This window comes from Diplotaxodon limnothrissa, linkage group LG7 (genome assembly GCF_057381915.1).
Source record: "Diplotaxodon limnothrissa isolate DT_005_m linkage group LG7, D_limnothrissa_male_GT1.1, whole genome shotgun sequence".
Taxonomy (NCBI): Eukaryota; Metazoa; Chordata; class Actinopteri; order Cichliformes; family Cichlidae; genus Diplotaxodon; species Diplotaxodon limnothrissa.
This window is the reverse complement of record NC_140602.1, coordinates 31,706,859-31,851,037: the sequence shown is the minus strand read 5'-3', so window position 1 is coordinate 31,851,037 and position 144,179 is coordinate 31,706,859. Positions and strand designations below refer to the sequence as shown.

The 144,179-nt window shown below is 40.2% G+C and overlaps 7 protein-coding genes across 7 annotated transcripts in view; 1 reads left to right on the top strand and 6 right to left on the bottom strand.

Moving 5' to 3' along the window:
- The window catches only part of june (JunE proto-oncogene, AP-1 transcription factor subunit), an 11,090-nt gene extending 9,657 nt beyond the window's left edge, over positions 1–1,433 (bottom strand). The window contains exon 1 of the mRNA XM_085357923.1: positions 1,390–1,433. The gene's annotated coding sequence lies outside the window, so the exon portion shown is untranslated. The remainder of the gene's footprint in view (positions 1–1,389) is intronic.
- A 9,959-nt stretch (positions 1,434–11,392) lies between these two features.
- Positions 11,393–26,074, bottom strand: LOC146628577 (leukemia inhibitory factor receptor-like). Its single transcript, XM_085357922.1, has 17 exons — positions 26,011–26,074; positions 20,254–20,405; positions 20,006–20,162; positions 19,658–19,906; positions 19,416–19,542; positions 17,847–17,992; positions 17,620–17,765; positions 17,368–17,521; positions 17,217–17,278; positions 16,723–16,945; positions 15,905–16,084; positions 15,723–15,824; positions 15,485–15,643; positions 14,733–14,861; positions 14,538–14,631; positions 14,386–14,443; positions 11,393–11,884 (listed from the first exon to the last, which is right to left on the bottom strand). The coding sequence occupies exons 1-17, from the start codon at positions 26,072–26,074 to the stop codon at positions 11,393–11,395; spliced, it is 2,694 nt and encodes an 897-aa protein (XP_085214048.1).
- A 6,827-nt stretch (positions 26,075–32,901) lies between these two features.
- LOC146628576 (leukemia inhibitory factor receptor-like) lies at positions 32,902–40,761 on the bottom strand. Its single transcript, XM_085357921.1, has 17 exons — positions 40,692–40,761; positions 39,336–39,481; positions 39,094–39,244; positions 38,744–39,007; positions 38,307–38,433; positions 37,515–37,660; positions 37,288–37,433; positions 37,045–37,198; positions 36,894–36,955; positions 36,391–36,613; positions 35,798–35,977; positions 35,616–35,717; positions 35,378–35,536; positions 34,055–34,183; positions 33,860–33,953; positions 33,700–33,766; positions 32,902–33,363 (listed from the first exon to the last, which is right to left on the bottom strand). The coding sequence occupies exons 1-17, from the start codon at positions 40,753–40,755 to the stop codon at positions 32,902–32,904; spliced, it is 2,676 nt and encodes an 891-aa protein (XP_085214047.1). The 5' UTR covers positions 40,756–40,761.
- Positions 40,762–46,591: 5,830 nt separating this feature from the next.
- LOC146628575 (leukemia inhibitory factor receptor-like) lies at positions 46,592–59,821 on the bottom strand. The gene is made up of 17 exons (XM_085357920.1): positions 59,758–59,821; positions 53,224–53,369; positions 52,982–53,132; positions 52,632–52,895; positions 52,396–52,522; positions 51,247–51,383; positions 51,021–51,166; positions 50,778–50,931; positions 50,601–50,662; positions 50,098–50,320; positions 49,505–49,684; positions 49,323–49,424; positions 49,085–49,243; positions 47,600–47,728; positions 47,405–47,498; positions 47,244–47,310; positions 46,592–47,065 (listed from the first exon to the last, which is right to left on the bottom strand). Exons 1-17 carry the CDS (start codon positions 59,819–59,821, stop codon positions 46,592–46,594), a joined length of 2,679 nt encoding a protein of 892 aa, XP_085214046.1.
- Positions 59,822–77,011: 17,190 nt separating this feature from the next.
- Positions 77,012–83,524, bottom strand: LOC146628574 (leukemia inhibitory factor receptor-like). The gene is made up of 11 exons (XM_085357054.1): positions 83,461–83,524; positions 80,723–80,868; positions 80,481–80,631; positions 80,131–80,394; positions 79,895–80,021; positions 78,746–78,882; positions 78,519–78,664; positions 78,276–78,429; positions 77,737–77,850; positions 77,551–77,636; positions 77,012–77,098 (listed from the first exon to the last, which is right to left on the bottom strand). Exons 1-11 carry the CDS (start codon positions 83,522–83,524, stop codon positions 77,012–77,014), a joined length of 1,476 nt encoding a protein of 491 aa, XP_085213180.1.
- Positions 83,525–88,669: 5,145 nt separating this feature from the next.
- On the bottom strand, positions 88,670–97,868 carry crata (carnitine O-acetyltransferase a). The gene is made up of 14 exons (XM_085357919.1): positions 97,680–97,868; positions 96,497–96,787; positions 95,807–95,925; positions 95,040–95,093; positions 94,727–94,892; positions 93,142–93,316; positions 92,881–93,059; positions 92,297–92,397; positions 91,953–92,072; positions 91,202–91,324; positions 89,737–89,872; positions 89,515–89,577; positions 89,193–89,330; positions 88,670–89,018 (listed from the first exon to the last, which is right to left on the bottom strand). The coding sequence occupies exons 1-14, from the start codon at positions 97,704–97,706 to the stop codon at positions 88,803–88,805; spliced, it is 1,908 nt and encodes a 635-aa protein (XP_085214045.1). The 5' UTR covers positions 97,707–97,868; the 3' UTR covers positions 88,670–88,802.
- Positions 97,869–98,126: 258 nt separating this feature from the next.
- On the top strand, positions 98,127–128,625 carry ptpa (protein phosphatase 2 phosphatase activator). Its single transcript, XM_085357917.1, has 10 exons — positions 98,127–98,199; positions 100,793–100,902; positions 102,728–102,814; positions 103,170–103,295; positions 103,382–103,499; positions 103,820–103,919; positions 105,030–105,154; positions 107,430–107,530; positions 121,453–121,560; positions 127,693–128,625. Exons 1-10 carry the CDS (start codon positions 98,127–98,129, stop codon positions 127,765–127,767), a joined length of 1,023 nt encoding a protein of 340 aa, XP_085214043.1. The 3' UTR covers positions 127,768–128,625.
- Positions 128,626–144,179: the final 15,554 nt, after the last annotated feature.

Genomic DNA, 144,179 nt, shown 5'->3' with positions numbered 1-144,179 from the left:
CAATGTGTCTTATTACATGTGATTAACCAACACAGTGGCACAAAGAGGTACAAGACCCAATATGTTTTCACTTTACAGACATTTCCATGCATGTGTAGTCATGCTGTTAAGACAAGATACAGGTCATTATTCCCAAAGGTCAGAAGATCCCTGTGTTACAGCAGCCGAAACATTAAACACAGCCTGCAGCAAGTAGAGTAGTTAAAAAACAGAACAAAACAAAACAAAACAAAAACACTATGACAAAACAAAATAGCTCCATGAGGTAAAAAACAAACAAACAGAGGAGCTGTAAAACAGCAAAAAAAAGAAAAGAAAAAAAAGGAGCTCAAAAGATAAAAAATAAAAAACTTTGCAAATTAAAAAAAAAAAAGTATAAGAGTATAATAAAATAAAATGGGTCTATACCGTAAATTTGCTCAAAAAAGGGTGTCTGGACCCCGGACCTCTCTTTGCATCTCAGATCAAAAGCACAGTCACAGCTGGAAACTCCCAATCACACCCAACACAGCAGTTTATTATTATTATTATTATTATTATTATTATTATTATTATTATTAATGTTATTATTATTATTATTATTATTATTATTAATGTTATTATTATTATTATTATTATTATTATTATTATTAATAATAATAATAATAATAATAATAATAATAATAATAATAATGTTATTTGTGGCCAATGAAAATCACTGCCCTCTGCTGGACACACGACTTCCTAAACGACCTCCAGTGCAGTGTTCTTCCTTATTTATCATCCAACATGTTCACATTTTCCACAAACTCTCCCAAATCCGATGGTAACGTAACTACTCAAACTTCATAACTACTTAACTATTTTAATTTTCTACCGCTTGTCACAGCTGCCTCCCCGCTTCTAATCCCAGCACTGTGCGGCGTGTTAGTCAAAAAGCTGATTTTTTTTAAACATAGAATAAAGAAATATGAAGTGCGCAACAGTTCATTAAACCAGCTGCAGCATTCAAACCCTGCTTACATGTTACAGTAGATGTGACAGTGATGAATATAAATCCCAGTAAGCAGTGAAACAGTCGTCATATCACACTGAAGCTCGTTAATAGGAAGGTCAAACACCTTCATCCTCCTCAATGCTGTGTAAGCTATAATTTATAATAACAGGTAGTTTTCAGTACCGACACTCTGATCAGTCCTCTCCTCTCAGGACTTCATCAGGTGAAGTTCCGTCAACTTCAGACCGGGTGAAACCAGCGCGAGGCATCATTAACACTACCATCATCATCCTCCCCCTCCTCATCACCGTCCTAACCGACCGCGGCTCGGTGTCTCATCTAAAAAAGTCCAGCATGACGAGGCTGGGAGGCGATGAGAGCGGGAATAATGTCTGATAAAGGCTGATACTCACAGAGAGACAGGGAGAGCTGCTGAACCATCCGAGAGCAGAGAGACTGACTCAGAGAGAGAGCGAGGAAGAGCGGCTGAAGTCTCTCTCCATCACAAAGTGACTCACTCTGACGCTTTCTGCTCCTTATCTCTCCAACGCGCCTCTAATGAGCGCCTTTATTTATACACTGACATACTTCACACGGGGAACATATATATGTGATATATATGAGCCGTGAAAGGTTGAAAGCCGTGCCTCACAGGTTGGTAAATTGATGGACCCCCGAAAAAGAACCCCCCACACCGACTCTTCCTCTAACGTCCGCTTGAGGATGACTCCCCCTGAATCAGTCCCTTACACTCCCTTACAACCTGATTCTGAGAGGGGTTTGGACTCCACTCTGACCTCACGCATGACCTTTCCTGGACGTAATTTAGCTTCTTTTTTTTTTTTTTATCCCCGACATTATCTCACACTTGTCACTTTTAATCTGTCATCTCACATATATAGGTGTACATGTTCACTTATACAAAATTTGATATTTTCTACTTTTGAAATACAAAAGAGGCTCAGCTGTGGAGGCTGGAGGGGTTGGTAGTGGAGTAAATTATTTGACCTTTTTGGTACATAAGAGACCCAAATTGTACAAGTCACAGATGTTTGTGCTTTATTTGATTCATGAATTCAGTTTGATGATTAATGATCCACAGTGTGGTGGCTTACAGGTACGCCTGATCCCGGGAGGAAATCAAACAAACTGAACATGGAAGCAGCTAAAAGTCGCTTTTATTAATAAAAATTACGTCGCTTGGTTAACTTTAGGCATTGAGGACTTGGTTATTCTGATTCAGTAAATTGATGCCTTCTTGCTTTTCCTACACACAATTTGCACGTATGACATAAAACTACACAAATAATACACAACAAATTTGTGCTCACTGTCCTGAAGAATCTGTATAATTAGTTTCTGTGAAAAACAAAACTTTACTTTTTTGTGGACTGTAAGACTGGACTGTAATTACACATCCTTCTAACAACTGTGCAAAGAGTCTTTTTTTATCTGTTACTCATAACTCAGGCTTAGATATATCACACCCACTGATCGACCGGACCAGTCCCACAACTAAAAAGCAAATATTCACAAAAAAAGTCATGAAAAGTAAACTATTGGTTTGTGTTTATGGATTTAAATTGTCAGGTTTCAGTGTAAGTCAACGGGACTGACTCATCCAGAAAGTTGTATATTTTAAAGCGTGTCACAAAGTGTCAGAGTGTCGTTGATGGTTAATTTATTTTTCTTACAGTTAAGTGGAAAAGTGAAAAACCTTAAGCTTTATTTTAACAGTTACTGAAAGATGTTTCAATGATCAGTAGTTCATGCAACAGTAAAAAGTGTGACAGCCAACCCCGGTCCATCCTATATTTATATATATCCCTGCAGGGAATGTGTCGTAACGGCAGCCGTGAAAACAGATTCTTAAGGGAACTGGGAACAGTTACATTTTACAGTTACATAAGAAAGTTGTTTTTAGTGTCTACAAAGTAACTGATTTTAAATGAATAACTTAGTGAAGAAGAATTCAAATGATTTGTGAAAATCTGTCAAATTTTAGAACCAAAACTGGGTCTGTGGTGTGAGCAGCAAAATGATTCCAACCTCCAAATAAGCGTTTTTCACCAGTTAAAAGAGGAAAATATTTATTTTGTGTATGTGGCTATAAACAAGTGCATACATGATTGTGGTCAGGTTGAAAAAAATATGCCAAATACAGAGCAATACAAAAGTGGCCCAGACCAATAAAACCAGAGCATAAAGCTTGTAAAAAAACAAAACAAAACAAAAACTATATATGTTTAGACAGCCTATAAAAACATACAAGAATATTCTCATTTTGCGTTTTAAGAAAATCAAGTGCCATTTTACAGTATGTCTCCATGTTTGACAATTTGTTGTTCCACTTTCAGTGAATCTAATAAGTAAAAAAAAACTTATTGTGTTTGGTTTTTCTGTAATTTTCTGACTCTTCGTTGGGCCTGTTGTAGCCTCAGTTTTAGCCAGTTTATGTTACCTCTTCACAGGTGATTCAGTTTCCGTTCTGCAGACTTTGGAGGACGTACATAATTATAACTTTTGTGTATATCAGTTAAGCTATGTGTTTATCTGTGTTTACTTAACTTTTCTTCTTATGCCTCTATAACATCTTTCACCTTTCTGTCATTCAACTAAAAGTTAATTTAACTGAAGAAAGTAAGCAAGTCTGCAAACACCATTTTAAAGAGTGAGAGTGCTTTGAGGTGTTCATATCCTCTTTAATTTATTTTTAATACTTTTATGCTGCTGTATCTTCTTCCATGAAGGTTTAAATATAATTTTAAAGAATTCTCCACACTGCCGGAAACATCAGTCTGATGTAAAAGCACCAAATTACCTTGAAGTCGAGCGAGGTTACAGTACAGTGGATCAGACCTCTCTGACATCAGTGGGAACAGATGCATTAATCAACAGACAGATTTAATTAAAAATACTATTAAATAATAGATGATAGATGAGTAATGATATGAGATCTGATCATGTTGTGATTTGAAACTGTTTCTGTTGATAAGTAAACATGATTGAGCCTCGCTGTATTCAGCCAACAGCCTAAAGACAAGCTGACAAATAACCACAGTGTGTGTGTGTGTGTGTGTGTGTGTGTGTGTGTGTGTGTGTGTGTGTGTGTGTGAAGACAGATCAGTGTGTTTTACTTGGCAACCAAAGTAATTACTGTTCTTACCGTAGGTGGAGCAGCCAACACACACATACAAAATGTTCAATGCCTGTTCAGAAGATGATGAACTGAGTCTTCCTTCAGCTCAGAGAAGCGTGCTGGAGACCACAACACAAGCATATTTAGATATCTGTAAAAAATAATTGTGAAAAAGTATTTGCCCCCAGCCTGATTTCTTAGTTTTCTTGTTATTTTAACCAACCTCTTTCAGTGCACCATAGGGCAGCTGTGGCTACAATGTAGCTTACCATCACCAGTGTGTGAATGTGTGTGTGAATGACTGAATGTAGTGTAAAGCGCTTTGGAGTCCTTAGGGACTAAGTAAAGCGCTATACAAATACAGGCCATTTACCATTTAACCTGGCCCTGTGCGAAAGTCTTTACCCTCTTTGTAAAATCACTTTTTAGAAAGCTGAGTTCAAGTTCATTAGCCACACCTATTACTGCGAGACCTGTTGAGCCAAGGAATCACTTAAACAGAACCTGTCTGACAAAGTGAAGCAGGTTAAAAGATATCAAAAAGTAACATGACAGTTTCATTCTACTGTCTAGAAACATCAAAGCCACTCTGGTCAGTCTGGAAAGTGTTACGAAGCAGTTTCTCAGGTTTGGGACTCCATTGAACCATGGTGAGAGCCATCATCTACACATGGAGAAAACCTGGAACAGTGATGAGCCTTCCCTTCTAGGAGCCTACCAACATAATACAAGAGAGCACCAGTGACTCATCCAGGAGGCCACAGGAGAACGCACAACAGCATCGAAAGAACTACTGACCTCACCTGTCTCAGATAAGTTCATGAGTCACCAATAAGACCGGGCAAAAATGGCCTCCATGGGAGAGTTTAAAGAGAAAGCCACTGCACTGCTGTCCAGAAAGAACACAGAGGCTCGTCTCACGTTTGCATCTTGATGATCCCCAAAACTTCTGGGAAAATACTCTGTGGTCTGACGAGACGAAAGCTGAACGACTGAAAGATTGTCAACGACAATCTTTCCTAGCACATTAGAGAGGCCCCTTCACTGTCCACTTTTAAAACACGTCTTAAAACCCATTTTTACTCTTTGGCTTATGACACAGTCTGACCCTGATTTTATTGTTTTAATCTAATGTGCTGATTTTATTGTTTTAAATGTTTTGTTTTTTTGTTTTGTTTTTTTATATATATATATATATTACCTATCTTATATTATTATTACTATTTTTCTCATTTTTTTAACATGCTCAATGTATCATGTTTGGCATGTCAAGTGTACAGCACTTTGTGTTCAGCTGGTGGCTGATCTGAAAGCGCTATATAAATAAATTGCTTGCTTGCTTGTCTGCTTGATAGATTTGACTGCAGTGACAGAGACTAAAGCTAAAGACACTCCTTGTTTATTTTTATGCCAACATTATCGTTTTACTTTTTTTAAAAACATCTAGCAAGGCCTCCCAGCTTCAGAGTGATTTAGGAAAATTTTCACAACTTAACAAGCAGAGAAGGGATCTAAACTTTTACCTCCAAGATGAGCTGTGGTTTCTATATATGACAGGCTCTCTAACTCTACACATGGCAGACTGAGGCACGACTGAACGTGCAGTAAATCTAGAAGGATGCAGATCATTTGACTTGCCTATGGGGTATTTAAAAGATGTTGCAGTTACTCCCGGGAGCATCTGCTGGTCACGTAGTGATCAAAACCCTCACCAAAGTCGAGCTGTTACACTAAAAACAGGAAAAATTGTCCGCAGAGTGAAACAGATTTCCCTCAGAGGACAGTTGGCTGTTCAGGTCGAGTTCACTGGAATGCAACGAGGGGGAGAAAAAAAAACTCTGAAACATCTGAAAGCGATCAGCGAACATGACATCATCTGAGCAAACAGGCGTGATGACATCATACAGTGCAGGAGATCAGAGAGGAGACTGCAGGAGACGAGGGGGGAAAAGAGGAGGCTGGAAGGGTTAACTCCTCATATTTGAAATGACGTTGACTGTGAAACATCCAAAACAGAGAGTCCGTTTAATCCGCACATGTTTCAAATACAAAAGCATAACAAGTACATAAAAGCTCCAGGCTTCATTACTGTATGGAACAATGAGTGGAAAGATCTGCGTGGGGGACCTTTCAGCACTAACCATGGTGGCCAAAAGTTTATGGGTTCAAAAGTAACTGGACATGATCCAGTGGAGAAAAGAGCTGAGCTCACTGGTGGATTACACATGACTGAGAGACTTGGACTGAGATGGAGGTGACAGCACAAGTGATGATAATGAGCCTCAAACACACAATACAAACAGTAACGTGTGTTAGTGTAAGCTGCAGCCACCAGGAATGACAAATGAAGGCAGTGTGGAAAAAACTGCTGTTCCTCCAACGTCCACTAGAGGCAGGCTCTAAAAGTGAGTCAGTCCCATTTAAAATTCTAATTGACTGTGTGCACGTTAGCATATGCTACTTCCGGTGCGGAAACTCCTGTGGGGAGCTTTGTTTCCGGCGCCTGGTTTATGGTCCAAAACAAGTTAAGCAAATGAATGAATCAAGCGGCGATTTGCATTTCTATAGATGTCTTGGGCATTTACCCAATATATCTGTAAATGATGTTCATCGACTTGTCGATATTTTTTCCCCGCGCCTCAGAGCAAAAGAGAAAATGGATTCAAATGTTATATTTCTCAGCTGTCCCTCGTTTATCGCGGGTGTTATGTTTTAAAAATAACCAGCGATGGGTGAAATCAAGTAGCCAATTTTATTTTTTGACGGTGCAAAACGTTTCGTGGACATCGTGGACATACAGTACTGCACTTCAGAGTCACACTGCTAGCGATCGATGCAGCGATTCTGTACTGTACAGGAGAGACGTCACGGAGGAGATCGTCTGCAGCGATCAGGACGCAGGACACAATGTGATGTAAAAAAAAATAAGCATGCAAACTTGCACTAAAAAATCCGAAACAGCGAGGTGAAAGGTGAACCGCGTTATAGCGAGGGACTGCTGTAATTTTTAAGGTAAGTCACAACATACCCTTCGTACATACTAATGTATAGAAACCCTTACCAGCAATCATTCATTTTTTGTGTGGCTTTTTTCACGGTTTGTTAACATGCTGTGTAGGTGTGTACTTGACTAGCTGATCTCGACATAATGGGGGAAACATCTGGTTTGACTATTCTTCACCTGTAGTTTGAATGCTGAACATTTGCCTGTTTAAATCATAAGACCAGTCACTATACAGAGATGTGCTTCTGAATGTGGACGATGTGTCTTCTGCTGCAGTGATGCAGTTCTGCTTGTGTTGAGTGATGTAAACAACTGATCGATCTAAACTCTTTAGACGTCAAAATTGATCATTAGATTTTTTATGACACAACAGTGGTGAGTGTTCCCACCTTCTGCTCTTTGTAACTTAACGCGATCTTTCCGTTTTCGAGTTTTGGACATGATTTTGGAGTATATGTTCGCAGTAGCGATTGACTGCAAAGTAAAGCTACCGGAAATGTACAACCCCACATCCGGTCTCAAACCAGGAAGTTAGCGTTTTCTCGTGCACAGGGTCAATTTCATAGCCAAAATAAACACGTTTACAGAGAAAGGTTTGGCTATCTACAGACAGTTTGATCCTTCATAACTACATGTGGGGAATTTTTACTTAACATAGTTGTTTGAAAAATTAAAATGTGGACTTAGCTGCTAGCTATTTCGCGTGTTCTAATTCCTGGAGATAAAATACTGCTGTTTTGTCAAATCATAAATAAAATGAATTGCTCTCAATTTAAAAATGTTTCAGTTTTTGTTGTTTTTTTATTTTTGAAAAAACCATAATCTTTTCATCTAAACCAGGGGTGTGAAAATCATTTTACATCCTGGGCCACATACAGACCTGTTTCCTCTTCATGTGGCAAACCACTAAAACTGCTGCTTAAAGATTTATGAAAAACACACGCCCAGTTAAAGTACATAAAGCAGTTTAAGAACACATCAAACACTGCTGAGTTTTTCTACCATATAAAAAATGTTGCTGCAGTAAATCAAAGAAACCTGTTTGTGAAGCTCACCCTAAGAACAGACTGTGGGGACTGATTCTGTTCTAGAGTCAACCTCATGTGGACGATACAGGAACTGCATGTGTTTCTCCAGTGTTTGATTTCTCATCTTGGTCAGAAATCACATGTATCCTCGCTGACTTGTTTTTGTTAGTTTTTTTTTTCTGTCATTCCAGGAGGGCTGAGGACATGTAGGAGCACAAAAAGAAGGTTGAACTGTTTTTCTGTTTTTATCCATCAAATCCTTTTGTTATGCACAGTAAGTACAGCCAAGCAATTTGAGATTTCAGTGAGTTTTTTTTTTTTTTCAACTAACAAGTCATCTGAAATGTGAAAGAGTGCCTGACTAAACTGCTGAACTTAAAGCGATTCATGCCTCTGGCTGTTACTAAAGCATGTAGCTCATTTAAACAAAAGAATCTGTACATGCAGAAAGAGTAGAAGTACCTCAGAAATACAGCTAAGTGCAATTGCTGTGTAAATGTATACATTGCACCAGGGCCGGCCCGTGGCATAGGCCGTATAGGCAAATGCTAAGGGCGCCGTCCATCAGGGGGCGCCACGCCAGTGCCACAAATGTTGAAAAGAAAAAAAAAAAAGTTAGTACTATTATTTCTAAATACAAAAAATAATCCCACGTTAATTAAAATGCAAAGTAAAGCTTATTTAATAGAAATATTATTTGTTACAACATTACACTACACTGCTGATGTAGGGGGCGCCACCTAAAATCTTGCCTAGGGCGCCAGATTGGTTAGGGCCGTTTCTGCATTGCACTCCTAATGTGCGACAGTTCTGGTTGAAACAAACTACAATAAAAATAAAATACATTTAGAGTGTATATGATACATATATTCTGAAATCTCTTGGTAAGTAAGGTACAAAAAAAAGAAGCTTAAGTTTGTTCTCTTGGTCTCATGCAATAGTCTTGATATACTCCCACATTGTCTTGTACCCATAGATTGGTGTATGCTTTTCGTCTGAATGTAATATAATTCCTTCCCTTCATAAACAGTCGGAAATGTAGGTGTCCTGCAGAACTAGTCAAAATGTGCAAAAATACTTCAAACTGTGGAACAAGGAATAAAATGGAACAAAAATGTAGCGCTTTCTCACATGAAGAGGTACACTTAGCCCCCCAAGTGAGAGCGCACCCTCATCACTAATGCTGCACTGGCTCCCTCTAGTGTTCATTACTCATTAAGACAACATCAGTGCAGGAGGTCACATGTTTTTCATGGCGCTTCACTGTCAGTTTGAGCTGTTTCTTTACAACTTTTCAAGTTTCATTGGTTTACAGCATTGAATCAAAGGTTATTTCAGGGTTTTTATGAAAACAAATCAACAGAAGAGACCTCTCAGCAGCTACATGAAAGAAAGATGCTTAGTGGAGAGCAAAGCTCTCAGTCATCACTAGTGATGGGAGTGTTTATGTGTTTGGTCACATGACTGCATCACATGACATGACTTCGCTGTCCACACTGCGATGCGGAAGCACCGTCTTCAAATGTATGCGTTTTCGAGAGCGTTATGAAAATACTGTGTTTTCCTTTGGGGAAAACACCGTGTCAGTGTGGACGGGAGGCCAAAATGGAGAACAAACGATGCATTTTCAAACAAAAACACATTAGTGTGGACGTAGCCTCAGTCAGAGATGGCGAAAGATGGTGATATTCATGGTAAGTGTAAGTGTTAGGCCTGAGCTTGCAGGCCCCGCTGGTTCAGAGACTTATCACCCGTGAACAAAGCAAGACAAACAGAGTTCAACCGGTTTTTAACTTGCACGCAAGGGAAGCCTGGTTGGAATCAGGCCCTTGGAGCTGAAAGTTCCTCCACCTGTTCCCAGCCAACCCCAAAGAACCAGTATTCCCTGCAGCCTTTATTCAGTGAACACACAAGCACCACCCATATGGCCATAAAAGGTTAAAACACTGCGTGTGCGACACGTGCGAGCACGTGTGTCTCTGTGTGTGACTTCCTGGTTACAACCGTTTTAACAACATCCCTGGTCATAAAAAGGGTCATCTCCCGCCACCCCTGTATACGGTTTAACCCCTTTAACGGTCCACCATATACAGGCGAGCTCCTAAACGGCAGGGAGTGAACATCCCTTACTAGATAAGAAAACCAGAACCTTCAGATGGAATGTGCCTGCAGTTAAACTCTTTAGCTATAACCTTCCCCACAACCCTACATGTGGGGGAGGAGAACAGAAGAATATCTAAACATGCAGTTTAAGGCAAGGTGTAAGGAGTGTAAAATCTTTCACAATCAGCTGTTTATCTTGTTGAAATCAGTCTGATAGAAACACAACGAGCAGCAGCACAGCTCAGCTAATCCCACTCTGTAACTCTGTACATAAAATCTATTGGAGCTTGTGATGTAGATTATTTTGGTTCTTTTTTGAGTCTTTGAGTCGATACACCTACTGAATCTCATGTTACCCCTGAATGTGATCACTTCTCTTTTAGGTGTGAGGGAAAGTTACCATTTAAAAAAAAATCATTTGCTTGAGTTTACTACATGCATTAGAATAAGTTTAAATAAAGTTTGCATTTCCTTTTATTAATATGTTTTTATTGTTATACAGTATTAAAATGACACAAGGTTCAGTAAACTTGACAACAAAACCAAACAAAAAAAACCTCCAACTGGTAGAAATGTTCTCTGAAGCGACGTTTTACTTCTGATTTTGCACATAAACAAGTTGAAGAATTGTTGTTAATATGGACCTTTTACCGCTTGGCAACATATATGTGCTGATTTGGCCTTCAAAGAGGTACACATGCTTACCATGAAGTCCACTAATTAACCTTAGGGAGAACTTGTAGGAGTTTTACTGTTCTGCTGTTTCTGAGAACATTCGTTTCTTTCTTTCTTTTGCGTTCTTAAAATATGTGGTAAAGGTGGCTCACAATTACCGGAAAGCATGAAGCCAAACTCACTATTAGAAAGCTTGTTTATGACTATAATTATCACTTCTATAGAGATTCATACATGCATGATATATAGTAATCATACCCAGCATCCACCAGGTTAGGGCTGGGCAGTGAGTCTGAGACTTTATTGAAAGGAAACATCTTTTACACTTAAAATTATGCCTGTTTAGTGTGTGACTAAAGCAAAACCCAACCCTAACCCTAGTTGACTCAATGATGAACTGGTGGATGATGGATGAACTATACAGCAGTTAACGATGCCTGAAGTACTCACATAAGTTTTAAATGTGTTCACACATGCAGCAGCTGCTTGGATGTCTTCTGTGGCAACAAAATGTACGTGAACGAATATGAAAGAGGACTGTCTGGTACGTCCTCAGGATGAGTTGCGGTAAAGGTCTCTTCAGGGCTCTGAGGCTGGTATTCATGAAAGCTATCAATTATACATATGCCCTGCTGGATCTGAAGATGTGATTGTGACTGCTGGTCCTCACCCTGCACTCTCAGGTTATATGAAGGGTTAGGAAATACATCATTTCCTGGAAAAGACAGAACGCCTGGCTGAGATGTGAGGCCTGTAGTGGGTAAAGTAAGGGGTGGCTGGAGTTTCTTCAGAAGCTTATTGTAGTAACCTTTGGGAGTCTGAGAGAAGGAAAAAGAAGGCATGTAGTCCTGGCCAACAACAGGCTGTGGTGCACTAAAATAATCATGCAGCTCCGGAACATCCCAGACCTCCCTGTAGTGTCTCTGATCAAAGTGAAGATGACGAACGGTATGTTCATCCTGAAAAATAAGGAAAATGACCTCACATTCACAGGAAAGACATCTGGATTATGATAGTGAAACCAATAAATAATTGATTAGTACAATAGAAGGATGTATAGATGTAGCATATTAGTCAGCCAAACACTCCTTGAATGGCTCCAGATGTGAGTCAGTACAAAGCATTTTAATTTGCTTGTTTACACGAAAAGAAATGAATTTTGTGGTATTAAAAGGAGAAAAAAAGACATTTTACTGATGCAAACATTTTAACTTGAGTTAAAGTTGTGTTTGGTACCGGAAACGAATTGGTTAGGTATTGTTAAGTGCCCCGTCAAAGTTATCCTTTAATGCAGTGGTTCCCAAACTTTTTTTTGTTTTACAAGAAAAATGTTCGCCCCCCTTCTCGCACGTGCACGTGCACACGCACACATCCTCCAACCACAAACACCCATATTTTGCTCCATTGCGGTTTATTTCACACTTCAAACATTTAGTAAACAATTAAGCAAATGCAAGTAATCTGCAATAAATCACAGGTAGTAATGAAATAAACTACTAACTCTTTTACGTTACGTCTGCACCTACACGGGTATTTTTGAAAACGCAGCTGTTTCGTCCACACGTAAACAGCGTTTCGAATCACCGAAAACGGAGATTTTTTAAAACTCAATTTTTCCGTTTACATGTGGACGAGGAATACAGAGTTCATCACACAGATAGAGACAAAATAGGGGAGACCGGGGATAGTTGTAACATTTCTGACATTTCTGTCTGTAAATTGGAGCTCTTTTAAGGTAGTGGATTCAAAATGTAATGCAAAGTATTTACATGTCTCTGCTATTAAATAGTGCAGTTATTTTCTCTGCAGCACAATTACTCATTGCATGATATGGTCTCAAACACGAAGAGTGAAATGTTACAATTAACCCCATAGTCTGGGTTAGTTGTAACATATCCTGGGGTAAAATGTAACACAATGAAATAAGGGTACTAACAAAACATTAACATGTAATCTTTGTTTATTCAACACATGAATGCACTTAGAGCCATTTATGTAGCTACGTGTGTGTGTGACAGAATGCAGAAATCTAGCTTTTGAACATATTCCAACCCCCCAAAAAAGACATATTATGGAATTTTCTGCAACTGAATATTTAATTAATTTTGGTTGGTCTTCCTTGAGTTTGGCCTCATTGGCTCAGTGGGCATTATAACCTACAACTCTTGCACCAATTTTGAACATAACAATGAAGCTGAAAAAATGTAGTTGTTCACCAGCATCGCAATTCCATTACTTTTTATCATGGCTTACCTTGGTGTGGTTTGCAGAGTGCTTCAGAAAGATGAGGAAATCTGTTTCTTGCACCCATCCTGACTTATTCCCACTATCAATACTTCCTACTGGTCCATCTCTGACACAGTGGTCTGCATAATGTATGTGTTGGAACATAAACAGTGGAGGAATTGTGTTGCCAATGGCATTAACCGCATATACAAAAGCGACCAGTGAACCTCTCTCTGCTGATGTCGTTGCCCCAACTTGTTTAATATAAGTTAAAGTAATAGTGTGGTAAGTTGTAACATCTGCATTATTGTTACAACTGACCCAGACTCCTATAGCCATGAACTAGCTAACATTACAGCCAACGGCTAAAACATTAGCACTAAAGACCTACACAGAATATATCCCCATAGACATACAAATAACATAATTTAAGTTTGATGAGTTTAACTGCAAAGCAGATAATGCTATTAAACATTGAAATAAAGTAGAAAAACTTACTTTTTGGCATACAAATTACTTTTTTTCATGTTAAATTGTCTGTGTTTGACGAAATGTGCTGATTTTTCACATGTGATAGCAGAACTGAGTTGGGCATGCACAGGATGAGTCACATCATTTGAAACTTAGCCCTGATTGGAGAAACTGGAAGTGTTACAACTGACCCACGTTATAACTATCCCCGGTCTCCCCTGCTGTTACTGTTAATCTGACTATCTGCAGGTTTTACACGCTTACATATAAACACGCAGTTACTGTCCTTCTATTTAGAAAGGCTGAGGCGTCGGGGTGTGATTATTTTACGTGTAGTTGTTTTTTTAATGTGTAATATTCAACATTGCAATCAATACATTTTTCAAAAAATGCCTCTCTGTGCACAATGGGTTTAAAAACATAAACAACTGTGGGATGCTGTTTGTCCGTGATTTGAAGAGCCCAGTGGTGCTCCTGACGAAGGGGAAACCAATTCTGCAGGGGAGACCTACCTCGTGCAGGTGAAACCAAAGAGCAGACATGCTTCACCATATTTTCTAGTCTTTGGCTTAGAATGAAGTTGGTTTGGAAACATATTCAGCTGTGCTTCATCTCCTGCTTTGCGTTTCTGTGGACGCTAGCCACGCATGCTAGCAGTGTCCAAGCGTTTTGTCTCCCCCCCCCCCCCAACGCAATGGCTCTGCGCCCCTCCTAGGGGCGGGCCCCACACTTTGGGAAGGTCTGCTTTAATGTGACAACTTACTGTTAGCCACTCAGTCAGCACTGGCTTCGGGATTGGAGGACAGACTTTGTGCTTGATGCTGTTGGGTTAAAAAATGAATATAAATAAATGGGGGGAAAATGAGAATGAGAAAAAGAGAGAGATTACAATGAAAATAAATGTGCATTGCTTACCATGCCCAGTGTCTATAGCAGATAATTGTGCTGACAGACAGAATAAGAAAAACTGCTCCCAGGGATATCAAGATCAGCATTATCAGTTGATCAGCTGGTGAAAACAATGAACCGCATCGAGTAAATCAAAGAAAATGACAAATGTTGACAGTCTTACTAAAGAAAATAGTCCATATGGGGAAATAATTAACCTACTCGGGGGATTCAAGGTGACATTGATGGATGAATTACCACAAAGTCCAAATGCTGTTGATGCTGTCACCGTGAAGGTGTACATACTGATGTTCAGGTTCTTTGCAGTGAGGCTGGTGGCTTCAGGATCATCTAAATCAACACAGAGTGACCGCCATTATTACAACATAAATACATGTTTACGATCATCGGGCAACACTGGAGACTTACTTTATTTATCTCAGTTACAAGCTAATCTTTGTGTGTGGAGAAACAAAACCAGGACTTTGTTATCAGTAGAGAAACTTAATAGTGTGATTAAGTGTGTCATCGTCCGAGTGCCAATCAATTTGTAAACAACTCGTCGGCAACATGTTCAGGTTACTGTAAAGGGTGCAAAAAAAATGGTGTCTAAGAATTTGGACATTTTTGGGGTGATTAGTGTGTGTCTGCAATCAATTCAAAAATTATTTTTAATGAATTATTGCATTCACAATCATGTTTAGCCTAAATCTACAGGCTGAGACCTCAAAAGGAGGCTTGTTTTGTTTTTAGACTACCACAAGGGGGCATTGTGTCCATTTGTTAAAACTTGTGTTATTAGCCATTTCCTGATGCAAATACTGGAAGAGGAAGGTCATCATATGCCAGGAGGTAAATACTAACAATGAATTAAACTTCAGCTAACAGAGCACCTATGAAAAAGTGCTGATCCTGTGCTTAATGTCCAGACTGAAATCATAGCTGGCCTGAGTGAGTATGCCTTCATACTGTACCTGTGCTCACGTTAAAAACATTCCCGCTCTTGTCCTGGTAGTAGAGAATATATCCATGGATGGAAGCAGTCTGCTTTTCCAGAGGTATGGGCTCCCAGGATACCTCAACAGCCGAGTCTTCCTGTTTGTATTTGAGTTTAAACAGCTCGACTCCTATTTCTGGAAAGATGTGACATGCATAAAATACACTGCTGATTGAACCATCGCATTTTGTGAGAAATCACTGAATCAGTCTTACTGGTCTCTCTGATGTAGCCCTTTCTTCTCTGTAGTAGCACCGCAGCTCCCTCAGTGCAGGCGTATATGGACAGCAGGTATCTCCGACCATCTTCAAAGTTCTCTGGAACAACAAAAGGAGCTGTGCTGAAACAGATGCAAATATGATCTGCAACAGTTTTGTAGGCAAAGATGAGGACGTACTTGAAAAAACTGTGGTATGAGTTCTGTTGGGAGGCACTTTCATCCACTCGAAGGTGCAATTACCGAAGACTGGACACCAGTCCACTATGTAGCCACAGCTGGCGTTAGGACTATCAGGCCAGGACAGGAAGAAGCTACCATTGCTGCCACTGATCCAGGAGGTCTTCACCTCGGATGTATCTGAAAAATGAGCCTCGTTAAAAAACAGTTTTACCCATGACTCTACATGAAAAATGAACATAGCAACTTTGAGATCATCCATTGTTTTTATGACCTGACTGAAGCAGAGTGTCCCACTCCAAGGACTCTTAGACTCTAAAGCAAGGAGGTGCCCCCTTATGGGCATTAGAAAGAATGCAGTGCAATTTTTAGGGGATTTGGCTTCCCTTTTAAGATGAGGCCAGAATTTCTATACTCTTCATGAATCACTATTTGTAAACTTATAATATATTACATTATTTGAGCAGGGAAATTAATTTGTCAAATTCTGCATTTGTTTTGAAAACCATTTGCTTACAGGCAAATGTACTTTTAAGGCATTTAGCTTCCCTTTGCAGACCAATAAAATGTGCAAAAATGTACATACTCACCATGACTTGGACATATAGAATATAAACACAACAATTACAAATTTGTATACTTATAATAGATATAATCTCAATCATGTGATCATGAAAACTGCTATTCCTTTTCTGCATGAGTTTGGAAAACCTTTTGCTTACAGCCTTCTGCACAGATTAGATAAAATCAAACCTCTTCCCCAAATGGAAATCAAAGTGAGCTTATCTGTAATGTGTGGTGCTCTGTTAGCTTCATACCTAGATTGCTGCGGGGGATGATGATGGTCGATGGTGATGAGCTGCCGTTTATGTTTCTAGCCGTGACAGTGACCATGTACTCCTCACTGGGGTCCAGCGTGAGTGTAAGACTGTGATTGCTTCTGGACACGTTGGTTTGGTTTGACTGATTTTTGTCTTTGGTCTTTGCCCAGGACACTTTGTAGTCAAAGATTTCTCCATGGCTCTGATTGGTCAGTGGCACCTGTGGAGACGTAACATCAAGACCTGAAATGGTAACAGTGTCCTCTGAAACATCACTTTCTAACTGTATAAGTTGTTGCACTGATATTTTTAAATACGTTTATTAAAATATATTTTTCCCACATAAGTTTATTAATATTTAGTATTGCTTTACAGACTAGCTGTAAGTAAAAGTGTATTTTTTAATTCCACTGGTGACCACTTGAAACTGAGTCAGTTTCCAGACTTAGTGACTTTAAAAAAACACTTTGTAAAAGCCAACTTGGACTCACCTTCCAGGAGATTACAGTCTGGTCTGCCTTCACCTTCATCCACACGTCAAGAGCATCTGGAACTGTGGTGCAACCAGACAAACGACATCTGTTACATTCACACATTTTTAAAGTCTTTTCTCTTAAAAAACAAAAAACAAAAACAACTTACCATCACCCTTCGTGCAGATTTTGACACTATTGCTCCAGTCACCCCATTTCCAGAAATGCTGTGATGTTCCACATCGGACCCTCACGTCATAGTCCCAGTGTGGTATCAAGTCCTTGATGACTGCAGCTGTGAGGCCAACTCCAATGTTTTCAGTCTGGTAAACCTACAAGGACAAGAATTATGTTAGCTGACTTCAGTGAAGACTTTTACTTTGAAAAGCCAATACCTTAGCCTCCTTTTTAATCTACTCACTTTGGTATTAGAGTTTCCATCACTGACATCTACTTGGCATGTGATGTTGAGATTACTGTACTTCTTCACAGTCCAGCTCCATTTCAGACTGATGTTTCTGGGGTTCACAGTTGAAGCTGCCACTTTGTCTGGAGCAACCATGTGCACTAAAACAAGAGATCACAACAATCAGCTGATCTTAAAGATTAAGAATAGCCTTTTTCCCCTCGTTTTTTCCAAAGTTTTACCTCTTTTGGTCAGGTCCACCCTGTCATGGAGCTCGAGCTTTCCCAGAGGATTAGTGACTGTTAAGGTCCAGTTCCTCTCAGCAGCATCCAGCTCCACTTTTTGCGAGCATTTACCCAATTGATGCATTGGTCCAATGTTGCATGGGCTAAAATGTAAAAATATACACTGCTTAAATATTAACAACAACACAGAGGCACAAACATACAAAACAATATAAAATCAGGAATGGGGGAAAACAGTTTTTCACAAGTCTACTTAGCTGAAAGCAGTGCTGTTGTAGACCATTGCTATCAAGTTAAAGTGCCAAAAATTGCACTTTGGCCATTTTTAACACATCAAGTTAACACATCAAGTTAAAGCTACTGTCAGCTATTCCCTTTTCACAAGGGGTTACCAGAGCAGGTACCCCTGTGTTTTGATTTGGAAGACTTTTATACTGGATGCCTTTCATACTGCAACTGAAGAGGAAATTTGTATCTCTTCCTGAAATCAAACCAGTGGCCTTTATACTATTTAAAAAAAAATTGGCCTAAAGTTTTCAAAAATGACCCGTGGAACTGAATCTTTGGCTTGTCTTTATTTGTTGATGCATAAATTCATTATTGCTGTTTCAGTTTATTATCATTTTTAAATTACAACTCACATTAAAAATGATTTTATCCAGAGAAGAAAATAAAAGCCTTTTGGGTGCATCTGACCATCATGTTGATATCAAGCCATTTCCAAAATAAGTCAAATTATCTGTTTTATTATTGATTCATCTTCAATCTAAACGCCAACTGCGTACTGTAAGTTTGGGGACTCTGCTACAACAACATAAAACATTTTAATAGATGAAGTTAAATATTACAGTCATGTAATGACGTTTGTTGCTTAACTGCGTAACAGGCTTGTCAGATAATTTGAAACAAATCATAGAAATTAAACAAAGTCAAACATGAAAAATGAAAAACCACTAAAGGCAGGTAGGTACCATTCAGATCTACAGATAAGATTAACACAAAAGAGGTTGGCACCTCGAGATTTATCATTTTTACTGTTTCTACTCTTCTGTATGTATGTTACTAACAAGCTGCAAAAATGTTTCAGGAGCAAGGTTATAGCAGCGTGCAGTTATTAAATTATTAATTTTTATTTTAAAGAATCCTGATAGATGTTTGATTCTCTTTGTGACTATTAATCACAGTGAGAATAAGGAAGAAATGCTTTAAAACACACACACACACACACACACACACACACACACACACACACACACACACACACACACACACACACACACAGTGAAGTCTGGTCAGTTTTAGAAAGACCATTCTCCCACACAGTGAACTTTCCCAGTATGAACTACGGGTAGGTTTTTTTTCCCAGTTTATATTTCAGTGCTTTCAAGGTTTAAATTTGGCAGTGAGCCATGATCTTCCGACCTCTGCTACATTTGAACAGGGGTTCCTAATAAAGTGCCGAGTGAATCAGTGAATCCTTTGAAGTTGTCAGATTACATTTTATTTACTTGTTTATAAGTAAACAAGTAAATTGCTTCCATAGTGAACCCTGTGGTTGTATTATACCTTCCATGAAGCTGGTATTTTCTTCTGACTATGGCAAGTTCCTCCATTTTCCTTCCTATATTCCAAAAACAATCGACAGATTCCAGATCCCGGGTTTCACACTGAAGATCACTGTCACCAGGGGGGTCTAAATTTATGGCAAATACCAAGAAAAAACCATAAGAACCAGCAATCTGTATTTAGAAGATAAATTTAAAAAAAAAAAACAAAACCATCATCTCAACCTGCTGCTTCATACTTACAGCCAGCGTGAAAACTGGCTCCACTGATGTCTCCTTTGGTTGTTTCACATATTACATCACTCCAGTTTTCTGATTGTTGTTCCAGGTGGACAGTCAGGGCATGCACATGTTCACTGATCTTTTTTTCCATGCCTTTATACCCATTTACATACATTCTCCTGAAACCTTTTCCTTCTGGCACAATGCAGCAGAATGTGGCTCTGCTGCCTACTTCAAGTATTTTATCCTTTGGGAAAACTGATATTTCTGCTGGGCTTTGCATCCCTGCCAAACAACAACAATGAGGCATAATAAGCACAACTGTAAAATGTGTAAGAATTATGAAAATCTAAATGATTTGAATTCAACAATAACCAGGTAGTGTCTTCTGCATCCATGGGCTTGATTGGTTGTTGTATTGGGACCTGAGCCGGACTGAATGGCGAGCACACTGCGATGGTAAATGGGAAGTCCATTTCCAGGAATGAGTAGATCCTATCTGTGCAGGTGCCACAACAACTTCACCCTACAACATTATCATAAACACATTAGAGCAACAGTTCTTTGTTTGGAGGCTACAGAAGTGAGGATTATAGTTACCCATAATAATCTCTTACATTGTGTTCAGGTTTGTCTGCTATGAGAAGCTGCAGCTCGTACACGAGCCCATCTCGTATCACAGAGCAAGAAGGGTCATCTTCCCACTTTAACAGGAGTGTCTGATCGTTGTGGGCAAGAGTTACATTCTGAGGTCCACAACACAACACACCTAAAGGAGAAATTCCATGTTTAAAGTGGAACACTGAACGAGTCTTAAGCTTAAAAACATAATTGTTGGGCTATTTGAACAGCAGTCAGTAAAGACACAGGATAGTGGTGCCAATAGCGTTACACTTTTCTCAGTACCGATGCTCTGTTAAAGCCTCTGGTTTCTAGTAATGTCACCTTTAGTGCTGTTACCTTTATCAGTGGCAATCCACTTCTTGGATATGATACTACTAGTCATTTCCAAATCAAAACACTCCTTAAACTCATAAAATAAAACAAACACTGAGCCACCACTGCGAGTTAAAAACCAGTGTGGCTTTTCTCCTGGGTGCTACAATAAAGTTTAACACCCTTAAAAAATTACTGTACTGTATACGGTCCTTATATTCCGTGAAACAATATTTGCTCTTCTGCGAACCTAGAACTGGATCTAATATTTGAATCTGCAGCTACTTTTTTTTTTTTTACACTTTTTCTCTCAGATCAATCTTCTGATTTACAATCTTCTTGACAAGACTGCTCAAAGACATTTTATATCTATTAAAGGATGATACCACAGACCTTTATGGCAGGGTAATTAAACTACTACTTAAAAAGCAGTCACTTGACCCAGCTAATTATTATAGGCCATTTTCTTTTTCAGAAATTCTTGAAAAAGGTTGTTAAACAGCTAATAATTTATCTGCAAAGGAACAATTTATATGAAGAGTTTCAGGTAGGATTTAGAATTCATCACAGTGCAGAAGCTGCTAGGCTACTGCTGACCGTAACATTTTATCACAGGGATTAGAGCACGCTGTAGGTATTACAGGTACTGCACTGCAGTGGTTTGAATTAGTGGTGTGCGGATCGATATTGAAATATCGATTCTTCCGATACCAGTAATTTACAGGGAGTGCAGAATTATTAGGCAAATGAGTATTTTGTCCACATCATCCTCTTCATGCATGTTGTCTTACTCCAAGCTGTATAGGATCGAAAGCCTACTACCAATTAAGCATATTAGGTGATGTGCATCTCTGTAATGAGAAGGGGTGTGGTCTAATGACATCAACACCCTATATCAGGTGCGCATAATTATTAGGCAACGTCCTTTCCTTTGGCAAAATGGGTCAAAAGAAGGACTTGACAGGCTCAGAAAAGTCAAAAATAGTGAGATATCTTGCAGAGGGATGCAGCAGTCTCAAAATTGCAAAGCTTCTGCAGCGTGATCATCGAACAATCAAGCGTTTCATTCAAAATAGTCAACAGGGTCGCAAGAAGAGTGTGGAAAAACCAAGGCGCAAAATAACTGCCCATGAACTGAGAAAAGTCAAGCGTGCAGCTGCCAAGATGCCACTTGCCAGCAGTTTGGCCATATTTCAGAGCTGCAACATCACTGGAGTGCCCAAAAGCACAAGGTGTGCAATACTCAGAGACATGGCCAAGGTAAGAAAGGCTGAAAGACGACCACCACTGAACAAGACACACAAGCTGAAACGTCAAGACTGGGCCAAGAAATATCTCAAGACTGGTTTTTCTAAGGTTTTATGGACTGATGAAATGAGAGTGAGTCTTGATGGGCCAGATGGATGGGCCCGTGGCTGGATTGGTAAAGGGCAGAGAGATCCAGTCTGACTCAGACGCCAGCAAGGTGGAGGTGGAGTACTGGTTTGGGCTGGTATCATCAAAGATGAGCTTGTGGGGCCTTTTCGGGTTGAGGATGGAGTCAAGCTCAACTCCCAGTCCTACTGCCAGTTTCTGGAAGACACCTTCTTCAAGCAGTGGTACAGGAAGAAGTCTGCATCCTTCAAGAAAAACATGATTTTCATGCAGGACAATGCTCCATCACACGCGTCCAAGTACTCCACAGCGTGGCTGGCAAGAAAGGGTATAAAAGAAGAAAAACTAATGACATGGCCTCCTTGTTCACCTGATCTGAACCCCATTGAGAACCTGTGGTCCATCATCAAATGTGAGATTTACAAGGAGGGAAAACAGTACACCTCTCTGAACAGTGTCTGGGAGGCTGTGGTTGCTGCTGCATGCAATGTTGATGGTGGACAGATGAAAACACTGACAGAATCCATGGATGGCAGGCTTTTGAGTGTCCTTGCAAAGAAAGGTGGCTATATTGGTCGCTGATTTGTTTTTGTTTTGTTTTTGAATGTCAGAAATGTATAATTGTGAATGTGGAGATGTTATATTGGTTTCACTGGTAAAAATCAATAATTGAAATGGGTATATATTTGTTTTTTGTTAAGTTGCCTAATAATTATGCACAGTAATAGTCACCTGCACACACAGATATCCCCCTAAAATAGCTAAAACTAAAAACAAACTAAAAACTACTTCCACAAACATTCAGCTTTGATATTAATGAGTTTTTTGGGTTCATTGAGAACATGGTTGTTGTTCAATAATAAAATGATTCCTCAAAAATACAACTTGCCTAATAATTCTGCACTCCCTGTATGCTCTAGAATCAATTTTCATATTAAAATATCGATATTTTAGTACTTTGGGGTAAATTTGTAGTTTTTCATTAACAGGAACAAAGTGGAAAGAAACTATATCATTCGGATTGTCTAAATTGGAAGGAACTATTTCCTCTTACACCTTTCATAGTCATGTGCAAAACACAGCTGTATAAATGTGTCCAGCCCCTGGCGTGCGCACTCACAACAATGGCTGAGCATAAATGGAGTCATGTGTGCACGTATTTTACCTCCACAAACGGCCGAGGCGCGGTTTGCGATACATGTGGCAAGACAGTGACGTGTTGTGGCAACACCACTAACCTCGTCAAACACCTGAGAGTAAATCACATCACAGAATATGACGAGCTTATGTTGAGGCGAACTGAAGAGGAGGAGAGGGACAGGTGCTGCTAGGGCGAGACAGACGTCTCTCAGGACTCCCTGAGAGACGTCTGTCTCTCAACATGTTCAAATAGGGCACAACTTCAGGTTTTTTATTTCTACATGATAATTCTACATTATTAAGCAATAAAAAAAGTAGTCTGATGTCCTGCAATAATTATGAAGTTATATTATTACAATTACATAATACAATTATATATTGTATTATGAAATACAATGAAACATTACGTTTTTGTACAGAGTATCGGTATCGGATCAGTATCGTCGATACCACCCTGACTTTTACTTGGTATCGGATCAAAAAGGAAATCAGTGGTATCTCACATCACTAGTTTGAATCATATCTGTTTAACAGACTGCAGTCTGTTCGCGTAAATGGAGAGTCCTCTTCACACACTAATAATTATGGAGTTCCACAGGGTTCAGTGCTAGGACAAATTCTGTTTACATTATACATGCTTCCCTTATCATCAGAAGGCATAGCATACATTTTCACTGCAACTTTATCTGTCCATGAAGCCAGATAACATACGCAAATTAGTTAAACTGCATGAATGTTTTAAATACATAAAGACCTGGATGGCCTCTAACTTTTTGCTTCTAAATTCAGATAAAGCTGAGGTTATTGTACTTGGCCCTGAAAATATGGTAGCTAACCAGATGCTTGATCAGGATGGCATTACTTTGGCCTCCAGTAACACTGTGAGGAACCTTGGAGTTGTTTTTAACCAGGATACCGTATGTTTTGCAATGTGCATATTATAACACAAATATAACTAATTTGTAGGACTGCTTTATTCAATTTAGGCGATATCCCTAAAAATAAAAATATCCTGTCTCAGAGTGACGCTGAAAAACTAGTTTATGCATTAATTACTTCCAGGCTGGACTACTGTAATTCATTATTATCAGGATGTCTGACAGACTGACGGGGACTAGAATGAGAGAGCATATTTCTCCTATACTGACTTCCCTTCATTGGCTTCCTGTTAAATCCAGAATTGAGTTCAAAATCCTGCTCCTCACAAACAAGGTCTTGAATAATCAAACCCCATCTTATCTTAATGAGCTTATAGTACCATATCACCCCTTTGACTACGATGACCTGGATGACTGAGAACCTTCACAGACATCACCCCATTAAAGCACTTCAGGCTTACTTGTGGTTCCTAGAATATAGGATGGGAGGAAGGGCCTTCAGTTTTCAGGCCCCTCTTCTATGGAACCAGCTTCCAGTTTGGATTCAGGAGACAAATATAATCTCTACTTTTAAGATTAGGCTTAAAACTTTATTTTTTACTAAAGCCTATAGTTAGGGCTGGATCAGGTGACCCTGAATTTATCACCCAGTTATGCTGCAAGCTGCGGGACTTCCCATGATGCACTAAGTGTTTCTTCTTTAGACACTATGTGTTTATACACCACGGTACATTAAATGCAGTACTTATTATTGTGTAGCTCTCTTCCATAGAATATGTTTGTCCTGTCTTTCTGCCCTAACCCCCAAAGGTTGGGGTCATTTGCCTTGTTCTGTCAGAGGTTTCGTCCTGACCAAAAGAGTTTTTTCTTTCCAGTGTCACCAAGTGCTTATTCATGAGGGAATTGGATTGGATTGAACTGAATATGAGTCTTTGTGGATCATCCATACACACTGATAACCTTCTTGTCCAAATGTGATCACTTCTGGTTTCAGCATGAACATGGTGATGGCCAAAATGCCGGAGTACAAAACTTGCTCTTATAGATTACATGGTGGCTCCATCAAACTTGTATCTGTGTCAGCTTGTTATGTGCTCACTGAAGTAGATTGATCTTAAGTAAATATAAACATCTCTTAAATCTTAATATGCTAAGCAATCTGACATAGCAATGTAGAGCTTTCTGGTTCTGTGTTAAACATCCATTCCTGTGCATCTTTTTGTTTTTAAATTCTTTGTGGGAGGAACTCAGAGGGCACAGGAAGTGTAAAACTGGGCAATGACAGCTCTGCTCTACTTCTGCACTTAAGATGTTATGCAAGAGAAGATGGGGAATTAGCATGTGATTGCCTGCATTAAGTGTGAGGATAAAAAGCAAGATAAAAAGAAAAGCCATGATGCAATCATGTGATGTTGTACAATCAATACAGCTAACTGATACTCATGATAGCAGCACAGTGTTAGGATGATGTGTAACTGGACACAGAGCAAGTCATATTATTTATAAAACATTTTCATGAATAATTCTCTAAAATCCAGCCACAGCACAAACAAGGTCAACAAGTTCACACAAACTAGTGAAAGTAATTACTAAATGATACCTCGGCTTTGTTCTTCAGCTCAGTGATGCTAGTTCAATGCAAACTGTGCATGATATCGATAACACTATTACTCAAAGCCAACCAATTTTCTTTGGAATTCCTGAGGAAAATGATGATGAGGAAAATAATATAATTTACACACACATATAAAAATAGTTAAAGACAACATTTATAACACCCACTTATAATCAAATAATCTCAAATCACTCAATCAACGAGATGATGTAGACACACTCCAAAGTCCCTGAAAATGAGTTGCACCTCCACTGTTGCATGCTGATGTAAATTAAGCTTGACCAGTAAAAAAAGACTCCACATAAAAATGATCTTGTATGCACAGGCAGCTGAAACACAGCATCTGAAATCAATATTTCTTGGCTTTATTAAACATATCAGATACCTTTCATACCTGTAGATTATCAAAGGTAAGATGACGACATACTCACCGTTTTCTTGTCCATCTTGTGTACTTTTTCCGAAGAGTGAGAGCAATAACAACCATGCAATCATTATCATAATAATCGTGATGATCCTCTTGTGTAGAACTGTTTATTTCTTGACAGAAAAAACTGTCATGAATCAAGTCGAGTTGTTGTGATAGCTATGGCAATTAACATCCGCTCGAAGGTGGTTGAAAAGCAGATTTCTGTTTGATGACTGACACAGACAGCAGGCAAATGTCACTGTCTGTGTCAGGTTACTTCCTGTAGCCTGCCTTCCTCCATAAACACAGTTTAGAAGTGCATTTGAGTTACACTGTTCTAAAAAATAGTAATGTCAAATTATTTTACTGTGTATTTTACAGTTGTGTGTTTTTCTAGAATATCATTACATTTACATAAGTAGACTGTGATCTGACACAGTCTACTTATGTAAATGTAAAATAACATAACATCACTGTAAATGTAATAAAACACAGTTTACTTGTTTTGTAAATATATTTTGTTGTACATATGCATATTTAGATTGTTAAAATACATTCACAAATGTATCATGATTTCACAAATGTATGTCTGTTATTTGAAAGATTGAACTGTTGAATTCAAATTTAATGCTATGGAAAAGTATATAACATGAGCCCTATAAGCTTGTGTTACATCACATAAGTATTATTATCATTGCTAGTTAGGGCGTTCGTGGCTCAAGAGTTGGCAGTTCGCCTTGTGATCAGAAGGTTGCCGGTTTGCGCACCGGCTCGGACGCTCTCCGTCGTTGTGTCCGTGGTCAAGACTCTTCACCTACCGCCTATGGCCAAAGAGGCCGATGGTGCGATATGGCAGCCTCGCCTCTGTCAGTCTGTCCCAGGGCATGCAATCAGTTATTATTTAAACCAACTGTTAACTGTATATTTCTGTACATTTACGTATTATGATTGTTGTTTATAGGTAATTTCATTGTTTGATCACGTAAAAATGTTCCTAATTTAATGTCTAAAAGCACTTGGAAAAGGCAGAATCCCATGTCAAATTAGCGCAACAAACTCTATTTTCATTACTGAAAATAACCGTATTTTTATGGGACAGTTATTTTTTGTTATTTTACGGTCGTATTTTGGCGCCCCAGCTGCTGGAATATTACCGTTTTTTTTTAAAGATGTTTTTTCCCCCTATTTATAGATGATTTCATTGTTTAATGACATTAACATGTTCCTAATTCAATGTTTAGCGGCACTTGAAAAAGGCGAGATCCCATGTCAAATTAGCGCAACTAATTGTATTTTCATTACTGGAAATAACCGTATTTTTATGGGACAGTTATTTTTTGTTATTTTACGGTCGTATTTTGGCGCCCCAGCTGCCGGAATATTACCGTTTTTTCAAGATGCTTTTTCTAACAGTGTAGTAATGATTGTGAAATCCATGTGGATCCCACCACAGGAAATGGAGCAGTTGTGTTCTCATAACTGTGACTCACAGCAGCGAGCTCAGACATGCTCTGAGGCTGTTTACATACCTGGAAGTCAATTACTATAAAAACATCATCCAGAGAGAGAATCAACACATCAAGGAAGGTATCATAAATTCAAGCTTTAAAATTTGGAAGTGTGTTCAATCACCACTAAATACACAATGAAGAATTTGAAGAAGTACTGCAAGTGAAAAACAAACAAACAAAAACACTTCACTGTAAAATGATGATAAAGCCAGTATCTATCTATCTATCTATCTATCTATCTATCTATCTATCTATCTATCTATCTATCTATCTATCTATCTATCTATCTATCTATCTATCTATCTATCTATCTATCTATCTATCTATCTATCTATCTATCTATCTATCTATCTAATTTATTTGAACACTTGTTTATGCACTGTATTGCAAAAAGTCACTCACTCAGTTTCATTTTTTATAGTGCCAAATCACAACAACAGCTGCCTCAGCCTCAACTATCATGTGACCCCCTTTGAGCAAATGCTACGGTGGCAGCGGGAAAGAAATACTCCCTTTTAACAGAAACAGAAACCTCCAGCAGAACAAGGCTCAGTGAGGGGGAGGACAGGAAAAGGACGTGCTGTGGAAGAGAGCCAGAGATTAATAATAACTAATGATTTAATACAGAGAGGTGTACAAACACAGTGAGTAATAAAGGTGACTGAAGAGGAAACACTCAGTGCATCATGAGAATCCCACAGCAGCATAGATCTATTGCAGCGCAATTAATGGAGGGTTCAGGGTCACCTGATCCAGCCCTAAGCCATATAAGCTTTATAAAAAAAAGGGAAGTGTCAAGCCTAATCTTAAAAGTAGAGACGGTCTCTGTTTCCCATCTCTATCCAGTTCAGGGAATTCAGGTGTTCCAATCACTTCCATACGTACAGGTGTATGAAATCAAGCATGTAGACTGCTTCTACAAACATTTGTCAAAGAATGGGTCACTCTCAAGAGTTCAGTGAATTCCAGGGTGGTACCATGATCGGATGCAACCTGTGCAACAAGTCCAGTTGTTAAAATTTCCTCACTATTAAATTTTCCACTGTCTGCTCTTCGTGAGATTATAACAAAGTGGGAGTGATTGGGAACGACACACACAAATGATCCTTGCAAATGATATTTTTAGCTTGGCATGACTTGCAACGAGGGGGGATTCTGTGGAAAAACACCCGAGTCATGTGATTTATTTCACATTATTTCAATAAATTCTTCCTGTGTCAGTCATTTAAACCAGAGCATGGTTGAGGGCTTTGTTGCTTACACAGACCACAAAGAGAAAGTTCAGCCTTTCCTGTTCACACACTCACACACGCTTTCTAGAAATTCCCAATCAGGGAAAAATGCTGTCGGTCAGGATGTGAGATTACAGTTATGGTTGTGGTGGTGAACCCCACACACTTTGAAGATATGTCAGCTGTTGGGAAATGTTTTGCTTTTCTTATTTCCTGAAGAATATCCTGTAGAGTTCTCAGTGATCACAACAGTCTCCTCAGATTTCAGCATTTAAGACCCTTTAAGTTGGTTTTTGGAGTTACTCTTTAGGATTTAGCTCATTTTTTTGACTTTATGAAAACTCAAGTTCAGTTGACTTCAGTTCATATGCAGATTGTGGTCATTTCTGTCACGGTTCTGGGTCATTTTGACCTAGCATTTTCTGTTTCTTATGTTTTGGAGTTTCTCTGTATTATGATTTATGTCTGATTCTTTAGCTTTCCTGTTTTGATGAGTGTTATAAATCGATGTTTCAGTTTGGTTCTGGTCATGAGTTTAGTTTGATGTTAATTCTTCTTTAAGTCTCGGTCATCTCTGGGTTCCATGTGTTATATTCTATAGTCTGCCTCTCAGTGTCAAGTCTGCGTCTTTGTGATTTGTTTCATGTTTTCTGTTTTATTTTGATAGTCCCAGTCTGATGTCAGTGTGTTCAGTTTTACTTCTCCCCTGTCTGGTTAGAATAATTTCTCCCAGCTGTGTCTGCCTCCTGTTTCCCATTCCCTGATTACTCTCCAGTGTATATAAGCCCTGTGTTTTCCTTTGCTCTCTGTTGTTTAGTTAATGTCTGCTCACCCTTATTCTTGCTTTGTGTTCGGTTTGCTTGCTTGCCTGTTAGTTTACTTGTTTTCCCAGTTTAGTTAGTTTTCTGTTCTTCTTATTTTCCTGTAGTAATCTGGGTATCTTCAGTTCACCTCTGCCTCCGCGAGTCCTGCCTTTGGGTTCAATCCTGCCTGCCTGCGCAGCACACAGCCATGACAATTTCTTTACATTCTGATCGCTTCAGTTACACTGGGGAGGTTTTAAACAAGATTATTTATCTAAAGTGCCCATAAAGGGATCATTAGCTGCTCATTCATAACACAAGATTATCTAAATGTTGTTATGCAAAAAAAATTAAAGTTGCCCTGATTTCAAAACCAATGTGACAGACTTGAGGTATTGAGGTATACTTAGGGGCTTAAACAGTGAATATTCAACAAGAAAGTTTTAAGAAAAAAGAACAAAAAGTCTGTGTGCTGAAAACCACCAAAATTCCAGTCAGAAACTGCACATTCACTGACGTGAGTAGAAAATTTGTACCAACAGACACATTTTATTAAATTTACCTTGAATGGTCATGTATAATAATCTGAAAAACAAACATTCTGCTGACAGCTCCCTCTTGTGGTACTGAAGGGTATACAATGCCTTTTTACATGGCAAGACCAAGGTCTATTAAGTTCTCATTAGTGATCATGATAGACTACAGCTAGTAGTTTTGAAAGGGATTTGTTTAAAATTGGGACGATCTCTTAAAGTCCAGACTCATTTTTGGGGCCACTCTCGAGTGAGCACTGTAGGAGCTGTTGGCACTTCAGTGGTGGTTTTCTGCTTGTTTAGGTTGTACATCTTTTACCACCTATGTGGGCTTTGTGGAGACACTAATATGTGTAATTTCAGGAAGGGTAGAAACAAGTTTTTCTTTTTATGATGCACATCAAGTATAGCCAATTAAATTTCGACTTTAGGTTGTTTTTCTTTTTTGCCTTGTTATTTAAGATTTGCCCTCTGAGATCAGCTAATGAGTCATCGAAATGTGAAAAGGTGCCTCAACTACTCAGTTGTAGTTAGAGTAGTTTGTGCTTGCAGCTCCTGATGATAAATCTACTGAAATAAAAGTCAATCAGGAAATGCAGGAGGAGTAGAGGAACTGCAGAAATACACTCGTATACTTTGCACCCCAGACATGTAATGTGTGACAGCTCATTATCATCAGTACTGCAGTGCTGGCTCCATCTAGTGTTCACTATTCATGCAAACATCACCACAGCAGATCATCATGGTGCCGTAATGTTTCTCTCTAAATCAAAACTCTTTGAAGGTAACCAGGCAAAATCAAATGACATTAAAACACTTGAAGCTTCTTGTTTTATTGGTTTACAGCATTGAATCAATCGTAATTTCTTGGTTCTTATAAACAAATCAACAGCAAAGACCTCTCAAAGCTACATGGAACTATTCACATTTTTTCAATAAGGTAGGGCACTCATAAATACATAAAATACACATAAATCAGTTTGTCAGTTCTGAGATCCTCTATTGTTCATTTTCTCTTCGCTCCAACATGATCAGCTCAGTGATGATGGCAGTCTGATTCAAACAACAGCACTAAATTGAAAATGCAAACAGCTGACATTTGTACAGAATTCACAGGATTCACATGAAAATAAATCAGGCTTTAGAAAGGCTTTTCTCAAATGTCTGAGTGGAATTTCTAGATACATTTTCTTTATTTACACCGTTGGCTTTTAATTGTCCAACAAACAAAATGAACAAAAAGCAAATTTTAGACTGTTCTAGAGGCCAAGTGGGGACCTCATGGAAATCTCTGGATGACAGGGAGAAATGCGTATTCACTGACAGGTTTCTGTAAAGCCAGTTTTTAGCATCACACTTCTCACAGTGTAACTCGAGCTCAGAGGGTAGTTATTGAGTGTCTGCAGGCAAGCCAGTATCTTCCATGCAAACTGCTGGCAACCTGCAATTGCAAGATTTTCGATGCAGCACTGTATAGCTTATCGTGACCAATTTCACCCTAGTAACCTCCATTAGTCACTCCAACCAGCCTGTAATGCAGACCAGGGATTCCATTACCTGTATTTTTATCAGTGTATGAGTGATTGCTATTTAGGGGGTTGATGTGTGTTAGCAGTCCTCAACTTTTCCTAGTTGCTTCCTCTGGGGTAAACCAATGTGTCAATGTGGGGAGTTTAGGTTAGGGTGTTTCCAATATACATCACTGAATAAAGCACAAATGTTGTTCAAGCTGTTATTGGAGTTTGTATATGTGTAAATATGTCTTCTTTGTATTATATTTTGGTTTGATATTTGTGTATGTCCTTCGACGCATATATTAAACAAATATGTAAGACTGCTTTCTTCCATTTACGCAACATCTCTAAAATTAGAAATATCCTGTCTCTTAGTGACTCTGAAAAACTAGTTCATGCATTTATTACTTCCAGGCTGGACGACTGTAATTCATTATTATCAGGATGTCCTAAAAACTTGCTGAAAAGCCTTCAGCTAATCCAAAATGCTGCAGCAAGAGTACTGACAGGGACTAGAAAGAGAGAGCATATTTCTCCTGTATTGGCTTCCCTTCATTGGCTTCCTGTTAAATCGAGAATTGAATTCAAAATCCTGCTCCTCACATACAAGGTCTTAAATAATCAGGCCTCATCTTATCTTAATGACCTTGTAGTACCATATCACCCTATTAGAGCACTTCGCTCTCGCACTGCAGGCCTACTTGTTGTTCCTAGAGTATTTAAAAGTAGAATGGGAGGCAGAGCCTTCAGTTTGCAGGCCCCTCTTCTGTGGAACCAGCTTCCAGACTGGATTCGACTTTTGTTGTGATTTGGTGCTATATAAATAAAATTGAATTGAATGTGGATGTGTATTTTCTTCATTTGTTTCTTACCCCAGATCTGGGTGGTCTCACGTGAAGCGAGTATAAAAGGAAGCCAGCTGCAGTTGTAGGTGTTGGTTAGTGTGTTGGTGTTACGTTTATATTCGAGCCTGCTGTCGTCTCTTTAAATCCACAACTGACCGCTGGCCAAAGTGACACAGCTGTAACCAGTAAGGAATCACATATTTTCCTCTCGTGAGAAATGGTTGACAGGTGATTTGAACGCACAACCTTCCTGCAACAAGGTGACAGTGCTAACTAGCACCACAACACCACCAATGTACAGAACTGAACTAAAATGTATTGCATGCTTTTAATTGAAGCAAAACATGAAAACAGTAGAGCTCCTTTGAACATCTAGCGGGTCACTGTGTGGATGAGGGCAGCTTGTGTTCCATGCAGTAGTTAAGGTCTCTTCAAGTACGTGTGCAAGGCTTAAACGTGTTCACACATGCAGCCGCTATTTGGAAGTTTTCTGTGGTAACAAAATGTATGTGGACGCACAGGAAATGGGACTGTCTGGTTCCTCCTCTAACTCAGTTGTGGTAAAGGTCTCTTCAGGACTCTGTGGCTGGCATTCACTATCAATTATAGGCATCCCCTCCTGGATCTCGGGATGTGATTGTGACTCCTGGTCCTGTACTATCAGGTTATATGAAGGGTTAGGAAACACATCATTAATTGGAAAAGATGGCAAGCCTGGCTGAGATGTGAGGCCTGTAGTGGGTAAAGTAAGGCATGGCTGGAGTTTCTTCAGAGGCTTATTGTAGTAACCTTTGGGAGTCTGAGAGAAGGTAAAAGGCATGTAGTCCTGGCCAACAACAGGCTGTGGTGGTCTGAATTTATCATGTAGTTCAGGAACATCCAAGACCTCACTGTAGTAACTCTGATCAAAGGGAAGATGACGAACTGTATGTTCATCCTGAAAAATAGAGAAAATGACATCACATTCACAGGAAAGACATCTGGATCCATATCGATTATGATGATGCACTATACAAGGAAACCAATAAATAACAGAGTAGTACAAATGTGTAGTGGAGAGATTTAGCATTAGCTAGCTAATGCTATAATGTCCAAAACACTTCAAATGGCTCTAAAAGTGAATCAGCAAAAAGTGAGTCAGTGTGCAAACATTTGAATACCCTGTTAATGCGCCCAACTCTACATCTGAAATATATCTGAGAGTTAAGTTGAACTTAAGTTTGGCACCAGAAACGAATTGGTTAGATTTAGGAACACAAAAAAAAAAACTTACCGGTGATGCCAGCCACTTTTCAGTCAGCACTGGTTTTGGGATTGGAGGATAGACTTTGTGCTTGATGCTGTTGGGAGAAAATGCATTAAAATAAATGTCGGACAATGATTGGAAGCAAAAGTGGACAATATTTCACAGAAAATGTATATGCATTGCTTACCATGCCCATTGTCTGTAGCAGATAATTGTGCTGACAGACAGAATAAGAAAAACTGCTCCCAGGGATATCAAGATCAGCATTATCAGTTGATCAGCTGGTGAAAACAATGAACCGCATCGAGTAAATCAAAGAAAATGACAAATGTTGACAGTCTTACTAAAGAAAATAGTCCATATGGGGAAATAATTAACCTACCCGGGGGATTCAAGGTGACATTGATGGATAAATTACCACAAAGTCCAAATGCTGTTGATGCTGTCACCGTGAAGGTGTACATACTGATGTTCAGGTTCTTTGCAGTGAGGCTGGTGGCTTCAGGATCATCTAAATCAACACAGAGTGACCGCCATTATTACAACATAAATACATGTTTACGATCATCGGGCAACACTGGAGACTTACTTTATTTATCTCAGTCCCAAGCTAATCTTTGTGTGTGGAGAAACAAAACCAGGACTTTGTTATCAGAAGAGAAACTTAATAGTGTGATTAAAGGTCATTACCCAACAAGTGCTTTGCAAGAAAACGGCACAAAATTCTAAATATTTCAGATGTGAATTCGTATTGTGTACATACACACAGAAAGCTTTGTGTTTTTCTGAAAAATATGTCCTTAAAAAAAAAAAAATCACACTTCAATCAAAACATGAAGTGATGACAGCTGGTCCTAAAACTTTGAACCAGAAAAAGAAGAAAAGATTCTGGTTTAAACCAGGAGGTTGTATCACAGCCGCATTTGAACATACTTAAGGATCACAGTGTGATATTTGTTTTGAGCTACAGCGCACTAAATGCAGTGGTCTAATTGGTCAGATCTGTGTCTTTGCATCCATAGAATCAGAAAAATGGTTCATGGTTCAAAAAAAGAAAAGCCATAACTTCATTGAGCAAAATTACATTGTTGGTGTGAACAACTGTATTAACAATAGGTAAACCTGAAAAATATTTCTAACACACAAAATATTTGCACAACCTTTGCGCGTCCAGTGTGTAAAGGCTTTAAGTGTGCTGTCCTACTAGTGCCAGCAATACATTTATAAACAAACTCAGCAAAATATTGCAGTTAAGTGTGCAATAAAGAACAAATGGATTTGGCTAAGAACATAATTATTAAAACGTTTTTGTGTCAGACACTTCCCCCCCAATCTGATCTTTTCTGCAACCAAGTTAAACTGTTATAATTCTTAGTTAATTTATCCAATTGCAGTCATACTTTGCTTAAATCGACAGACTGACACCACTAAAAAGGGGGACTTGGTTTCTGTTAAACTTGCACCACAAGCGGGCATTATATAAGTCTATGTTCCATCCAAATACGCTTTCATTTCCCAAACTCAAACACATTTTGAGGCACCGCTGACAGTTAAACAGATGCTGGGAAGAATGTTCATGCTGAGGATCCTCGTAGGTGGAGAGAAAGCTCATCGTATGGCAGGACGTAAACAGGAAGCTGATCCTATACTTAATGTCCAGACTGAAATCTTAGCTGGCCTGAGTGAGTATGCCTTCATACTGTACCTGTGCTCACGTTAAAAACATTCCCGCTCTTGTCCTGGTAGTAGAGAATATATCCATGGATGGAAGCAGTCTGCTTTTCCAGAGGTATGGGCTCCCAGGATACCTCAACAGCCGAGTCTTCCTGTTTGTATTTGAGTTTAAACAGCTCGACTCCTATTTCTGGAAAGATGTGACATGCATAAAATACACTGCTGATTGAACCATCGCATTTTGTGAGAAATCACTGAATCAGTCTTACTGGTCTCTCTGATGTAGCCCTTTCTTCTCTGTAGTAGCACCGCAGCTCCCTCAGTGCAGGCGTATATGGACAGCAGGTATCTCCGACCATCTTCAAAGTTCTCTGGAACAACAAAAGGAGCTGTGCTGAAACAGATGCAAATATGATCTGCAACAGTTTTGTAGGCAAAGATGAGGACGTACTTGAAAAAACTGTGGTATGAGTTCTGTTGGGAGGCACTTTCATCCACTCGAAGGTGCAATTACCGAAGACTGGACACCAGTCCACTATGTAGCCACAGCTGGCGTTAGGACTATCAGGCCAGGACAGGAAGAAGCTACCATTGCTGCCACTGATCCAGGAGGTCTTCACCTCGGATGTATCTGAAAAAGACTCTTTAAAATTAGATTTTACAACATACTCCACTTAAAAAAGGAAGAGGTTAAATCAGTATATATAGTTAAACCTTGAGAATTTTTCATGGGTTTTAAAAGCAGTTTCATGCACTTTTAAGGCATTTAGCTTCCCTTTGCAGACCAATAAAATGTGCAAAAATGTACATACTCATCATGACTTGGATATATAGAATATAAACACAACAATTACAAATTTGTATACTTATAATAGATATAATCTCAATCATGTGATCATGAAAACTGCTATTCCTTTTCTGCATTAGTTTGGAAAACCTTTTGCTTACAGCCTTCTGCACAGATTAGATAAAATCAAACCTCTTCCTCAAATGGAAATCAAAGTGAGCTTATCTGTAATGTGTGGTGCTCTGTTAGCTTCATACCTAGATTGCTGCGGGGGATGATGATGGTCGATGGTGATGAGCTGCCGTTTATGTTTCTAGCCGTGACAGTGACCATGTACTCCTCACTGGGGTCCAGCGTGAGTGTAAGACTGTGATTGCTTCTGGACACGTTGGTTTGGTTTGACTGATTTTTGTCTTTGGTCTTTGCCCAGGACACTTTGTAGTCAAAGATTTCTCCATGGCTCTGATTGGTCAGTGGCACCTGTGGAGACGTAACATCAAGACCTGAAATGGTAACAGTGTCCTCTGAAACATCACTTTCTGACTGTATAAGATGTTGCACTGATATTTTGTCAAATAGATTTAATAAAGATATTTTTTATTGCATCAAGTTGTGAGGAAAAAAATGAATCCAACATGCAAGTACCAAAAGCTCTAGTTCTTCTAAAGACCACTTGAGGCTGTCTCCAAAAGTCAGTTTCCAGATTTAGACCTTACCAAGAGGCCTCATAAAAGCCTTGTAAAAGCCAACTTGTACTCACCTTCCAGGAGATTACAGCCTGGTCTGCCTTCACCTTCATCCACACGTCAAGAGCATCTGGAACTGTGGTGCAACCAGACAAACGACATCTGTTACATTCACACATTTTTAAAGTCTTTTCTCTTAAAAAACAAAAAACAAAAACAACTTACCATCACCCTTCGTGCGGATTTTGACACTATTGCTCCAGTCACCCCATTTCCAGAAATGCTGTGATGTTCCACATCGGACCCTCACGTCATAGTCCCAGTGTGGTATCAAGTCCTTGATGACTGCAGCTGTGAGGCCAACTCCAATGTTTTCAGTCTACAAGGACAAAAATTATGTTAGCTGACTTCAGTGAAGACTTTTACTTTGAAAAGCCAATACCTTAGCCTTCTTTTTAATCTACTCACTTTGGTATTAGAGTTTCCATCACTGACATCTACTTGGCATGTGATGTTGAGATTACTGTACTTCTTCACAGTCCAGCTCCATTTCAGACTGATGTTTCTGGGGTTCACAGTTGAAGCTGCCACTTTGTCTGGAGCAACCATGTGCACTAAAACAAGAGATCACAACAATCAGCTGATCTTAAAGATTAAGAATAGCCTTTTTCCCCTCGTTTTTTCCAAAGTTTTACCTCTTTTGGTCAGGTCCACCCTGTCATGGAGCTCGAGCTTTCCCAGAGGATTAGTGACTGTTAAGGTCCAGTTCCTCTCAGCAGCATCCAGCTCCACTTTTTGCGAGCATTTACCCAATTGATGCATTGGTCCAATGTTGCATGGGCTAAAATGTAAAAATATACACTGCTTAAATATTAACAACAACAAAAAATCGAAGAACCCAGCAGGACTGCTAATGTTTTATGGAAGCAAATAAAGGCCCTTTCTCTCACCAGCCTCCACCGGCAGATTTTGTGAGCATTTTCCCAATGCTGTAGTGCAAAAGCATAAGTAGCTTAAATCTTTACCACAAAGGCTTCTGTTGGCTTCTCTGTTTACCACAAAGTAAACACAAAGTATGATGCAGTACTCGATACTACTGTGCCTGAGTGTGGTATCCATTTAGCCCATTAGCTTTCATAGTGAGAGAAAAAGAAAAAGACAAACTAACCGATGTTTGTGCATTTTGGACTGTATATAACAAACATATAAACATAAGAGATTTTCAGTGGTCCCAACTGCGGCCATTCACATATTCCCGTCTACCTCACTAATCCAACAGAGGTTGCTTCATCAATTATTCAGAAAGAGAAAATGAAATGAAATCTAGTACAACAAAGACATTTATATGTAAAGCAGGGAGTGACTGTATAATATTTTTCTGAAATCAGTAGTCAGATTACATTTTATTTACTTATTCTGACTAGCCTTTCTTTAGTCCCATACTGGAGCTCATTGTTACAACAGAGGTGTTGTGTATTTCCTTTTACCTTTCCTGGAGCAGGTATTTTCTTCTCACTTCTTCAACATCCTCTATTTTCCTTGTTATATTCCAAAAACAATCGATGGATTCCAGATCCTGGGTTTCACACTGAAGACTACTGTCACTAGGGGGGTCTAAATTTAAGGGAAATGTCAAGAAAACAAAAAAGAAGAACCAGCATTTAATTACAAGGTACATTTGACAAAACCACAAACCGCCCTCAAATGCTACAGTGCAGTGAAAAAGTATTTGGCCTCATTGTGCCAAATTTAAATGTTTCAAATCATCAAACAAATGTTAACAATAGACAAAAAAAAGAGTAAGTACAAAATACAGTTTTTAAGTGATGGTTTTTTTCATTAAGACAAAATGCTATCAAAAGCTCCCTGGCCTGTGTTGTGTGTACAGTAATTCCTTTTTCTCAGTACTTTGTGTCATACTTACATCCAGCATGAAAACTGGCTCCGCTGATGTCTCCTTTGTTTGTTTCACATATTACATCCCTCCAATTTTCTGATTGTTGGTCCAGGTGAACAGTCAGGGAGTGCACATGTTCACTGATCTTTGTAGTTGTTACATTAGTGCCTTTATAGTTGAGTAGAAACATTGTTTTAATACTTTCCCCATCTGGCACCATGCAGCAGAATGTGGCTGTGCTGCCCACCTCCAATATTTGGTCTCTTGGGAGAACCAGTATTTCACCCTGGTCTGAAGAAGCACAGTGATAAGAATAAACAAGACTGTAAAGTGTTTAAGAATCAAAAAAGATCAAATGATTTGAACTTAATATTAACCAGGTAGCGTCTTCTGCATCCATGGGCTTGATTGGTTGCTGTATTGGGACCTGAGCCGGACTGAATGGCGAGCACACTGCGATGGTAAATGGGAAGTCCATTTCCAGGAATGAGTAGATCCTATCTGTGCAGGTGCCACAACAACTTCACCCTACAACATTATCATAAACACATTAGAGGAACAGCTTTTTGTTTGGAGGCTACAGAAGTGAGGATTATAGTTACCCATAATAATCTCTTACATTGTGTTCAGGTTTTTCTGCAATGAGAAGCTGCAGCTCGTACACGAGCCCATCTCGTATCACAGAGCAAGAAGGGTCATCTTCCCACTTTAACAGGAAACTGTCGTAGTCAAGAGTCACATTCTGAGGTCCACAACGCAAAACACCTAAAGGAAGTGACCACAGGATATTTTATGGTTAAAGTGGAACACTGAGCAATTCTTGAGATAAAAAAGACATAGTTAGGCTGTCAGTGAACACACAGACTCTGATATTTTGTTAATGGCCTCTGGTATCTAGCAGACACAAACAGTGTCATGAACAAGTATAGTATTATAGGCACGTCCATTATGTCTGCCAGATGGGGTGACTAGGACACTAAAACACTGAGGCTTAAAAATGCAGAGTCCAAAATCAGTGGTTAAATCGTGCTGCCTGTATCATTTTTTGGGAGGAGCTGAGAGTAAATATAAAAACAACTTACTAAGCAGACATTTGAAAGCTCTGCTCTATTTTTAGACTTGACTGATGAGGAATAGCAAGGGAACACTTTAGTTTCGAGGAATAACAGGTGATTTTCTGTACCGATTATGTTTTTAAAAAAAAGCAAGATGAAAAAGAAAAGCCACTGTGCAGTCATGTGATGTTGTACAGCTAACTGATGTGTGATTTAAGGGCAAAGATGATGCGCTGCTGGTTTGTAAAGTCTTTTTTCAAACCACTTCATCAAGTCATTGAACATATGTGTCCACACATGGATGTCTGCTATATATTTCTTAATAATACAATAATATTTTTCTCTACAAAGCTGAAACAGAGTTTTTGAGGTTCTGTCAAGAGAATTAACCACACAGGAAGTGATATTATTTGTCAGATATTTGCATTTAAACTGCTCAAAAACTGACAGACAGGAACAAGAAATCCACACAAATTAGTGAAGGTAAAGAAGATAGCTTGCAGACTTGTCTGCACCAGTCTGCCAGTTACAATGACCTTGGTTCTGAAAAATTGCAAACTTTGAACATTTATGTGAAACAAATTTGAATTATCAATTTGATTCAGAATAGGAATTAAGAAAAAAACTATTTCTACACACACAAAATGTTTAAAAAGAAATTATGCACATATTCTTTCACATCCACAAAAATGAGTTCTTGGGCCACCTATGACCACACCTCCACCCTCGCATGCTGTAACTTTATCTTGCTGACACGCACTGTATTTGTTTGTTTTATGACCAGTAAGAATCTGCACATAAAAAAATATCCTGTATACACAATTACAGCCTTTGCTGAAAATGGAGACTTCTTTACTAAAAATATCAGATACTTTCTGTACCTACAGATTGTCACAGAGGTTAGAGGATGACATACTCACCGTCTTCTTGTCCATCTTGTGTGCTTTCTCTGAAGAGTGAGAGCAATAACAACCACGTGATCATGATAATAATAATCCTGATAATCCTCGTTTAGAGCTGTTTGTTTATTTAGATAGAAAAAACCTTCAAGAATTCAGCCGGGTAGTTGCGGTGATAAACATCAGCTCGTCAGAGTGGTTGAAAAGCAGATTCCTGAGGCTTCTTTCATAGAAACAAAAGCATGTTCACGGGGAAGTTTGGGTTTTATTTGAAGAATCCGAGAACAAAGACTCGAACAGGGAAGAGTCACAGTGTTGGTGTCAGGTTACTCCCTGTAGCCTCCCTCCCTTCACATATACAATATGGAAATCCATTTGATTGTGAAATCCATGTGGACCCCACCACAGGAAATGGAGCATTATGTTCTCGTAAATGTGACTCACAGCAGCGAGCTCAGACATGCTCTGATGCTCCAGAAAAACATCGGTCAGGGAGAATCGAGCCTTAGATTCTGAAAAACATGATGATTCCAAACTTGGCATAATGACAGGACCTGCCGGCTCTGATTTTCAGACCAGTTATTGTAAAGCTTTAATTTAAAATTTATTCTTTGCTAAGTTCTCTGTGTAGACACTACACTGGTTCATCCTTCTAGTTAAGTGTTTTTTTATGCATGAATGATTCATAGTTCAGTGTTAAGTGGTAAAACATTTCTCTGAAAACAGCCAGGTACGATGACTGGACTGAAAGTGAGAGCAAAAGCAGACAATGTCCAAAGGAAAATGCTAGAAGACCATGAAAAAGTCTGAAGAACTAATGGTTAAGCTCACTTGACCCTTTATACTGGTGCTGCAGTTGTGACATCACTTTTAGGGCACACTGCTTTTTATGAAGTTAATAACTCGGCACTCCAGCATCAAATCCAAATACTTCTCTGAGTTCTTGCACAAAGTAAATAAGCACCAAAAACCACTTAATAATAACAACAACAACAACAACAACAACAACATGGCAGACAAAAAGTTGCTGCTGATGCTTTAAAATGTGGAGTCCAAAATGGTAGCTCTATTGTTTGCATACAGTCAAAATTATGTATGCACATTTTTATGATTAGATAATTAAATGTCTGCACCCTTGCTAACCCTGCAGCCAAAACATTTCATGTATCCATAAATAAGTAGGTGCCTATCAAAGAAAATTCCTGTTATTCCTGTTGAAGCTCAACATGTACAAGTATGAGATTTCCATTAGTTTACTCCAATAAGTGAAACAAAGAATTATTTATCTGCATAAAAACGGAAGACCGTCAGCAAAGGAAGCTGAGGCCATGAAGACCAGCATTAACACTACAGTTCTAGGGAAAAATAAATCTCATTAACATGTATGTACATGCACTTTGTCTCTTTTACATTAAATTGCACAGAAATTAGCGACACTAAATCCCTGACCTCCAAACTCATCTTAAAAACAATTTTAATCCCATTTGTCAAAATTTTATGGTAGGTAATATGCAGAGGTGGCAAAAGTACAGACTTTCCTTACTTAAGTAGAAATAAACTGTGTTAAAAACACTCCAGTAAAAACTGAATTATTGAAGAAACTTCTTTACTTAAGTAAAAGTGAAAAAGTGCCTACTCTGAAATGTACTCAAAGAAAGTAAAAAGTAGCTCCTTAAAGGACAATTCTACTAACCATTTGTGTACAACTGAACCTTATATAGTAATGTAACAGTAAAATGATATTTTAACATATCTAGAATAAAAAAATCTTCTAATCTAAATTCTAATTCAAATCTGGTATGTAGGACACAAGGAAACAAATCATTTAAAAAATACCTCCTTTCTGTTGCCTACATGGTAGAGGGTGACTTTGCCTGCATACCAAAACAGTCAAATGAGAACAGTCAGGGATTACAGTAGGATTCAGCAGGTGCAGGTGCTATGATCTCTGTAGTGGCTCAGCAAAGGGAACATATTGAGAAGTTAATAATTAAGTTAGAATTAAGCAAATTCTCTTCTACACTTGACGTAACCTAAATCTGACCATGAGTACCACAGCCACTGTGCACCAGTCCAACACAGAGCTTTACTGTGAGCTCACCACATTAATGCAAGCTAACCTGTTTATCTTTAAGAAAACTACACAGAATGTTCATGCTACGCTTCAATAAAACTGAGCGGAAACTTCACGGTGTGGGTTTCTATGCCTGAGCAGCTCTTGTAGGCCATCACTTTTGTCCTTCAAAATCACTGCCTTAACAGTGAAGTAACTTTTTTTTTGGTTTGATTACATACTTACATTGCATGAGAGTTTATTCACAAGAGTGTAACAAAGATCCATAGATTATTTCTCTGTTGTTGGCTAACAGCAGCTAACAGATAAAAACAGCAGTTCTTTCTGACAGAAAAGTTCAGGATATTCTCAACAACTAACCTCAGTATTAATATCATCTGTCAGAAGTGAGTCTCACTGACTCATCAGCCCATCCAGTAAACGGTGGAATGACAGCCTACCCGGTCCAACAAAGAGCTTAAGGGTGGATCAGGTCGGGAGCAATTTTGCTGTCTGAATTCACTAACTACAGATGAACACTGGCCAGTTTTGGGGGTAACTCTGGGATAAGAGTGTATAATACTGACAAATATTTAATTGACAAAGATCCAGTTTATTATTTAGTGCTGATATTATTCAGATATGTTAAAATATTGTGCATATACAAACAGTACTGGAAATACACCACAGAAACACACACAGTACGAGCCTCCTCAGATTTCAGCATTTCAGACCATTGAAGTTGCTTTTTTTCCTGTCAGTTTTAGCTGAAGTTTCATGGCCAGGGAGCAGCTGTTTACCTGCACACACATGGGGGCATAGTGGCATGTGGCTAGCACTGATGGATCACAGTGGGTACTCTCGCGTACGCCAGCTTCCTTCTACAGTTCAAAGGGTGGATCAGGTCGGGTTTAGTGGTTATTCTAAATGACCCGCAGGTGTGAATGTGAGTGTTTATGGTTGTCTCTCTTTCTGTCTTAGCCCTTTGACAGACTGGCAACCTGTCCAGTGTGTGTGCCGCCTCCCGCCCTATAGCAACTAGGATAGGCTCATGCCCCCCTATGACTTCGATAAGCAGAATAGGATGTATGGCTGTACACAGATGTTTTCAGATATGTGTTGCTGATCTTTAACTTTAAACATTTATTTTTAGCTGACATTTATTTGCTGCAACATCAAAGTGGTGTGACAGCTTGACTTAGCTGTAGACTTCAGTTACTTTGGGATGGTTTTAAACTTTGTTTTCTGTTAACACTAAAAGTGCCTTTAAAGGGGTATTTTGCTTACAACTTTTTTATTGGTGTGTTTCCAGGATTTTCTAAAAGATGTTGAACAACAACAATGAAGTGTGGCCAGAGGACACTTAATGGGCATGCCAGCCTTTTATGATCTTGAGGAATAGTAGGGGCTCAAAAAATGAATATTTAGTATGTTCATTAACAATATATCTGGCTCAGTTGTAAGAATGATTAATAAGAAGTTTGTGGCTGAAAGTCATTTAATGATATTTATCTCTAATGGTCATGAATAGAAACCCCAAAACAATTTAAATTTCAGATGACAGTTTCCCTTTAGTGGCCTCAACTGAATGGGCTAAAATAAAACAACCATAACAAATGTATCGTCATGGGGCCGGCCGGGCAGACACAGGGACCATGACATGTGGTACATCACCCAATAAGTGGTAAATGTAATTGTATACGGTACCGGTAAATGACACATTCCAACATTTCCAGAAGGCACATGAAGGGCAACTAATTTTATAGAGACTGTTTTTCTTTGTTAGCCTTTTTATATACCCCCTGACAACAGCTAAAAAGCGTTGGGTGCCTTAACTACTCTGCTGTAATTAAAGCAATTTGTGCCTTTAGCTATTGGTGATAAAATAAGTGAAAATAAAAGTGGAAAGAATCAGGACATGCACTAAGAGTAGAGGTACCTCAGAAATACGCTTAATTATATCCTTATATAGTGTTTGATACACATGCATGTTACGACCCAGCTCAAAAGCCGCAACATAAAAAAGGAGACAAATACCATAGTGTTTGTCAGAAGAGGTTTTTTTTTTCTTAAAATGGAATACCAGGTTGACTAAAATGGCTGGTGCCACCAAGGCAAAGACAAGTGAGCTCCCTGGAAGCTTGCCTCAGGTATGCTTTTATCCACACCTGACTAGGTGTGGCCAATTAGCACCAGCTGAACACATTGAGGAGATTAGCGGCTGCAGAGGGACGTAACAATGCAATCATCAACAAAGCAGGTCACACAGCCTTCCTGGTGCTGTACTGTTTCTCTCCATATGAACAGACTTTGAAGGAAACCAGACACAATCAAAGCATTAAAAAAAACACTTCTTGTTTGAAGCTTCTTGTTTTATTGGTTTACAGCATTGATTCAAAGGTGATTTCTTGGTTCTTACAGACAGAGATCAACAGCAAAGACCTCTCAGCAGCTACATGAAATATTCACATTTTTTAATAAGGTAGGACACACATAATCAATCGGTCGGTACTGAAGTCCTCTCTTCATTGTTCATTATTTATTTGCTTCAATATGATGAGTTGAGTTTCTGTGGTGATGGCACAGAGATTCAGACACGTCATTAAAGTAAAAATGCAAACAGCTGTAACTTGTACAGACTTTGCAGTCAGCTTTGCAGAGATTCAACACAGAAAAATAATTCAAGCTTTAGAGGGGCTTCTCTCAAATGTCTGACTCAGTGGAACGTCTAGATACATTTAAAGAAACTTTTAGAATTTCTTAGAGATCGGTTAGCAATGCCCTAGGAACATCTAGGATAAACTATGTATTCACTGACAAAGGTCACTGAGGTTTTTGCAGTCTCTCATAATTTGCATGGAAGATGCTGAGCTGGCTGCAAACACTCACCATTTACTCTCTGAGTAAGTGCAACAGAAACAGAAAATGTTCCCTTATAAAGTAAAACGTTAAATGTGATGATAACATTAGTAAGACAAAGCCTTTACTTAGAAGGTGAAGAATCTCCATTTCCAGTTTGTGGCACACTTTTTTCACAGTTTCATTACAGTTCAGAGAGCCGTTAACAAGTTATTTCTAGACAAGTTCAAACTTCTGGCAACCTGCTAGTAACCAAAGCAGTTATCAGTGCAGCACTGTATACCCGTTTGTGACCAATTTCTTGTCAACTGACAGTCAGGGAGCACACATTTTTCCACAGCGACCAGTGGTTGTACTCTCTGATGTGTCCCTAGTATTGTGGGACAGAGCCCTTAAAAATTAAGTACCTTGAGGGATACAATGTCCCGTCATGAGAGCAGTGTTTCCAGAGCAAAATTCAAATAATGCCCATTTGGTGCCACTTGGACACCAACAAGAGAAACCTGTCCTTGTCTCACATCAAAGAGACCTTGATGTGAGCCAGCCACAGGAATGACTGTACAGTAGTGTCCGAAACGAACAGACCCCAAAGGTTCAACAGCAGCATCTTAGAGCAGTGTTTTTCAAACCCGCCATTCATACTGTATGTGTCACTGATGTGGTGACAAACAAAATAAATTTGCAGGGCACAAAATCTTTGAAAACCACTAATGCTCTGGTCCACTAACATAATTGGCTAACAACAAACAACTAGGATTATAATTCAGGTGTGAGTGTGTGAGCATCTAAACAGAAAAGCTTTAATGCCAAAATGTACTCCTAGGATCTCATTTGAAAGGAAACATCTTCTATTTTCTGAAAATGTCCTGTTTGTGTGAATGAAACTAAACTCACACCTAACTTTAGCTGAGTTGCTGATGACCTGGTGGATGAAGCTAACCAACTATGCAGTAGTTAACGATGCATAAAGTGCCTGAATAAGGCTTAAATGTGTTCACATATGCAGCAGCTAGTTGGATGTCTTCTGTGGTAGCAAAATGTATGTGGACACACAGGATATGGGACTGTTTGGGTACTCCTCTAACTCAGTTGTGGTAAAGGTCTCATCAGGACTCTGAGGCTGGTATCCACTAAAGCTTCTGATGAAAGGTATTCCCTCATGGACCTCGGGCCCTGATTTGACTTCACGGTCCACACTTTGCAATACCAGGTTGTACGACGGATTAGGAAATACGCCATTGATTGGAGAAGATGGCAAGCCTGGCTGAGATGTGAGGCCTGTAGTGGGTAAAGTGAGACATGGCTGGGATTTCTTCAGAGGCTTATTGTAGTAACCTTTGGGAGTCTGAGAGAAGGTAAAAGGCTTGTAGTCCTGGTCAACATCAGGCTGTGGTGGTCTGAATTGATCATGTAGCTTAGGAATATCCAAGACCTCTCTGTAGTAACTCTGATCAAAATGAAGATGATGACTCGTATGTTCATCCTGAAAAACAGAGAAAATGACCTCACATTCACAGGAAAGATATCTTGGTGCTTAGAGATTAGGATAATGGACTATACAAGGAAATCAACAAATAACTGAATAGTAGAATATCCTGATATATAGATGCATCATTAGCTGGCCAATGCTACATGATATAGTACTGGCCATCTCAACTTACTGGTAATGTCAGCCACTGGTCGGTCAGCACTGGCTTTGGGATTGGAGGATAGACTTTGTGTTTGATGCTGTTGGGTCAAAGAATGCATCAAAATTTAAACAAAAACAATTATTGGAAGCAAAAGTGGCAAATTTCACAGAAAATAAATGTGCATTGCTTACCATGCCCAGTGTCTATAGCAGATAATTGTGCTGACAGACAGAATAAGAAAAACTGCTCCCAGGGATATCAAGATCAGCATTATCAGTTGATCAGCTGGTGAAAACAATGAACCGCATCGAGTAAATCAAAGAAAATGACAAATGTTGACAGTCTTACTAAAGAAAATAGTCCATATGGGGAAATAATTAACCTACCCGGGGGATTCAAGGTGACATTGATGGATAAATTACCACAAAGTCCAAATGCTGTTGATGCTGTCACCGTGAAGGTGTACATACTGATGTTCAGGTTCTTTGCAGTGAGGCTGGTGGCTTCAGGATCATCTAAATCAACACAGAGTGACCGCCATTATTACAACATAAATACATGTTTACGATCATCGGGCAACACTGGAGACTTACTTTATTTATCTCAGTCCCAAGCTAATCTTTGTGTGTGGAGAAACAAAACCAGGACTTTGTTATCAGTAGAGAAACTTAATAGTGTGATTAAGTGTGTCATCGTCCGAGTGACAATCAATTTGTAAACGACACGTCGGCAACATGTTTCAGTTAACACCTTAATACTACAAAAGATGCAAGAAAAAACTTGATGTACAGCAAATCAGTTGAAGACATAATTTTTGACATTTTTTAGTATAAAAGACTTTCAAACGAATCTGATATTTTCTGCCACCAATTTGAAGAGTTATAGCCCTTAATATTTCATCCAATTACAACCATAAAACAGGCATGGTTTGTTTTACGTTTATGCCACAAGGGGTTGTTATTTCCATTTGTTAGATCTGGCATTATTAACAGTTTCTAAGTCCAAGATAATGGAAAAAAGTGGCATCATGGTCAAATTAACCCAATAAAATCATCATATGCCAGGAGGTAAACACTAACGATGGATTAAAATCAGCTAACAGAGCACCTATGGAAAAGTGCTGATCCTTTGACTTCTAAGAACCTGGCGCATCAATTGATTCATTTCAAAACCATACACAGAACAAACATTACACCCTATAGGAGGTTCCAGATGAAACTACAGGCTACGTATCACTGTCACATCTGCAATGATTCGTCACCAGGCACGTTTTTGCACATGTTTTGGGACTGTCCTGTTGTATCCAATTTTTGGGTCTTTGTGAACTCTGTGTTATCTGAGGTGCTGGACGTTTTTTATATTCCCAATCCTGGTCTTTGTCTCCTTAATGATACCTCTGAAATCTCCTTAAAACAAATACAATGCAAAATGTTGTTCGCTGGATTCACATCCGCAAAGAAGACTATTACAAAGCAATGGTTCAGTCCTGACATTTGTATGGAATCATTCTGGATACGATGTCTTATCCGTGTTATTAATTTTGAACATACCACAGCAAAATTAAATAAAGCTCGACCCACGACTGTTGAAGTTTGGAAAATCTTCTCATCCAAAGTTATCTCCTGGAACAGGCACTAACTGTTTTTGACTGTGTTTTTGTGTTTTTTCTTTGCTGTCCCTATGCCTTGTGACCAATGTTTGCTTTGCTACTGCAGTTTACAGATGTGCTGTATATGTCTGTACCCCCCCCTCCCCCAACCCCGTTTTAAATCAATAAAATGTTGATCACAAAAAAAAAAAGTGCTGATCCTATACTTAATGTCCAGACTGAAATCTTAGCTGGCCTGAGTGAGTATGCCTTCATACTGTACCTGTGCTCACGTTAAAAACGTTCCCGCTCTTGTCCTGGTAGTAGAGAATATATCCATGGATGGAAGCAGTCTGCTTTTCCAGAGGTATGGGCTCCCAGGATACCTCAACAGCCGAGTCTTCCTGTTTGTATTTGAGTTTAAACAGCTCGACTCCTATTTCTGGAAAGATGTGACATGCATAAAATACACTGCTGATTGAACCATCGCATTTTGTGAGAAATCACTGAATCAGTCTTACTGGTCTCTCTGATGTAGCCCTTTCTTCTCTGTAGTAGCACCGCAGCTCCCTCAGTGCAGGCGTATATGGACAGCAGGTATCGCCGACCATCTTCAAAGTTCTCTGGAACAACAAAAGGAGCTGTGCTGAAACAGATGCAAATATGATCTGCAACAGTTTTGTAGGCAAAGATGAGGACGTACTTGAAAAAACTGTGGTATGAGTTCTGTTGGGAGGCACTTTCATCCACTCGAAGGTGCAATTACCGAAGACTGGACACCAGTCCACTATGTAGCCACAGCTGGCGTTAGGACTATCAGGCCAGGACAGGAAGAAGCTACCATTGCTGCCACTGATCCAGGAGGTCTTCACCTCGGATGTATCTGAAAAAGACTCTTTAAAATTAGATTTTACAACATACTCCACTTAAAAAAGGAAGAGGTTAAATCAGTATATATAGTTAAACCTTGAGAATTTTTCATGGGTTTTAAAAACAGTTTCATGCACTTTTAAGGCATTTAGCTTCCCTTTGCAGACCAATAAAATGTGCAAAAATGTACATACTCATCATGACTTGGATATATAGAATATAAACACAACAATTACAAATTTGTATACTTATAATAGATATAATCTCAATCATGTGATCATGAAAACTGCTATTCCTTTTCTGCATTAGTTTGGAAACCCCTTTGCTTACAGCCTTCTGCACAGATTAGATAAAATCAAACCTCTTCCCCAAATGGAAATCAAAGTGAGCTTATCTGTAATGTGTGGTGCTCTGTTAGCTTCATACCTAGATTGCTGCCGGGGATGATGATGGTCGATGGTGATGAGCTGCCGTTTATGTTTCTAGCCGTGACAGTGACCATGTACTCCTCACTGGGGTCCAGCGTGAGTGTAAGACTGTGATTGCTTCTGGACACGTTGGTTTGGTTTGACTGATTTTTGTCTTTGGTCTTTGCCCAGGACACTTTGTAGTCAAAGATTTCTCCATGGCTCTGATTGGTCAGTGGCACCTGTGGAGACGTAACATCAAGACCTGAAATGGTAACAGTGTCCTCTGAAACATCACTTTCTAACTGTATAAGATGTTGCACTGATATTTTTTCAAATAGATTTAATAAAGATATTTTTTATTGCATCAAGTTGTGAGGAAAAAAATGAATCCAACATGCAAGTACCAAAAGCTCTAGTTCTTCTAAAGACCACTTGAGGCTGTCTCCAAAAGTCAGTTTCCAGATTTAGACCTTACCAAGAGGCCTCATAAAAGCCTTGTAAAAGCCAACTTGTACTCACCTTCCAGGAGATTACAGTCTGGTCTGCCTTCACCTTCATCCACACGTCAAGAGCATCTGGAACTGTGGTGCAACCAGACAAACGACATCTGTTACATTCACAAACCTTTTAGGTCTTTATCTTAAAATATTTTTTATTTTAAGACTAAAATAAAGTCTTAAAATAAAAACTACTTACCATCACCCTTTGTGCGGATTTTGACACTATTGCTCCAGTCACCCCATTTCCAGAAATGCTGTGCTGTTCCACATCGGACCCTCACAACATAGTCCCAGTGTGGTATCAAGTCCTTGATGACTGCAGCTGTGAGGCCAACTCCAATGTTTTCAGTCTACAAGGACAAAAATTATGTTAGCTGACTTCAGTGAAGACTTTTACTTTGAAAAGCCAATACCTTAGCCTCCTTTTTAATCTACTCACTTTGGTATTAGAGTTTCCATCACTGACATGTACTTGGCATGTGATGTTGAGATTACTGTACTTCTGCACAGTCCAGCTCCATTTCAGACTGATGTTTCTGGGGTTCACAGTTGAAGCTGCCACTTTGTCTGGCACGACCATGTGCACTAAAACAAGAGATCACAACAATCAGCCGATCTTAAGGATTAAAAAGAATCATTTAACCAAATTTTATTCAAAGCTTTACCTCTTTTGGTCAGGTCCGCGTTGTCATGGATCTCGAGCTTTCCCAGCCGAGTAGTTGCTGTTAAGGTCCAGTTCCTCTCAGCTGCATCCAGCTTTACTTTTTGCGAGCATTTACCTGAACGTCCATTGATGCATGAGCTAAAATGTAAAAAATATACACCACTATTACTAAATATTTACAACTAAATAAATACAGAGGCTAGCAGGACTGCACATTCACTAGGAAGCAAAGTAAGAGTACATTTTAAATTTGTCATTGACTGAACTCCTTATTGCTTAATCAATAACGTTTGGTGCTTTAAAGTTTAGTCTATAGATCCCAAAATGTTTTTGCTTTGATGGTCTTTTAAATCAGAGCATTTCTCTCAACTGCTTGAAACTACTTTTATAAATATTCAGGTTTTTGGGTTTTTTAAGAACTCTGGTGACGAGGTGTAATGTGTGCAGTTTTCACTGCAAATCATATAAAGTGAAATTAAAGAAGAATAGCCCTGAAAACAACTCCACTGTGATTTCATCAAGGACGTTCTCTTTGTAAACTCACTTTGACTTTTGACCTATATGGCATTACATACTGTGAGAAGCATAACTACTGTTTATCCCATAATTAATCAATTTGTTTTTTGGACTATGTTTATTCTGGGCACTTTATTTTAGTTTTCAAATAATGTGTTAACCATCTCTGCGTGTGTGTGTGGCTTATACTTGGATATGCATGGATTTTACAAAGGAGAGTGGCGCACTTTAAAAGGGAATGTTTTGACAAGGCCTGATATGTTGTAGATTTTCACTCTAACTAAAAGTAGTAAACAGGGCAGCCTGTCTGTCTGTGATAGCACTGGAGTCTGCATGCTCTCGCAGTAGAGCACTTTGCTTTCTGACTATTATTTTTTCAGGTTTTTTTCCCCCAATAAATCATCCTGCAACTGAAGTTGCATAGCAAGTGCTCATTTTTGTAACTTCTGACTACAGATCATCGAGATCATCTAAAAGTACTGTTCATCAACTTTTTGTTCTTCTGAATCTGAAACGGTCTGCAGTGGTTTTTAACAAGGTGTCCAGTGAGGTGTCTTATTTTAAGATTCACACCCTCAGATGCTTCCATACAGGAGACTGTAGATATATTAGGGGTGGTTGGGTCTTATTATACCTTCCTTGGAGCTGATATGTTCTTTCCATTGCAGGATGTTCGTTTGCTGCCCTTCCTACGTTCCAAAAACAATCGATTGATTCCAGATCCCGGGTTTCACACTTAAGATCACTGTCATCAGGAGGATCTAAGTTTGTGGCAAATACCAGGAAAAACAGAAGCACATTTAAAAGAGAACCATTTATTTACAAGATCAATTTGAGAAACCACAATCTCAAATGCTACATCATACTTACAGCTGGCGTGAAAACTGGCTCCGTTGATGTCTCCTTTGGTTGTTTCACATCGTACATCACTATAGTTTTCTGATTCTTGGTCCAGGTGAACAGTCAGGGAGTGCACATGTTCACTGATCTTTGTAGTTGTTACATTAGTGCCTTTGTAGTCATATAGAAACATTGTTTTAATACTTTCCCCATCTGGCACCATGCAGCAGAATGTGGCTGTGCTGCCCACCTCCAATATTTGGTCTCTTGGGAGAACCAGTATTTCACCCTGGTCTGAAGAAGCACAGTGATAAGAATAAACGAGACTGTAAAGTGTTTAAGAATCAAAAAAGATCAAATGATTTGAACTTAATATTAACCAGGTAGCGTCTTCTGCATCCATGGGCTTGATTGGTTGTTGTATTGGGACCTGAGCCGGACTGAATGGCGAGCACACTGCGATGGTAAATGGGAAGTCCATTTCCAGGAATGAGTAGATCCTATCTGTGCAGGTGCCACAACAACTTCACCCTACAACATTATCATAAACACATTAGAGGAACAGCTTTTTGTTTGGAGGCTACAGAAGTGAGGATTATAGTTACCCATAATAATCTCTTACATTGTGTTCAGGTTTGTCTGCAATGAGAAGCTGCAGCTCGTACACGAGCCCATCTCGTATCACAGAGCAAGAAGGGTCATCTTCCCACTTTAACAGGAAACTGTCGTAGTCAAGAGTCACATTCTGAGGTCCACAACGCAAAACACCTAAAGGAAGTGACCACAGGACATTTTATGGTTAAAGTGACCTGAACAATTCTTCACAGTCATCGTTGGGCTATTTGAACAGCAGTCAGTGAGGACACAGCCAGTGGTGCCAATAGTGTCGTCACTGCCCGGGCATCAAATACTGATGTTTTGTTAAAGATTTTGTTAAAAACTGTTGCCTAAAATGGAGTTCATCTATTCTTCATTTGAGATATCCTTAAAAGGTGTGTCAATTCCCATAGATGTGTCACCCTGTTCAAAATGCCCAGCTTTACAGCAAAACATGTTTACAGCCTCATACAATTTTTCTTTTTTTTTTTTTTTTTGCACTTGGTAACAAATTTCACTCATGCAGCAACTGTTTAAGTTGTATTAAGACTCCTCATTATACATTTCAGGCCCATTTTGACTAGCAAATGGGTCCAAATAGGGCACTAGTTCTCTCTTGCCTCAGCTAATTCAAGTAGATTCATCTGTTCTCCGTGCTGAGGGTCAACCTGCTTTCATCTGTGAAAAGAACAGGTTGTCAGAATGTCCATCACTGCAATCTATGGCAGATGCCACTCGGACGTGACGATGGATAACCACCCTAATGAAGTCAGTTTCTGATTGTTTGGTCAGAAAGATTCCCTGCCTCTCTTCCTTACTCCCACTCATCTCTGCTATCCTCCTTATTCAAGATTGCTTCAGTCACTCCCATACTGAAAAAACCTTCTTTAGACCCTAACAACTTGAACAACCTCCGTCCGATATCTAATAAGTAGTTGCAGTTCAACTTCATTCACACTTGGTTAATATAAAACATCTACAAGAGATTTTAATCTGGTTTTCGTTCATGTCACAGTAAAGAAACTGCTTTACTTAAAGTCACTAATGATCTTCTAATCGGAGCCGACTCTGGTCATTCTCATCCTTTTAGATCTGAGCTCAGCCTTCGACACCATCTTTCACTCTGTCCTTATAAGCAGACTCTCCTCTCTTGGCATCTCTGACCAGTGTTGGTGAAGTTACTTGAAAAAAGTAATCAGTAACTAATTACTGATTACTTCCCCCAAAAAGTAATCCCGTTACTTTACTGATTACTTCTTTTCAAAAGTAATTAATTACTTAGTTACTTAGTTACTTTTTAAAAACACGATTTACAACCTGAAGAGGTGATAAAGCGATAGATCTTTCAGCCCAATTCTACTTTTTCTGCATAATCCATCATACAAAATGTAATCAAATGGAAAAGTCTCTTTTTTTTTACTTGTTTTATCAGTTTTAATCTTTTAACTTTATGGATCAAGCAAAAATTTAATTATATGCAACATTCTCTGACTTGAAGAAATTAGTTTAACATTTAAACCTATTTTCTACACATTCCAGCACATAAAATATTTTTTGTGTTTTCACTCACTCTTTCAAATAGATGCAAGTAAAACACAGCAGAAAATAAATAAAGTCAAAGACTCAGCGGTCCTGTTGCTCTATTTTCACCTGTAAAGCAGGACTGCGGTAGGCGGAGGTTTACCCTGGTGCAGGTGTGCCACGGTCAGTTGAAGAATCCGCGACTTTCTCTGTGAGTTTCCCATTACGTCATGGCGCACTCGGTGCTTGCTTGGAAGTTTAGGGTTTTTTTCGCTGTAAAAAGAAGTTTTCTTCCCACGCACGATGGACGCTAATGTTTTTGTCACTTTTTATGGAATCAAACTCAAAGTAAGGTCAGTACTTCCACGCTTTAAACGCTGCACGCTCATACTCTCTCCCACAATCGATATGTGATCCATTGTTGATCTGCACACAGCTGTTGTCACTAACGGCGCACTCGCTTACGTCACTGTCGTGAGACATTCTTGCAAAAAAATCACAGTTTTAGTAACGCAGTAACGCAGCGTTCCTACGGGAAAGTAACGGTAATCTAATTACCGATTTTGCAATAGTAATCCCTTACTTTACTCGTTACTTGAAAAAAGTAATCAGATTACAGTAACGCGTTACAAGTTACAAGTAACGCGTTACTGCCCATCTCTGTCTCTGACACACAGATATGATTGAACCCCTGGTTTCAATCATATCTCCTCGACCGCTCCCAGTTTATTCAACTGAAATCATTCCACTCTCGTCTATTCCCGGTCACTTCTGGTGTACCCTAAGGTTCAGTCTTAGACCCTCTTCTCTTCATAATATACATCCTCCCTCTAGGTACCATTTTCCACAAATTTGATCTTCACTTTCACTGTTTTGCTGATGACACCCAGTTACATCTCTCCTGCAGACCTGATTCCTCCCTCCCACCTTCTTCCCTTACAGAATGTCTATCCGAATTAAAATTCTGGTTTAGCTCTAATTTTCTAAAGCTCAATGAGGATAAAACTGAAATCCTCCTTATTGGCACCAAATCCAACCTTTTGAAGGCGAAACATTTCTCACTCACCATCGATAACTCCACAGTTTTGCCTTCTTCTCAGGTTAAGAGCCTTGGTGTCACATTAGACAGTTCACTTTCCTACAAGTCTCACATCAGGAATCTCACCCGTTCTGCCTATTTCCATCTACGCAACATTAACAGATTACGTCCTTCTCTTTACACACAGTCCACGTCCATTCTTGTCCACGGTCTTGTTACCTCCCATATTGGCTACTGCAATTGTCTTTTGCATGGTCTCCCCCAAAAATCCCTCCATAAGCTTCAACTGGTTCACAACTCTGCTGCTCGGATTATCACCAGAACCCCGTCCTACCAGCACATCACCCCTGTTCTTCAGGAATATGTCTGTGAAGGTTCTCAGTCATCCAGGTCATCGTAGTCAAAGGAGCTTGCAAAGAAAAGCGTCTGGACTTCTTTAAGTTGCTTGAAGACGTTTCACCTCTCATCCGAGAAGCTTCTTCAGTTCTAAGGTCAAATGGTGGAGAGTCCCAGATATAAACCTAGTGGGAGTGACCCCCCACAGAGGGACAAAAGGACCCCCTGATGATCCTCTAATCGCCTGGAAGTTCTTCAGGAACTTCACTTCTTCTGCTCACCTTCAAGGCCATTCATAACCTCGCACCTCCTTACCTTTCTGACCTGTTAAGCACTACCTTTCCTGCCCGCTCACTTCGATCTTCTTCTGTCCAGCTTGTTGTGCCTTATTTTGGCCTCACCACCACAGGAAGCAGAGCTTTTAGCTGCTCTGCTCCCAGGCTGTGGAGCTCTACCACCAGATATAAGAAACATTGGTTCTCTCCCCCAGTTTAAATCTCAACTCAAAACCCATCAGTTCAAATCTGTATATTCACTGTTTGTTAATTATATCCTGTGCTTTTGTTTTATTGTTCTTCATTGTGTCATTGTTATATTATGTGTTTTTATCTATTGTACAGTGTCCTTGGGTGTCTTGAAAGGCGCTTTAAAAATTAAATGTATTATCATTATTATTATTATTATTACAGCAGTGGCATGGTGGAGGTCATTTTGTGGAGCTCTGGCAGAGCTCATCCTTGCAGAAAGAAACAGATACAGGTCCTGCTGCTGGGCCCTGTCCAGCTGTCTTACCTGTCTCCTGGAATTTCCCCAAACCTTTCTGATTCCAAGATATTTCCTTTTTTTTTTCTTTTTTCTTTTTTTTTGGGGGGGGGTCACCATTGGTCCAGCCACAAACTACATGTTTCTTTTCCTTTAAGCTCCCTTCATAAATACTTAGATCAAATATTGCAGCCTACCCTGTCTAATAATACTGTTTAATACATTCCACATCAGAGGTGTGGACTCGAGTCACATGACTTGTACTCGAGTCAGACTCGAGTCATTAATTTTATGACTTTAGACTTGACTTGAAAAAATGTTCTAAGACTTGTGACTTGACTTGGACTTTTACACCAATGACCTGGGACTTGAATTGGACTTGAACCGGTTTACTTGAAAAGACTTGATATTTCACCCCAAATATAAAATTTAACATGCATATTATATAGAGATTGAAAATGTGAAGTCATTCAGGGGTAAAACCGCAAAGGATTCTGGGAACTCATGGCAAGAGGTACTAGCGCACGCAGGCTTTCAATTGAAATCAGTCACACAGCGATAAAAAGAAACCCAAAAATGTCAAGAAGCTGTTGTATTATTAACTGCAATAGCCGGTCGCATGACAGCCACGGGAAGCCGACGGGTAAAGAGATCGGTTGTTATCGGATTACGTCGTTGAAGAGAAATTGTTCGAGCCATGTTTCCGAAATAACAAAGAGGCGACTGGATTGCAGCCATTCAAAGATCAAATATAACGTCCCAGAACACTCCAGCTCACAGGTTAGTCTGCTCCAAGCATTCCCACAAAGGTCAGTCTGCTGTTGTAGTTAATACGTCATTTTTCATAACATAATTGGTGATATAGGTTACAAGCAAGTCTGGCGCTGAACAGAAATTGTCGCGCTATGCTCCTTTATTTATTGTGCATAAATAGTGAATTGTCCTGACACAATATTGTGTTTCGCTTCTGTTATTATGGTACATTGACAAAAACATATACTTTTATTCACAGGATAAAACAGGTTTTTTGTATCACCAATTGCCCAGTACGATTACAGCATACAGTATTATTGTCACTGTTACATTTCTGTGATGCTACCAGAAATTATTTCCACTGCTAATTAATTACCATTGAGCTCAAAGGTTATATTAATAAACGGTTAACGAATGTGTATTTATGACGACGATTTGTGAGACTGGTAAACTTATGATACGTACGATGGTCTTTACTTTCTACACGGTGCATTTCAAGGTCCTGCACCCATCCGGCGGTAAACTGTACCTGGGCTTGTTGCAGTGACCTGAAGTTACTAAACTTCATGAGTGTATGCACTCACTCCAAGAACCGTATGATTATAAATATGCATATAAATATGCTACGATGAGATAGCTGACTTCATCTAACTAGCAAATGTTGTCCAGGCTACGTTGGTGATACAGTTTTTTTTAATATGTATGATATTTTTGTCATGCGATTTTAAAGCCGGTCCTACAACCGCATCCAAGAATAACATGCAGCTTATCTCAGAACTGTCGGTGAAAATTATTCTAGGAGCTAAGTTTAATTGAGCTGCATTTTAAAGAGGTGCAATTTCACAATTTGTGTATATTTTCTGAGTTCACTATTTTGTCATGTGTTGAGAAAAACACAGATTTAAAAATTACATGGTCTAATATTTACATTTAGTATAACTGCAACATTATTTTTTCTTTTTTTTTTTTTTTAAAGACTCGAAAGGACTTGAAATTCAAAATTTCAGACTTGTGACTTTACTCGGACTTTTACACCAGTGACTTGAGACTCGACTCTGACTTGCCTGACATTACTTGAGACTTGACTTGAGACTTGAGGATAAAGACTTGAGACTTACTTGAGACTTGCAAAACAATGACTTGGTCCCACCTCTGTTCCACATACCTTTAATACATTTCTATTATTCTGTAATATTTTATTATACATCTTTGTAATTTTTTATATATTTTTGTTTCCTTTCTTCTGTATTGTTCTATTATAATTTGCCTGTAAACAACATTTACATTTCACCTGTAAAAGCCACTCTTCTGTCAGTGATCAATTTTATGTTCTGTCACCCACCCATCGCTCTTTTTTTTTTAAAAAATCACAAGTTTTCTGGGGGAACCTCAAAGGGCACAAATAGTTTAAAAGCCAGTTCACTAACTGGCCACTTGAGAGCTCTTCTCTTTTTACACAATGACTGTTGAGAAAGTTGGAAGGAAGCATTTAAGAAGTTTTGCAAGGGAAGATGGGAAGTTAGAAGCTGACTGTCTGCATAAAGTATGTGGACATAAAGCAAGACAAAAAGGAAATCAATCATGCATTATTGTAGATGTTGAAGACATAGAGCTAACTGTTGGGTTTCAGCCATCATAGCAGCAGAGCTTCAGGGGCAAACATCATAACCACTGCCATGATGCTGGTTTGTGAAGTCTTGCTTCAAAGACAGTTCATCTAGTCATCAACCTCTTGGTCTTTCAAAGTGACCATATTTGGGCACACATGGACGTCTAGAATTTAGGTACTGTTCAATTACACCCACAGAAAAATGTATAATTTGTCAGATATTTGCATTAAAAACAAACTGGGTCAAGAAATCCACACAAATCAGCGGCAGTAAAGCCTAGCAGGGAGCTCACAGTCAAAATAGCCATACTTCTAATATGGCAAAGTGTAATCAAATTTAAACAGGTGGTTAGCAATTAGCAGCTAATGCTCACTGAAATCTGTAGTGTGTGGAAAGCATGATCCCCTGAAACGCCTTGTGTTTGTTATATGAACAGGAAAAACTGCACATAAAAATATCCTGCATGCACACCTGAGAGCATTTACTCATTGGAGCAGCTGAAACACGACATCTTCAATCAAGACGATGAAATACTCACTGTTTTCTTGTCCATCTTGTGTGCTCGTTGTGGAGAGTGACAGCAGTAACAACCATGCGATCATGATAATCCTCCCGTGTTTATTTCTTTGTAGAAAAAAAACTTCATGGATTGAGTCAAATGGTTGCCATAGCTCTGGTGATAAACATTTACAAATGGTTGTAAAGCAGGTTCCTGAGGCTTCCTTTATAGAAACAAAAAACTTTCACACACAAAACACTTTTGTGAGTTTTATTTGAAGACTCTGAAGAGAAAAGTCACCATGTCAGTGTCAGATAACTCCCTGGAGTCGCTCTCCCTTCTCATGTAAGCTTTGGGAAATCATTTCAGTTCATGATTGTGAAATCCATGTGAGCTCCAGTACAGGAAACAGAGCAGTCGCGTTCTCGTAACTGTGACTCACAGCAGCGAGGCCAGACATTCCTCACTTGCTCTAAGATTGTTTTCAGACTTGAAACCTTTTAGAAAAACACTAGTCAGAGAGAGAGAATCGGTCATCAGACTAAGGAAAACACTTGTTATCAGTGGTTCAGAACAGAAGCAGGGAGTTTTTTTTCCAGGTAAACAAAAACAACACGCCCAGATTAAATCTCTTAAACAGAGGCTTCTCAGATCTTGGTTAAGGATGAGATTTCTGTCAGTTCACCTATCAGTCAGTATGCTGCAGTTTTTCCAGTAATGAAAGGGAGGAACAGGAAGAAAGGAATACAAGGAAAATTGAAGATAAGGAAGCTCAATAAGTGCTACATTAAACAATACTTCTTATTAAGAGGCTGTTACAAGCTTTTATGTACTCCTTTTGTTTGGCTTTCCTCCAACTCATCCCCTGACAGCAGTAAAACTGACTCCCCTCCCCCAATTCTGAGTAAAATCCTTTCTGCCTCACCCTGCCCTCTGCTTCCTGGAGTGTGGACATTGGTTGAACATGTCATTTGGAGCCAGTAAATATGGACAGTAAATAAAAGTGTTGCGATGTGCCTGGGATGAGCTCTTAACAGTACAGTAGGACTCACATAGACTGCATAAATGGTGCTTCAGGTTTTTTTCTGTCTTATTGTCACATGTGTATGAAATCAAATCACCTAGCCACGTAGTTTGACTTCACAGACATTTGTGAAAGAGCTCATTGAACTGGTCTAATATAGGATGCTACTGTTGCAACATGTCAGTTTCCTCCCTGTTGAATACTAAGGAGTATGTGGTGTTACTGCAAAGCAGAAGCATTTATGAACCACAGGAAGTTGCTGAAGTGCCTAAAAATCACCAATGCTCTACTTACTCAGTGACTGCAGAGCTGCAAAACTTGCTGACATTAACATCAGCACAGAAACCCGGAGCCAGGGGCTTCATGGCATGAGTTTCCACGGTCAAGCAACTCCTTCGGGTGGTCAGGCACTTAATTTCTTCCATTCATCCATCCTTTCCTGCTTATCCAATTCAGGGTCGTGGCTTTAATGTTCCGTATACAGAAAATGACTGGAAGAAGACACTATGAATACATAAAGCATTTAATTAAATAAGGGGGGGAAATAAAACCATAAATCATTAAATAAAATTTAATTTTGTGATGTTTTTTGTCTCTAATATGGTAATAATAAGATAATAACACAACAAAAACTGCTGTTTACACACATACACACACTTTCATGCACAAAGCCACTTTTTAGTTGTCATGAGTGACTGTGAGAAGGAAAATTACCCGAGTCAGTTATCTAATGAAATTCCTCCTTTATCAGTCATTTGAACCAGATCGTAATGACAGGCTTAGTTTTGTTTTCATACAAAGACAACAAAGAAAAGGTTCAGTCTTTCCTTTTCCCACTAAACATCTAAAGAATTCCCTCCACTCCCTGTTTCCACTGAATTTTCATTTCGGAACCACACAGCACTCCAGAAATTCCAGAGAAGGCAAGTGAGTATGTGAGTTTATAATTGCAGTGTTGACTTTAAACTGAGCTACTAGCTGATCTGCAGCTGCACTGAGAGCCACACTGAGTCACTGGTTTTACTAGACGTGTATTTAGCCACGTCTTCATGTGTGATGTCAGCTGTTGGGAATTTTTTCTTTCTTGTTATCTCCTGTCCACAGAATTATGAAAACACAACGATCCTATTCTAAGGTGTTCTCACCAATGACACACAGCTTCAAACAGTTTTCTCAGATTTCAGCATATAAGAACATTAAGTTGCTTTTTGTAGTCATCATTCTGTGAGACTGTGTACACAGATATTGTCGGGCATGTCCTTTTAAATTATTACATTTATTTTTTTATCACATATACTTACTCCACCATCATGTGGTACAAATTAATACAATTCAGTTGATAAACAGATGTTGTTGTTTTTTAATTCTTAACAGAATAATTTACCAGAAGTGACTTTAAATGGTGCCTTTGCTGCTCATTTATAGCTCTTTTGGGGGGGACGTTTCCAGGATATTTTACTTGGTGTTTCAGAGAAACAATAAAGTTTGGCCAGAGGATTGAGTGGACAACCACTGGGTGTGACAGAGTTTCATGACCTTGAGGCATACTGTGGGCTCAAAATATGAATATTTATTCTGGACAGCACAGTGACGCAGTGGTTAGCACTGTTGCCTTACAGCAAGAAGGTCCTGAGTTTGACTCCTCCATCTGGGCAGGGCCTTTCTGTGTGGAGTTTGCTGGAGCTTCCTCCCATAGTCCATGCAGTTAGTGTGGTTAGATTTATGCAAAAAATTAAGGGCTCAAAAGTCTGTTAGACTGGACTTTTTTGAAACACAAATATTTAGAAAAGCGTTTGATATATGGAGCTAAAAAAAAATTAGGAATCATTATATATGTCTAAATTTTGGATCATAAATTATTTTTGCAAATCAGAGACGCTTAAGCAGAAAATGTTTTATTTTCACTTGCTGAATACGGGACAGACTTGACTGGAGGAAAGAAGGGGAGAAAGAAAGAGGGAAAGAGAAACAGCTGAGAAGAGGGACGGGGGAGAAGGGCAAAAGACAAGAACCAACAGAATGGGCAGAAAAAAAATGCATATATCAATCACCTGGATCACCTGCTGAGAAAGAAAAAAGAAAACAAGCAGAAGAGAACAAGAGTAATAGAATAAACAACATCACAATGATATATGGGAATATGACAGTAAATACTAAATATTAAACATTATTGTGCAGCACATAAGATCAACAGAACACAGTGTGCTTTGAGGTAGGAGCCAAAAAGGGTGTAGTTTGTGGGTGTGATCACCCGTGTGTACACCTGTGAGCATGGACGCGCTTGTTTTTTAAAAGGTTCCTTCATGTAATGATCTGCTAGAGGGTGTGGTGGGGCCACAGCCCCGTCCTTCAGGGCATGAAGCAGGTATGGAGGAGATCAAGACTCCAGACATCCAGAGGCCCCCAGAACACAAGAGACCAAGGAAGACCAACAGAGGGGCAGCCGCGCCACTGTCCCGGAAAGAGCTGAGGAGAGTCCCAGATGAGGGCTCACTCAGCAGCTGCGGAGCAGAAGCCAGGGGGAGTTGCAGTGACGCGCCCGTGAGCTCCGCCGGCAGCCAGCCGTGCCTGAGTGACTGAGCCCCAGGCCGAGAGGCCGGGGGCACCCCACCTCCGAAGTGGCCCGAGCGAGCCCCAGGCTCCAGGCCCCGATAAGCGGCCGCCAAGGAGTGAGCCGGTGTGTACCTGGACGCCCATCCCCAGACACAAAGAACCACCAACGCACCGATGTCTGAGGGAGTCCGCCACTGGCAGGGCAAGTGGTGGTGGGGGGAGATAGGCCTCCAAACCTTGGAGGGCCTGAGATGTCCCCAGAGAGGTGGCGTCTGATACCCAGCCTGACATATAGACACAGACATACAGGCACACACAGACACAAACATCCATTCCCACCCTCATGCTCTCATATGCACTTACTCCACACTCAACCAACGTGGAGACAGACATAAAGAGACGCTGTACACACGATCACACTCCCCAAGCGTACTCTACGAACCGGGTCTAGGTACCCTTGCCCCTGGAGGGGGGAACTGCACCCAGACCCAGGTGGTGTTACCCTTTTCCCTGCTACCTGCCAGAAAGCAGCCGGTAAGCGCATGGTCCCTCCTGCTAGCCCTCAATGTCTACGTGTATTTAACATTGAGAGGTGGGCAACGACGCCAGGGGTGGGGTGTACACCCTGATGGTACTTTGGATTCCGTGTATCGTGCCCACCCCCAAGATCCTATATGTATGCGTAATGAGAGTGTGAGTAATGTGAATGTCTAAGTTGTGGGATAAAATTGAGGCAGAGGCAGCCAGAAGGGGACAGAGGGGGGAGTGGCCTCCTCTGCACCCTGGTGACATACCCTTACTCCAAGGTCCTGCATGTGTGGGTGGTTGTGGTGGAGCGGGAAGAGGGAGGCAGCTGGAGATGGGGAGGGAAGGAAGGGAGGGGCAAGTGACCCCTCCCTGGGGCCAGCTCCCCCGCTGACCCCAGTAGGCACCCCCATACTCTGCGACCCGCCAGGGAAAGGGGGCCCAGGCCCATCCAGACCGGGGCCCAGTGCAGCAGCGCCTCCCAGCCCCACAGAGCCCGGGACAGTCCACCCAACCCCACCACAGAGAAAACTGCACCCACCCCACCATCCACTTATCTTCCAGACTACATAAGACAATAGACGCCCAGGCTGAGATCTTCCTCCACCTCTCCTGTATCTCCCCCTCCTGCAGAGAGAGTTCCTGAGGAGAGGAAAGCTCCTGCAAGGTGTGACAATTTCCCCCACCAGTTGAAGAGCCCCCCAGGTGGCTCGATGCACCGGCGGCACCCTGCGCCACACTGAAAAAAGTGATATTGTCTCCTTTTAAATATAGCATATTATATTTTGGTATATCTTTTCAATTCAAATGAGTAATTCCTGTCTACATATATAATTCGAGTAACTCCAGAATACATTCCCTGCGTTTTAATCCAATTAATTTTAGTTAATTAAATGTAGCTCAAAATGCTTAAGTATGTTTTTCATAGCCTCCTGCTGGGCCATTTTGCGCATGCGTTAGGACAGGCCACCATTTTGCGCGCGGACTGAAAAAGCGGACGCTGTGTGCTGCAAGCGGGCTCAAGTTAATCGCACAACTTCATATAAAGGTGGTCTAGCTTCGGTAAGTAAACCTTTTACGGTCGTTTTTGTTTTAGTTTTTTTTACCTCAGTCAAAGCATGTTGACTCTTTAAGACGTGTGCACATGGAGAAAGAAGTCTAAGTAGTTGTACAGCTCTGAACTTTGTCGTGATTTGACTTAAGCTAGCTATGTGCTCTATTAGCTACTGCTCTATTAAAAGAGTAATTGTATTGATGCGTTAAAATGTCATATGTTTTTAGCTTAGTTCTGGTGGCACACTTTGTACTAACAAATTATGGAACGAGGCAATTTCTCTGTTGTAGTTAGCTGTAAAGTTCACTGTACAGTCGCCTGCAGTTTTAAGTTGAGAAATCGTCCCTCCCGCCACAACATTGGCATTAAGGAATAGTCGGGCGGGGGAGGGGGCTTCTGAACGCGCCTGCACAGTCAGGGTGCAGTAGGAAATAAATAAGTAGGATTGGCGTTGCACAACGTCTTTTGTGCAGAAACAAATAATGGTTGTAAACTGTGGAGGAGAATAACTCAGTGGTTGCCAAAAATGTGAGCTCAAAAGGCACTGAGAGTGATGTTTGTCAGAACTGAAATTAACTCAGAAAAGAAGTTGCTTCACTTGATAGAGCTGTTGAGTGCGAGACCTGTCAGCGGTCTGGTTTAGCATTTGAAGCCTCGCTACGTGCTTCCAAACCGCTGCATTTAATCTCAGAGAAAACTAACACAGAGAAGTAAAGCAAGTGTGTAAGTTCATCTCTTTATGTTTGCATAGTATTTTCATGTTGAGCTTAACAACCGATGTATGGAGCCACAGCTGGACTGGCTGTCGGAGTTTTGTATTGAGGGGGAAAGGAAGCGATTTGTTTCGTACTTCAGCTAGAATGAAAAAAAGACACAAAGTTGGAGTTATTCGGTGTCTTCATGCTGAACAGCTAAAACTTCTTCCCTCATTCTCCCCCCTCCCTCTCCTGTTGCTACTTCAATCATGAAACTGATCGATTATCAGGTGATCGGCTTTTCTGTCGCTAGTCTCTCTCATTTGTTAATCACCCAGTTTGCGCTAGAAAGAGGAAAACGGCAGATAAACAACAGCAGCACGTTTAAGCTTGATAAGCTGTTGCTAGAATTTTTTTAATATTACTTCTAGTATCCGCTTATGTTTTCTGGAGCCACAGCCGTAATAGCTGCTGGTCATGATAGTTTGGATATGTGGTGAGAAGGAAACATGAAGGTGAAACCAGGAGAAGTTTTTACTGAATCATTAGAGCTGAACAGGTAATGAAGAAACAGGTTTACATTTTAGGTCACATGAATGAGTTGAAGTTATGAACTGTTTCTGAGAGACAAATAACTCCAGGATCCTTTTTTAGGTAGCTGACAGCTGGTAACTGTGCAGGGGCGGATCTAGCAAAGTTTTGCCAGGGGCCAGGTAGGGCATTAACAAGGAAAGGGGGGCACAAAGACATAATTTTCTTTCTTATTCTCATTTAAAATGTCTAGCTTTTAATAAATAATTATTTTAAATCTTACTACCAAAGTGGTGATCTGGTTAAATGTATAGAGATCCATTATTGTATGTAGTAAATATTAAGTCTAATATTAGTACACATAGCACTTTTTCCTTTGGGAAGGTACCATCTGCGCTGTCTGCCACTGTATTGAAGAAAAATGTTGAATCTAATTATTATAGAAAAATAATTGATTTCTGTGCATTAAAGTAGATTACGTCAATTAAGCATTATCAGGCGGAGGGTGCGGGGTGATTTCCTAATATTTTTGCTGGGAGTTGGCAGCCCTATTAGTTAGTTTAATATTTCTATGTACTGTTTAGAATACCTGAATAAGGAGGATGGTGTAAGTTTTTTAGGTTGATCAGTATTGCTGAAGTATAAAATATTTTGGGTGCAGTGTATTTTTTGCATACAGGTATAACAGAATAGCTTTAATGTTTTGTTTTTAAAACTGAGTAAGAACTTATACAAAATGCAGCAAAATATTTATAAAAACAGTTTTATTTATTATAAAATACACTATATCGGATTCATATCGGCAGATAATCAAATTTATGATATCGGTATCGGACATAAAAAAGTGGTATCGTGTCATCTGTAGTTTGCACAGAGGCACAAGTAAGATTTGTTTTGTTACAAGGGAGTATCATGAAGTAATGCACTAATGGCTTGGAAACGGTAATTGTTTGTCTTTCTAAAGTTTTTTTTTTTTATTTGTCTTCCTTTTCTGGCAGATTTTCTTCCCCTTATGTGTTACTGTTTATTCAAGAAGATGGTGTTATTTTGGTAAGTACATGCAAATTCCTTACATATTTATCACAACAGTATTTGTCACAGTATTGCAGGGACAAGTTTATCTATCTCATCTTAAGGGTTCTTGTGATTATTAATATTGATATTAATTAATATCAATTAATATATATGATTAAATTTCTTTTATCCAGGACAAAAGAAAAAAAAACTTGCGAAAGTGAAATGAAAAACAGGAATTTAGTTCTTGTGAGTTAAGAGGATGCAGAGCATAGGGTTAGATGGAGGTGGATCATTCACTGTGGTGATCCCTGAAGGAAACAGCCAAGAGAAAGAGGATCAGATTGCAAAAAAAATGTGGTTTGTGTGCATACATGAGTCTTTACAGTACCCACAGGACTCCTGAAGTACAAGTACTCTGAAGTTTGCAGAGCAATTTCAGAGATGTTTAGGGCTTACATGGCAAGCATGTTTTTAGTTGCACATCTAAATTTTCTCTGCTCTCTGTTGCTGACGGCAGAGTTCTGCCCCGCTGACCTCACAGGTGAGACACTCCCACCAGTGGACAAAGAGCACAGGAAAATGTGTTGCTAACCACCTGAAACAGACAAATATCTGCTTTTTAAAACCCTTTAAACCTGTTAAATGGACTGATGCCATTCATTTCTTCTTTGATTAACAGTAGTAACATCCTTCATGCACTGTATACTAACCCATATGATAATCATGCTTTATGAAGTGATGGCAATTGCATTGTAGCATTTAATGAAGAAATAACAAAATAATCATACCAATGATTAAGCACCAGTCTTCTTTTTTTCTGTGTGTGTGGTGTGTGTGTGATACAGGTAAATGCTGAATTCCAGTGTATTACAACACTTCAACTGGAGACGACCTTCGCGGCACAGTTGGACAGAATTACACCTCAGTTGATGACAGTTTTCCAGAAGAAGGGCGGTGTTTCTGGGCAGAAACTTGCCCACCACTTGCAGATCATGCAAGAGGTAAATCTGAATATTGCAAATTCTATTTGGATTTCTTTTGTCTTAAGTGGCAGGTCACTGGTGAGTCCAATAAGCCGTTTTAGGTGACCAGCCAAACAATCTAAATTTTGAAATTTCTTATATAAATTTTATTTACTATGTTTGAACTGACATATGATAAAATTTACTTATTGCGAATTTCAGACATTGTTCTTTTTTCCAAATTGGTTTAATCAGCAACTCTCTTTAAACAGGCTGAAAGTGATGTTAAAGTGAAAAGGGAAGCAGTTCTCAGGGCACTTTGCCTCTACCTTGGTGAAGAGGACGGAAGCCTTATTCGGGAGTTCTTTGTAAGTCATTTAAGTCATTGTAAGCAAGTCATCTATACACACACTTTTTAGATAGATATCTGTGTGTGTATTACACACACACACACACACACACACACACACACACACACACACACACACACACACACAAACGACTAGATTGGAATTTAATTGTAGAGTTAATTGTTTTTTCTTTTACCTTTTTATTAAATGTTTAGGACATTGAAGGAGATGATATCCAGAGAGACCTGAAGAAGCACACCATGGGCATTTATGTCATCAACAGGGAGGATGGACAAAATAGACATTATGATGACATTGGAATATTTGTTGAAGGGGAGATAGTCATGGACAACATTGGATCTCTGGCCCAAGCTTGTGCATTGATGCTTGGAGTAATCTATGCACTAAACCTAGCCTTCCCCAAGGAATTGAAGGACTATTATGAATTCATTTAGAAAGTGTTGATGGGATTGGATGGTGAAAAGCTCTCCCCCAAAGTCTTTGGGCTGAAGAACAAAATTGCTACTGGATAGGAAGATTTCTAAAACCACACATCAAGAGAATGCTGTTATGTAAATTACCAATGACTGGTGCTCTTGTGAATAGGAGTGAAACTCTTGTACAACCATCATTTGTTCTGTTATGTTTTGATTGAACATTTTAACTTTCAATAATGAATGTTTCACATGTGGTACATTTGAGTAGCTTGAAGAGCAACTTTGTAATTATTCAGTTATAGCTGCTGCCCTGCGTATAATCAGTGTTAACTCAACCGAATTAAAAAAACAAAAACAAAAACCATTCATGATTACCACACTGCAGCACACTGGTAACACTTTAAAGACTATTAATTGTTTTGAAGCGAGTATGTTAGGTCAGAAAATATGTAAAACATTCAGAATCTTCAAGGAAGGACTAGAATGGAAAGACAGTGGTCAATAAGCAGTAAGGAAAACACAAGTTTAATTTTAAGTCTAATTAGCTTATTAAAATGCAATTTCTAAATATGGATCGCAGAACAGCAAGTCTGAAACTGGTTAGTTTGTGGATGCATCAGTTTCTAATTGTGATACTTTATACTGCTGGCAGTGTTTTATTCTTTTATGTAAGGAGGGTTTTTTTTGTTTTTTGTTTTTTTTTATAGAGGAAGAGAAACATTGGTTAACCTTTCCCTTGTCTGTTGTTTCTGTTTTGTTTGAATACAGCTTTTTAAAGCTACTAGTTCATAGGCAAAAGTTTTGTAATTTGTATTATACAAATTGCAGCAATTTTTCTTAGAGATGTGGATTCTTATTCTGTTTGCAACAAATTTTGCATTAATAAATGGTGTGAAAGAATGTTGTAGTTTTCATTATTGACGTTTTTAAAAACTACAAATCAGGGTAAGCAATATTTTTTAAGTAAACTTAACTTAATTGAAATAGAGAGAAATTAACAATTTGATTGATTTGAATATAAGTTTGGGACATAAGTGTAAAGGAAACAAATTATTCTGGTACATTTAACACGACCTTAGTTGGAATTACTAATAATATTTGACTAAGTCGTATCCAACAGTTAAGTTAAAGTAGCTTAAAAATATATGTTGGTTTTACTCGCTTAAATTAAATTCAGTGTACTTAAAAAATATTTCTGGATTCAAACAAATTTATTTCGTGCAACCACTTGTCATAAAAAAATTGAGTAAATTGAACAAAACATTTTTTTCAGTGCAGGGCTGGGCCCCCATGCACCCACCCGCCCACAACCCCGGCAACACACCAACCAGGACCCAAGCCCCGGAGGCCCGGCCAGGGCCCCAGCCCAGAGACGGAGCGCCCCCAGAACCTCACGCCCATCCCGGACCCACCCAGGGGCAGCCAGGCTACCAGGTCAGTAACCCACGTCCGTCAGCACAGACCCTCCCCTAGCCCCGCTGCACGCAGCCGCGAGGAAACAGTCACCTGAGAGCCAACAGAGCCAACAGTACTCAACTGTATCGAGTACTGTGAAATTAATATTTTTATGTATTAAAATTGCTACTCCCCTTTGTCTAGAATTATAACAAGCTGAGAACACATTAGGAAACTCAGGTGTTTTAAGTTCATTCGAACCTCTAAGAGGTCTGTGGGTCTCTTGTAAAAGGACAACATCTGCCTGTAGTTTTTTGAGTTGGTTAAATATTTTTAACCTCTTTTCTCTGGAGCCAGCTCCATTTATATTCCATGTAATGAACCTCAGTGTACCCATAGATGTTTGTGTATAACTAGGGATGTATGCTGTGTGCGTCGCTTAGACAGGTGGAGAGAATACGTCACTTGTTCATAAATAAAGAGAAGGAGAGAGAGAAAAAATGTGTGGCGAGATGCTCCCTGAGTCTGACTTTGTGTATGCATAGTTACTAATATAAGTAGGCTTGGCTTAAGTGTGTGTGTCCTAAACGACTGTGTGCGCTGTCTGACTGAAGTAAATGTGCTGCCGTTGAGCGCATGGTGCGTATGTGTCGAAATAAAGGATGTTTGTGGATGAGTGTCGAAGCAGGTGATCGAGGCAGTGAAAGGAATAAAGAAAGAAACCAAGGACAGGGGTGAGCAGCATAAAACCAAGAGGGGGAAAAGAGAGAAAAAAAAATGAGAAGAAAAAAAAAAAACAGAAACAAAACGTAAACATTCCAATTAAATCACTGACGGAGAGTGACGGTGTTAATTCTGCTATGAAATCACACTTTAAGATGCGATTTGATACTGGTAAGTTAAACAGATGTTAATGCAAGTTAGTGTGAGTGGATAGGGAAATGGTGTAGCTGATTCTTATCTGGTGTGAGGTTAATACAGCCACGGAGTGATGTTGGGGTCGCGGTGGAGCTGTCCGTCCGCGTACAGCCGGTCCACAGCGATGACAGCGCGGGAGCCCTTCTGGATGAAGCCGCGTCGGATTGGGAAGAGGACCCTGCGTCGTTCCAAGATCTCTTTGGGGAACTGGTCGTTCACACTGAAGTCCGTTCCTTTTAATTCCCTGCCGCGGCTTTTCACATGTTGCTTTTGTTTGAAGTGGCCGAATTTGGCCACGATAGGACGTGGCCTCCCGGCCGTAGCCCGAATGGGGCCGAGGCGATGTACCCAATCAAAGACGATGTTCTTCACAGTGTCCTCCGGCAGCTTCAGGTGGGTTTTGATGAAGCTTTTTACCGTGGTCTCCGCGTCCTCTCCAGCGGCTTCTGGAATACCAGAAAATACCAGATTATCACGCATGCTACGAGCTTGTAGATCGATAACTGTTTCTTTTATTTTTTTATTTTCGTTATTGAGCTGGGTAACATTATCTGTGAGACATTTCACCGACTCCCTTAGCGTGGCATTTTCAGCAGCAAGCGTTTCCACCTGCTGCTGGCTGTACTCCAGGGATTCTCGCAAGCATTTAAATTCTCGGTGAAGAATCTCCACCAAGGACAGCCTTGCGTCGAAACTGGACAATCACTTGTCGATTGACTCCAGTATGTCGGCAATATCTTTGCCGGCTGGCGATGTTGAGCCGGGGGAATCTGCCGGGCGTTGTCTTTTCGACGACGGCGTCTCAGGTTTGGCCGGGGAAGCTGCACACTGGGTCTTCTTCATCACGAGATCCTGAAAGCACTGATCAATATAATCTTGGAGAGTCTCTAAACTCTCCCCGTTGTTCTCCAGGGTGTTGGAGATTATTTACACAAATATTGTTAGTTATAAGACAGTTGATAAGTGTATTTGGTAATACTGAAGCTTAAATGAATTTGTTCAAATCTAAACTACCATTTGCTTTAATTTTCCGCCAAAATCTCCGGCGTCTGACGTCAGTTACAACATGAGTCGCTTACCTTGTCCGTCACTTACCTCTCCCTTCCGTCCTCTTACCTTGTCGCTCCTTTGTTTATTGTGCATAAATAGTGAATTGTCCTGACACAATATTGCGTTTCGCTTCTGTTATTACCATGGTACATTGACAAAAACATATACTTTTATTCACAGGATAAAACAGTTGCTTTGTATCACCAATTGTCCAGTGCGATTACAACATACAATATTATTGTCACTGCTACATTTCTGTTATGCTACCAGATATTATTTCCACTGCTAATTAATTACCGTTAAGCTCAAAGGTTATATTAATAAACGGTTAACGAATGTGTATTTATGACGACGATTTGTGAGACTGGTAAACTTACCTTTGTTCGTACGATGGTCTTTCGTTCTACATGGTGCATTTCAAGGTCCTGCACCTGTCCGTCGGTAAACTGTACCTGGGCTTGTTGCAGTGACCTGAAGTTACTAAACTTCACGAGTGTATGCACTCACTCCAAGAACCGTATGATTATAAATATGAGCGTGGTGAAAGTTGGGCAGCACGCTAACGTCTTTTGTCCACTCTGTGTGCTCGTAAGGGTCTAAACCTTTCACTCCTTTGATTTTTTCCTTGTATCTTTGTCTTTTCGTTGAGTCTGTCTTTGTACGGACCGGCATTGTTCTCCTTTTGTTTTGTACATTATTTTTTTGTGCGGCAAAGAAAAAACAAGAAGGTATTGGAACCGGAGAATGAACATTTTGCGGTGCCTCAAATGTTTGCATTTGATGCGGTACTTGGATTCAAAGGAGCTTGCCACTTCACAGACACTTCACATGCGCATGGCACAACATAGAAGAGCTACCTCCACAGGACAAGACTCAGCAGTCCATCTGCATCTTAAGGATAAAGGTCACTCTTTCGAGGATGCCAATGTTCACATTTTGGACAGAGAGGACATGGTTTGAAAGAGGAGTGAAAGAAGCCATCTATGTCCACTGTGAGCGACCATCTTTGAACAGAGGCGGGGGTTTACGACACCAACTCTCTGCCATCTATAATCCAGTTTTGAGATCCCTTCCCAGACACCTTAACGCCCACTCACATCCTGGGCCATCTGACCTCAGGAATTCGCATGATAAGGTGGGGCCAGGTTTCACAATGAACACACCAGAAACTCTGGCTGATTGGGACCCACACCCAGTTTCACACCTTGGCTCAGGCGATTAGAGGATCATCAGGGGGTCCTTTTGTCCCTCTGTGGGGGGATACTCCCACTAGGTTTATATCTGGGACTCTCCACCATTTGACCTTAGAACTGAAGAAGCTTCTCAGATGAGAGGTGAAACGTCTTCAAGTAACTTAAATGCTTTTCTTTGCAAGCTCCTTTGACTACGATGACCTGGATGACAGAACCTTCACAGGTACTTGGATTGTTTTGCCACGAGTTCCCGGCATGCAATGCCTGAAAATCACGTGATTGCTAAACAAGGGGGAGGGTGCATCTGGCCTCCTCGGCTGTAATTGGTCCAGCCCAGAGTCGATCATTTCCAATTGGCCAATCCAACACCTTTCATTATATATACCCTTCCTAAAATAAAAATAAAAATCCATCGGCCCATAAAAACAAAAAATCGCCAGCGACCCACCGGGCAAATGCCCGGTATGCCCGATGGCCAGTCCAGCTATGATAGCTGTGTAAATGCACTTTACACTCCTGGCATGCAACGTGTGACAGCTCATCATTAATGCAGAGCTGGCTCCCTCTAGTGTTCATTACTCATGCCAAAATCAACACCGCAGGTCACACAGTCTTCATGGTGCTTTACTGTTTCTCTGGAAACCAACAACCAAGTTTCTGGCAGTAACCAGACACAATCAAAGCATCACATAAAGCACTTTGGAAGCTTATTGTTTTACTGGTTTACAGCATTGAATCAAAGGTAAGTTCTTGGTTCTTATAAACACAGATCAAAGGAAAATATCTCTCATCAAATTTTTCACTAACATAGGCTAAACATTAATGATCAGTCAGTCGGTTCTAAGGTCACTCTGGTGTGCAATACTTGTTCAATTCAATTCAGTTTTATTTACTCAGCACCAAATCACAACAACAGTTGCCTCAATGCTCTTATTAATGTAAGGCAGACCCTATAATAATACAGAGAAAAGCCCAACAATCATATGACCCCCTATGAGTAAGCACTTTGGCGACAGTGGGAAGGAAAAACTCCCTTTCAACAGGAAGAAACTTCCGGCAGAACCAGGCTCAGGGAGGGTGGGCATCTGTTGCGACCAGGTGGGGTGAGAGAAGGAAGACAGGATAAGACATGCTGTGGAAGCTCCAACATGACCAGTTTAGTTTCTGTAGTGATGGCAGAGCCAGTCTGACACATGAACTGAAATCAGCTGATCATAGTGACAGTGCAAGAACCAATAAACAGGATCGATAGGCAGGCAGACTAGTGATTCCAAGGAATCGTTAGTACTGGATCCAATTCCCATCGCTACGGTTGACTGTAGTTTCCATGGAAAATTCTCTGTAAACACTTTCCATTTAGTTTCCGAGTAAGGGCACTAAAACCGTAAACACAGAAGATTCCTTTCAGAGTAAAAGCTGCATCGTTTAAATGTATTGGTTGCAATGGTAAGGCAAAGCTTTTACTGTGAAGGTGAACACTACCAGTTTCTGGTTTCTGTCACACTCTTCACAATTTCACAACTGCTCAAAGAGGAGTTATCAAGTGTTTTTTAGAGACCTGCTAGTAACCAAAGCACTACATCAGTTTCAAACGAACGACTTCCGGAGCCCATTTGAAGCCAGTCAGGAAACACACATTTTTACATGGCAACCAGTGGTCGCCAGATGATCTCTGACGAGTCTCTAGGGTTGGGCGACTGAGGTGTTAGAAAATAAGGTAACTTGAGGGATACGTTTTGTCATAGGAGCAGTAACCTTTCCTCTTTGTGTCCTAAAGAGAAGCAGGAATGACTGGCCAGTAGTCTGTGTAATGAACAGACCACAAAGGTACAACAGTGCCTTAGAGGAGTGGTTTTCAAATATGAAGGGATTCAAATCTCATAGAAAAAATAATATTTTGCCAAGTTTTTCCTTTTCTGTGTGGATAATACGTAGGGCTTGCATGATTTTTTTTTTAAAAAGAGAGGCCTCTGTCTGCAGAGATGCAGTTGAATAATAAAGTATGAATAGTTTGAGCAAGGGGGAAAATCATGTGAAACTATGGCTCATGTGAAACTGTGGGGATAGACAACATAGGAAGAGAGGCGCCAGAATGTGTCCATATGTATCTGCACTGTGACCGCTTTCTGACCTGGCCTTAAGCAGGAAACAGGGAAATAAACAGGGCAATGTGACATTTTTCATTTCTGAGAATAGCAGGAGGAATGTGGAGCCAGGATATATGTAGGTAAGAGACAAGACAGCTGCACATACCAACGGTCATAGGATAGTGTGTATGGATTCAGTGATATAGTCACATGTGGGGGTCAGGTCAAAGGTGTTCTAAATTTATTGTGGGCTTAGAGTATAAATGTAACAGACTGAAGGAGCGTCCTTCAGATCTGCAGGAGCACTGTGCACATCTCCCCATGCGCATGTGTAAATAAGGAGGAACATGGGAAGTGAAGTATTCTGTCTCGTGTCTTACCAGGTCAGAATCAAAGGATCGGGAGCAACAGCTGGTCGCAACAGTCTGTTTAACCACGTACAACCTTTTGATTTTGCACCTAAACAAATAAAAGAACGGGTGCTAATGTATACCTTTTACAGGTTTTGAACAAGTATGTGCCTCTTTGGTCCTCAGAAGGTACAAATCAATTCAGTTCAGAATCAGAAACCTTTATTGTCATTGAGCATCAGCTGTTAGAAGCAGCTCTTGGTAGCAGCATTTATAATACATAACAATAAAACCAATAAATAGGTAACAATAAAAACAAATTTAAAGAATACAAACTATCTAATCAATAAATTCAATTTTATTTATATGGAGCCAAATCAGAACAGCTGCCTCAAGGCCCAGTACATTGTAAGGTAAAGACCCTACAGTAATAAGAGAACCCCAACAATCAGACAACCCCCTTTGAGCAACAATGGAAATAAAAAACTCCCTTTTAACAGGAAGAAACCTCCAGCAGAACCAGGCTCAAGGAGAGGCAATCATCTGTCACAATCTGTTGGGGTGAGGATAGGAAGACAGCTCAAAGACATGCTGTAAAAGAGAGCCAGTGACTGGCTCATGTGACTGAAGCAAAACCCAGCCCTAACCCTAGCCGAAGACGATAATGAAGTTGATTAACTATGTTGTAGTTCAGGGGTGGGCAATTCCAGGCCCCGAGGGCCAGTGTCCTGCAGGTTTTAGATCTCACCTTGGGTCAACACACCTGAATCACATGATTAGTTTGTTACCAGGCCTCTGGAGAACTGCAGGAGCTAATTTAGCCATTTAAATCAGCTGTGTTGGTCCAAGGACACATCTAAAACCTGCAGGGACACCGGCCCTCGAGGCCTGGAGTTGCCCACCCCTGTTGTAGTTAATGATGTCTAAAGTTCCTGTGTAAAGTTTAAATGTGTTCACACATCTAGCAGCTATGCAGATGTCTTGGTAGTAATAAAATGTATGTGGACACACAGGAAATGGGACTGTGTGGTTACTCCTCTGTGGGTAAAGTGGGGCATGGCGGGGTTTCTGCAGAAGCCTATTGTAGTCATCTTTGGAAGATGGAGAGAAGGTACAACACATCAGGTCCTGGCTACCAACAGGCTCTAGTGGTCAGAAATTATCATGCAGTTCAGGAACATCCATGACCTCGCTGTAGTGACTCTGACCAAAGTGATGATGATCAAACACATGTTCATTCTGAAAAACAGAGAAAATGACCTCATGATAATGCAATATACAAGGAAACTAATAAAGAACTGAGTAGTACAGTTGTGTGGAGTATAGAGGTAGCATTAAGCAGCCAGACAGAAAGTAATTTATTGCACTCCTCGTTGCGTCCATAAACTGACCTGAAACACACAAGAAATATCAGCTAACAAAAGAAACAACAGTTCCCCGACAGATATCCTGATTCTCTTACAGATATGTCAATATGGGGTCACTAAAATTAATATTGAATCGGTGCGTGACGTTGCCTAAACAATGCTGGATTCTGTAGTTTGTGGTTCCCTCCCAAATCGGACCACAACTGACATGTTTAGCCGAATGCTCTCTTTGTGCTTGATGCTGTTGGGTGATAGAATGCATGAAAATAAATGCCAAACAAAGATTTGGAGACAAAAGAGGCAAATGTGCACTGCTTACCACACCCGGTGTCTGTAGCAGAGGATTGTGCAGATGGACAGAATAATAAAAACTGCTCCCAGGGCTATCAAGGTCAGCACTGTCAAGTAAGCTGGTGAAAATAATGAAACGCATCAAGTAAATCAAAGAAAATGATACAGTTGACAGTCTAATTAAAGAAAACAGTCTTCAAGATGAAAAAAGTAACCTACTCGATGGATTCAAAGTAACGGTGTTGGATGAAACTGCTGTTTGTGCGTTTATCATGAAGGTGTACGAACTGATGTTCAGGTTCTTTTCAATCAGGCTGGTAGCTCCAAGAGCGACTGTATCAAGACAGAGTGACCACCAATATTAAAACATAAACACATCTTTATGATCTTCAGGCAACCAGCTAATCTTTCTGTGTAGAGAAACAAAATCAGGAGTCAAACCTTGCAGATTAAATATTTTTCTTCTAGAAATGTTCATAATCAATCAAATATAGATTGCTGTGTTTTTATGACTCCAGTGGGACCATGATTTACAAAATGAGCACCACATTTACTTCAGTAAGAGACTTTAATCAATCAACTGAGACCAAAAGCTCATCAGGTAAATGTTTACTGAAGTCACATCAGTTGAGAAGCAGCAACTTTTTCTTACTTTCATATGACCTGACTTTACTCAGACTGTATAAAAGATTTGACTCATCTGTATCTCATCATACAGTTTTATTTAAAACCCTATGATTTTTAAAGAAAATACTTACCATCACCCTTCGTGCAGATTTTGACACTTTTGCTCCAGTCACCCCATTTCCAGAAATGCTGTGCTGTTCCACATCGGACCCTCACAACATAGTCCCAGTGTGGTATCAAGTCCTTGATGACTGCAGCTGTGAGGCCAACTCCAATGTTTTCAGTCTACAAGGACAAAAATTATGTTAGCTGACTTCAGTGAAGACTTTTACTTTGAAAAGCCAATACCTTAGCCTCCTTTTTAATCTACTCACTTTGGTATTAGAGTTTCCATCACTGACATCTACTTGGCATGTGATGTTGAGATTACTGTACTTCTGCACAGTCCAGCTCCATTTCAGACTGATGTTTCTGGGGTTCACAGTTGAAGCTGCCACTTTGTCTGGAGCAACCATGTGCACTAAAACAAGAGATCACAACAATCAGCTGATCTTAAAGATTAAAAATAATCATTTTAACCAAATTTTATTCAAAGCTTTACCTCTTTTGGTCAGGTCCGCGTTGTCATGGATCTCGAGCTTTCCCAGCCGATTAGTTGCTGTTAAGGTCCAGTTCCTCTCAGCTGCATCCAGCTTTACTTTTTGCGAGCATTTACCTGAACGTCCATTGATGCATGAGCTAAAATGTAAAAAATATACACCGCTATTACTAAATATTTACAACTAAATAAATACAGAGGCTAGCAGGACTGCACATTCACTAGGAAGCAAAGTAAGAGTACATTTTAAATTTGTCATTGACTGAACTCCTTATTGCTTAATCAATAATGTTTGGTGCTTTAAAGTTTAGTCTATAGATCCCAAAATGTTTTTGCTTTGATGGTCTTTTAAATCAGAGCATTTCTCTCAACTGCTTGAAACTACTTTTATAAATATTCAGGTTTTTGGGTTTTTTAAGAACTCTGGTGACGAGGTGTAATGTGTGCAGTTTTCACTGCAAATCATATAAAGTGAAATTAAAGAAGAATAGCCCTGAAAACAACTCCACTGTGATTTCATCAAGGACGTTCTCTTTGTAAACTCACTTTGACTTTTGACCTATATGGCATTACATACTGTGAGAAGCATAACTACTGTTTATCCCATAATTAATCAATTTGTTTTTTGGACTATGTTTATTCTGGGCACTTTATTTTAGTTTTCAAATAATGTGTTAACCATCTCTGCGTGTGTGTGTGGCTTATACTTGGATATGCATGGAATTTACAAAGGAGAGTGGGGCACTTTAAAAGGGAATGTTTTGACAAGGCCTGATATGTTGTAGATTTTCACTCTAACTAAAAGTAGTAAACAGGGCAGCCTGTCTGTCTGTGATAGCACTGGAGTCTGCATGCTCTCGCAGTAGAGCACTTTGCTTTCTGACTATTATTTTTTCAGGTTTTTTTCCCCCAATAAATCATCCTGCAACTGAAGTTGTATAGCAAGTGCTCATTTTTGTAACTTCTGACTACAGATCATCGAGATCATCTAAAAGTACTGTTCATCAACTTTTTGTTCTTCTGAATCTGAAACGGTCTGCAGTGGTTTTTAACAAGGTGTCCAGTGAGGTGTCTTATTTTAAGATTCACACCCTCAGATGCTTCCATACAGGAGACTGTAGATATATTAGGGGTGGTTGGGTCTTATTATACCTTCCTTGGAGCTGATATGTTCTTTCCATTGCAGGATGTTCGTTTGCTGCCCTTCCTACGTTCCAAAAACAATCGATTGATTCCAGATCCCGGGTTTCACACTTAAGATCACTGTCATCAGGAGGATCTAAGTTTGTGGCAAATACCAGGAAAAACAGAAGCACATTTAAAAGAGAACCATTTATTTACAAGATCAATTTGAGAAACCACAATCTCAAATGCTACATCATACTTACAGCTGGCGTGAAAACTGGCTCCGTTGATGTTTCCTTTGGTTGTGTCACATATTACATCACTATAGTTTTCTGATTCTTGGTCCAGGTGAACAGTCAGGGAGTGCACATGTTCACTGATCTTTGTAGTTGTTACATTAGTGCCTTTGTAGTCATATAGAAACATTGTTTTAATACTTTCCCCATCTGGCACCATGCAGCAGAATGTGGCTGTGCTGCCCACCTCCAATATTTGGTCTCTTGGGAGAACCAGTATTTCACCCTGGTCTGAAGAAGCACAGTGATAAGAATAAACGAGACTGTAAAGTGTTTAAGAATCAAAAAAGATCAAATGATTTGAACTTAATATTAACCAGGTAGCGTCTTCTGCATCCATGGGCTTGATTGGTTGTTGTATTGGGACCTGAGCCGGACTGAATGGCGAGCACACTGCGATGGTAAATGGGAAGTCCATTTCCAGGAATGAGTAGATCCTATCTGTGCAGGTGCCACAACAACTTCACCCTACAACATTATCATAAACACATTAGAGGAACAGCTTTTTGTTTGGAGGCTACAGAAGTGAGGATTATAGTTACCCATAATAATCTCTTACATTGTGTTCAGGTTTGTCTGCAATGAGAAGCTGCAGCTCGTACACGAGCCCATCTCGTATCACAGAGCAAGAAGGGTCATCTTCCCACTTTAACAGGAAACTGTCGTAGTCAAGAGTCACATTCTGAGGTCCACAACGCAAAACACCTAAAGAAAGTGACCACAGGACATTTTATGGTTAAAGTGACCTGAACAATTCTTCACAGTCATCGTTGGGCTATTTGAACAGCAGTCAGTGAGGACACAGCCAGTGGTGCCAATAGTGTCGTCACTGCCCGGGCATCAAATACTGATGTTTTATTAAAGACTGTCATATCTATCTGTGCTGGTGGATGAATGAACCTACTATAGCAATCCACTTCTTAGAGCTGATGTCATTAGACATTTTCAGGTTCAAACACTACTTCAGTTCTCGAATTCAAACAATGAGCCACCAACAAAAAATTGGATATCGTATTTGAAGTGCATGTTGTGTTAGCCAGTGTTGAGCATCAAGCTATGAGGCAGAAAATTGTGGTGATCCCGTCATGTGCAATGTCCTGTAATGTAGTTATACCCATCAACTCCCATGGTAAAATATCCAACTTTAGAGCAGAAATAAACATGTTCACAACCTGATACAAAAGAGTTTTGGCCTCTGTAAACCCCTGTAATAAACAAAATAAAATCAGTTTACATTTGAGAAAAAAATACATTGTTAAAGTTTACAAAGCAGGCACTGGTGTACAAAGTTATCACAGCATGTCCAAAGGTCAAAACTGGAATGAGATGTATCATTGAAAAATAGAGGAGAGAGAGACACTGCAGCACAAGTCTGCCAGAGGCAGGAGGTAAAAGATTTCAAAGACTCAGAGAAAGACCAAGAAAAGCTTCTCTTCTGCAGAGAGGCCTTCAAGCCAGACATAAGTATGCTAAGGACACGTGGAGAAAATTACGCATAATAGAAGTATGTCCATTAGTAGATACGACAAAATGAGATCTCTTTGGCTAAATTCAATTCAATTATATTCAGTTTTATTTATACAACGCCAAATCACAACAACAGTTGCCTCAAGGTGCTTTATATTGTAAGGTAGACCCTACAATAGTACATACAGAGAAAAACCCAGACTGTTTGGGGTGAGAGAAGGAAGACAGGATAAAGACATGCTGTGGAAGAGAGCCAGAGATTAATAACAAGTCTGATTCAATGCAGAGAGGTCTGTTAATACATATTGAGTAAGCAAGGTGACTGAAGAAGAAATATGCAATGTATCATGGGAATCCCCCAGCAGCCTTCGTCTATTGCAGCATAACTAAGGGAGGACAGGGTCACCTGGTCCAGCCCTAACTATATGCTTTAGCAAAAAGGAAAGTTTTAAGCCTGATCTTAAAAGTAGAGATAGTGTCTGTCTCCTGAATCCAAATTGAAAGCTGGTTCCACAGAAGAGGAGCCTGAAAACTGAAGGCTCTGCCTCCCATTCTACTTTTAAATACTCTAGGAACAACAAGCCTGCAGTGTGAGAGCGAAGGGCCTGATTATTTAAGACCTTGTCTGTGAGGAGCAGGATTTTGAATTCAATTCTGGATTTAACAGGGAGCCAAAAAGGGGAAGCCAATACAGGAGAAATATGCTCCCTCTTTCTAGTCCCTGTCAGTACTCTTGCTGCAGCATTTTGAATTAGCTGAAGGCTTTTCAGGGAGTTTTTAGGACTTCCTGTTAATAATGAATTACAGTAGTCCAGCCTGGAAGTAATAAATGCATGAACTAGTTTTTCAGCATCACTCTGAGACAGGATATTTCTCATTTTAGAGATGTTGCGCAAAAGAAATGCTGCTTATGTTTGGAGAAAGAAGAAGGAGGTTACAGCTCGAGAACACTGTCCTTCTCATACAGAAAAGACTCCCATGAAGATATCTAAAGATTAAAAGCAAAAAAGCAAAGAAGAAAAATCCATCAAGCAAGTCTTGATGCAAGCTTACTCTTCCAGGTAAGGAAATCCCAAAAAGTTGATTTTGTTTATCTGGATTGAAGCCCGAAGAAGTCACTTGGATGAGTAATGAAATATTTCTCCCACTGAAACGATACATCCAGATGAACAGGATCAACTTTTTGGGAATCCCACTGTAAAGTTGTGAGGTGAACTGAAGATGTGACCATTTGTGTCCACAATAGTAATAATAATAATAATAATAATATCCTAGAATTTTGCTCAAAAAAGCTGAAGCAGACTTCATGGGGCCTGTTAGTAAAATTAGCCACACAGCATTTTATATTTTTTGTCAGATATTTGAGTTACAAAAAAACCCCAAACCCACCAACAAGAGGTCCACAATTATCGAAGCTAAAGACCAACAGATAGCTCGCAATGAGGTCTGTGCCCATCTGCTAGTCAAAACGATGTTGAAAATGCAAACTTTAAACCTTTATAAAACATTTAAATGGGTTGGTTATAAAAAACGAATTATCAATTAAAAAATCACCCCCTGTGCAGTTGTTACAAAGGGGAAATTACAGACACTACTTATGCCTTGATTCTGCATCTCAGTGGCTAATGCTTCCTGAAAACTCTGGTGAGTGCAAAGTCAACATAACCTGGAGCTCCACTGCATGTCTTTGGCTTTTAGCATACATAGTAAAGATTATTTGTGCAAACTCAGGTGTATACACAACTAAGAGCTGAAATCTGAAATCTTCTTTACTAAAAATATCCAATCCTTTTCATACCTGAAGACTATTACAGAGGACGACATACTTACCCTCTCCTTGTCCATCTTGCGTGCTTTGTCTGAAGAGTGAAAACAGTAGCAACCATGTGATCATGATCTTCTTCCTTTGAGGCAATGAGCATCAGCTAACAGGTGGCTGAAAAGCATATGAAGCAAGGTTCAGGTTTTTTTTGAAGAATCAGTGCGCAAAATATCAGAGAGAAGAAGAAAGTTAGTGTCAGGTTACTCTGTGGAGCTGTGCTCCATTCACACACTCACTCTGCAGATCCATTTATATAGTAATGACTGTGAGAGCCAGGTGGACCACACACAGGAAGCTGTGTGTTCTCATAACTAGGACTCAGCTGCCAGTTGGGACACGCCTCACCCACTCTGCTGCTTTTACTGGGAACTGACCTTTTAGAAAAACATCAGTCAGAGGGAGTGAATCAGAGCCAACAAACAGAATCAATCCAAACTTCCTCATCGGATTCATCCCTCCATTACACCTGCTGGAACTAGTGTTCAGTACAGTTCTTGTGCAGTGTGGCATACCTCATCCTCTTCTACCCATTTCCTTCATAAAGAATGGCTTCTTGACAGCCACCCTTCCACTGAAACCATTTCTGATGAGTCTTCAGTGAACAGCAGATGAATCAGCTGAAGGGGCAGCTGCACCTCTCAGGTGTTTGCTGGATTTTTTTCCCCTAGTTCTTAAGGACATGACTTTCAGATTCTGGTCACCTGCTGTAGATAGCTTTGAGGTCTGTCACTTCTTCTGTTATCCACCACGAGACAAGATCTTGCTTGGAGTCCAAGACTGAGTGTGATTGATGGTCATTTGTAGGAGATGAAACTTTTATGTTATGTGTGTTTTTCTGGATTTTTGTTGATATTCTGTTTCTCTCCTTTAAAATTGGAGGCAGCTAATTTCTTTGTGTGTGAGCAAACTTACAAATTAAGCAGAGGATCAAATAATTATTTCACCCAGTGTGTACACACACAGACACGCACACTTCTCAGTCCATACAAAGAGCCCTTCTAAGGTCTGAGTGACTGTGAGGGCGAAATCTGTGGAAAATGATGTGTTGTATGATGATGTATTTCTCATAACCTAATCTCTACTTTTCCAGTCATTTAAAAAGATTAATTATCTTTACACAGATTACAAAGAGGGTCTTCAGTCATGACTAACAGAAGAATTCCTTCCACTTCCCGCTTTCCACTGTGTTTTGGCAGCAAGTGACGGTTTAGAAATTTCAGAGAAAGTCAAGCACGACAGTCAAAATGTGAGTTTGCAGTTTCCCTGTGAGTGTTTGGTTTTAGGGATGGGGGCAAGGTAGACAAAGAACAGGGTCTGAATGAACCGGAACTGAACTTCAGCTCCAGCATGAGCCGCACTGAGTCATTGGTTTACTCAAAGTCTTTTCATGTTTAATTCACTGTAATGTTTCGTCTGCTGGGAAATGTCACCTTCTGACTACAGCAATATAAAAACACAAGTGTCCTGCACAGTTCCCACCAGTCACACACGGCATGAGGCTCCTATGATTTCTGCATTTAAGAACCTTAAAGGTACTTATTGTAGTTGTGGTTGAGTTAAACTGAGTTTATTGACTCCAGAGGAGCCAAATTCGTGCTCATTTTATGCTTCATCTTTGGCCAAAAATTTGCTTCACGCCGTGTCCTGGAAACCCATCAGGAGCAGTTGTTTGATTCTGTTTGTGGGTGGCCGGTGCTTTTTGGTCAGCATGATTTGAAAGAATAATCATAGGTCACATATTAAATGTTCATGTCATACTAAATGTCCAGTTGGAATAACATTGGACTCTTTCTCATCCTATTTGTTGTTAGTGGCAAATATTTGGGGCTTTCCAGTGTGACTGTATTCACATGGGCAACACGAGGCCAAGCTTTGCTTCGCATTTGGTGTAACACATCAGACTGTTCATGCTTTCATGCTTATGTAGCTTTGGTTAAAGTGTTTTTTTCCCCTAGTGCTAAACAAATTATTCACCATCACCGTCACATCATAAAAAGGGCTTGTTATATATTTTCCAACAGCAATTTTAGCACAGGGGAACTCCAGGCCTCGAGGGCCGGTGTCCTGCAGGACATGTCTTGAAGTTCTCCAGAGGCCTGGTAATGAACTAATTATTTAATTCACGTGGGTTAACCCAGGGTGATATCTAAAACCTGCAGGACACCGGCCCTTGAGGCCTGGAGTTCCCCACCCCTGTTTTAGCAGATTATGAGTCTACCTTCCGACTGTGGAGCCCATTTAAATTCAGTAAATATTATCACCTTCACAGGACCAAGTTGCTGCCACGTGATTGGCTGATTTGTGTTAAACAACTTAACTGGTATACCTAATGAAGTGGCTGTGAGTGTCCATGAACCATGGTGCTAAGAGAAAAAACAAACAAAAAAACCCCACATGTTACCATAAGAATAAAATAAAGAAAAATATACAAGAAACAAGTGCTTTGAACAATATTCATTTAATCATTCTTTTAACTTTGTATTTTTTACATTCACAATAATTACATCGTTCCCATCGTTTAAACTGGCCAACAAAATTCTGTTAGTCAAATGTGAACACACAACCTCATTTAGACTCCAGTAAACATGTTTTAGTGTAATCTTAAAGCCTAATCTTTAAGTGCTGCAGAACAAAGCAACATAACATATGGCCTTAAACCCAGTTAAGGCCATTCGCGATCTATGATTGTGGTGAACTTTTAGACTCTAGTCAAAAGTCAAGTTCACACAGTGTGGGAAAAGTCATCAAGAAGAGAAGGCAGTGTAGAGCAGGGTTGCAAAATGGCTTGCAGCTGTTACTGATTTCCAACAATGTGGTCTCTGGTGGGCTTGATCTAAACTTCTCTGGTTATGTTTTAAACTATGGAATAGTCCAAACATGTTATTTTCTAAAACTTTCTCCTATTTTTACAAGTTCAAGACTAAAAAAAGTAATAAAAACATTTTCACCCTGCGCAGCTTTGTGCATTACACAATGATGGAAGTCTAAGGCACACAAGTACAAACCAGACTGCTAGCTACAGATAACTAGAGATAACAGATAAATATTCTTATCAGACAACGAGCAGTCTTCATTAATGATTTTTTTTTCAAAGTACAGAAAATAATCTGTGTGATCAAGTTTTTAGGGCCCGAGCACTGAGAGTGCGAAGGCCCTATTGTATCTGCTCCGTTTGTTCTTCTTCTTCTTGTTATTATTATTATTATTCAGGAAAAACAAGGGCGTTTTTCAGGGCCTAAACATGCTCAAAAACTCATGAAATTTTGCACACATGCCAGGTCTGGCGAAAAATTTTGTATTTTAATGGTTTTACATATGAGCACTGGGAAATGGCTCTAGAGCGCTACCTATGCCTTGTTAAATGCAGCCCTACGACCACATCGTTTGAGCTACATGTATGAAATCTGGCACACATGTGTATCATGCCGAGACAAACAAAAAAGTCTGTGGGCCCATTGACGCAAACCAAACAGGAAGTCCGCAATTTAGAAGTGAAGGTGACATTTTGGCTCTAATTTTGCCATTTCCATGCCTCGAACTTTTTTGAACTCCTTGGGATTTGGTCGTATAAGCTTCATCTTTGGTCAGTGCCAACTACACACCTGGGCCATGTTAAATTGTGGAGCTTTTGACTTTTCGCGATACGGTGAGCCCGTGGCGCCACGGCGAATTTCGATGACTCGCCATGAAAATCTTATAGCCTCTCATTTTGTCATACATTGTCCGATCTGGACCAAAGAGCACACATATGATAAGGCTCCACCCCTGAACATATTTCAACTGCCATATTTGACATCAGGGACAGCGCCACCTAGTGGAAACAGGAAATGTCATGTTTTACACTTTGGGGTACAGTACTGTGATGGGTGACATCTGCAGCCTCAAATTTCTCTAGGAAAGCCTTAAGGAGTTGGTCTTGGGTTACAGTGAAAACTGTGACTTTTCGCGAAAGGGTGTGACCCCAGCAGCATGGCGAAACAAATTAGTGTAACTCAATGAAATCCAGTCTGATCAGTACCAGACTTTACAGGCATGATGTCAGACCCGCCCTGAACAGATTGATGTGCCCATTGTCAGGAATACGCACAGCGCCACCTAGTGGCAACAGGAAATGTCATGGCTTTAATTTTGTTGTACTGATTTTCACAGGTCCATTGTGACCACCTCAAAAGCGGTGAATATCACCATCAGTCCTTCATGATGCTTCAGTGCAAAAATTGTGACTTTAAACTGAACGGCGCATCCTGGTGGCAACGCGGTTCACCATGAACAATGAAGTGGCTTTTGAGGGGCTTGGAAAGTTTAAAAAGTCTTGAAATTTGGGCCACACCTCCAACGTGATGAAGGCTTTGTTGTTATGTGATCATTTTCATTGAATAGCGCAAAATGGCTCTGCAGCGCCCCCTACAAAATTTCAAAACATCAGCCCCTGCTCTGTGTTTTATGTCTGAAACCTGGTAAACTTATACAAGATATCAAGATGTACAAAAAAAGTCTCTTGGAGCAATATCCCAAATCCAACAGGAAGTCAGCCATTTTAAATTTAATGTGTAATTTCGGTGACATTTTCCCCTCTTTTCAGGCACCGTACTTTGACGAACTCCAAGTGATTTCATCATATTGAACCAATCTCCAGTGTGTGGAATCTAAAGACCTTTGTGATGTTAAATTGCGAAGCTTTTTATGTTCAGGGAAACAGGGTGGTCATGGCGGCACGTAGAGTTTCAGTCACTCGCCAAAAAGCAGTAATCTGCTGTCACTCAAAAACACAATGTCCAATCTCTCCGGAAGGTCGCAGGCATGATGAGACTTGAGCTCGGAAATGTTTGCTATGCCACTTGTCAGTATTGGTTAGAGCGCCACCTAGTAGGATGACTATAATAATCATGATTGACCGAGATGAAAAGTAAGCTGGTGGTTAAATGCATGAATTCCATCAATGTGACATCAGATCGGACGTGCTGGTTTTAGGTGTTGGTCGTGGCTCGACGCGCCGCGGTGCGAGGGCCCTCATAACGCTGCTTGCAGCTTTAATTTTTTTTTTTTTTTTTAAAGATTCAAAGAGTTTTGACTTGTTGGTTTTCGGTCTGATCAGGTGATCATGTGATGGTGAAATATCCAGTCAAAACCACCAAACAGTTAAATTTTCATGCTGTAAACATGTGCTTCACTCATTCTGTGATTTTTTATTTTATTTTATTTATTTTTTAGTAACATCATAAAATCATTAGAAATGTGGAGGACAGCAGTTCTCACTGATTCAGTCTCATTTAAAGTGCATCATAAATCAAACAAATCGACTGTCTCACTGCAGCATTTGTTTCATCTCCGGAAACGTTCGATTGGAGCCTCACAGTTTGGCTCTCGGCGCTTGCTCCAGCAGTGTCCTCATGTCCAGCAGCGCGTCCACCACTGCCTGAGCCAGCTGTGCTGCGGCTGTTTCTTTGCAGCTATTGAAAGCAGACACTGCAAAGTTGATGTGGTCGTTCATGGGGTTGTAGCACACACCGTACCCGTTGGGGACAACAGGGCCAAAGCACATGACGCAGTCGGTCTGGGATGGGACCTTTTTGAAGATATAAGAAGTAGAGGTTAGCTTGCAGGACGTTTAGATGTTTCAACTCATCTGGAGTTTGTGTTGCTCAAGTTACATAAAAAGAATTACATATACATGAAACCGCCAAGGTCGCAGGGTCACATTTTCTACTTGCATGTGTTGCTTCAGAATATTGTTGTATACCTGACTGGTAGACAGTCGATAGTGTAAGGCTTTAGTGTAGGCGGCGTCTTTCAAGACATCAGGGACGGAGAGGTTCTCTTCGATGGCCTGCATCTTCAGACCCAGCAGGTGTCTGTCGATGGCCTGACCACTGATTGCCTATGAAGGAGAGACAGAGCAAAAGCAATGATTTTTTTTTTTTTCCAGTGGATTCACTAAATATCCAGGTCCCTTCACTTTCTGCACCCATACTGTAGATGTGACTCTCGCCTCACATCTACTGTCACTGCAGAGATGTGCTCATTGCTGGACCTTTTACAGTCCCAGTGCTGTGAGCACTCACCATGTTAGTGTATGACTTGTGAGCCTTTACAGCCTTCTCCATGAGATCCACTTTCTCAGAGTTCTGTGTAAACAGGAAGAAGATGGAAAAATCAAACTTGCATTAAACTTGACTCACATTCATTTAACGAGTCTAGTTTAATAAAACCTGAATTTAAACAAGCCATTAAATCAAATAAAAACATTCATTCCTGGCCGCTGTATGATCAGTTTGGTGGCCGACCTGTTTGCTGGGATCGTCAAAGGCTCTGACGAAGGCGGCTGAGGCACGTGAAGCTGATCGTATCGTATCAGTACGACCGAGTCTGAACATCCGCAGGGAGGCGCTTTCATATGTGGCACAGCACTGCTGGTACATCCTGCAAGGAGAGAGGAGAGGATATTTTACCTCCAGGAACAAAAATGAGGAATTAAACTGCTCTGATGTTCAGTCACAGCTCCACTTCAGAAGACATAGTTAATTTAATTAAGATTTAAGATTTACAGAAGAATTTATATTTATATTAAATTCATATAAGAACGAAACTAAATAAAGATGACACTTGTAATCCTACCGATTACAGCAGTTTACAGAAGCATCCCAAAATCATCTCTCTGCTGAGAGATGCTTAAGAGGATCTTGCAGGACCTTTTTAAAAAAATAATAATTTTTTTACATAACCTGGGTTTAGCTGCACTGAGATGATAAAGAAGGCTAGAAGACACACAGAGGAATAACAGGGAAAATCTTGTAAATTTTTAAATTAAAAGCCCCTACACAGACAGAGCAATGGCTCATATGATGTCCAACCTAGGGCTGGGTATCGTCACTGATTTCTAGAATCGATTCGTTTCCGATTCACAAGGTCCCGAATCCACAATTCGATTCAATTCAATTTGATTTAAATCTGGGAAATTTTGACAGTCAGAAATATTATAATTCAGATCAGTACATTTACATATTTTTCTATCTATAAAAAGGAAGCTGACACACGCAAGACTTTATCAAAGGTGTGAGCATCACAGCAGATGCCTTTGTGTCAAAGTAGCTGAAGATAAAACACAGAAAAACATGAAGGTGATTTTCCTGACCTGGGAATTTATAAAAATATTCTGCAGTACATCAAAAATGAAAGAAAACCATTAATCAACATATGAACGTTAACTCTGAAGTTACAGCGGTTTTGTTAGAGACACGGCTGCATAATTTTAAAAAGTTTACATTTGTAGTTTGGATCTTCTTTTGCTGCTGGTTCAGTCAATATTGTTTGGAGAGAGATAAAACTAACAGCTTTATGATCAGCGCAAAAAGGGCGTGGACACAAAGCGCCAACAGATCAGAATCAGCAAGCTGTCGGCTTTCAACCCCGACCGTCAGCTGAGAAAGGCGACATCTCACTGATTCTGATCCGTCGGCGGGTCCGCGCTGTGTGTTTAAGTCTTTGTGCAGAATCCGTGTACCCGCTCTCATTTACTGTCTTAGCTGTTTGGTGGTTGTTGAAATTTTGTGATCTTTCACCTGAGATTCTGGCATTTCGGGAAAAATAAATTTATATTAAAAAAATCGATTCAGGATTTTAATGAATCGATTTCACGTTATCCAAGTCAGAATCGATTTTAATCGATAAATCGATTATAAAAACCCACCCCTAGTCCAACCTCTGTGCTACAGTTAGAAAGCCAGGCACTAACACCAACCAGCGCCTCACCTGTAGTAGGCCAGCTGCAGCGCCATCTGGATGAAGGCATCGGGACTCATCTTGTGGGCTTTTGGGAAGTTTTTTCCAAAGTGTCCGAAAACCATCACCCTCATGTCCAGGTCCTGGGCTAGTCTGTAAGGGAAAGATGTCACATTTACACTGACTGTTAACACGTATGCAGTCAGCAAGTTTGGACAACATTGTTGTACCAGAGTATTTAGACTATGATTTTCAGTATCATCATATTAAGATGTTCTTCTTTCCTTTACATAAGGAGATGATATATTTCCATTTGCCTTGTTGTGTGCTGCACAAAAGCCCCACCAGAGGGCAGTATGTACTTGTAAACAATCTGCTGAGCTCAGCGAGATGTGAAACTGGCCACAAAGCGTATTAAAGCGGCAGTATATTTAGCTTTGTCCTACCAATACAGATAAGCTAGGTCACACAGATTAAGCTTGAAGAAAACTTTGGATAAAGAGGGTAAAGCTTCTAACTGGATTCATTTTTAGTCCCCAAGAAAAAAAACACAAGTTAAGAAAATCAAGAAAAAAAAAAAAAAAGAAAAGAAAAAAATCACAACCCATATGTTAGCTTTTTCATATTCACATGTCAGTACTGAACAAGGTTATCTCTTTATGTTTGTTTTACACACAACTGCTCAAATCTATATCAAATTATACCTGGGTTAACACAAATATTGTCCTGAAAAAATAAAATATTGCCCAAACATGATACTCATCCCAAATGCTGCCCTCACGTGTTCATGCTGTTCTTGGCCTCCTCGATGTCTTTCTTGATATCCGGCGTGATGTGGAAGTCTAATTTCCGCGGCATGGGTAAAGGCACCATGGGAAACCGCACCATCTCAGGCTTCCTCCTGTAAACACAAAGAGAAAACAAAACATACACAGACTCTGTGTTTACACCAGAAAAAGAAATCTGAATGAGTGGATGAGATGGAAATTGAGCTGCAGAGAGCAACTGAAACAAATGTAGTGCTTTCAAACATGTCCAATCACGCTGTGGTGAACATTCCCATACCAGAGGCTCTAAAGGGTTCCTCTATGAAAATAAACTGAAGATAATCTGTGACCTACTTACGTGTACTCTACAACGTGGTCGATCAGGGCTACGATGGGTGGACCTTCAGCCGGAGCGTGCTCGTAGTTTGCTCCACACGCCCCATCCTCTCCAACAATGAACTGGAAGAGAGAAGAAAAAACATTTAAGGAAAACACTGCACGTTTTCTCTATTGCTGAGGGATTTAACGGCCTTATTATATTATTATTACAGTAACCACAGTTCCAGTTTATCAAACATCAAAGCCCACTGAAGAGAGACCAAACCACCAGGGTGAGGAAACCAGGCCTTGCTGCAGGAGACAGGTTCAGAAACATCAAATGTCTTGATGCATGAAAACATGCATCCACTCATGTTTTTCAGCTAAAACTGTCCTGCAGTCTAAGATACAGCCACCTTCCTTCAGTTAAACTTGTTGTTTGTTAAGAGTTTGAGGGATTTAAAGGCTCTTCTGTAATACTGATGTTTCTCTTACAACACTTCAAGCTGAATTTAGGCTGAGTGAGAGAGAAACATCTGCATGTACAGACACCTTGGCGTGCAGGCTGTCTAATGAGGCTGTTGCTGTCTTTTGTGATCACTGTTGTATGCACGTGCAGGTCACCTGCAGCGTCTTGTCGAACCAGCGGTTGCCACTGTTCCACTGGCTGCCTCCTCCGTGCAGCATCTGGATGGCGGCACAGCTGCGGTAAAGCTCATTAGACACCCGAGGCATCGCTCCATCCAGACACAGTGTGAAGATGCTCCTCTGGATAGCCAGCACCGACTCTTTGTTGGTTTTATCTGCACACACAAAACAAAAAGTGACTAAACTGCTCCACAGACTAGCAGCTCTCATAACACAGTCAGCGTCCTGTTGGCTCACCTTTGATGAGGTTGAGGTAGGCTTTGCCCCACGAGTCTCGGTGCTGCGTGGTGAGGATGCCGACAGGCTCCGAGTTGGAGTTTGCTGAGGCACTGCAGATCCTCTCCAGCTGGACGCAGAGCTGATCTGCAGTCAGCGGAGTTCCGTCGCTGTTGTACACGTCCAGCACAAAGAACTGGATCCAAGTGGAAGAAAGAGGTTAAGTCAGAAATCAGTCTGCCAGATGCAGATGCAACAAAAGCTGGTGTCCAGACCTGTGTCTAACACATTCTTTGAATAGTTCCTGATTTAAATTAGGAAGCAAAAGTGCTAGAGTGGTAACTTTGGGGGATTTGTTAATCTTTCTACTAGGGTGACATACAAACATTCATCCATCACAAGTGATTAATATACTAATTTGTTTCTTAAAAACAAGCCCAGTCAAAGTTGTTTTTTTTTTATGAATCAAAAATGCAAAAGATGAAGGAAATGATCCTGAAACTAGAAGAGCGCTCAGTTCCTCCTTTTATATGAATCACAAAAGGTTTATGTCTGTGGGTATAGATCTGCAAACCTATATAAATATTACTACTTTGGAAGAATGTATTAGGGGGTAATGCTAACTGCAGGCTAATAGCCTGGAACAAACCCTGGAATACTGTATGGCATTAGCTGAATATCGCCCCCTAATGGTGGATGCAGTGAAGAAAAAACCCCCCAAAAAGGTCCCAGTGTTTAAAACTCTCAGCCTTAAAATTAATTACTAACAACAGCAAGCAGCTAGACTCTTAATAAATAGGATGGCTGACTGACTGACTGTGCTTTTCTATTGTTTCTAAAATGCGTAAAGCAGTGCCAGGACTGCTAAAGGCCATGCTCGCTCAGATGTGCCAACTACAAAGCAAGTTTAACATATCCAGGATCGCTTTACTCATCTAGTTTCATTTATTATCACCAGTCAGGATAGGTGATAAAGATAACACATCACTGTTCAATCAAGCTATGAGTGTGTTCACTCAAAATCTTAAAATCTGAAGCAGAGAAAATACATAGCCTATGCATTTTGATATTTCAGCCCCGGTGGTTTTAGATTAGATAAAACTTTATTAATCCCTCAAGTAGGTTCCTCCGGGAAATCCTTCTTTTTTTAAAAGAGCAAGTAAAAATTATATATATATTAAAAAAAAAGAAAAAAAGAATTCAAACTAATAACTACAGCGGTCCCCTTGTATAACGCCGTTCACCTTTCGTGTCCTCACTGATTTTTTGTGTGCAATTTTGACTCTGAAGTGTTGCACTGTATGTTTGTAAGTTTTCTCCCCAACAAACGCAACAATGTCGACGAAACATTTTGCACCGTCAAAGGCACCTTTGGTAGCACACAAAAGGCAGAGGAAGATGCTAACCATCGCACAAAAAGTTGGACTTCTGAACATCTGTTATTTCAAACATAGCCTGCCGGCCTGTTTCCGTGGCCAGAACACCACACAGGTTTCACGTGGCTGCTCCGTTCAGACCCATGAAAGTGCCGAGTGTACTCTGGAAAACTCGAGTTTACCGTGTTTGCTGATCTCTAACGTCAGGCTGCAGAAGGCGAGCTGCTTACCTGGAAGTTGTGCACTACGGTGATGTGTTTGGGGGGTCGTGAGCTCTTGGCGTGGTTCACCACCAAGTCTCTCTTCAGACCAGGGATCCGGCATGATGACAGCACCTCGTAGTACTGATTCATGCAGAGAGGCTTCCCTCCCAGGTACTCGACCGGAAGAGTTTCACTGAAAGAAAAATATTCTATCATTTACTGCATGCTTCGGTTTGACTGATTAAAACGTATTCAGGATCATGTTATCTCATTAAAATATAAAATTTCATCCCTGCTGAACATAACTGAATAAAAACCACATTTTAAAATACGTACTCACTTATCAATCATTGTCTTAAAGTCCAAAACGCCTGCTATCAGTTTAGCTGCAAACCTGAAGACAGATAGACAGAGATCAATATAATCTATTGAGTTTCAGTGACAGGAGCCCAGAGATTCACAGGGTATGCCAAAGAAAATGCTGAAAAAACATGAAACTTTGACAAGGGAAAAGAAAAAAGGAAAGGAGTAAAGGAAAGGAAAGATGAAATAAAAAGAAGGAAAAAATAGGGGAAAGGGAGGGAGAGGAAATGAGGAAGTGAGAGTGAGAACAAAAAGGAAATGAAGGATAAAAAAGTAGATGAAAAAGTAGACGAAAGAGTAGAAGAAGAAGAGGAAGATGATGCAAGCTTATGAGTGGGTGGAAGGAAGGAAGGAAGGAATGAAGGAAGGAAGGAAGGAAGGTTCAAAGATCCACATCTTTTATTTACTTCAATGACTGAACTGAATGTGTTTATGATGGACACATGGATTCAGACCTAACCCTAAACACCACATGTTCAGTGGCGTTCACATTTTAGTCTAAAAACATGACATTTAGTCAAAATCTATTTGTTGCATCTTTTTTTTTTTTTTCAAAAAGCCAAAAAAAAAAATGGACAAAATTAATTTGGTCCAACCAGATCCTGTAAAAACAAACAATTCAGTCATCATCAGGGAAATCAAGGTGCATGACTTTATACTGCAGGGAAAGAGACACCGAAAACCTGTTTGGGATTCAGAGCAATAAAGAGACTCTGACATTTGGAAGAAGCTGCATGTGATCACCTTATTTGTCCTTTCTTATCACTGAAGTTCATGCGAGGCAAAACCAACCCAGGACTTGAATGGACGACCACAGGCAAACGATAGTCGAGGTAAGCCACCTGAACCCACCACTGTGACAGCTAAAGAGAGACAAACACACAGATAGGCACTGAGTGGATCACACACCAAGAAGAAGGACACAAAATAACTTTGTTATCAGATTTTCCTTTAAAGAAGAAATATTAGATCTTACAGAAAGACCCCTTAGCCTCTTCCTCACCAACAACAAAAACTAAGATGAGGCAGGACGTCTGACATCAACACTGCATAAAAAAGGTTGAGAAGAAACTGCTCTAGACAGTCAGTTTTTTTCTACTCTTAGGTCTGTGTGATGTCATACAGGAATATCATTAATATGGTCAAATCAGGCACAGAAGTCACACCCTCCTGTTCTTTGAGAGGGGTCAGCCAATCAGAAGAAAGTTGGCTGTGAGGAGTGTGAGGAAGTGAAATCTGACTTATTTCACACAGAGGAAGAATTAAAAGCCCAAAGTAAGAAAAAGGGGTATTATTTTGAACTGAAATTCAAACAAAGCTACTCTAGCAGAGTCCACAAATGAGAGTATGGAGGTGGAAATAAGCACCATAAGTCTAGTTTAATATATTTAAAGGACCAGAGTGCCAAAAACAAGGTCCCCTTTTTGAGCTCACCCAGTTCTCAGTTTTGGATGCCCTCTTCTCCAGACCCCTTTGCAGCCTCTCTCCAAGCCCTCCAGCTCGCTGAAACTCCTCCAGCAGCCCTTTGGTGTGCTTCAGCTCGTCTGCCTCCACAATGGGCTCTAGGGCGGCAAGGTATCGCTCACAGGTCTGCTGCAAAGTGGGGACAGGCAGGCATGGCAGCCCCTTCTGGTGGGTGAAGTATCGGCCAGCGGCTCGAGTGGCTGATACTGGTTTGACCAAGAAACTGGTCTTCACAAAACCGCAGGTCTTCATCATCCCCACCTTTAACAGAGAAATAAGAGAAATGACATTAAGACAAAAGGTTTGACTGCCACAGCGGATCATCAGCCACTCCCACAGCACATCTCACCACCTCTCGCTGTCCTCATTCATGTCCTGCACCATCCTCCCATACTTCCCTGCCACTCCTGACTTCCTCATGCACTATAACATTTCCTCTCTTGGCACCCTATCATATGCTTTCTCTATAGCCACTTCTCCATAAACACTGTCAAAGCAAACCTCACATCTACAGTGCTCTTTTCTTGGCATGAAGTCACCCTCCTGCTTGCTGATCCTCAACTCTCTCCTTAACCCAGCTTCAACAACCTTTTCCCATAACTTCATGGTATGGCTCACCAGCTTTATACCTCTGTAGTTATTACAGCTTTGCATATTAGTTTCATGGGGAAAACTAACATCACAGGATAATGAGCAGAGGGTCAACAGCAAACCTACAAAACCAGATTATGATTCAACCAAAGAGTATTTAATGTGTTTAAAAGGTGTGCACACATGCTAATCTCATCGGTTTATTGTATTTATGTTGTAGCATCTGCTTTTAATCCAACTTACACAGGCTTGGACTACATTAAAGGTATCTTTAAAGCTGCAGTCACGCTGGTGTTCCACTGTCTTTGAGCTAAATTCACCTTTCACCCACTTCTGTAATTGCCGGTGCGTTAAATATTAGCCACAGCTAACAAACAGAATTTTCCGCCTAGTAGCAGCAGCGAGCTAATTAACTTACTCTAGCTCAGAAAAAAAATCGAGTCTCGGGTGAATTAATTAACGTGGATGTCATTAATTCTGTCAGAGGGTGAAAGCTGAACTCGGGGGGTGGGGGACACACAAACAAACCAACAGTCAGTCCGCTAAAGCTGCCGTTACTCACCACAGATCTGCTGCAAATGCCCCACATTCTGCAGTCGGAGGTAGAAACGCCCACAAAAACACAGAGAGCAGTCCAATGAAGCACAGAGTCCGGCCACCACGATCTTACACAGCTTTTTTTTTTTTTTTTTATCCGTCAGGCGGGCGGTGCTGTAGCCTGACTGCACAGCCTCTCTGCAGCTGCTCAGTGCTTTATCTGCTAAAGTTACTCAGCTGGAAAAGAGCCGGGGTGGCCGGCTGCCCCAGATGCAATAAATAAGTGGCAGAGTAGCAGTTATGCGCACTTATAAGTACAAATTCGATGTAACCTCTTAGTTTCTCGTTTTACCTCCACTATACGAAAGCATTAAATGTACTTTAAGATAAAAGTTTGATTTTCAACAATTTGAGAAATCTTGGGGTGCCACTCAGTATGCGAACATGTGGGGGCAGTACTGAGCCATGAGTAATGAGTCTGCCGGGAAAACACACCACGAAGAAGACTGTCAGGCTCGCCATGGCGGAAACAGAGCAGCAGTCAGGTAAAGCTCGGCTTGATGCTCGTGCTCGGCGTCAGCAGTGTGTCGTGTGATGTTTATTTGACGCTTTCAAGGCAGTGACCTTTAGAAACGAGGCTTTAGGGTTTGATTTAAGGGCTGTTAGATGAACCTGGAAGCCAAGAGTTGTCCACACTCACTGACTGCAGGTTCTCCACCTGGGCTGGTTGTATTTGAACTCTGTGGCGCAAATACGGTGATGTTAGCAGACTTTAGCACAGTCTGACAGAGACACAGTCTCCTTACCTGGCTGTGTGTGAGGTGTCAGCTTGCACACAGTGAGTAAAAAGTACTCAGTACTTTCTGGCTGCTAACCGGAGTCAGCACATTGATTAGTGTCGTCTTTAAAGGGGACCTCGATTCCTGTGCTTGAATAAAGTTGTTGAAAACACACTGGAAAGATTATTAAATTACTTTACTAATACTAGGTATTGAATGTCGGTGAACAGGCATATCCTTTCAAGCAGAGAAAAAGGTCTGCAGATGCAGTGTTTGCTTTCAGAGTATTGATGGAGAAGGTCAGAAGGAGCTTCACTGTGTCTTTGGATTTAGAGAAAGCTTATGATAATAGGGCGCTAAGAGAAGAACCGTGGTACTTCCGGGTTGAAGGTGGGTTTACATCAGCGGTCGTCTTTGAGCTTATTTGCAATTCAATTTTATTTATATAGCACCAAATCACAACAAAAGTCGCCTCAAGGCGCTTCATAGATACAGAGAAAAACCCAACCATCATATGACCCCCTATGAGCAAGCACTTTGGCGACAGTGGGAAGGAAAAACTCCCTTTTAACAGGAAGAAACCTCCGGCAGAACCAGGCTTAGGGAGGGGCGGCCATCTGCTGCGACCGGTTGGGGTGAGAGAAGGAAGACAGGATAAAAGACATGCTGTGGAAGAGAGACAGAGGTTAATAACAGATATGATTCAATGCAGAGAGGTCTATTAACACGGAGTGAGCGAGAAAGGTGACTGGAAAGGAAAAACTCAATGCATCATGGGAATCCCTGGCAGCCTACGTCTATTGCAGCATAACTAAGGGAGGATTCAGGGTCACCTGGTCCAGCCCTAACTATATGCTTTAGCAAAAAGGAAAGTTTTAAGCCTAATCTTAAAAGTAGAGATAGTGTCTGTCTCCCGAATCCAAACTGGAAGCTGGTTCCACAGAAGAGGGGCCTGAAAACTGAAGGCTCTGCCTCCCATTCTACTTTTAAATACTCTAGGAACAACAAGTAGGCCTGCAGTGCGAGAGCGAAGTGCTCTAATAGGGTGATATGGTACTACAAGGTCATTAAGATAAGATGGGGTCTGATTATTTAAGACCTGATGTTGATGCACAGGTCTCTGTGGACTATAATGTTTACAGGTGCAGGAGGGTCTGGAGAGAAGAGGAAGAATACATGTGTGCGAATAGGAGGGGCAGGTGTAACGATGATGCTGCAAGGAATAAAAGTAGTGAAGATGGATGAGTTTAAATACCTGGTTGTCAACCATACAAAGCACCAGACAACACTGAAGAGAGGTTGGAGACTGGTGTCGGAGATTTGTGATAGAAGGGTAGCAAAAAGAGTGAAAGTAAATAGTAACAAGATAGTAGTAAGACCTGCTGTGATGTATGGTTAGGAGATGGTGACGATGACAAAAAAGAACAGGAGGCTGAGGTAGAGGTGGCAGAGATGAAGATGTTCAGATTTTGATTGGGGTTGACCAGAATGAACAGGTTCAGAAAGGAGAACATCAGAGGGACCGATCAGGTTTAACGTGTGGGAGACAAAGGATGTTAAACATGGAAGGAAAAGAAGCAGACCACAGAGAAGATTCGTGGATCAAACGAAGGAGGACGTGCAGAGGGTTGGTGTGACAGACGAGGATTCGATGGAGGCAGATGATCAGCTCTGGCAATCCCTAAAGGGAGCAGCTGAAAGAGCATTAACCATAGACTGTATATAAAAGATTAATGTAACTGTGATGTCACCCACTAGTTCAAAAATCTGTTTTTGATGCTTTGAGTTTAACTTTTTGGCTGTCACCAAACATAAGTGAGAAAGCGATTGATTTTTGACTCTAAATGGCGATAACATTTACTAAATAAACTTCATGTTTGTTTTGGTAACTGAGTCCATAACATCATCGGGAAAGTGTTTACTCAGATCATAAATCAAGACTGAAGTAGGCTTATTTTCTCATAAACGGCTATACAGTCTAATCTTTGCAACCTGGAGCCACCCCCTGCTGGACATTACAGAGAGTGCAGGTTTACATCTCAGACTGTATAGAAAAGATGGAAACACCCACTGGTTTTTGACTCAGCCTCATTGTTATTCGCCCCCATTTTAGGTTTTTGAGGCCAACGTGACCATATTAGGACAAGAGGGTGAAATTAGATGTTGACTCTAGGGGACTGGCTTGCTTATGGAGCCTCTAGTGGACATTAGAGGAACTGTAGCTTTTGGTGCATCACTTATCAGCTCGAGTGGTTGAAGTTTAGTTAAGAGCAGTGTGCAGCCGGAGCTTTTGGCTCATGGGGATTACTTATTTATGCACTGATGTCATGAAAATTCTCTGTTCTGAATTATTTTTTAGGATCCACTCCTGAAGATGAAGCCCCCGAGGAGGGGGCCAGCTTCACCTTTATGGTGCCCAAGAAAGAAATCAGCATGGTGCCTGACATGGGAAAGTGGAAGCGCTCTCAGGTTGGTTCCTCCCTGTGGGCGTGTGCACGCGTCTTCTTCGAGAGTTGTCTGTCATATTGAACGTGATATAACCATCGACTATGAAGGAAAAGTGTGGCTGTGAGTCGTTTCTGGAGGCTTTCGGCTGTCACATGGTGAAATTGGTGACAAAGATGGTGCTGTAGAGGGTACTCCACCAGAAACCGCCTTCTGATTGTTTTGGATGCTACCAGGTTGCCTCTGTTGCCTGTAATTTGTGAGGAAGATGTCATCTGCAACAAACTTGTTAGCAAGTATTCAGTGATTTTCCAGTTTTGGTCGCCTCCTTGGTTACTTTGCCAGCACTGAGGGCGCAAGCACTCGCCACTCAGACAAAATCTTCACATGAGTTCTGATATAGGAGGAGAAGATCTCAAAATTGGAAGCAAAGGATTTTTCCCAGAGTGTTTGAAGAGAAGTCCTCCTCATGAAAAATATCGGCAGCTGTGGCAATCTGCTAGCAACCAGATCCATCACCAGGTGGTTTCCCTAATAAAATCTGACAAGGAGCACATGTTTTTTTCCCCAATGACATGGTTGCTGGTGGGGGGCCCTACTGACTGACTTTAGTAATCAATTCTCCAAACTTCAGCAAACACTCAATAAACCTGTTAGAGGATACTAATTTTTCATTGCCACCAGTGGTTGCCAGTAGAGCAGGGCGATATGACCAAAAATATTTATCACGATATACATTTGAAAATTTGTGATAACGATATAACTGACGATATAATTGACACTAGACAAAATACTTTACAACTCCACAACTTTATTAGTGCAAAAACCCCATCAATGTATTTTCACTTAAACAAGCTGCTGTTTTTTTTTTTTTATGTGCATTAAAGTTGTGCAAATTCCTTGCTGACAGTTTAACCAAAAGGTTGCGTATGGGAAAGGAATTACTGCTGTACCATGTGTGAAACAAAAAATAAATAAATAAATAAAAGACATTTCCAGTGGAAATTGGCCGACAGATCCTCAGCATAACCTTGTATACTATCCACAAAACTTAAAAAGAGGTTATACACACACAATACGGTAATATTATGTTGAAGCACTGTACGTATCACTCCGCGAGGCTCCTGCCTACGATAGCCGTAATGCTCCGACAATCCATCAAGCGGTGCGTGTTTGTAGCTTAGCAAAGTCGTACTAAAACATTTGACAGATTTTCGAGCGCCGTGTACATAAAACCGTTTCGAGGTCAGTAAACAAAACCAGAATTCATACATAAGGCACACGGGATTATAAGGGGACCTGTTGATTTTCAGAAAAATCAAAGGATTGATTTTAAGTGTGCCGTATTTTCCAAACAACACGGTAATAACGACGGCCTGCTAGCATGCTCTACCAAAAATAGTGCTTTGTTGCGTATCTGACGGGCGAAAGCTAAACCAGTTCCACACCACTGAAGTTGGAGCATTTTTACAAACTAATTCTGGTTCATCTGTTTCATTCAATGATCCGCTTTCGCTCTTCTCATTCTGCATCGCAGCCATATGCGTATGTAAACAAAGGCACTGCGCATGCGTGTTTTACCCATATTCTATCGCGATATTTCATTTTCCTATCGTTGCCCAAAATTACACCGGTATTACCGTGAACGGTATGATATAGCCCAGCCCTAGTTGCCAGATGGTTGCAGACTGTTCTCTAGGCTTGTGTGACTGACCTTACGTTGTCACCTTGTTTGTCACATTGCCAAAATGGAGGACAAGTTAACATCAAATGTTTAGCAGTCACATGTATGCCATACTGCTGGAACACTGGTCTGATGTGTGTTTTTAACTTGCCTCTCTGCTTTCAGGCCTACGCTGACTACATAGGCTTTATTCTGACGCTGAACGAAGGTGTGAAGGGAAAGAAGCTCACATGTGAATATAAAGTGTCTGAGGTACGTGATCTGCTGGTTTTTGTATACTAAACCAGCAGATCTGCTGCGTAGCAAGAGAAACGCAGCAGAGCAGAGCATCAGCTGTCATTTAACGCCTGTCAGGTTAAACTTTGTCTGTAGAGAATATTTGGTGCATTTTAAAGTGCCAAGCTGATAGTTTGGTGATGTTAACCAGAAAATGTGGCCTCGTGCATGTGTCACATATAACCACACTACAAGTAAGAGCAACAAAAATGAAGAAAGCATTGAAATAAAGAATTTCGATTTTAGAGAAACCAACAGGCTTGAGCTGGTTTGTTATCTACCCCGACTCACGATGGTCCTGCTGCAGTCACTGCCTTGTTACTTTTCCCAGACGGTGGAGAAGCTCATGGATCTTCTGGGAACTCTGGACCGATGGATAAATGAGACGCCTCCCGTCGACCAGCCGTCACGCTTCGGAAATAAGGCGTACAGAACCTGGTTCGCCAAACTAGATCAGGTCGGTACGCTCACACATGTTCTAACACACATCCATGCACATGGGCTGTGGCTAGCAGTTAATTTATTTGTATGTTTTGTTTGTAGGAAGCAGAGGCACTGGTGTCGGTGGTCCTCCCTGCTGATAAACGTGCAGCAGCTCCAGAGATTGCTGTCTATCTCAAAGAGTCTGTGGGAAACTCCACCAGGATAGACTACGGCACAGGTAACAGTGCTCTATGTCACTCCAGTTATCAGTTAGCTTTGATTGGTTATGTTGCTACCGGATCTTTATTTCCTCCACAAATCAAAAAAAAGTTGTTGCTCCACCTGAACTTGTTGCAGCTGTTGTTGTTGTTCTTTAGTAGTTTTGCATCGTCTCATCAGTGCTGGCCCAAAGCATTGCTCTGGTCTACAGCAGCAGTAAAACTCAGACCTGGTGCTGTAGTCAGATGCCGAAAAGTGATCTCAGCGGTGCGTTTGAGTGCAGCTCACACACTTTGCAGACTAATCCTGCAGCTGTTTAATGTTAGTTTGTCTCTTCAGGTCATGAAGCAGCTTTCGCAGCGTTCCTCTGCTGTCTCTGTAAGGTTGGAGCGCTCAGGGTGGATGATCAGCTCGCTATCGTCTTTAAGGTGTTCAACAGGTGAGCTGTCACACTAAACTGCAGTATGCTGTTAATGCAATGGTAAATGTTCAGGTTTAAAAATCTGATTTTGTTACAAACTTTAATTTACCAAAAAGCACTGCTCCCTGTTTATTAGTGGTGCAACGGATCACGGTTGATCCATAATCCAAACCGATCCCACGTGATCCGAAGATTTGAAAAAGAAGAAAAAAAAGTATGCGTATGGTGCGCGTGGTGGGTCTGTCAAGCGATAGTTATGGTCAGTGCTAGCGGTCCAAGTGGAGGAGCAGAGGAGTTTGCGGTATTTAAGCAGCCCTTTGTTGCCCAGTCCGACCGGGCTAAAGCTATTACAAAGGCTATTGGGTGTTTAGCTGCAGATGGGAGGCCGTATTCAGTTGTCCAAAACAAGGGGTTTAAACTATGATGAACGTGCTCGAGCCACGCTATGATATGTCGTTGCGCGTCAACTTTAGTGGCAAGATTGTTCCAAGCATGTATGAGCAGGAAAAGTTTAAAGTTATGGCTGAACTGTCCCAGGCAACTTCTGTTGCTCTAACTACTACAAATGGGTGGACCTCCAGGGCAACGGACAGCTACGTGACCGTGACCGCTCATAATGAGCGGTATGTATTATTGTAGGGTCTACCTTACAATATAAAGCACCTTGAGGCGACTGTTGTTGTGATTTGGCGCTTTATAAATAAAATTGAATTGAATTGAGTGGTAGATACAAAGACTGTACTGCCCTATATTGTATCATTTTTAATTTTTTTTTAATAATTGCGTGGAATGAGTCTTGAGTTGAATGTTTTTAACAGGAAAAAAAATACTTCAATAAGTAAATGTTAAATTTGTCTTTTTTCTTTTTTTGCTGATCCGAAATTGATCCGATCCGAACCGTGAGATTTTTGATCCGTTGCACCACTGTTTATTATACTCCCCACGCACTTCTTTTCTTTTTTTTAAACTCTCCCTGCTTTTATTACACTCTCCATAGTTTTTGCTCTCTTTCTCTTTCTAATAACATTATTTCTGACGTTATTACAGACCTGTGCCAGAATGAAACAGTCGCTGCTGAGACTGATCCCTACTACATGCACGTGAACATTGTCCTGATTGTGTTTTCAGGTATCTCGAAGTGATGCGGAAACTGCAGAAGACCTACAGAATGGAGCCGGCTGGGAGTCAGGGTGTCTGGGGGCTGGATGACTTCCAGTTTCTCCCCTTCATCTGGGGCAGCTCCCAGTTTATAGGTAAGAGCCATCAGGTGTTTTTGTGGAGGGAAGCACATGAGATTTCCTCTACATCTTTAGACCAGTCTGCTTGTTAAGTCTAAACTGAGCACTCCTTCATTTCCTCCATTTCCAAAAAAAAAAAAAATCCTTTAAAGTAATCAATTTGTTCAGCTCATTCATGATTATTTACAAGCTGAGATAGAAGTGAGAAGAAATTTTTCATCTAAGGATGACATAACTGGTGGCTTCGAGGGAAGAAGCTACCTGATCCATGTACCTTATTCCAGGAAAGGTGTCTTTTCTCCTGTGGAACTTAACATATGATGCAAACCTCAAAGATTATAACTTATTGGCCACCACTAGAGGGAACTGTGAGGTGCCTCATAGATGCTCTAGATTAGGACAAACTGCGGTGTCAGTAAAAGGAAATAAATACTCAAACAGTTTTCCAGTGGCAATAAAGGAGCGGTCTACTATTCCCACATTTAAGACTCAGCTGAAACCTTGTACCTTTGACCATCTTACTTCTATCTGATGGTTTTTTGTCTTATTTGATTGGTGTAATGTTTTTATGTGAGATGACAGATGTAAATTAGCAGTTTTAGTTTATGTCAATTAGATAAAGAGAAAAGAAAATAATCCTCAATTTTGGTGTCAGACAGTGTCTCATTGAGGTTGGCTGAGTGGGCAGCTGTTGTCAGAAGGTCTTTGTATTTTCATTCGTTTTTATTTGCTTTATGTGGGTTTGCTCATTTCTGTTCACTTTTAGCATAAAAGTATTATGTTTTAGTGTCATTTTTAAGTTTCATGGATAGTTTTGCTTGTTATGGTGACGATGGCAGTATTTGTCAGATTGTAAGATTTAAGAAGTTCAGGACAACACAGTATGAGTAAATTTCTCAAACCTAAGCTGAACTATACATATAGGTGTGTGTGTGTATACACACACACACACACACACACACACACACACACACACACACTTATTTGTTTATTTATTTTTATTTTCTACATTTTGAAAATGTGAAGGCTTTTTAAGTTTGCATACATGTCGTGCAGTGACTGTCCCTGTACACTAGGGGTCCTCAGTCCATTATCGATCAGAGGCAGACATACCAGCCTAACTGCAGCTGCTAACAGTAAACATATTATATCTGGGTCAGTGCGTGAAAAATCAGTGACTCCCACATGAATCAGCTGATTTTTTTCATGTACAGTAACTTTATTTAATGAAGCAGTTTTACCCTCATACTTTAAATATTCTCACAGTTACATGCCTTCAAAGTGTACATATGCAAGTTGAAATTTGGTACTTTTAAATTATTTTACCACGACTGTGCTCTCATAACTTAACTCGTAACCCCCAACTACATTAAACTTTAAGAAAAAACAAAAAAAACAAAAAAAAAACACCACTCATAACCCAGTTTAAAAATAATGCAAACACTTGCAAGACTTGCATTATTTACTTCAACGTGTGAAGGTTGAAGCTCACTTTAATATCAAAGCCTGATTCTATAAACGCAGGCAATGATTTTAAGTGTAAATAAAAATCGTATAAACCCCTATTTTATTCAAATTAGAACACAGAAACCACTTCAGGTGTTTGAGAAAACTGACATTTTTAAGAAAAATAGGAGCTTATTTGGAATTTGATTTTAGCAACATGGCTCAAAGGTTTATCAGAAGCAAAGGTGGGCAGAAGATGATGCAAAACACTGCATCTACTAACTGAAACAGATTAAAAAAAAATGTTCCTCTCGCTCTGTTCAAAAGCCTGCACCTCTGATGGTATGTGGGTTCATCATCAGTGGAAAGGCACCATCAGTGCTGAAAGGTATATACAAGCTTTAGAGCATCATATGCACCGTCCAGACATCTTTTTCAGGAAGGGCCTTCCATATTTCAGCAGGACGCTACTAAACTTTTCCAGCTCCATATTTTTGTACTTGGACTCTTTTATAGTAGCTTTGCATGATCATCAGTTTAAAATAATCCTTCTTTATCTTATCCTGGACCTTGAAGCAGCCCTTCAAGTCACCCTTTGTCTGTATAACAAATTGGTACCTCCTCCTAGTTTAAGCCCACCTTTATTCTGATTGGCTGTCCCTCGTAAACATAAGTGGGTGGGCCTTCTGTGCCTGAAATGAATATGAAATTAAGAAGGGAAGTAGCCTTTTTTCCCCCTCTTTTCTTTAAAAACACTTAAAATGAACTAAAACTGCTGTACTTCAGGTGCATAGTGACACGCGTTGTTGAGCATGTGCACTTACGGTCCAAATCTCCTCCTCAGATCACCCAACACTGGAGCCTCGGCACTTTGTCGACGAGCGGGTGGTGAACGAGCACCATCAGGACTACATGTTTCTAGAGTGCATCAAGTTCATCAATGAGGTGGGGAAATCAAACTCCAGCAAACGTCCACCTGTGTCATTTTACTCACCTGGGTGACCCACTGGTTAGAGGAAATATTAACAGCCTGAGGTCCTCTAGGTTGTGCCCCACAAAATTTAATTTTAGGTTTTTTTACTTCAGTTTGTTCTGCCTCATTTGGTACTAGGACTGCCACGATTAGTCGACTAGTGACGATTACGTCGACTATTAAAATCGTTGACGACTAATTTAATAGTCGACGCGTCGGTTGACGCTTTGTAAGATCCCGAAAGGCGCAGGAATAAGTGGTAGTATTTAAGAGTGTAATAACGGACTGAAACAGAAGATGGCAGCACTACATGTCCTGGGATACCAGCTGCTGTTAAACCCCGAAGAAGAAGAAGCAGTGTCCGGTTTCATAGCTGTGTCCAAATTTAGCGGCCGCATCCTTTGGATGCCGCATTTGTAGGCCAATTACGTTACAGCGACACGATGAAGCCTGTCCAAATTTCGAAGACTCCCCCAAACGTGGCCGAAAAATGAGTCCTTCATTTCCCCAGATTTGAAGAATGGGTCGGGTGTATCCTTCGTGGCCCAACCTATCTTAGAGTTCATAAAGCGGCCCAGCCAATTCCAGTTTTCAACAATGGCGGCAGCTACTTAGTTTTAATATTACTCTTATTATTCTTTCTGGGTCACAAAATAAACGTTTAATATATTTTCAGGCGAGAATGTAGCTGTGTAAATCTCAAATATCTGCTCAGTTTATCAAGACATCACATATTTGCAAAAGTGCTCCGACGTTTTCGGAGATGTCTCTTACCCACCTGCTCAATAGCTAGAGGGTTCAAGGCTCACTAGAGCCGGCGAGAACAGTGATCTCCCGGCACATTATTTTCAAACCCCCTACTCAGGTTAAACATGATATATAAGTCACTCAGATAATTTAAAAATGTAATTGTTTGGCTTTTTTCAGTGTTTTATTTGTTCCTCAGTAAATTGGTTTGGCTGAGATTAAAGTTATAGTTTTTACACAGCTGAATAAACGTCAAACAGAACTGATTAAACAGAAGTGTGAAATGGTCGAGAATTTACTCCAGTGTCCTGTTAAATTTTACATAGAAAGAACAAGACGGCTGAGTTTATTAAACTCCACCGAGACAATCTGCAAATTTCATTTAAAAGTTTAATAAACTATCATCTTGTCTTTATTTTCAGTTAGCACATACCTTAAACACTTCAAGCTGTAAGCTAATGATAGCTATATAAGAGGAGACGCATGCTGGTGCAATAAGCTGTACGTTTTACGCCCAGTGGATGCATGATCTGATTAGTCGACTATCAAACTAATCGTTTGTGGCAGCCCTATTTGGTACAACCTTGTTTTGTTAACCTGCTTCAGTTCAACGTTTTTGGGATGTGTTTATTTATTGGGACATATTTTTATGACCCATCCTACACCCCTGTTAAAACTAAATGTTATTACTTTTAAACAGGGTTATATGACAGATCATAATTTTCTTTTTCTTTTCTTTTCTGGTTGCCTGACTATATTTAGAGGTACTTCACAGGAATTTCTACTCTTCTCTTGTAACAGAAATAAAGCAAAGTTTGAATATTTGCCTCCCACAGCAAATAGGGGGAAGACTCCAACCAACAGCTGGTATCAAATTACGGAAACATGTTTTCAGAACTTACCATTACAAACAGTTTAGTTCACTTTTCTCTCTCAATCTAAAAGCCTCGACTCTGAGCTCCAGCTCCTCCATTTCTGATTGTTGCCTGATGGGAAATATTTTAACTTTTACAAAAAATTTTGAATTGAGGTCAGTTAATTTCATAGCATCAACTTTGTGTATAATCTTGCCATGCAAGATAGAAATTGTGGTCAATATGATAGCTGCATGATGTAAGTCTCCTGATCAACCACATCCTAACGATTCTGGAGGCTGTTTGAGAAAACAGAATTTAATGTCACGTTCAAGAAACCAGTTTGAGGTCCTTTAACATTTGTTTCATGGTGTGTTATGCTTGTGGTAGTGGGTATCATAGGATGGCTACACGGTGGTCAAAATTTCCAATTTCGTGTTGACCAGGCACCATTTTTCATTTTCTGTTGTCCAGTTTCGGTGAGCCTGTGCAGGTCTTACCTGCCATGAGTGGCGTAGGAGTGGTGTGGCCTTCTGCTGCTTTAGCCCATCTGCTTCATGTTATGCATTCAGATGATCTTCTGCACACCTTGGTTGTAATTTGAGTTAGCTGCCTTCCAGTCACTTTTCCTGCTCATTCTGATGCTCGGTTTGAACTTCAGCAGGTCGTCTTCAGCATGTCTGCCTGCTTAAATGCACAGACTTGGTGCCATGTGATTGGCTGATTCGGTTAACGACCATCTGAGCAGGTGTGCCTAATAAATTGACCAGTGAATTCATATTCTATACTGTTAGCAGTGTACAACTAAGCATTTTAGATGTAACATATGTTTGTAGATGTATTGTCACCGTCCTGTAGATACACACGTGTTTTGAAGCAGTTTGTCTGCATTCAATCAGATTTTATTTTCATGAATAGGAGCAGCTGAAAAAACCCTTTAATCACATTTAAGCTGGTTTAACAGAAGAGTCATATTGTTTATTTTGTTTTTGTGATTGTGATTTATTTCAGATCAAAAGCAATAAAAAGCTAAAAAATAAGCAAAAACCTTTTAAGAGGGAAAGAAACATTGGAAAACTAGTGTTTCAAGAATTGGCCTTTTTGTAGATGTAGAGGTTAAGCGAGCCTGTAAATGACCTTTGTTAGCAGGACGTCAGCTCCCAGCTTTTATTTTTGTTTCTTCACCTTCACTGTTTGGCTCAACAGTCTCCTCGCTCTGCATCACAATAGGACGTGGGTTTGTCCACGTGTGCGCTGCTGCCATCTAATGGACAGCATGACCACTGTAAATGCATTTAAGATTTTTATAAACCACTTCATCAGAGGGGGTTTAATCTCATTTCTGATTGGTATACAATCTGTGTGTGTCGTGAGACATTGCATGTAGATTTAGCTGTTAGAAGTAAATAGTTGGACCACAGATGAATGTGGTTTTGTCCAGGAAAAGGAAGATGAAGAGGGAGGAGGAGGGAGAAAGGAGGCAGATGGATTTTGTTGGGAACATGCCAGAGCAGGAACCGTTTGCTTTGTTTGGGGTTTTTGGAGGAAAAGGAGGGGAGGGAAGTAGATGAGGGCGTCGGTGGAGTGACTACATCCTTTTCCTCCTTCCCTCTCCTCCCTGACCTCTCCCTCCTCCTCTTCCTCCTCCTCTTCCTCACGGTCATGGAAGGATGCTGCCGCTGTGTCCACGGAGCTCGTCAGCTGGCTCACAGCTTGTTTTTTCAAGCTTTTGTTTTCTTCTTTATCACTTTTCTTCAACTTTGGTTAGTTTTTATGTGAAACTTAAAGCAGGTAGTGTGTTGATTAGATACTAGCCTACACAACAAGCACGAGGCTGATTCTGTATGTTTGTGGCTGTCTTTGGTTGTTTGTCAAAGTTGTATTAAAGCAACAGATCTTCCTCTGTGGAAACTACCAGAATATTCCCATTAAAATATGTATTGTGTCTCAGTGTTAAAAAGGTTTTGAGATTGAGGGGGAAAAAAGAAAGTCTTTCCAGCCGCACCACACTTACCTCAGCAACACCATAGCATGTCATTGCAAAGGAAGAATAAATGTTTTCTTCTGTATGATGGCATCACACAGGCACAGATAAAAAAATCAAACAATTTCACCCACCAAAACTGGAGCTCAGACTTCTTGAAGATTCTGTTAGTGCGAATCTCCAAAGATGCCAACACCACAAACACAAACTGATCGAGAAATTCAACTCAGGGGCTCCAGTTAGCTGAAGTGAAACAGACTAAGAGACAATCCATAAGTTTTTAGACAATGGCGCAATTTTTCTAGTTTTGCCTGTGTGCACCACCACAGTGGTTTATAAACCAAGCAGTCCAAATGTGATTGAAGTGTAGACTTTAATTGAGGAGCTCTAACACAAGTATTACATCCTTATTATTGTAGGTTCTTTGCCTTACAGTATAAAGCAGCTTTAGGTGACTGTTGTTGTCTGTTTGGTGCTATATAAATAAAATAAAATTGAGTTGAATCGGCAGCACATGGACGTAACTTCGCTGTCTGAAAAAGGAAGTCCCTGCCGAAATACTTAAAACCTGCATTCAGTCTGAAGGCCACCAGACGGTAGTTGATACAGATACTCTTCCTTTTGAAAAGTAATTGGACAGTTCACCAGGAAATAGTGTCATAATTGAATTAAGCAGATTAAAGATCTGAAGCTGATTTCAACTGAACTGTTAGCTTTTCGCATGAACTTTCAATATGAGGTCCAAGAAGATGTTGATGGAAGTGAGGGAGGCCCATCATTGGGCTGTGAAACCAAAACAAACCTGTCAGAGAGGAAGAAGAAACTCTAGCTGTGGCCATATCAACAGTCTGGTACACTTAAAAATAAGGAAAGCACCAACCAGCTCAGCAACATCTAAAACCCTGAAAGATCACAAGATGATTTTTTTTTTTTTGTTGCCTGTCCCGTTTGGCTCTTTTGCCATCAGAATTGTTGTCTAAAGGCAAAGAAAGATGCCCAACGGATTTACTTTACCAAATTGACCATCCCAGCCTTGCCGTAATGGTCCATTTGATTCACCTTTTATTGTTTATTTTATTTTCACTTACTGAATACGGGACAGACTTGACTGGGGGAAAGAAGGGGAGAAAGAAAGAGGGAAAGAGAAACAGCTGAGAAGAGGGACGGGGGAGAAGGGCAAAAGACAAAAACCAACAGAACGGGCAGAGAAAAAAAATGCATATATCAATCACCTGGATCACCTGCTGAGAAAGAAAAAAGAAAGCAAGCAGAAGAGAACAAGAGTAATAGAATAAACAACATCACAATGATATATGGGAATATGACAGTAAATACTAAATATTAAACATTATTGTGCAGCACATAAGATCAACAGAACACAGTGTGCTTTGAGGTAGGAGCCAAAAAGGGTGCAGTTTGTGGGTGTGAGCACCCGTGTGTACACCTGTGAGCATGGACGCGCTTGTTTTTTGTTTTTTTAAAAGGTTCCTTCATGTAATAATCTGCTAGAGGGTGTGGGGGGGCCACAGCCCCGTCCTCCAGGGCATGAAGCAGGTATGGAGGAGATCAAAACTCCAGACATCCAGAGGCCCCCAGAACACAAGAGACCAAGGAAGACCAACAGAGGGGCAGCCGCGCCACTGTCCCAGAAAGAGCTGAGGAGAGTCCCAGATGAGGGCTCACTCAGCAGCTGCGGAGCAGAAGCCAGGGGGAGTTGCAGTGAGCTCCGCCGGCAGCCAGCCGTGCCTGAGTGACCGAGCCCTAGGCCGAGAGGCCGGGGGCACCCCACCTCCGAAGTGGCCCGAGCGAGCCCCAGGCCCCGATAAGCGCCCGCCAAGGAGTGAGCCGGTGTGTACCTGGACGCCCATCCCCGGACACAAAGAACCACCAACGCACCGATGTCTGAGAGAGTCCGCCACTGGCAGGGGAAGTGGTGGTAGGGGGAGAAAGGACTCCAAACCTTGGAGGTCCTGAGATGTCCCCAGAGAGGTGGCGTCTGATACCCAACCTGACATATAGACACAGACATACAGGCACACACAGATACAAACATCCATTCCCACCCTCATGCTCTCATATACACTTACTCCACACTCAACCAACGTGGAGACAGACATAAAGAGACGCTGTACACACGATCACACTCCCCAAGCGTACTCTACAAACCGGGTCTAGGTACCCTTGCCCCTGGAGGGGGGAACTGCACCCAGACCCAGGTGGTGTTACCCTTTTCCCTGCGGTGGGGGGAGGCAGACCGCCCCGACTCCGCAGCAGCAGGAAGGCTCCACACTCCAGACCGCAGTCGGACGGCCAACTCCTCCTCCTAGCCCCCCCGCTCCAGCAGGCCGCAGAGAATGGGGGTGAGAGAAGACTCCAAACCTCCCTCCACCCACTCATTGTAGTGTTGATGCATGTGTGTTCTAAGGTGCATTTAAAACCCAGGAGGGCATGGAGCTACCTGCCAGAGAGCAGCAGGTAAGCGCATAGTCCCTCCTGCTAGCCCTCAATGTCTGCGTGTATTTAACATTGAGAGGTGGGCAACGACGCCAGGGGTGGGGTGTACACCCTGATGGTACTTTGGATTCCGTGTATCGTGCCCACCCCCAAGATCCTATATGTATGTGTAATGAGAGTGTGAGTAATGTGAATGTCTAAGTTGTGGGATAAAATTGAGGCAGAGGCAGCCAGAAGGGGACGGGGGGGGGGATAGCCTCCTCTGCACCCTGGTGACATACCCCTACTCCAAGGTCCTGCATGTGTGGGTGGTTGTGGTGGAGCGGGAAGAGGGAGGCAGCTGGAGATGGGGAGGCAAGTGCCCACCCGCCCACAACCCCGGCAACACACCAACCAGGACCCAAGCCCCCGAGGCCCGGCCCGGGCCCCAGCCCAGAGACGGAGCGCCCCCAGAACCTCACGCCCATCCCGGACCCACCCAGGGGCAGCCAGGCTACCAGGTCAGTAACCCACGTCCGTCAGCACAGACCCTCCCCTAGCCCCGCTGCACGCAGCCGCGAGGAAACAGTCACCTGAGAGCCAACAGAGCCCCTAACCGGACATGACCGCTACCCCGGGTTGAGCCCCCCAAGGAAGATGCCTCCGGGGAACCCCCCGACGCCCTAAGCCTGTCCCTACCCCCACACCAATCACAACAGTGAAGGCGGGACCAAACTATGACCCCCCACCCCCACTAGGTGATGGAGCTGATCAAAGGAGCCCAGAGCAATTGATCTGATGTGGTGGCAGAGGCTGTATCAAGACTAATGTAATCTAATAGATAATTTCTATATTGGTTAGAATTAAGATTATTTTTATTTTTCCAGTTCATGAGGACTGTTTTCTTGGCTATGCATAGGGCAGTGAAAACCATATGGGCGATATTCTTTTCTGAAGTGACATTATCTAAGCTGCCCAACAAACACACTAGGGGGGAAGTTGGAATGTTACATTTCAGACACTTCGATAAGTCTTCACATATCTCGCGCCAAAACTTCTGAACTGGTGGACAGAACCAAAGAGCGTGGATATAATTGTCCGGTGAATTGGTTTGGCAGTGTGAGCAGTTGTTGGTAGATGTAAAGCCCATCTTGAACATCCGATGACCTGTATAGTGCACTCTATGTAATATTTTGTATTGAATTAATTGAAGACTGGGATTTCTAATTAGATGAAAGGTTTTTAAGCAAATCTGAGACAGAAGTTTAGGTCTAAGTTAACTGATAAATCCGCTTCCCATTTTGCAATAGGAAGTGATATTGATTCATCTGTTTTAGAAAGCATTCTGTATATTTTGGAAAGTAATTTGGGGGTTTTAAGAGTAAGAAATTGAACCACACTTGGTGGTGTTTGTAGTTCAACTTGACCCGGTTTAAATTTCTTTTTTACTATGGATTTAATTTGTTGATATTCTAAAAATCTTTTCTTGTTGATCCCATATTGTGCAACTAGTCTGTCAAATGAAATAAATTCTGTTCCTTCTAGTATATGTTCTAAATATTTGATTCCTTTACCACTCCAATCTGAAAAGTTTATCATATTATTGTTTTGTAATATGTCAGGGTTGTTCCAGATAGGTGTACGTTTGCATGGGATTAATGAAGACGCCGTCAATTTTAGAAACTCCCACCATGCTGTCAGAGAAGAGCTGATGTTGATGCTTTTAAAGCATCATGGATGTTTGAGCTGATAAATGGTAGATCTGAAAATCTCTAGATTATTGCAAAGTGCTTGTTCTACATCTAGCCAAGGTTCATCTAAGAGGGTATGTTTTAGCCATCCTGAGATAAACTGAAGCCTGTTGGCTAAGAAGTAGTGCTGAAAGTTAGGCAGTTCTAGTCCTCCTTTATCCTTGGTCTTTTGTAGTGTTTTTAAGCTTATACGTGGGGGTTTATTTTTCCAAAGGAATTTGGACATACATGAATCTAGAGATCTGAACCAATCTTGTGGCGGTTTAGTTGGGATCATTGAGAATAAATAATTTATTTTTGGTAAGACCATCATTTTTATAGCGGCAACCCTTCCCATGAGTGATATGGGTAGACATTTCCATCTAGCCAGATCATCTTCTACCTTCTTTAAAAGTGGGATATGGTTTAATTTAGTTAGATCTGCAAGCTTGGGAGAAACATTAATACCTAAATATTTTATATTTCCCGATTGCAGTGGTGTAGAAGAGGAATTATGGAGGGAGCAATTAATCAGTAGAACTGTAGATTTTGACCAGTTAATTGAGTAATCTGATATTCTTGCAAAAGAGTTTATCAATTCAATCACCCCAGAGATATTGGTTTGTGAATTTTGGAGAAAGAGTAACACATCATCCGCATAAAGGCTGATTTTATGTTCCACGTTCTTGCATTTTATGCCCTTAATTACTGAATTCTGTCTAATTGCTGCTGCTAGTGGTTCAATAAAAATTGCAAACAGTGAAGGGGAGAGTGGGCATCCCTGCCTGGTGCCCCTCAAGAGACAGAAGCTGGAGGATGTCTGGTCATTTGTTCTAACACAAGCTGTTGGGGAATTTTATAATATTTTTAACCAGTTTATGAAAGAGGATCCAAAACCAAATTTGTGTAAAGTTGCAAATAGAAATTTCCAGTTAACTCTGTCAAATGCTTTTTCTGCGTCTAAAGAGAATATTGTATTTTCGATGTTTTTACTGTATGAGCAGTCTATCAAATTAAGTAATCTACGTGTATTTGTTGATGAGTGCCTACCTTTTATGAAACCAGTTTGGTCAGGATGAATTAAGAGGGGGGTTATTTTCTCCAGTCTCTTTGAGAGAGCTTTGCAGATTATTTTATGGTCTACATTTATAAGGGATATTGGACGATAGCTTGAGGGATATACAGGGTCTTTGCCTGGTTTTAGCAGGAGATTAATGTTTGCAGAATTCATATTTGATGGAAGTCTGCCCTTTTCTTTAATTTCCAACAACGTTCTGTAGAAAACTGGTGCTAGAATCGACCAGAATTCTTTGTAGAATTCTGCAGGAAAGCCATCTGGACCTGGAGCCTTATTATTGGGCATACTTATCAGGGCTTCCTGGAGTTCACCTGGTGTCAGTGGTGAATCCAGTGCCATTGCTTGAGTGTCTAATAATTTTGGAAGAGTTATGTTGTCCAAAAACTGATCAATTTCTTTTTTAGATGGGTTTATTTGTGGTGAATACAACGTTTTATAGAAATCCCTGAAAATGTTGTTTATTTGTATCGGATCATATATTGTGTTCCCAGATGAATCTTGAACAGCACATATAGTTGTTTTTATTTATTTATTTATTTTTAGCTGGTTTGCTAGAAATTGACCGGATTTATTACCTTGTTCATAATTTTGTAGGCGTAGTCTTTGTACTAAGAATTTTGTTTTTTTATCAATTATCTCATTTAATTCTAGTTTTGTTTTGCGTATTTTGTTCAATGTTTCCTGATCTTGGTGGGACGCGTAGGCTTCTTCTAGTGATTTGATGTTTTTTTTCTAATTCCTGAATATTTTTGTTTTCTTTTTTCTTTTTATGTGATGAGAAAGAACTTATTTTACCTCTCATCACAGCTTTCCCTGCTTCCCATAGAACAGAAGCTGATGTTTCGGGAGTGTCATTATAGTCCAAATATGAAGTCCACTCTTTTTTAAAATATTTAATAAAGTCTTCATCTTTAAGTAGTGATATATTAAATCTCCAGTTTTTTCTTGGCATAGTATTATTCTTGTGCATTAGTGTTAAAGATACAGGACCATGATCGCTGACAGCTATAGGGTGAATCTCAGTGTCTGAAATGTCGTTCAGCAGTGAGCTGCTGACCAAAAAATAATCCAGACGAGAGTAGGAGTGATGGACATGTGAGAAAAAAGTATATTCCTTACTGGTGGGGTGAAGGGAGCGCCATGCATCGCAAAGACCAAAGTCGCTCATATACAGTTTGATTATATTTATGGACTGCCAATTACGCTGAGTTCCCGCTGTATTGAGCCTATCCATGTCTTCATTTAGTCCAAGTCACAAGATGATTTAAAGCTGATGATCACAGAATCGTTTTCATTGTTAGTAAAAACAACTTCACAGCATCTACCAACTCAAGATTGGTATCGAAGAGGTCGGCGTCTACACTCGAGAGACACCCTAATAAGGAGTGTAAACCCAAGGTTTACAACAAAGAGCAAACCACCGGTTATACTCAAGAACAGGAAGTTAATGTTGAACCTTCAAAATATGCCCAAAAACCAATGAGAGAAGTCACAGTGTCTTTATCCACCTTTGTTTTGAAGTTGCACCATTATGCGGGTCAAAAACTTTTATTTTGAAAGGAAATATTCAGTAAAACCCTTCAAAGTAAACACTTTCCATTAGATTTAAGACAGGATTAGCTTGGGATTGCCTGTGTGTCCATAAAATAATGCAAGGTTTCTTTCCAGCTTACTCTTTGTGTCTATAAATACACTTTAAACACACTTTGTTTTTCTTTGTAAACAGTCTGAGATACACACGATAACACACATCTTCAGCGCCCTTTCCTTTCTTGGATGTGTTACTGGCCTAATTCAGTCTCGACTGCCGGCGTGTTTGTCCTCATTTGTTTACTGTTGCCTGTAAGCATACACTCCACTCCATACCCGAGGATTTTCCTCCCATTCACACACATGTGGATACTTCAGACTCTTTTTTTTTTTTTCTTTTTTTTTTCATTTAAACACAAGGCTCTCGTGTGTGTGAGAGTGTGTGTGTGTGTGTGTGTGCGTCCTAAACATGAGTCACTTCCTTCCCCACATGCTCTTGTGAATCACTCCTTCCTCCAGGGAATACGGGCTGTCTCCACCCCCTCCTCCATGCCCTTCCCCCCCCCATGTGTTCTCATGCGAGGCCCTGGAAAGTGTCTGGAGCTGTGTGAGGAGCCGGGGGTTGGATGAGGGGGATGGAAAGAAGGAAAAAAAGAAAAAAAGGAGGGGGTTGTTAGATTGATTCCCCTCAGGGTCTGGGTTTGGGTTCCTCGGCCCTCCTGGGAGAAAATGGTGGGAAAGCCGTTGATGCGCCTCACTTTTTAATTTATGCATTTAGAAATTCATACATTTGTTTTTGTTTGTGTGTTTCTGAGCTTATGCAGAATGTATTAATTTTGAGGTGATTGCTGGATGAACAATCAGCCTTTTGTTCTTTTTAACATTCATCAAATCACTAAAAGCCCCATAATCAATGTAGCAATAATTATTATTATTAAAAAAAAGCTTGTAATCAGAAGCTTTCTGCATGTCTTTATTGTTAAAAGTGTGACTGAAAGCTCATTATTCATTCGTGTAACAGAGAGACATAAAAGTTAACTGTGAAATGAAAACTAATTATATTATGATTTATATCTCATGTAATGTTTGGTATCATAGCTGAAAAGGAACAATCCACCTGTTAAGTGATGACATATCAGCTCTGTTTCCGGCTCATTCCCAGTCTCTTTGGCTTCTTTTTAGCACCATTCATGTGCAGCACATCTTTTAAGCTCAGTTTTTAATAATTCACAGTGTAGCTACAAATCATGGGTTTGCAGTGTTTTGGTCAACAAAATGTTGGAAATCAGGAAATCATGGCAAATAGAAACTGTGGGCTCTCAGCCTGCCAGCCGTTGGTCAGTTTCTTGTAGTAGCCCTCTCTCGTTTGGAGTTTTTTGGAGTCTTTTTTCACAGGCCTCAAATCTTAGACTTGGTTCTAGATTAGGCTTTGGCACAGACTTGAAAATGAGGATTAAACGAATTGTGTGAATTGGATCTGGCAGAAAACCTACCAAATGGTATCACTCCATTCCTTAGGTGCCTGCTCTGGTTTGCATCTCTGTGTAGAACGATTCAACATGCAGCAAGATAACGTGCTCAACCACACCTCCCAACTTGACTCAAAAATGACTCAAAGACTAAAGAAGACCGAGAGGTTGTCACACTTCCTCTCAAGTCCCATGACCTTGACCCTACTGGACCCTAATCGAGACTGATATCACAGGAGCTTTAGGATCTTCCGTGGAGTCCAAACAACTCGAGTGGTGCTGCCATTGAAGCTAAAGCGAGAGAAACAAAAACTCACAGATTCAGCCTTTGACTGCTGATATTTGTTAAGATGATACCATTTATAATGAAACAGTTTGTTGTCATGTTTTGGACTCCACAGTTTCTATCTTAAATCAGCATTTTATGAATTCAAACATTATCTTCATGTTTCTCTGCATGGAATTAAGAAAGGAGGGTGACAGCTTAAAAAAAGTCTCATGAAACCCTGATTAGAGGTTAATCAGTTATTTATAATTGCAAAACAGTTTCTCTTCAAACTCTGAAATGTCACATTTGAAACTCTAATTACTAACCTTTTGGTGTTAGCAGTGGATCACATGACTGTGTGTCATGGAAGAAGACCCTGCAGTTGTTTGTGTCTTTCAGCTCATTGTTTTGGTTGTAAGGTTTGCAGCGTAGTCTTTACAGCTTTATCAGCTGCTGATTTTCAGCCAATAAACATTTAACTGATGTCTTATCACCTGTTGAAGTTGTGTGCGCTTTTACTCATCTGATCAGAGTCTTTCGTACCTTAAACAGTTAATCACATGTCGTTGGTTCTATACATCCAATCAGAACAGTTCTTCATTAGAAATGGAAAGTAGAATTTTCTTTTTGGCATCAAGAGATTGCATCAGTTTCTTTAAGGCGGAAGTTCAGCTAATTTGAGCTTTTTCTTTTTCTCCCTAACTCGATCCTTTGTTCATAGCTTGTCACTCTTTGGAATGCTGTCAGTAGCTTCACGTGACTGCCAACCATAGACTGTCTGCAAAAGGTGGACATGACCCTTTGGTTTCTGGAATCCATGTTTTGGAGCCTTGGTGTTAGCATTTTGGCAACCTTGTTGTTTGCGTCTTTGTGTTTAGAGCCAGAACTGATTGTAGTTAGATGAGATGGTGACATGCTAAGATATTAGCTAACTTAAGACTTTTAAACTTTAATTATTTGATCTTTTTCACATTGTTTACATATTTATTGTCAGTAAAGGACTGTATGTCCAGTTTAGTGACTCCCAGCACATGATATGATATCATCATCAAGCACTTTTCTACACCTTAATACTTTCTGTCAAACATTCACACTCTGGAAAACTTCAGTATTTTGCTCAAGGATACTTTGGTACGCAAGGGATCGAACCACAAACCTTCTGATTAATAGATGACCTGCTCTACCTCCTTAGCTATAGCCATACAAAGTGTTCCTCCAACTTCATAATGAGTGTTGTTCCTAGATCGTTAATGGAACTGACCAATCACCTTTCTTTTGACATTGCTTCAAAATGGCCACGCCCCCAACAACCCCTGTGGTTTCAAAGATGTGCCATCATCTGGTCAAAGTGATTGAACACTCACCAAAGCCTCTTACGCCAGTCTGTTTGTACCATACACATCATGTGTTGTCCCTATCTCGCCTTTACAGGTCTATAAATAATTTTGGGCAAATGTTGACTTTTTAGTCTTTTAAGGTCTGCAGGAGTTTACACATTTAGAGTTTTCACTGTGTAAAAGAAAAGAAGTAATGGCCGTGGAAACCTTTCCTACCAAGTAAATGGGTTATATTTGGAATCCTCTGCATCTGATTCAGTTTAAAATGGCCAAAGCTCCATCAGTGGAGAAACTCTAGCCTTATAAAAGCTACCTTTACCACCCACAGGGGGGCTGTTTGAAGCTCTAAGACAGATTTTGGAGTAAAAAGGTTGAAATACTATCTTTTAAAAAAGTATTTAGGCATTGCGATGAAGTGGATTAAGGAGATGTAGAATTTAAACTGTGTCTCTCTTTGTGTGCAGATGAAGACGGGTCCGTTTGCTGAACACTCCAACCAGCTGTGGAACATCAGTGCCGTTCCCTCCTGGTCCAAAGTCAACCAGGGCCTAATCAGAATGTACAAAGCTGAGGTACGCCTGCTCTCCCCCCCATCCCCCAGTCTCACTGACCATTCATCAGTCTGACAAACAGCTTGCTGTAGAATCCAAATCCAAAACACAGAGAGAACAATTCAAATCAGAAGTTTACAGATCAGATAAACAGGGGCAATTCTAGGATCAAACCTCATATTTTCATGCACATGGTGCCTTGCAATTAATATTAATGTAATATGCTTCTTGCAAACACATTCAGTCCTTTTCACCTTTGCAAACCTAAATTGAACTAGATAAACATTTAAATGTTTGTCTTAAAATGTAGTGTCTAAGAATGACTGGGAATAAATAATCACAGTTCTTAATATAATTTACTGGTTTTAACGTGAGAATTTTAGTTGTGAACCTGAAGCAAAAGCTCAATAACTTTGACCATAATTTTCCAAACTAAGTAAAAGAACAATTTGTAGGAAAGCGAATAATAGCTTTTTTTCAGTCCCTTGTACTCCAAGCAATTAAAAAAGCTCATAATGCCACATTAAGCATCTGGACAAAATACAAACGAATACTAGAGTTGCTATAACCTGTAACCTGTCTCCAGTAGAGAAGTTGGGCAATGCTTTGTTTTGTTTTTTCAGGGGTGATGTTATCAAAGTTAGGGTTGCTCGAGCCCTGCCAAAAGGGTCTAAACTCGTCAATCCATGTAAAGCACTTTACTTCATTTATTCTAGTGTGTTTGTACCACTCATACCTGTCTTTTTTTATACTGCAAAGGGAGCTGTATCTCTCAGGTGGACCAGTTTATGTGAAATGGATGGTGTGACAGGTATACTGCAGGGTATATTCCTCCAGTTTAAAGTCTTCACTGTGGAAGCAGAATTAACTGCTGTGTGGTGTTGAACTGAAAATCTGCAGCCATGCTAACAGATCACATCTACTGTTTCAATTTTTTCCACATTTTGAATCCTAATTGTAACACATTCATACACGCAGTTGCAGTAATTTTGGTTGTAATAAAGCAATAATACACAAATACTAGCTCTCAAACATCTTAGGTTGCCTGTCAATACATTTAACCCCACAGCAGCCATATTATTGGTGAAAATAGTGGGCATAGACCTTATAATGCTTTTTAAATAAGTGAACTATAAAAAAAATATATAACTGTATAGTTATTAGGAAAGATGGAAATAAGTTATAAAGATCTAAAGTGTTTTTTGCAGCAGACTGTAAAAATGTTTATTTCTGGTGTGCAGTTGGACATTTTAAATTGGGAGTCTATGGGTATGGACTCGCTGTGGGAGCCTCAAGTGGATTTTAGAGGAACTGCAGCCGCCATGTTTGTTTCTTCCCAAGTGGGATCTTTTTGAATGTGTGGTCTTCCAAACTGAAAGTCACGGCTGATTTCTTGAAAGATTTAAGTGACGTCTGAAGCTCTTTTCTTTTCTCCTGCTGCACTGCTGTAGCTTTTGTGGTTTCGTGAACCCAGTTAGGCAACATGCAGTCAAAAAACTGAAATGCACACAAAAAAAACATTCTTCTGTAAACTGGATTTCTTGTAATTCTTCACCCGGACTCAGGAAACTGCGTTTTCTTGTTTATGTGACATTTAAAAAGTCAAGTTAACGCCGACTGAGACCAGAAAATGCCCAGACTGGCTGTGCTTTTAGGGAGCGGAGGAGCGAGGCAGGAAAGGGTTAAGAGAGAATGGAATTACGTGTGTGTGTGTGTGTGTGTGTGTGTGTGTGTGTGTGTGTGTGTGTGTGTGTGTGTGGGCGGTTGGGGGGGTTGTCTAAGCCCGTTCTCCCCGCCTGCATGCCCACATCCTGTGTTTTCCAGAGCAGCCTGTGAGTCTTCCCAAAGAGCTGAGGGGCCAAGCTGTCTGCCTTCCCCTCCTCCTCCTCCTCCTCTGCCGTTCCCTTCATTAAATCCTCCCCTCCCTCTGTCCCGACCTTCCTCCGAGCCTGGAGCAACCATCAGCAGACTTGCATTCCTCTCTCCCTTTTCCTGGCCCCACACAGGGTTTCGAGCAGAGAGCCGGAGTAGACCTAGAAAGAGCCGAATTCACCATTTTTAGTCTGAGAGGAGTTCATTCTGGGGCCTCGCTGGCTGTTTTGAAGCATCTGAATTTGTGAAATAAAACACAAACACAGGAAAAACAATGCTAGAGGGACTAGAGGAGTGTGTATTGTAATAGTTTAAATAAAGAAACTGCCAGGATCCTAGTTGCCAGTGATTTTTAGCCCTTTTACAAGTGACATATTTATTTTTCCCCATAATCTTCTGAAATCAGGCAAAAAATTAAGTCTGGAAGGTAGAAAACGCTTTAAAAAACACAGGCCATACTTTTTGTTAGATCACAGTGAGTGTGTAATTTGCTAAAAGAGGTACTTTCAAGTCAAACTGAAGGAAGGTCATGCATTTGCTGAGGAGTGTTTCCTGAAGGTGATTAATAAACATGTTAAAGAGCAACTATTCTACCTTTGCTGTCACATTGATATTAAAATAGGCTACTCAGACACTCGTTTTCACCCAGTGGACCTCTATGCTGTCACAGAGAGAGGAGGTTGCCCATATACCCTTATATGGGCAACTTGAGCACAAAAGACCCAGGCCCTTCTGATTACTAGGACCAGCCAATAAAAAGCTAAAATGGCTAAATGCTACCACTCACTGTTCAAAAATGAGTCCACAATAAAAAAAATAGCTGTATTGGTGTATGTGATGCTAACAATGGAAATTCCAGCAATGCTCACACAGCGCCCACGTGCTAGTCAAAGCCGCTGTGACCTGAAACATACGTAACTTTAAGCCTTAATGAAATGTAAACAGGTAAGTTATTTTAAAAAATCCACCCCCTGTACATTTATGACAGGTTAAACTATCCATAGAGGCCAAAACACTTTTATTTCTGCTGTAAAGTTGTCCCTTTTAACATGGGAGTCTATGAGGACTGAGTGACCAGTAAAGCCAGCCTCTGGTGGATGTTAGAGGAACTGCAGCCTTTGGCACTTGATGTTTCAGGTCTGGAGTTTACTGCCTGGGTTATTATAAAGCGATCAGGGTGCTGTTAAATTGCTCTCTGATTAAATTAGACGGTGGGTGGGTGAGTAAGCGACTCTGGCGAGTGTTCTTGAGCAGCGGTGCGGCTCGCTGATGTGTTTTTAATCGTTCCTGGAGGACAGCGGAGCTCTGTGAAGATTGGGAAAAGAAACGTAAACAGCCCTTGATAGCAGGAAAAATAGAAGTTATCACCACATAAAATGGTCAGCAGTTAATTAGAGAACAAAATGAACCACTGTTGGTTAACTGCTGTGGTTTATCAAAGTAACTTCTCAGTAGCGTTAATTGCATGTGTGCTATTGTCCTGCTAACGGTCTGTGACAGATAACCTACACAGGCTTTTAATGCTGTGTGTGAAGAGTTGGGCTGTGATCAATGACCGTTTGATGCTTTTACAAGTTAAACATTGATTGAATATCTGTTTAGACAAAAGGTCTGTGAGGCGTGTTTTTCCACCCCAGTTCTGCCCACATGATCGTGACCGATAGTGTCACGGCACAGACAGCCCGAACGCTCCTCCCATCCCCCCACCGCCGCTCCCCCCCCAAAAAACAGGTCCGTGTGTGCACACAAAGAGCCTCCTCTGGGCTCCTCCACAACTGTTCTGAACGGAGTCGGCATGAAAGACCGGTGGAAAGAGTTCAGGTCGGGGCGAGCCATTTGCTGTGGCTGGTCTGTGTGTGTGTGTGTGTGTGTGTGTGTGTGTGTGTGTGTATATATATATATATATATATATATATATGTATATATGTATAAATAAAAATTTTAGGGGTGCAACGATACACAAAATTCACGGTTCGGTTCAGTTCAATACTTTGGTGTCACGGTTCGATATTCTTTCAATACAAAAAAAATGTTCATGCCTTTTTAATTTGTCATTTATTAAAATTATAAATATATATTTTAACTCAAAAGCACAGTTTTTAAATTTACTGTTGCTGAAACAACAAAGGGATAAAATAATAAATCTGTCTGATCGAGAAATCACTCATCTTTGGAAAAGAGAGTTTATTACAGAGAAATGTCTCTTTCCAAAATAAAAGCTATACTATACGCTTCTTCTGGGCTATATTCTCAGCAGCATATTAAACATATCAGGTCCCCATAAGGAGAATCATGTGCTAACGGCTGTCTAAATGACTTGGGTAGTTTGTAGCATGCGTGCTTGTTGTTTTTGTCTGCTTTCACTTGTCTTTGCACTAGGATGATGTCGGCGTAAAGGTACAATCTGAAACGACGTTAATGCCACAACACGGCAAATCATCGATTAAAATCGATTCTGGCTTGGATAACGTGATATCGATTCATTAAAATCCTGAATCGATTTTTTTATATAAATGTATTTTGCCCAAAATTCCAGAATCTCAGGTGAAACGTCTCAAAATTTTGAGAACCACCAAACATTTTAAACAGTAAATGAGAGCAGGTACACGGCTTCTGCACAAAGACGTAAACACAAAGCACGGACCGCGGATCAGAATCGGTGAGATGTGGCTTTCTCACCCGACGGCACGGACACGGTCGGGGCTGAAAGCCGACAGCTCGCTGATTCTGATGTTTCGGCGGGTCCACGCTATGTGTTTACGCCCTTTTTGCGCTGATTCTAAAGCTGTTAGTTTTATCTTTCTCCAAACAATATTGACCGAACCAGCAGCAAAAGAAGATCCAAACTAAGCTTCACATAAACATCGTCATGGACTCCCTCTGACTTTTGCTGTTTTGCTTCCACCACAATAAAATCACACTTCATGCACAGCTCTCTCTCTCTCTCTCTCTCTCTTTCTCAGTGTACTTCAAGAACAGTTTCCTGTCTATCCCCGAAATCTGTTTTCTGCATTATTCGCTTGCTTGTTACGCACAAGCCTATGGTGTTTACAGCGCTGTCGGCCGATGTTTTTTTTCCTTTTACTCACTTCCGAAAAGAAAACCTAATTTCTGCCGTTCAATAGGCTTCTGAACAAATTTAAACTTTTTAAAATTATACAAAATGCAAAACGCTCAGCTGTGTCTCTAATAAAACCTCTGTAACTTCAGAGTTAACGTTCATATGTTGATTAATGGTTTTCTTTCGTTTTTGATGTACTGCAGATTATTTTTATAAAATCCCAGGCCAGGAAAACCACCTTCATGCTTTTCTGTGTTTTATCTTCAGCTACTTTGACACAAAGACATCTGCTGTGATGCTCACACCTTTGATAAAGTCTTGCGTGTGTCAGCTTCCTTTTTATAGATACAAAAATATGTAATTGTACTGATCTGAATTATAATATTTCTGACTGTCTGAGGCAAAATTTCCCAGATTCAAATCGAATTGAATCGAATCGTGGATCGAATCGATTCAGGACCTTGTGAATCGGAATCAAATTGATTCTAGAAATCAGTGACGATACCCAGCCCTACTAAACACTGTTTCAAATTAGCTAAAAAATGGCAGTCAGCCACTTAATTACGTAGTTCTCTATTTCTGATATCTGCTGACATTAATTTTACAAGTTTTTGGTCCTCGCGTGGTTCATATTTCCTTTACATTTCCTTTACATGCGTACTCTTTCCTCACTTTCTCATCGTCTTGAGTTCGCCTGTACTTTATTGTCCCCTTTAAATCATGTTTTTCATTCACACTTGTTCTCCAGTTTCTCTGCACTTGTGTATTAGTTTCAAATGTGTGTTCGCTGTCACACAGAAAGTACACATTCTGACAGTATTTCAGAGTAACCCTGAGATCACAGTTAGCCATTTTACTTTTTTTACATCTGTTTGCTGACTCGTGTTTCTCTTCCCCTTAACCTGTCATATACATCTTTGTCTTAGTTTCTCAAATATATTTTGTATATTTTCTTCCCACAGTAGTTCCACTTGTGATATTATCTTGAGTTCACCTGGACCTTATTATCCCCTTTTAGATTATTTGTTTTCATTTACGTCTGCCATACGATTCATCTACACTTTTGTTCTTTTGTTGTTTCAGCTGTCACAAAAAATGTTCAAATGGACAAATTTAGATACTTTTGATATTATATTTCAAATCACAGTTAGCTTGCTACTTCTCTGAAGCAAACTGAGATATTAAGTCTTTTTTCCTGCCTGTTTCCCCTTTGTTTTCAGTGTTTGGAAAAGTTCCCCGTGATCCAGCACTTCAAGTTCGGTAGCTTGCTGTCCATCCAGCCGGCAAAGCCTTGACTCTCATGCGAGGAAACGCGATGGAAAAGACCAAAATCCCAACTCGTTGGAACCTGCAGTTTCCCTTCCTCTGGCGTCCTCACGTGCAAATCCGACAGTAGCAAAAGACAACCACATGTAGTGTGACACCTCATCCCCTCATGGGCACGCGTGTGGTCATGAAAGCTTGCAGATATCCATAACTTTAATGCAAAGGTGGAAGAAGAGCTTTGTGAATCTGGAGCATCACATTTTTGTCATGTTATTTAAGTGATGGATAGAGTTTGAGGGACTTTTGTTTTGTTATCAGGTTTGCTCATTGGTGCTTTATATTTAAATTTGACACTGGAGTGGATAAAAATATGACTTCTTCATAATCTTCTGCCATAGTTCCATCTTCGGTTTTACTGCTTTTTCAACCAAATGTTTGCATTTGTTTTCTTTTTTGCAGATGTACCAATAATTAAATTTCCCATTTTGCCCAAACTTCTCATTCATAATTTGACATGAAAAATGTACTCTATATTTTATACTTTAAGAAATGTATTGTGGGAAAAGTAACGGATTAGATTTGACTGTCTTTGCATGAAAGCTTTCTTTTTCATTAGTTTTCTGTCCCTCGCTGTCACCGTCAGTAGTGTAAACCGGTGTCTTCTTCCAATCCCGGCCCAGTCTGAATCCATTTATTTCATCTGACATCAGCTCCAATAGTAAATACTGTAAATTGACAAACCATGAATAAATTGCTGTGGTTGTTCTGTGCAGCTTTTTCCTGAAAACGCTCACCACAAACAAAAGATTTATGATTTCTCTCTCCTGCTTTACATTTTACGTGTTCTAAAGCCGTTTTAATTTAATAAAAGAGAAGCTATTTTTGTGACCCCCAAAACTTGATTTCATACATTTCACCTCTCTGTGCACTTGATTTGTCTTCATATTTTCAGTGTAACATTAAAGCCACTATATAAAGTCCTGTGCACAAGTCTTGAGCCACCCTTCATTTCTTAATTTCTGGGGGGAAAGTATGAAATGCATTTATTGAAACGTGCCATTTACCATTTTATTGAAACGTGCAAACACCCTTAACTCTCTTAATCAAGCTGCCCATAATTGCACTAGGTAATCTTCAGAAATAGTTCTTTTTCAAGGACGTTCCAAGGTCTTTGTGGGATGCTGGCTGACACTTTCTGTGACTATGATCCCGCCCTACCTCTGCGAAGGTCTGTGCTCTGAGGAGATCAGTCAATGACTGATCATTTCCCACTGTGTTTTTCTGTCAGCGTATGCTTTTGCTGCATTGGCAGTGTGTTTGGGATCACTGTCATGCTGACAAACGAAGGTGCGGCCAATCAGATGCTTTCCAGGTGGTATTACATTTTGTATCAAAATCTGACTGTACTTGTCTGCTATCAATTTTGACAAGCTCTCCAACAACATTGGCTGAAATGCAGTCCAAACCATGACAGAGCCTCCACTGTGTTTTACAGATGGCTGTAGTTAGTCACTGTTGTACTTCAGTGCATACTGACGGTGATTTGAACCAAAACTGAAATTTGGATTCATCACTCCATCAGACCGGTTTTCACTGATTTTCAGTCCAGTTATTATGTGATGTGGCTCATATCTCAGCCCTGTCTCCCTTTCTCAGTAATGGCTTCTTGGTGGCCATTCTTCCACTGGGACCATTTCTGACGAGGGTTCAGTGAATGGTAGATGGATCAACTGAAGCTCCAGAATGCGTTCCATGTCAAAGTAGACCAAGTTTTCTACTACTAGCTCTTTGGGAATCGCCTTGTTGATGAAAAAATACGCCCACCTTTTATAGAGTACGGTGAGTTCAAGGGACGTGTTATTAGACGATGAGGTCGACAGACACATGTATGCAGGTGCTTTTGGAACCTAAATGTTGAGAGGTACGTCTCAGGAGCAAGAAATGTTTTTCATTTTTTCATTACTACATCTTTTTTTTAGTTTTTTAGTTTTATGTCTGCTTTCACTCGTTTTAATCTCTTTTCTTTCCCCTCATTTAGTTGTTGAAGTTGACGTTTTCAATAATAAATTTTATTAAAAAGTGGCTTTCAAAACACCCAAGGACACTGTACAGAGCAAATACTCCAGGCATAAAAACAGGAAATAAACACAATAATAGAAGAAAGTTTAAGAGCATGGAGAAGTTATATAGAGTAGGCTATGTTGAGCAGGTGGGTTTTGAGGGACTAAAAAAAACTTTTTCCAGCTAGTTTTATAACTTCTTGTTTCAGGTCTTCTTTCAGGTGCTTCACTGTGGTCACTTTGCATCTTTTTGTCATTTATTGCTCTTTTTTTAGATTTTGTTTTCTGGCTTTTTGCTGTTGATTTTATCTTTGTAATCATTTTTGTGTGTTTGGAATGATTTTACCCTTCATCTCAGTAATTTTAAATGTTTTTGTGATTATTTTATGTTAATTTTTTATTGTTTTGTGTCTCCCTTCATTAGTTTATGTCAGTTTGCTGTCATTTGCTCATCATACAGCTTTGTGGATCTTTTAATCTCTTTTTAGTCATTTCTGCATCTGCTTGGGTCTTTTTTTGTCGTCTTTGCAGTTGGTTTGCTCCATTTGATGTGTCTACAACTGTTTCAGATTGGGATGTTTTCATTTGAATCTCTGTTCATGTCTGTTTTGGTAGTTTTATATCTCTTTTAATTCTTTTATCCCTGCCGCATCATTTTGCATCTCCTTGTAGTCGTTTTACTTCCCTTAAAACATCTCGTCATCTATTGCTCCACTTCACTCCTTTCTTTGCTTGTTTTTATTTGTGTCTCTTCAGGAGAGTGCACATCTTCACAGACACTACACCTCTCATTATGACCATCATATGTCAATTTTGGGGTGTTTTTACATCTTTTTTGTCATCATTTTATGTCTAAATTGTTTATCTTACATTTTTGTGGTGATTTCAGCATCTTCAGTGTCATTTAATATCTCTTTAGAGTCATTTTGTCTTCTCTGTGCAGTGATTTATTATTGTCTCTTTCATTTCCAGCTATTTTATGTCTCTGAGATTCTTCTTAAACCTCATCTCAGTGATTTGACTTCTCTCTGTGGATTCTTTATGTCTGCTTCTGGTTCATTTATGTTTTTCTCCAGCTGTTTGTCATCTGTGTTTTTGTGGTTCGATGTCTTTTTTTGTAATTTTAAATCTCACTGAGATCATTTTTTTCTCTTATGTCATTTCATATCTTATTTTAGTTGTTTTATGCCTGTGCTTGTTTTCCTTCCCAGTGGTTTTTATGTGTCTTTGCAGTATTTTTAGCTTTATGTCATGTCAGTCATTCTTTACATCTCTGTGTTTGTCATTTTGTAGTTTTATTTTTGTAGTTTTCTGTTTCTTTCTGGTTGTTTTATCCTTCTCGCTTCAATTTTTAAAAAAACTGTAGTTAATTTCTGATAGTTGTTTTTTGTTTATTGTCTCTTTTCAGACTTTCTTTGTCTTTTGCAGTTGTTTTCCCTCATTTTGCAGCTGTCTTTGTGGATTATTTCGCATCACTCCTCAGTCATCCAAGGCTATTTTTTTGGCTATTTTCTTTTTCTTCGTGGTTGTCTTCTGGCTCTTTTTCTTTTGTATCTCTGAATTGTTTTACTCCTCATCTGCGTTGTCATTTAACATCTCTCTGTAGTCATTTTCGTGAATTTTAGTCTTGGTTTAGTTTTTTTTACATGTCCTTTCACTTCTTTGATGTCTCTGCTTTTGAACATTTTACATCTTTGTGGACTTTTTTTTGTAGTTATTTTACACCTCTTTTTATTCTTTGTTTTGGCTGTTATCAGTCACCGTGGTACTTTTACATTTGATTATTTTCTGTTCCGAGACATTTGAATCAAACGAGTGTTTCTCCCCTCTGCGGAGAGAGGCCGAGTCTCGCTGACTCAGATATTGACTTCTCGTACAGTGCGAGTCATAAAGCAGGAGGAGTGAGAGGTCACAAATTCTCTTAAATCGCTCGTTCACGTGACCGAAGGCGCGGTCTGCTGGTGCGAGCGGTTCCTGTGTGAGTTTTACACGTCCTGCTTGTGACCCACAGATGAACTGAGCAGTGAGGCAGATGGATTCTGAAACGAGGGGGGAAAGTGTTGAATATTGCATGAGTCGGTCTACTTTACACTGCTCCTTCATGCAGGCGAAGATTTTTAGTTTTCAGATGTGGCTATCAGGAGTAAAAGAGAGCTCTGACAACTGTGAAGGTCCTTTATTTGAGAAAAGTGGGAAAAAAAGCAAAGTCCTGGAAATCCCCTGACTTCCAGGACTGCAGAGCTGAGAGTAAAACACGACAAGTCTAAAGGCGAAGCAGCGGCTTCAGACTAAATGCTGTTCAACCAGAAAAGCAGCTCTCCTTTCACATTTGTTCAACTGCCGTAAGCTAAAAGCTCCACACATGAGTCAGTGTAGTATGACGAGCCCTGCTCCCTGACTCACAGTCATAAACTCCCTCTAACACACGAGTCCCAGGTCTTTGTGTTGACTTAGTTTGAGAACTTTAGGTGCTAGAGAAAGGTTCAGGACTTTTTGAGATTATAGTTCTGAACATTTCTCAGATTTCTCCCCAGCGTTACGACCTCTGCATACAGCAGGGGTATATTTCCAATTGAAGTAAGACTTTGGGCATTCCTCTGTCTTTAGACTCTCAAGTATCTGCAGTCTGAGGTGTGAGGGTTATTTTTATATGTGTTGATCACTACATAGAAGTATCTTGCTACGTAGTACAGGCCTCTGATCAGAGTGTAAACACAGTCAACAAAGGGGCTGAATGTTCCCGGAACTTTTGGAGAACATCTGCAACTGATGCAACATCGTCGAGCTGGCCTGGGATGACGTGAAGAGGTGGAAGAAATGTGCCAAGTTTTCCTACATTCTCAGAAAAAAACAGTCCGTTGTACAACAACAACAACAACAACAACCTGGTTTGGTTTTTATTTGCTCTTCTTTATTAGACTCGTATTTGAAAATCTGCCCTTTCATCTGTCTCTTCAGGTTCTCAGTAAATTTTGTCCCTCCCTGGTGGGGCTAAGAACTAAAGCCCCAAAAATAAATGTGTGGTAAAGAGTGATGTTTGTGTGGGACACTGAAGATTTGAGAAGAAATCCGTGTTCACTTGACACTTTATTAGGTTCGTCAGGCTTCAGAAGATGGTACGCTGTGGTCATGGACATGGTCAGCAACAATACTCAGGCAGACTGCAGGGTTTCAATGATGCTCAGTCATTAGTGAGGAGTCCAAAGTATGCCACACCATTACTCATCAGACCAGACAACATTTTTTCAGTCTTTTGTTGTCCAGTGTTTTGTGAGCCTCTGTGAATCATAGACTCAGTTTTCTGTTTTTAAAGGACCAGTGTGGTCCTCTGCTGCCAGAACAAGGTTTGACATATTGCACATTGAGAGATGGTCTTCTGCATGCCTTAGTTGTCATGACTGGTTATTCAATTCAATTCAATTTTATTTATATAGCGCCAAATCACAACAAAAGTCGCCTCAAGGCGCTTCATAGATACAGAGAAAGACCCAACAATCATATGACCCCCTATGAGCAAGCACTTTGGCGACAGTGGGAAGGAAAAACTCCCTTTTAACAGGAAGAAACCTCCGGTAGAACCAGGCCCAGGGAGGGGCGGCATCTGCTGCGACCGGTTGGGGTGAGAGAAGGAAGACAGGATAAAAGACATGCTGTGGAAGAGAGACGGAGGGTAATAACAGATATGATTCATTGCAGAGAGGTCTATTAACACGGAGTGAGTCAATCTATCTAAGTTATCTAAGTTATTGCTGCCTTCTTATCAACTTAAAGCAGTCTAGCCTTTCTCCTCTGACCTCACACACCAGCAAGGCATTTTCACTCAGACCTGCTGCTAACTGGATATTTTCTCCTTTCTGAAGTGTTCTCTATAAACCCGAGAGATGTTTATGTGGGCAAATCTCAGCAGGTCAGCACTTTGTGAAATACTCAGACCAGCCTGTCTGGCACCAACAACCGTGCCATGTTCAACGTCACTTCAATCACCTTTCGGATGCTCAGTTTGAACTTCAACAGGTCATCGTCACCATGTTTATAAACCTAGGTTACTGTCATGTGATTGGATGATTAGATATTTGCACTAACAATCAGTCGAATAGGTGTACCTAACATAGTGGCCATTGATCAAACTATGAAAACTAAATGACGATAAAAACTTTTGAAAATGCTCCACAGTCTCTATAAAGCTGGTCACATGACCTGAAATGTAATTTGTGATTTGTAGGATTTTATGCGTTACATCCTGTACTTTACAGTAAAACTACATGATGGTTCCTGCATTATATTAAATTAAACTTCTCATATAGCTTTTGAGTTGTAACTTCAAGACTTTAGAAATATGTGCAAGCAGAAAATTAAAAAGGTATTATATTGCATTCATACATTGTCTTCCACTTATCCGAAGTTGGGTTGTGGTAGCAGCCAGCTACGCAAGATGTTCCAGATGTCCTTCTCCCCAGCCACACTTTCCAATTTCTGCTGGAGGATCCCAACGGATTTCCAGACAGAGATGAGATATATAATCTCTCCACTGGGTTCAGGGTCTATCTCAGTTAGGTGTGCCCAGAAAACCTCTGGAGGCATCCTAACCACCTCAACTGGCTCCTTTCGACATGTAAAATCGACAGATAAAGAGTGATTCAGGAAACCCCAGTGAAGATTCAGAGCTCAAGAATCTCACCCATAAGTGACAAACTGGGGCCCTCTCCTGACTGAGGCCTTTGACATTTTATTAAAAAGTCCAACTTTACAGGAGAAATAACCATTTTTACAGCCTGCTACAGAAACAACTTTGGACTCTGCTGATGATGCAGTCGCTTTGACCATCCTTTATATACAGTCTATGTGAAAAAGGTCATACGTGCCAGTATAACCCAGAGTTTTAAGCATGTTAATAAACTCTGTGCCTGGCCCTCTCCCAGTGGGGCAGACATAGAAAGTATGGCCCTTACTGAAAATGATTTATAGCAATAATACTGAGCTGCCTGACTTTTGTACTGAAACATGAACTGCTCCACAGAAAAAGCCACCATTTTAAAAAAAAAAAAAGAAAGAAAGAAAAGAAAAGCCAGGCATACACTCCCCTGTTTGTTCCTGTTAGCAGCCTGAACACGTTGCTCAACACCGCATGTGGTCTGTTAAACCAACCTTCTGTTCTCTGCTCGTGGGTTTGTGAACAAACTGATACTCTTACTGTTGTTTTACACTCACACATGTAGAGACAGAGAAATTTCATGAATCCAGAGAGATGTTTGCCTATTTTCTGTCGTCTTTAGGTGAAGCATCAGAATTATTTTACCTGGAAACATGGAGAGCTTTATGAACCACTGTCTCAATTGATCGTTCAGAAGTTTAAGTGCAGCTTGGTGAATTCTTTTGGAGCAGAAATGTGAAGCAAAGAAAGGCTGGATTTCATGGCCTCATTAGGAGGAATGTTTGGAATGGGGCAGCTGCATCGACCCGTTCTGACATGTTTGGGCTTGAAATGTGGTCGAGCATGGAGGCAGTTTCTGAAATGGGATGCAGCTGCAGACTTAAGTTGGGGTAGAGTGGCGGTGGAAAGAAACCAAATATTCAAGTAACCTATTGTTCTTAATTTTAAAGCCTTTGTCTTCCAGTTTGAATCGTCTCTCGAATTCCACTGCACTGCAAAGTGAAATATTTCGCTTTTATTCAGCTTTCTAGTTTGTAATAATTTAGAAAAAAATCAGAATTTTAATGGACAGTAACTTTATTCTTCCACTTGGGGACATAAATTAATTAATTCTATGTGTCAGAAATGTGTCGATGAGCTAATAATGTTGGTGTGATGACATTTTAATAATACATGTATTCTAATAACATTTGTGGGTTATACTCATTTCTAGTATGTATGTCATATTTAATGATTTGTTACTTACTTTTTTTTATCCATATAATACAAATCAATACAATACAATACAGTTTTATTTATATAGCATATTGAAAAAGCCAAAGGCACACCAAAGGGCTTCACAATAATGCAGAGAATCAAAACAACAAAATAAAGCGCAAGATGCGTATTTCTGCACATAAGTGCATTAATAAATCAACTGTTAATTCCACTTCTGAGATTTCGCTCTTGCAAACAGGAAATGAACCTTAATTTTTTTAGTTTCAATTATTTTGTCATTTATACCAGCAATTTCTGTAATCTTTTTGTAAATGTATGCATTTTTGTGTCATTTTTAATGTATTTTGCTTATTTACATCTAATGTTATGTACATGTCCTTTATTTTTATATATACTTTATTTATTTTTTTTCTTATTTCTGTTATGGGTACTTTATGTAACATCAAGTAGCTTTTAAACCACTTTACCATAACTGTGTCTTTATAAAGTTTTGATTGGATAAAACTGTCATTTTTAAATGATGTCACAACCTGGTTTTTAGTGTAGAATAACATCCAGCAGACTATCTGACACTGAAACGAGGACGTGACCTGTTTGTTTTTGTTTTAATGTCAAAATGTGACTCTTTCATCAATATGCATCATTAAGTATGCACAGGACGTGTGGTCTGCTTTTTCATTCTAATTTATGATAATGAGGGCGGGGTCCAGTTGTCTTACAGTGAATGCAAAACAAAGTGGTCCACCCTGGTATGTAAATACAGGGGTGGTCTGTATGTAAATACAGACATGGTTGATTTATTTATTTTTAATTTCTCAATATGTAGGTAAGAGGGTATCGCTCTGTTTACTTTTTTAATATAAATATTTAACTGGCCATTGATTATTTTGATGACAGAAAAGTTATTTTATTTACTTCTTTTTTAAAAAGTCCCCTGAAAAAACCCCACTGTGATGACACCCATTCACCTCCTATATTTGAGTGGAGACAAAAGTCTCAGAAAACATCCCCAAACCTTAACAAATAAATCACAACTCTTTATTAAACACATTAGGCTGGTTTAAGCCATTATTATCCAATATATTCCAGTTGATTCATGTAAATAAGCAAATATCCTCAAACATATAAGTTAGTCATGGAGTTCTGCAGGGTTTTGTACCGGGACCTATAATTTTTATGTTAGGTATGCTTCCCTTTGGCAATATTATCAGAAAACATAGATTTTCATTGCTTTTCAGATGATACCCAGACTCAAATAATTTAGTTAACTACAGATGTTATATGAGACACAAAGGCCAATGACATTAAGTTTTCTACTCCTAATGTTAGACAAAATTGAGGTTCCTGTATTTAGAAACATGGTGACTCAACACATGCTTTAGATGCTACTACTGTGAAATCAAAATGAAACAGTGCATTCAAAAGGTTTTATAGGTGCATAAATCCTATAACATGCTACAACATGCTACAGTAGCAATGCTACTGTACCAAGGCAGATTGCTCAATTCCTGATGCTGTAGGAGGAGTTTGCTGACAAACAAATAAACAGGTTTGACATATTATAGTTAGATCAGTAAGCCGGCTTTCATTCATCTGCACAATATCGATAAAATGCCTAACATTAGAAACAAGATGTCTCAGAGTGGTGCTAAAAAACAAATTCATGCATTTGTTAGTTTTTGGCTGGACTACTTTAATCCTTTATTAACAGGTCGTTCTAAAAACGAATTGAAAAAGCCTTCAGTTGATTCAGAATGCTGCACTGTGAGCACTAACAGGAACAAGAATGAAAGCTCCTTCATTCGCTCCCTGTTAAATCCAGAATTGAATTTAGAATCCTTCTGGTTGGATGCAAAGTCAAGCCTCGTGTCCAAAACATTTTATCCCCGTGCTCTTAGACTGCAGGTTTACTTGTGCTTCATAGAGCTTTTAAAAGCAGAATGGGAGGCATAGCCTTTAGTTGTCAGACTACTCTTCTGTGAAACCAGCTTGGAAGTGTTTTTTGGATAAAGTTTATAGTTATTGTGTTATGCTTCATCTATAAAGTGCTTGTGAAATAGGACTGCTACATCATACTGGTCCAGTCTTTTACCTTTTCCTTTTATGCTGCTACAAACCCAAGGTGATGATTATCTATGATCCTTCACTCTCTGTGGATTTATACCTTTTTAAGCTTGCATCTTTTTCCCCTCTTACCTTTGTTTTCTGCATGTGTCTCCAGCTGGTTCCTGATCTGTTGTTACTGGTCCTCCACCAGTTTACCCAGTGTTTTATTGTCTGTTGTGTGTCTGTTCTCTTCTTTGCTCTCTTTGCTCTCCCCTCACCACCCCCAACCAGTGGCGGCAGATGGCCGACCTCCCTGAGCCTGGACCTGCTGGAGGTTCCTTCCTTTTAAAAGGGTCTTTTTTCTCTTTCCCCCCTCCCTCCTCGTTGTAATCAGGTTTTCTTCTAACCCAGGTGTAGGAACTATGAAAGGCACAACTTTCTATGAAAAGACACAAAAATATCTGATTTGTATAATGAAAGTGACAATTATTAAGATTGCTAACGTATGTAAAAACTTAAAATAATAATGGTGACTACTCTGGACCATTATTTGTTGCATTTATATACATATATAAACCAACAATGCAAATGCAAGATTGGCATTTAGATGCTTCTGGGACTGGCTACTTATGCAGAAAGGCAAATCTGGGGTAGACTGGACAACGTACAATTGAGGTATAAAAAATAAAATTCAAAACTGCTGTTGGTGAAACTTTAAATGTTGCCATGGCACCAGTTCCATATCCTTGAACAAAAGTTTCACAATCTAGAATCGCCAAGGTCTAGATAAAAATGACTGAACATTGAAGTCGATCCCGTTAAATCTGAAGGGAGAGTTTTTATAAGACTTGAAAGTGGCAGACTTCTTGTTGGGTTTGTAGCTTCAAGAGTTCTGCGCAGACAGTCTAGCAGTCATCAAGAAAAACTCACCTGCCAGACTAAGGAAGCTGGTGTACAGTATATATCAGCCAAAAGATGGCCAAAGTGATGTTCATCTACATGCCAACCCACTCAGTGATTCAGAGGAATGCTGAAGAACTCGACTTGACCTGACTAGCAGTCAGGAAAACATCAAGCCAAGACTTAACAAAGCCAGAGGTGTGGCTCTATAACATCTGGAAGTCAAAACAATATGCTCTAGCTCTGAAACGGCACCATTGCGCCAAGACTACCATACAAGTCAAACTGTTTGATCAAAACTGCCTTCTACAGCTGTCTTAGAAGGCTCTACAAGCTAAAAAAAAAAAAAAGAGATCTCTGGCAACAACCTTTGGAAGATGAAAAGCTGCAACTCGAAATTAAGATAACATGGCTAAGGTTGCTCAGATTCATTTTAAGGATTCCCAGTGAAAGAGCTCCAAAAGCTGCCTTTAGACGGACTGCTGTTGGAAAGCTTTAAGAAGAGGTTTAAGATAACCTGAATGAGGACAATGATGTCAGAGTAAAATGAGATGGTGCTTTCATGGGGTGAAGCAAGTGCCAAACCCCAAGAACACATCCAGTGGAGGAGACGTAAATGTTTGCACCAATCTTTTTACATAGAAATGGTGATACACAGGGTTATTAAAGTTAACTAAAACTAGTAGCGGAAAGTATTTTATATTCAGTTAAAATAAAAATTAAAACTGACTAAAAAAATTCCATGAACTTTGGGAAACTAAAATAAAATAAAATATAGAGAAAAAGTTCTTAGTTTTAGCATTTGTCAGTTCAGTGAAATCTGTCATCACAGCTTGCCTGATGAGGCTTTAACAGATGCGTTTAGTTAGACTTCGATGTCTACGAGACCTCGAGTGAACTGATTTTGAAAAGTTAGTTGTACTTATTTCATCACTTATTTCTCCAAAATATTGCATCAAGCATGTGCCATTAATAATGAAAAAAGACTAAGACCAAACTTCAAACAACAAAAACTAAACTGAAATGAGCAAACCTGCTCTGGAAAACTGCTGTAAATGTGCTCCATGATGGCTGCTGTTGTGAATCAGTGCTATAAAATGGGAATAAATCCTAAATTTACCAAAGCCATAATAGTCAGAGCAGAAACCGATTAGAGTTCAGCTCACTTTGTCTGATCCTGATCCAGATCCTGGTCTGCATCAGATCCTGGTGACAAAAACCCTCCCTGACCTCCCTTCCCCCTCCCATCACACAACCTGTCTGACCTGTGTGGTCACTGCTGCCCCCTCCTCCCAGCACACCTATTCCCTACAGTCCACCTCCTCCCCCCTCTTTCACCCCTTCTGCTGTCACATGTGCCCCCCCCCTGCAAACCCCCCAACACATCAAACCCCTTCTCCTGACAAAGCCTCCCTCCCCCCTCAGTGCTGCCTCTGTTATCTTCCCCCTCCTCCTCCTTCTCATCCCCCTTCTTGTTGTTTTTCTTTCTCCAGCACCCCCACATAACAACAACAACAACCCCACATCACCCCCTGACACCTGGTATTGTCCTTTCCGGAGAACCAGGTGACCAGAAAAATTGTGAGATTAGTGAAATATTTGCTATTTTTTTATTGTGCATACGTCCTGATTTGATCTGGATAGCTGGTTAATTTGCTTCATAATCAGATTCTTTAAGAGTGCTAAATGTCTTACTACTGAATAATATTAGCAGATAAAACCAAAATGCATGAAATAACTTTATTTAAACATTTGACTTTGCTTGTGTGTATGTGTGTGCATTAGTGTGTGTGTGCATGGGTGTCAGTCTTTCCCACTCCAGATGGAGGAGCTGTGCATACACCAGAAAACAAAAGCACCATCTACACAGCAGTGAGAGGTCTGAGCCATGAGACATTTCTGGTATCGCTTCGTGTTTTTTATTGTGTTTTGAATCGTGGTTCAGAGCAGTAGGCAGACATTTTCTGTAAATAAATCCCCCTGCTTCCAATTTCCGCATAATTACACAATGCATTATCCACATTGCCTCATCACTTCAATTACAGCCTACCTACTGCAAGTTATTATGGGTAGCGGCGGCTGGAAAAAGCCTGCAGAGCTGGAGGAGCAGCAGCAGTAAGCGATGGATGTGATGTGCTGGGGAAGAGCGATGCCTCACTCTGATGTAAAAAACCCCAAAATACGAGCCAGCCGGGAAGAGGAGGAGGTGGAAAAAGAGGAGGAGGAGGAGGGTGTTGAGGTCTGAGTGATGGAGGGAGGGTCAGCCCGAGGTGGCTCTGCTCTGCATACACAGCCCGGCTGATATCTTCATTCATTGATTTTAAAGAACACCACCAAGTGGCACAGAGCAGAGATAACAGGGCTCAAAGTTGTTGTTTTTTTTTTCTGGAGGAGGAATTTGCAGGCTGAGATGTGAAGTGTGAGCTATGTCGCATATGGTAGAAGCAGTGCATCATGGGAGCAGGAGGCAAAATAGATAGCCGTTTAGCTCACAGAGTGTCTGATGATTCATTACTGATGACAAATTGGAGAAAAATGAAGAAATGTATTATAATCTAAGAAAACAGTGTTGTGCCTTTGCAATGGCCAATACATACTGTATGTACAACCGCCTCCAAAAGCCTGAATTTTACTGTTCTTAGTTGTTATATTATGTTTAGTGGATTTAATACTATTTAATCTAATGAAAAGAATACATATAATATATTAGCTTCATCGATTAAGATTGATATATGGTCATAAAGAAGAAAAACAGAGTATTTTATATTGTTAACACTCGGAGATGAAATTGACTTAAATCGTGTTAAAAATCATTCTAACCTAAATCAGTCATGAATTTTATAAGGAGTTAGGTTGCTATTAAATTGCCAAAAAGCTCAGTTTACCAGAAACGCAGAGTAAAATCTAGCTTAGCTTTTTTTAAAATACACCAAATAACACTTATAGAGTTCAGTAAGTAATGCTATATCTAGTTTTCTAATCTCTAATCATCTGTTTAATCCATTTAAAAGCTATATTTTAAATTATTAGCTTGTCATTTTTTGAGAGATAATAAATAAGACTAGATATTTTTTTCTGGGATTTATAATCTCTTGTTATAACTTATTAGTCTATGTATAGCCAGCAGGTAGTTAGCTTAGCTTATCTTAGCCTAACCTAGCTTAACTCTGCATAAAGAATCAGTGCAAGACAATGGCCGTGCTTTGTTTAAAGGTACTCACTCATTTGTTTTATTGTTATTATTACTACTATTTTATTTGGATCTTTTTATTTAAAAGCCAGTACCATATATAAAGTGATTAGCTTTCACTGGCCATGTTGTGGTCGTCACGTTGCTGTGAATCGCTTGTGGTGTGTATGTAGCTTAAGCTGAGAAAACTTTAAATCTGAATTCTTCTACTTTTGAATGGTTTTCATATTTCTCCTATTATTTGGTAGTTCATGGTCTCTGCTTGCTGTTTTGCCAGACTGGTATTTATGCAGCACTTTTCTATTTGACCACTCAAAATGATTTCTTACAACCAGAGGGATGCAATGGGGGAAACTCGGGGTTCGGTATCTTGACCAACTTGAGGAATTGGAGATCAACCCACTAACTTTCTGACCCACAGCCTCATCCTGTGTGGACGCCTCTTTATGGCTCTGTAATGTTTGTTTGTCACATTGGTCGCCATAGTGCTGTTGTACCATTTATTCAAGCGCTGATGTCACAACTAGTTGTTTCAGCATTCTCCTGAACAATCAGCCTCTACGCTAGGACAAAACCTCCACATCAGCACTGGTGTAGGAATAGATGAAGTCTCTAATCTGTGCATCTCTGACCTTTTGTAGTGTTATATCATTAAAATGGCACTATAAACCGTCACGATTGTACTCTTGTGTCTTCAGCCCAGCTTTGTCGGCAATGGCAACCACACAAGATTAGAAAAATTCAGAGGCCAGATTTGATGACAAAAATAATGATCATCATTTTTATTTCAACTGATATAAAGTATTTCTTGTCTTGTATGTTATCTTATGCCTCTCTGTGAGGGAAACAGCTAACCTGGCTTTATCGCCCAGTGGTTGAAGCACGCCCCCAACCTCATCAGGAGCCAAAGATATGATTGCACTCCCTAACTTCACTAATTCAAACAATTATCAATACTAACAACAACCAAGGGATACTGAGTTGATAGTGAAATAACAATCATCAGGATTATTTTAACCCTAACAGAAGTCATTTTAATGGAACTTAACGTCACTCTGTACTTTTTCTACCAGTCATTCACGCCCCTGTCCAGCAAAAGTGTGATTAGCTGTGAGTGTATATAAATCCAGATTTGAATAACTGACAGACCTTTGAATGTGACCCAGTAACACACATAACTGTAGCCTCAGACCAGCACACTGGTAGCTGTTGCTGTGTTGTTGTTGTTCCTACAACACTGTAATGTTGCTCCAGGAAGTGTTGTTGCAACTGACCAAACACGCTGCTGTGATGTCATCGGTTTGCAATTCAGGAGGTGGGGGGAAAACACCGGAAAAGTACTGAAGAGTGGCTCAGGCAGTGGCGAGAGCAGCACAGAGAGGAACACGGCGAATAAAAGGGGTCAAACCCAGGACTTTCACCTGGTAAAACCGGGCTCAGAGTCCCCCATGCGAAACAAAAATCAATCCTCAGCCGTTGTGTTTTTTGACAGACTATTTTGCTCTTGTGCTCAGCGGCAGTTTGGTTGAGTGTCGATGACTAAACCTGTTGGTTAGGTCTGAGAACAGATCATGGCTTGATGTTAAAATTTACCCTTTCGGTGCTGGAAAGCCCCTCTGATGGCAAACAGCGGCTTTCAGCTCAGCGCAACTTTAACGCCTGTGCATCAAAGTGTGTCATTAATAATTTAGTGTGAGTCTGTGTGTGTGCATGATTATCAGGTTGCATCCCAGCACCTCATGTGGCAGTCAAACACAAGCTTTAAGGTTTTCATTTTTTATTAAGATTATAAATTTTAACAAATATTTTCTTGAACAGTTTTACCCGGTGATATACAATTTATTAAGCACAAAAATACAAGAATAACAACAAAATATGTAGAGAATGGCTGAATACTCTCTTTATTTTGGTACACATAGTGCTCATAAAGCTAACGCATGGATTCTCAGGTTATGGCTAAAAACATGAGCTTGCCTTTTTAAAACAAAAGGACTAAAAATCAATCATTCTCTTTTATTTATGTACTTTTTGTGTATTTTTGTACAAAGTGAAACTCACAAAACTAAAGCTGGAATCATGAATTGCTGTGAAAGGCTTTGAGCAACAACCATGATTAAGAAAACAATGTCAGACTGTCAGAAATGAGCCGGACTGTTTACTACCACACGCTGGAAGGGAGGTGGGAGCGGAGGTGCAGAGACGACCACGTGGAATAAAGTGTTGGCACTCCATCAAGCGATATGAGCTGCTTCAGAGTCCGTGTACCTTCAAGAGTGTTTTCTGGGGAGTGAGTTCTCGAACGTGGTGCTTCACAGGACGACAAAGCTGTTGGGAGTGTGCAAGATCAGTTTGAGAGTTTCAGGACGGGAGAGGACG

Coding starts and splice junctions, on each gene's coding strand:
- LOC146628577 (XM_085357922.1), bottom strand. CDS start 26,074: ATGATTGCATGGTTGTTATTGCTCTCACTCTTCGGAAAAAGTACACAA. Junction 20,163..20,253: donor CAGACAAACCTGAACACAAT/GTAAGAGATTAT, acceptor ATAATGTTGTAG/GGTGAAGTTGTTGTGGCACC. Junction 16,946..17,216: donor AGACTGTAATCTCCTGGAAG/GTGAGTCCAAGT, acceptor ACGTCTCCACAG/GTGCCACTGACCAATCAGAG.
- LOC146628576 (XM_085357921.1), bottom strand. CDS start 40,755: ATGATCACGTGGTTGTTATTGCTCTCACTCTTCAGAGAAAGCACACAA. Junction 35,978..36,390: donor CATCCCCCGCAGCAATCTAG/GTATGAAGCTAA, acceptor AGTCTTTTTCAG/ATACATCCGAGGTGAAGACC. Junction 34,184..35,377: donor TGTTTTTAACGTGAGCACAG/GTACAGTATGAA, acceptor GTGTTGATTTAG/ATGATCCTGAAGCCACCAGC.
- LOC146628575 (XM_085357920.1), bottom strand. CDS start 59,821: ATGATCGCATGGTTGTTACTGCTGTCACTCTCCACAACGAGCACACAA. Junction 52,896..52,981: donor GATGCAGAAGACGCTACCTG/GTTAATATTAAG, acceptor GTGCTTCTTCAG/ACCAGGGTGAAATACTGGTT. Junction 52,523..52,631: donor AGCCAGTTTTCACGCCAGCT/GTAAGTATGATG, acceptor CCACAAACTTAG/ATCCTCCTGATGACAGTGAT.
- LOC146628574 (XM_085357054.1), bottom strand. CDS start 83,524: ATGATCACATGGTTGCTACTGTTTTCACTCTTCAGACAAAGCACGCAA. Junction 80,632..80,722: donor CAGACAAACCTGAACACAAT/GTAAGAGATTAT, acceptor ATAATGTTGTAG/GGTGAAGTTGTTGTGGCACC. Junction 80,395..80,480: donor GATGCAGAAGACGCTACCTG/GTTAATATTAAG, acceptor GTGCTTCTTCAG/ACCAGGGTGAAATACTGGTT.
- crata (XM_085357919.1), bottom strand. CDS start 97,706: ATGTGGGGCATTTGCAGCAGATCTGTG. Junction 96,788..97,679: donor GCATTTGCAGCAGATCTGTG/GTGAGTAACGGC, acceptor TCTCTGTTAAAG/GTGGGGATGATGAAGACCTG. Junction 95,094..95,806: donor GATAAGAAAGGACAAATAAG/GTGATCACATGC, acceptor ATCTGTCTTCAG/GTTTGCAGCTAAACTGATAG.
- ptpa (XM_085357917.1), top strand. CDS start 98,127: ATGAGTCTGCCGGGAAAACACACCACGAAGAAGACTGTCAGGCTCGCC. Junction 100,903..102,727: donor GAAAGTGGAAGCGCTCTCAG/GTTGGTTCCTCC, acceptor CTCTGCTTTCAG/GCCTACGCTGACTACATAGG. Junction 105,155..107,429: donor GGGCAGCTCCCAGTTTATAG/GTAAGAGCCATC, acceptor TCTCCTCCTCAG/ATCACCCAACACTGGAGCCT.